Genomic DNA, 128,714 nt, shown 5'->3' on the forward strand with positions numbered 1-128,714 from the left:
GCTGTCAGGCTGAGCTTGCTGTCTCTCTAGAAAACCTGACGTGCGTTGTTGGCAGCAGGCGTCAATGCCCCGAGGGAGAGGATATACAAGCCTGCAGGAATGTTGATAAATATCTTAGTTCTTATTGTGCATGACAACAACAAAAAAAATCAGTGAAAGCTTTCAAAGCTCTGCCAAGGGGCCCTTCTTCACAGCCACAAGTCCCTTACTGAGATGAGAGCTAACCCTTCTAATTGAAAATACTTCATATTTATTAGATTCCATCTCAATTCTGACTTTTTTTAACTATAAAAAAAAAAAAAAGGGGTTTGGATTGTCTGGGAATGGGGAGGGAGAAATATATATCCTTTCTTGATGTTGGCAATGTTTTCTCTGAAGGAATGCCTAAAGGTTTCGTCAGTTGTAATTTGCTTGGTAACATTTAGACCTGAAAATGCAAGAAACCAACATTTTTGCAAAATTTAGTAGCTTGCTGGAAATCGTTATACACCTTACAGAAGCATCTACTAATTATAGCAACACATCCTAGAGTACAGTTAGTATAACTGAAGGTGGGTGTGTGTAATTGTCAGAGGAAGCAATATTTTATTATAGAATTTTCGAAATGGTGGGTATTTGGTCAATTCTGGCCATTCCACAGATGTACAGACTGCCCCTTGGGAATGCTATTTATAAACTCAAAGGAGGCTGAACAGCACTCACAAAAAGGCTGCCAGTTTCAAGAAAATTAATGACAATCTTAACATTGTTGGAGAATGAAGAGAGAGAGGCATTGTGTTATGCTTCAGGCATGAGGTGATAGACAAGTATGTTTGCACTCCTTTGTCTTGACCTCTCTTTCAGAGACTGTGATATTGATGAAAATGCGCTACTCGTTGCACTCTCAGCTTAGAAAAATCAATGCAGTAAAATGTAAACATACAGGTAACTCCACATCCCTTTCTCTGAAAGGCTCCCAAGAGTCTCTTATAGCAGATCACTATAGAGAATATTGTGTCTTCATGTCCTGGAGCTTGCAGAGTGTGGCTTTGCTGTACTTCCATTAAAAAAAAAAACACAACAAAACACAAAAACCCCCAAAACAATCATATTCAAAATAGTTCCCTAAGTGCAAGTAATATGTGCAGAGTTTCTGCCCCTGATCTGTCTTATTGGTGATAGACTGGTTTTATTTGGAATTTTAAAAATTACAGTTGAACATAGTTCAATTGTTAAGTCCCAACTGCCCCGAAGACTTAATGGTTCCCTGCTTTAAAAGTTTCCTGCTGTGTTTGGAAGCAGAACTGACTGAGCAAAACCATCTGATGAGCACAAGAACTAACACAACAGCCAGAGCCAGAAACAGTTCAGTGTCAAAGGGTGACACTTTCCAGTTGTGGTGGCAGCTGCTTTTGGCACCACACCTGGAGTAGAAGGGGCTGTACAGGTACCAGTGATTGCCATCTGAATATAAAAGTGCTTTCAGTTGACACCATCATCTTACTGCCGCACAGAAATGCTCCCTAATACATAACGTGAGTGCACTGCACTGATACAAGTATTCGTGACGATGGCTCAAATGCTTTAATAAAACCTTACCTTTTGAGCAAACTGTATCTTTAGATCACTGTAATTAGGACTACACTGCTGTTACTGATAGAGTGAGGGAAAAATTACATTGCTAATACTGTATGTTTTGTGTGCAGTCGTCTATGCAGAGAAAAGGCCTCTTATCCCCCTCTGGGAGCATGTGTGAGAACTGTTACAACAAGAAGCAGTTTTTCAGCTACTTTTATCTTGGTAAGACAAAATGGCTGAAGGCCACAGCTGTTGATTTATTCAAATGCAAGGAAACCATTAGCCCATTGGACCCTGAAGATGAGATCTCTTTGTGCTATATGTTAATATAAGGAAATCCCAAACAGTGGCTGCCAAAGGGACTTAATGTGAATGCAAAATGCCAAATGTGCCTAAAAGGGAAGGAGGAAGGTGCTTGCTTATTAGAGAAAAAAAAAAAAAAAAGCCAGTGAAAAGCATGATTTGCTTTTTTTAGTACTTCTTGTTTTTCAATGCTGTATGATGTACTCCAACCAAACTGTGGAGATAAAAACTCTCTTGTATTTAAATCAAATAGAATATCATTGAAACTACATGGTTATACCATTATAACACATGGTTATACCGTTATAATTATACCGTTATATAACATGTGGTTCTACCGTTAATGACTACATGTCCATGTGAAATGTTTTTTATCAGCATGATGCGGATGGAGTTTCTCCACAAACTCCCTGCTGTTTGCAGCTTTGTATTAATTAGATGTAATAGCCCAGTATAAACGAACTGAATCCTCAGAAGAGATGTCAAAGAAAAAAATGTAATGGCTGCTGTCAGGGTAGGGAACTGCTCTTTCAGATTACTGTTATAATGGCCTCGTGGCAGAAACATAATTAATTGTTGCCTATACTTAGCCTGAATTTCATACACCTCCTTCTCCCCTAATTCTCTTCTTTCAAGATTCAACAGTTACAAGTACTTTATTCCATACCTGTGCAACAGAAGTGACATTTCTAATACTTTATTCAGGACTTTAGAAGTATTTAGCACTGGACAAGCTGTCATCTACAATAATGTTTTACTTAACGTCGGGTACTATTTGAAGGATGTATTTTTTCACAACAAAACACGGCCACAGAACTGAAACTTGTCCTGGCTCCCTGTGCTGTGCTCAGCCCAACAAAATGGAGTAGGGCACAGTGAATTTTTGGCATGAGGTAAAGGAGTAGGACAAGGGAAAAAATCAGTACTTGCTAGTCAAGGCCAGAACTGATTATGGAAAAGAGAATGGGATTGATTAAAGAGACTGATAATAGAGGAAATACATCAAGAGTGGTTAAACTTGAAACAAAGGACAGGAATTTGTTTTTGCTGGCTGATGTTCCTCAGCCTTTTCAACCAAGAACTTAACCAAAAAAACCCAAACCATTTTTGTGGTGTTGCCACAACAATTTCCAGTTAAAGACAAATAAAATTATTGTCCTTATTATTTCCCTCATTTTGGTTGCTTGCTTTTTCCATGTGTGAGAATGCAAGTGTACTTGGTTTACAAAGTGCATGATTCTTTTGATGGCCTGAAAACTGGCACCCCAAATTCCTGTCTGTAGCGACAGAGTATTCCATCCTCCTTTAGCAATAACCCACAAGAAAGACTACGACTAGTTGCTCTTCACCTGGATGGAGGGAGCTGTGCTGTAGTTGCAAAGGGTCCGGCCTTTCTAAGAGCCCTGTATAGCTGTTCAGATGCCGTGTAATGGAGTTTCTGTATGGTCACGGTAAGAAAAGAAAGAGTTGATCTTGTTTCTCAAAATAATGTAACCCCCCCAACAGTTAAAAGAAATAATAGGATTAAATGTCAAGTGTGCAAGCTTAATTTGCCCCTTCCTTGAAAATCTACATTTTGATAAAGTTTTTATTTACAAAACAACTGCCTTGTGTTTTTATATTTTATCTCTTTTTTTTTTTTTTTTTTTTAAAGAGTCTTGTCTCATTCTGTGAAATAAACAGATTCACTCTCCACTGAATATGCATTGAAGGGAAAAATACTGTGTGGGCTGCATGAGTATGTTCCCAGTTTGTATTTTTTTTAAATGAAATACATATACTGCTTCTTTAACCAGCAGAGGGAGTTTTCTCATCTAAGTAATTCTTTGACTTCTGAAACACAAACCTGTCTCTTTTTTTAGTAATGTTATGTTGCCTAGTAGGAACTGCTACTGCAAAGAAAATGTGAAATTTTACAGTCAAGATTGGTTAACTCCTTAGTGCTAGAGTCTGTACGTTTCCAGTCAATTTTTATGTGTATTATTGTGCAAGAAGTTGCTGTCATGAAAAAGCCAATAGAGTATTAAAAGCATGAAAAATTGACTCAGCTGGAATGTTTGGGAGCAAACTATTTGGTTAAAGGGGAATGCACAATTATTGCAGTACATATGCCTCTTAAATGTGCATGAAACCGTAACTTGGTAACAGCTGACACAGGATTTTCATTTGAAAAAAAAGTTCCTTTATTTTTTGGGGCTCTAGGGAGAAGTTCTGAAAGTTCCAGATTTAGATTTCTTTATTTGGAAGTAATACAGTAATTTTAAGATTACCACAGTGGCAAAAAAGTTCAGTTGAAATGTTCACTGTAGCACTACTAGAAAAAGGGGCTATCATTATTCCTAGTTTTTTGTGAGAGAAAAAAAAAGCACCTCCAATGGTGACAAATTATATCATTCTCATTTTATGTTATAAACCTACATACCAGGCTCTATACATTGATCTCTCTTGCAAAATGATGGCAGTTATTGACGTTAACAGTGAGTATTTTCTTGGTCTGTGAACATGTCACAACACTTCCTCTCTCAAAAGCAAGCAATAGATTCAGATATTCAACTAAGCTCAATCATAAAGTATTTCAAATGTTATTCTTTCATTTTTAAAAGTTCTGTTGAACAAACTCCACCTTGGGAGAAAACAATCACAGCTATTTTGGGGAACCTAATTGGATTTGAAAACAGTCTGAAACAAATCTGCACTTTTATAATTTCAGAGTCAGAATATCGATGTTTTATGTTCTGTTTGAACTGAAAGAAATGACTGGATAAAACCCAGGATGCAGCCTTCCCTGTATATTTTTCAGTATAACAGCAAGACTGTATTTTCAAAGGACTGCATAAATACAAATCACTGCATAATATCCAAGTGAAAAAGGCCAATTAAATGTTTTCAGCTTTTATTGAAGTGGAAAATGATGAAAGAACTCATTGTAGGTGATTTAGGGGGTAAATATTGGTAAATAAGCACGCAGCACATGACACCAGACAGAGCGTATAGAAGATAAATTTAGTAGTCACATGGCTTAACGGTTGAGCCATAATAGTTAATAGGCTAGCACAGATGTATTTTCCTTATATGTATTATAATTGACAACTCATATAAGAATGCTTAATACGGGTCCCTATGCTGCTTTGAGTTACACTTGAGCGGACTCTCGCATTTTTGCAAAACTCACTGTAGCGAAGCCTTGTCAAACTCAGTGAAGCATGACGCAGACACAACTGCTCAGCGCCACATAACTCACGGACCAAAGCCCCAAAGAAGGACCAGCTTTAGACACAGGCAAACCAGAACATTTTACGGGGCTGCAGATGATGGATTCAGCAGCATCACAGCCAGTCGTCCAGAGAGAAAAAGACTTTTGGGCTCAGCAGCCCCAGGGACTCCCTCAGGAACCATCCCATTTCTGCCTCAGCGATATCAAGAAGGAGATGGAAGCTAAAGCAGTGGACCAGCTGGATGCGAGCGCACTATCATCAGAGCAGAGGGGCTCTGAATAAAATTCAGTTTTTGTACTCAGACTGCTGAGAAGCTTTGAGCCAGCCTTGTCCAGAGTTATCAAGACATGTAAAAATAAAATAAGAGAGAATTTCAGAAAGCCATCATCTTGCTGGTCCAACAGCATAAGAACTGAGAATCAGTTCTTTACTCTCCAGCATGTTCTAGACTCAAGAGGAGGGCAGATGTAGATTTATGTCAGCATGAACAGTCATTCAGGGCTGAACCAAAGGCAGAAATGATGCTTAAATAAACTGGAATTAGCTTTTGCCCTAGTTCAGACCAGCTTCCTGAAAGGTTACAAGGAGCTTCTCCAACTCTCTGTAAAGGTGTACACCATGAATATTTTATTTCTCACCTCTCTTTCATGTGTACTTAGCCTTGTGGCAGGGTTTAAAAAGGTAAAAATTGCTACATCAGATAAAATTTGTCTCGTTCTTTATCCTTTTTTAGCATGTAGTTCTTCAGAGGAAGTGGAAAAAACGACAGACAGATGAGGATAATTCATCCTCATGGATGTTATTTTTGAATTTTTCTTGGGAGTGACTTCAAACTCTAAGGAAGATGTTTCCTTTCTGTCCCAAATCTCCTCTTGCTATTAACTATTGTAAATCTGGGAGTGTGGGAATGTTGTATTTTTATAAAAAATAGATTATTCTTTTAAAAAGGGCACCATGTGGACATTTATCGGCATTAAATGCTTCAAGGAAATTCTATCCCTTGTAGTTCTGATACTGGAAGAAATGGAAGAACAGTCTGCCTCAAAGTGCAGTGAAGGAGATAAAATATCATACTGTAACATGCTGTATGCTTGTTTACACCCTCAGACTTCACATTTTGTCTTCAGTACTCATCATCTGACTCATTTTCTGTTTATATGCCATGAGAAAGATGCTAAGCAAAAGCTGAGTCCTGGAAATACTTGACATTCTTTTTAGGCTAATTTTGTCCTGAGCTTGGCTGAAATGGCTCATTTTGAGCCACTCATAAAAGGATGTCTACAGCAGGGAAGACAGAGTATTTTCATTTCAGAGAGCCCTGCTGCGTTATATTCCCTGATTTTCATCAAAACCAGACCGTGTTTACTTGTCCTTTTGGCCTCAGGGTCACTGTTTTTTCTTTAAATCGGTTTAGTTCTAAGTAGTCATTTTCACTCATTCCTGAGTTTCCCACAAAAACCTAAACAGTAGCAGCCTGATATAGCTTTGAATACTTTCCTCCTTTCTTAAGTACATCTTAAGTTAAAAAAAAAAAATCCAAGCAAACAAAAAAATACCTCTGCCCTATAAATTCTCCAGAAGCAATGCACAAGCCCACAAACATGCACGGGAGGTTAACAGCCTCGAAGGCCGAGGGGGCTTGCCCGCTTTCCTCCCCAGCCCTCCCTGCCAGCACCCCTGCCACCTTCCTTGAGCCAGGGGGAATGGCCTGGCCCCTGGCCCCAGAACCAACCCCAAATCTCAAGATTTCTTTGCCCAAAAGGGGCTTCCTGAAACGATCAGGAAGTCTGGAGGAGGCTGAGGGGAGACCTCCTGGCCCTCTACAGCTCCCTGAAAGGAAGGCGCAGAGAGCTGGGGATGAGTCTCTTGAGCCGAGGAACAAGCAATAGGACAAGAGGGAATGGCCTCAAGTTGTGCCAGGGCAGGGTTAGACTGGATGTCAGGAAGCATTTCTTTCCAGAAGGGGCTGTTGGGCGTTGGAATGGGCTGCCCAGGGAGGTGGTGGAGTCCCCATCCCTGGGGGGGTTGAAGAGTCGGGCTGACCCAGCGCTGAGGGATCTGGTGGCGTTGGGAACGGTCAGTGTGAGGTCAGTGGTCGGACTGGAGGATCTTCAGGGTCTTTTCCAACCCAGACGATTCTGTGATCAAGGAGGGTTTTTTGGGAAAAGGCTAGAGCGGGGCAGGAGGCGGGGAAGCCCCTGGATGCACGGGGCAGCCCGAGGGCCTCAGCGGGCCGGGGGTTTGCTGAGGGGCTGCCGGGCCCGGAGGCAGCTCCGGCCCCGCGGGGGCAGGGGCGTCTCCTGAGGAGAACCGACGGCGGGCGGGCGGGGACGGGGCAGGAGAGCGAAGCGGGCGGGGGGCGCGGCGGCGGGGGGCGGTGACACTTTCCCGGGCGGGGCGGGGCGGGGCGGGGCGGGGCGGGGCAGCGGTGGTGACGTCCTCCCACCTGGCAACGGCGGCACCGCGTGGGGGCGGTGGCGCGCGGCTCTCGCGGGATTTGGCGGCGCCGCCGCGGGCGGGGCGGGGGCGGGGCCGCTGGTGCCGGAGCTCGAGCTGCAGTTCGCCTGAGGCGAGGAGCGGCGGCGGGACGCGACGGGTCTGCGGCTGCCTCTGTCCCGGGCCGCCGGCGGCTCGGCGCGGCCCCTCTCACGCCCGTCGCAGCACGGATGGAGCCGCCGTGCCCGGTTTGAGCGCGTTGGCGGGACCCGGAGCCGCTCCGCCGAGCCCGGGCGGACGGGCGCAGCATGGGTGAGCGCGGCGGGGAAGGGCTGCCGCGGCGGGAGGCGGCGGGGCTGGCCCCCTCTTCCCGCTGCCCCGGGGCCGCCTCCGCCGTCCTTTGTCTGAGGGGGAGGGCGCGGACCGGGGGTGCCGGGGAAGCGCCGCTTCAGGGCAGCTCCCGGAGCTTTGTGGGGAAGGAGCGTTGCCGGTACTCAGCGCCTTCGCGGCCGGTGGAGGGGCTGGAGGCGCTGCCGGGGGTGCCCGGGCCCGGCGGGCGGCAGCTGGCGGCGGCAGGTGCCCGCAGGTGCTTGGGTAGACGCTGCCTCCTCGGCGGGACGAGGAGCGGCGGCGGGGCTGGGAGAGGCTGGGGCCGGTCCCTCCTGCCGGCCTGTCCCGGGGGCTGCGGCGGGGGCCCGGGGCGGGTGAAGGCGGGGGGCAAGCACCGGGGCTTGGGTGGCTTTCGGCGGGGAGAGCGAGGTTTTACAGCCACAGAGCGAACGCGGATCCAGCGCTGATTGGGGTGGCTTGGTGAAAAGTTTCTCTAGTTAAATCTAGCCCTTTCGGGTTTTTTTTTACTCAACTTCAGTTTGAGTTGCGCCTTCATCCATTTCTCCACCAAGGTGTTGGCTTAGAAAAAGCAAGTGTACACCAACTCAAAGTATTCCTGTTTTCATAATGTTCCAGATCGGCTTGACCCTTGAAACAGTCAGTTGGGTCTAATTTTTAATGTAGGAGCACCTGCATCGCGAAGTCTGACTTAAACGCCACTCTTCAGAGCCCTCTTTCCTTAGAGTTCCCCTGCTGGAGTCCGGAAAGGTCCATTGCTCCTTTTGTCTGTCTCTGTTACCTCTGCTTGTATTGCATCCCTTGCTTTGCTGTCCTGTATAACCTCCGCTGCTCGATGTACTTCTGGAGAGGTGTGAGCAAGAGTGTGTGTGTGTGGCGGTGGCTTTCCCCCGTTGTGTGAAGAAGCATGTGTGTGCTTATGCTCCTACGTGCAAACGTGCTACGTTTGAGTGTGATTTAAGCTTTCTTAAGTGGAAGAGTACCTAGGTTTTAGATAACTGTGCTACTCCCCCCTCGTGCATAAAAAGAAGTGGAAAAAGGGCACGATGTGCAAATCAAACGTGCAGTTAGTGAAGCGATAAACACTCCTCCTGTGTTCCTCCTGATCATAAAGATGAGATTTCAGTGTTTTCATCTTAGTGAAAGGTGTCTTACGTGGACAAAGCACACTTTAAGTATGAAAATATGAAGTGAAATTGGTGTTTTCTGATACAAACTAGACTTTAAAGAACTCTCTTCTTGATACTTCTTGTGATTGTTCAGAATAGGTAAGAATTACTGTTTGTTTATTTGCGGCTTGCATTGTCTTATTTGCAAATGAGAATTATCTATCCAGGTCATTGTGGTGGCCTGTGATGGTAGTTCCTAAAGCATAAAGGTTTAGTGTGCTAATTAAACATTTTGAACTCGTACTGTGTAATGTTGAAACCTGCAGTACCTGAGGATCTACATATGTAAGTCTGGGTTATTAAAATTATTAGTATACAGTTAGGAATCTTGTATAAGACTGTTAAAGGACTGAGTCCAGTTTATGACTAATGATCATTAAATGACATGTGGTTTTTTTGTTTTTTTTTTTTTTCTTACCTTTCCTTTAAGTGTGGCTTCTTTCTCTGCTGCTTCTGATTACAGCAGTGAGCATGTTATTACTGCTCCCGAGGCAACTGTGGAGCGGGTGCATATGCTCTGTGCCAAGTATTGTTACTGCATGGGTGGTTATAACCAATAACAATTTGTGTGCATGTGCAGTTATAGAACTGTTTCTTCCAGAACACTGGCAAACATCTATAAATGATTGCAAAATGATCTCAGAGCCTTTTAAATGTATTTTCTATGAAGGTGGTGTCCTTTATTCAGCTTTTCAAGTGCTACTCTCTTGTGACCAAAAGCAGGGACCAATATGCAGGAAAAGGTCTCTAAAAATAAGAGTGGAAAGAGAACAAACTGTAGTTTGCACTGCACTCGCTATATTCAGTGATGGCCTCACGTTTACCTTGAGAAGTCATGTGATTATTTTATTACTGGCATCATGCTAGAGCTGGCTCTTGATAAGAAATTGTCTCTTATGTCAGCTTATGGAAGAGATTTTACACGCAAGAGGTGGCTTAGAGGGGACCGTTGAGGTATCTGTGACAAACTCGAGGGTTTCTGAGATTTATGGAGAAGTGAGAATGGTGCAGTATGACTGGAGAAACCAAAAGGAGAAGGGCAGAAATACAAAATGCCTTGTAACAGGTTCTTTTATGTTCTTGTGGTAGCTGGAAATTAATGTTGCAAGAGCACATGTCATTCAGGCACTTGAAAGATGGGGAAGAGAGTGTTACCAGAGGTGACAAACACTAGACAGTACAAAGTTACTAGTAATGTCTAGTTGCATGCTTAAAGTCCATCTTTATACTTTTTTGCCTTCTATGCTAGATTAATCATGTGGATTCAGTATATGGCTCTACAAATAGTTAGAGAAATAGATTAATTAAAAGAAAAAACTGAATTCAGATGTTCTGGGGAAAAAAAAATAATCTTTATTTCATTGAATTATCTTCTTGCTCTCTTGGGTTGATATCCATTTAGAAGGATGTAGAGTTCTATATATTGATGCATTGTAACATTTGTCTGGTTTACTTCTATGGCTCGGTAACAGATAATATTCCTAATTATTGTTGAGAAATGGTTTGACTGTACAACTTCCATGTTAATGTGCAAGGCTGAGATAAATTTGCAGTGTGCAACTAATGTTTGTATGGCTGCAGAACTAAGAATGCAATATTCCAGCAACAGTTGATAAATTGCCACAGTGGTACAGTGAAATCTACTGGACTTCTGTCAGTATCTTCTTAACTATATGTGTTTCCCTCCCCTTTTTTATTTCCACAGATTTGTGCAAGCTTTGATTTGTGGTTCCCACGAGTTAGTACATTTGAATTTGCTGCATTTTGTCTTTAGAAGATTTTGTAACTTGGGAATACTTTAAGTAGCCAGACGTGCTTCTTCATTACTAACAGAATGAGTATAAATATATGTAAATGTATTTGGTCTACAGAAACTATTTAGTAAGTTCATTGAACATTAAACGTGTGTGAAGCCTTTTGCTTTCTCCCCCTTCATGTTGGCAATGGAAAAAAAATCTAGGTTCTTGTAAGCGGACTGAATAATTTTACAATATTGCAGGGACAATGATAGTATTCACTAGTATTACAAGAACCAATTAAAATATCACTTCAGGGTTTGTTCTCAGATTTAAAAAAAACCCAACAAAACTAAACCAAACAACCCAACAGCCCCCCACCCAAATCCACTTCAAACACCCCCAGACAAATATGATAGTATAGATGAAGAGTCCTGTTAGCATTTTCACTAAGAAATATGTAAGATGTGATGTACAGTCAAATTTTATTCACAGTAAACTACTGAAGAATAAAATGACTTAATCAGAAGTACCAGTTCTTGCAACCCTTCCGTACTAGGGTACTTGACGAGCCTGATGTTGACAGAACAACTGTACTTATACTGGCAATGTTGAGCAAAGTGCTTTCTTATTGTAATTTTCTTCTAGACAAAATTATAAGGGAAGATGATGGAAAGCTGACCTCTGGAAGAGAGGTGCCTAAGCTACTGGGAAACCAGATTACAATATCTGGGAAGAGTTAATGGTTCCTGGGTTTGGGTCAAGGTAGAGGAGAAATTCCATCAAAAGGCTCTAGAGTTTGTCAGCCCAGCTCTTGTCTTTTTTCGTTCTTCCACGAATGTAAGAGCTGCTGTGTTGAGAGTTCTGTCTGTGGGGCAGGTAGGGAGGAAAAGGTTATGGAAAGCAGGTCTGCCATAGAAATTTTTTTCTTTTATAAAAACCCATGGTCTGGCAATTATTAATTTAGGGACTTGCTCAAAGGTGTTTGTAGTTTCACCAGACCTTTTATAACAGGGATGGACCATCAGGGACTTGTACAAGGTAGGACAAAGAGGAATGTGGCTCTTGCCCTTCACAACTACCTGTGGAAGTGAGAGTCCTGTTGCTGTTTAGAATGAATGGGGGTGTGGGGGGCACGTATGTCCTTTCAGCATGAACTTTTTTCCCTAAAGCTGCTGTTGGTTCTGACTCCTTGGAGAAATGGTGGATGATTGATGGGTGGTTTTAGACTGAGAAGTCCCTTTACATTTACTTTCCTCATGTGCCAGTGGCTGGTCACTTTTACTGGATGGTTATTTTAATTTTGATAGCACTTTTGTGGAAATTTGTTTAGGATAGCGTATGTGTTACTCAAGACCTAACTCCATGTTCTCTTGGCTTCTTTGGTTTTCTTAACAGAGTTTTTGTTTCAGCTAGTTAGGATCTTCCCTTTAAAGTTTCTTCACCTTCACTCTGTTGTCTGCCTGTCCCTTTTGTCCCTTAGTGGGTTTCTGTTGCATAAAGACAGGAAATGCCTGGTCGGGAACCCTGTACTGTCCGGGGTAAGCGAGGTGACTGCCCCGTCTGTCCTGCTCTGGCTGTCATCTCTGCTCTTCCCTCCATTTTGCTTCCTTGGAGATTCTGACATGTATGACTGCGGGTGCAGTATTTCCCTAACCCAGTACCATAAAAATTTGTTAGGAAAGAGCAGCAATGAAAGCGCTTGAAGTGACTTAGGTCGTCTTGACAGAAGTGGGTAAACTGATTAGGTGAAATTTGCTGCTAGTGGGTCTGGAGGGTAGCGATTTCTAGCAGCTAGTTCCACCTGTGATTACCACTTGAGGACTTAAAACATGTCTCTGGTCCACTATAGGGTTTTAGCACTTTCCTTCTATTCCTTTTAAAGTGTTTTTTTGTTGTTGTGTTTTTTTTTTTTTTTTTTTTAAACTGGCTTCTGATATTTTATAACGTAGTTAAATTATGTTTAGTTTTTTTCTTCCCTGACACTTCCTTTCTATGAATGTTGCTTTTCTCTTCTACTTTGAATTGTGAATTTGTGAATTATCTAAAATGTACCCTGCTCCCTGTGAAAGGGATGCTTGTGCCTTTGCTGTCCCTTATCTTCTTGGATGTGCAGTGATGTGGAGTAGTTTAAAGTAACTTTGTCACTGTGACAGTGCACATGTAACCCTGTTTGTGCATCGCCCTTGGCTGTCCTGTCACACTGGTGCTTAGCAGGACTGAGATAGTAAAACTGCCTGTTCAGTCGCCTCTTTTCTAGAGTGATCCCTTGTTTTGTTAAATAAAAGTGTACTAGAGATTTAATTTTGATGCTAGCCTTGCTTTGAGCAAGATGTTCGCCTAGATGGTCTCTGTTGGTTCCTCTCACCCTGAATTATTCTGTGTTTCTTAGCATAAACTTCAGTTCATTTGAATAATGTTGTGATGCCAGCACAGATATTTACTTTCTCTGACTAATGCCAACAAGTATTTTTGGGTGAGAGTATGTTTTATTGCTCTAGCCATATTCAGAGTTGCCTTTCTTTATATAAAATCAATCCAAAATGTTACTTTTTCAGAAATACTGAATGAAGAAAATGAAGCACTGCAGATATGTTTGAACAGTTAATCTGCATTTCTTGAAAAATTTAAGACTTGCCACTGCCAGAGTCCAAAATCATATTGAAGGAGAAGTCACAGTATGTGTCTGTCTGCCAAATGAGTTAAGTCTTTCCACTTTTGGGGTGATGTACATAGAGAAGCTATAATGGTCATTTAGAATATTAAGTTAACTTAAAGGAGTATATATTGCCTGTAACATGCTCAAGGTATTAGGCAGGGTTGCTTTCAGTGGAATAAATTAGAATCTAATGTTTTGAATTATTAAAAGAACTATTTTCCTTCAATTTTGGCAATTTGGACAGTGCTGACTTGTGGTTACAGGAGAGGGTTGCAGTTGGAGCTCTCCACTGAACTGAAGGAGGAAACAGGGATCTGTCTGCTTGTGTGCTTTAGTGCTGAAGAGCTTTGTGATTGTAAACTTTGAGTTTAAATTTGACATTATTGTTAAAGAAACTCAAAATTATCTTTATCACCTTTATTACTTCAACCAGATAAAGTATTATCTTAAATGGCTTAAGCTCATGCTGTTTTCTTAACAGTACTTAAATCACCATGAACGTGATACTTTTTGACAGTAGAGGAGAATGTAAATGGTTTTCAAATTAAGCAGTACTAGGTAATAATTTTTTTGGTTTTGCTTCTGCAGCAGCTTAGTCTTGGCTGCTTGAATAGATTTTTGTGCATAGGAGTTAATGATTTTTGTTTTGGTTTTAAAGACGACAGTTTTGCCTGAGTTCCTGGAAACTTGCCTGACCATTTAAAGACAACTCATGTCATCAGTTTCTACCTCTTGGCTAAAATTACTAAGTGGTCAGTCTTAGTCAAATGTTTTTGACTGTATATATAGCTTGATCTTTTAAGCTGGTGCTGAAAGTCTCACCCTTCACTTACCTCTGGCTAGTGAGCGTTGTCCTCTTCCCTTCATTGTACCAGCTGCATCTTCTGAAACTTCTCATCTTCCTGGATTAGCTTTCAGACAGACTCCCTCTCCAGAAACTGAGGCTAAGCTCATGACAACAAAAAGGCTGAATGGAAGCAGGAGGATGAGGATGCTACTTACAGCTGTGTCATCCACAGCACACTTAGAGCAGTTGTTGAAGTCGTTCCTGATAGAAATTATTGTTTTATAAGTTTTGTTCTTTAGTTCAGTTGTGGATTTATTTGAAGCATACCAGTGTACCTTAATTCTGCTTAGTGGTTTGCTTTGTTTTTTGTTTGGTTTTTTTTTTCTTCCCTGAAGCTGCATTGTTTCTTCATTTTTCAGGAAAAATACAAAAGCAGAACCATTAAGTTCTCAGAACAGTTCAAGTTGTTTCCACTCAATGCATCTCTGGGACTGGGGGAGTGAAAAGTCTCCATCTTTGCTGCCTGAAGAAAGGAAACTGTTAGTTTCATGAAGTTTTCACTCTCTAATAAAGGAGAATCACATCGTTTAACTCTGAACTTGTATCTTTAGTTATGAAAGGATTTGTTTGAACGCTGCTTTGCATGTTATCTGTCTTCTCCTGAAGTCATCCTGTGGGTACAGTTCCATGCTGTGCTTCAGCAGAGATAACTTCAGGCTGCTGCCAAAAAGGGCCAGAGCTTCGCAGTGCCTCTTTCTGGCTTGCCATGGCTCTAGTGGTTGTGAGTCTGTGATGTGAGCTGACAAGCTGGCTAGTGTGGAAAAAACTCTTGTGCCAGTTTGCCATCGTGTAAGCAAGGCCTTACTTTAACTGCACGCTTGTTAGCTCCTGTGCAAGAGTGGATGGGACTGTGTTTCAGGAACCAGGGAATAGAGCGTGTTTCTTCTTTCCCATTTGCACTAGATCCAAGCTGAAATTTCTTAAGTTTCCCCTGAGTGTCTATATTAATTGCTCTCCCAAAGTGTTCATGATTCAGTAAACTGTTTTCACAACTTTCTTATTCCAGTTCTTTAAAATGCTTTTTTAAATTCCTTGTCATCCTCCCCCATCCATTTTAAGCTAACCAAGTGCCCTTTTTAAACTGTGCCTCTAACTTGCATTTTTTATCTAAATTGGCTTTAATAATACCTTTAAGGAGAAAATGGTTCCTAAACAACTAGAACTTGTTATTGAGGTGCTTTTTGTATTTCTGTGGATTTTGGTTTTGGTTGTCCTCAGTAATGTGTATGTTTTGAGAAGAAGACCAAGCACAGTATGTAAGAATATGCCTCTGTCCTTCTGTATCCTGATTTTCCACAATTGGGCTGGACTTCAGTGTTCCCATCACTTAAATGCTTTTATAAAGTTTGGCTTAATTAGTACTGTTATAAATCAATAAATGCAAGAATAACTGGAATAAGCCTGCCTTAAGTTAAATTATATTGCTGTTCGCACTCATTTTAACATCTGAATGTTTTGGGAAGTTAATAACTACTAGAACAAATTGCCAAGGGAAGTGGTAGATCCATTGCTGCTTTGATATGGTCAATCCCCTGGCTTATGCTCATATCACTGTGTTATTTAATCTTCCCTTTTGGCAGATTTAGTGATCATGTGTCCATGGGATGATCTAGTTTAAGACACTGGCCAGAGTTGAATCCAACTGGAAGAGAACCAGCTGGCTGTTTTGGCAGCAAACTAAGCCGGCACACCCTGGAGCAGCACAACTGAGAGACCAGCATAAGGGAAGAGGCAGCAGTATGGGGATGAGTAGGGAGAGAGTGTGCAGGGTCACTCCTTCATCCTCAGATTGTTGGAAATGCTGTAAGAAACTCTATTCTCTGTAAGTTACTAAAGCAGTTCCTGAAAAGCAGAGCCCATCTGTTTGTTTTCCTAAGTGGTTAAGTGAAGAGTGTTCTTTTGTTCAGTTTTTAGTAGAAGACTTCACAAATTTAGCTGGATATGCAGTCTGCTTGGGAGTGTCTGCAGAGTTTCAGATGCTGTCTGAAGAGTGGGCCATGGGCAGTTTGTTAGAAACCTCAGTATCCCAAACAACACTTCTTTTTATGTTCATCTGAGTTAGTGATGTTCTGAAGCCAGGTAAAATGAAATGGCCTTCTGCAATCGGGACAGTGGAAGTGCTGGGGGTGGCAAGTCTTTTTTAGACAGAAGGACAAGAGCAAATATGTTAATTCTATACTATTATGGGTATGTAGATAAGGAGACAGCAGATCTTTCTGAAAAGTGCAAACAGCAGAATACAGTCCTTTTATTAAGCATAAATTGTTACCAAGTGTGCTGTTTCGCTCTTGAAAATCAAATACAGTGCTTCGTTTGCCCTAGTCAAACTATGCATGGTACTGAAAATATACATCGTCAGCACAGGGAAGGAGATTTTATTTGTGAAGTGGAAGACGATAGTTCATTACATTAACATTTTCTTCATATTATGAACATAACAGAGGAACATTAATATATATTAACATTTTCACATTATGAGAAGCTGAAGTATAATAGGATCTGATTTTACTGCATACCGGTATCTGTGTAAGGATGTGGTGCAGGGAAGCAGAGAAATTGGAAACAGTCTCAGATGAAATGCTTAGCTTCTTGAGGAGATCTTGAAGGCATTTCTTGTAGCTCTGTGTGCTATAGGGCTGTATGTCAATTAGCAGTGTAGTTGTTCTCAAGAAAAGCACAATTGAGAGTGCATTAAATTTCTTCCTCTACTTTTCATTGTGCTCATCATCTTACTAAATGCTTATTTTGTGGGAAGAGGTTTTGCTCTTTCCATCTTAATGCTGCATCCTTACTGAAAGAGAACCATAAAATGTATATATGGATTGTAATGTAAATGGCTTCTAATGTGTAGGCAGTAGAAGAAAACCTGCCCTGGTGTATAACTAGTAACAGGAAGCCTCAGGCTTGATGAATAGCAGATGAAATAAAGCTGTTTATGAAACATGAGATGTGCTGTCAGTAGAATAAGACACAGCCTGCCATCTCCATAAAGCAAGAAGCCCAGTGCTGATTTCCTATCAAGACAGAGTTGCTGGATCTTGCTGTACGCTGCTGTGTCGTGCTTTTGTAGTTATTAGCAGCGATTGAAGTGGTAAATCCTGACCTGTGTTTTTTAAAAAACTGAGGTTATATTGCTGATTTTTCTCTCCTCTTGCATTGCTCTTCTTTTTTCCTGTGTAGTTGGATTACCAGGATTGTGCCTGGTAGTTGTGAAATGTGTGGGGACAGTCAAAAGGATTTCCTTCATGTTTCTGAAATCCAATCAAGCAAATGTGTTGAGAGTAGGGGAGGTGAGGATTAGCTTTCTGTGAACTTGCATTCGGGTGCTTTGTCTTCCAACTAGAGCCACTGGTATCCCTTGCCCCAGACAGCTTTTCATAACCTCCCGTAAGGCCTTTTTTCCCTTCTCAAATTCTTCAAATACCGATCGTTCTGTGTTACTATCAATTATCTCTGCAAGACACAGCACATGCTATAGCTGCTTCCAAGCTGCATATTTGGTGATTAGCCAACCATCAGGTTAAAAGAGCAAGAGTGTTGGGACAGTCTTGAAGTCCTTTCCTTAGGGATGACTGCGATTTGGGTGTTTCAGTGCTGACTCTATGCCAGAAAATACCCCCAAAAAGTACAGCTCTTAGTTTTGAGATGGTACTCTTCTGGCATGTTTCAGCCAAATGGGTGTACAGGGTAAGAATTACTGTGAGTGAAGCAGGAGGATAGGTTGACAGGGATGCTCATACGAGCCTGGTTTCTTCAAGTGCTCAAGATGATGTTCAGGTTACCTAAAAAATTCTACAGTGAATGAGGGGGTATGGTTGATGTGCTGCAGAAGTACTGGGGGAGTGGACCAATAGGAATCTCCTGTGGTTCCAAAAAACGCAAATGCATAATCCAGCAACTAGGAAGGAACAACCTCGCTGTTTACCAGGTGGCATGAGCAGGATAGTAGCTAGGAGGTCATGGGGAGCGGTTGTTCCATACTACCTGGTACTCAAAAAGCTGTCTCTAAAATACCATGTCCAGTTTTGCTCCTCCCCTCAAATGCAAGGAGGACGTCAACAAATATGAGAGCGGAGTGTGGTTTGGAGGCTAGTCCATATAGTGTGGAAGAAGTTGGTCTAGCCTGGAGAAGAGAAAGACATGCTCTCCTTGGAGCCTCAGTGAAAAAATGTAAATCAATGGCTGCAAGTTAGGACTATGGTAATTCCTATTTAATATAATGGGGGAAAAATTGCTATGACAGTTGACTACCAGAAGCGGTGTCCAGGGTGGCTGTTACCTCCATCCTTTGAAGACTTTCAGAATTTAGCTGGACGATACCTTGAGTGACCTGATTTGACTTTGAGGTTAGCCTTTCTCTGACCACTTTGGAGTAAGAAGCAGAAGAGAAGGATGAAGGATGAAGATCTCTCTGAGTAACCCAGCATGGCTGTTGGATATGGTGCAGGAGCCCCAGAATACAGAATGTCCAATTGCAATATAATTCAGGACATGGTGCCTCAATGATACTTATGTGGCTTCTCAGTTGGTATAAAAGTCTTGGGCTGAATGGATTGTGGATTTGTCCTGGGAGATTTGAAATTATTTAAAATTTAAAAAAGTAAAAGAGAAATGACTGAGGGTACTGGGGTTGTTTAGTCTAGAGAGGAGGAGTCTGAGGGGAGACCTTATGGCCCTCTACAGCTCCCTGAATGGAGGTTACAGAGAGCTGGGGATGAGCCTCTTTAACCAAGTAACTAACGATAGGACAAGAGGGAATGGCCTCAAGCTGCACCAGGGTGGGGTTAGACTGGATGTTAGGAAGCATTTCTTTCCAGAAGGGGTTGTTGGGCGTTGGAATGGGCTGCCCAGGGAGGTGGTGGAGTCCCCATCCCTGGAGGGGTTGAAGAGTCGGGCTGACCCAGCGCTGAGGGATCTGGTGGCGTTGGGAACTGTCAGTGTGAGGTCAATGGTTGGACTGGAGGATCTTCAAGGTCTTTTCCAACCCAGATGATTCTGTGATAAATGACCTGCAGAGGTCCTTTCAAACCTTGTTCTTCTGTGATTGGAAATGTTGCAAGCCATGCAGGTTTAAATTGCGGTCTTAATGTGCTTAAATTCTCCTAAATTCAGGTTACAAATGGATGTTTAAAGGACTCAGTCTCCTAACTTTTAGAACATAATTGAGCTAATGAAGCAATTTTATCTCCTTTAAAACTATCTGATCGAGATTGTAGGGTGCCCTTGAGCATTTGCTGTTTTGGCTGGCTTTTGTAAAAATCCATTGCGAACGGATTTCTCTCTGTGCTTTTCAATCAACAGTTCAGTTTTTTGTATTGACTAAAATGTCCACGCTAAAAAGTAAATTAACTTTATTAATGCCATAATTACTATGGACTCTCCTGACAGCATGAATTCAGATAGGAACACTTGTCCCATTTGCTAAGCATATTTTGTGGTTTTTGCAAGATCCCAATCTGGGACCATTCAGACTATTGCATCATGTCTGTTTTTAAAGATGAAGGGAACACTTTGTGCATACTCCGAATGATGCTTTTAAGTTTCCATAAATTTATTTCAAAGCCAGATTCTTGCCATGTTTGCAGAAATACTAATTGTCATTCTGAATTTGATACATGCCAAATTGTAGGCCATCTATCAAAGCATTTTTGCATTTCTTTAGAGCGTGAAAGGAGTTTTCTTCTAGTTTAAACCCAGAAGGCTTTCAGAGACTTTCTTGTTTTTATAACTCACGAATTCATAACCTGCAGCTATGATTATGCTGTCCTTTTTGGCTAGAAGAGTCCTGAAAAAAATCTGCAGGAGGAGCTGAAGCTTTTGTACTGACATGGGGTCCTGATATTGAAGGAAGGAAATTTATAAAATGCAAATACAGATTTTTTTTTTTTTTTGTTCTTTTTTAAACTTTTTGGGGAAGTGGGGGAGGGGGATGACTTTGTAAAAAGAATTCTAAGATAAGCAACAGTCTTCAGCTTCAAATGTATTTTTGTGAACTGGTTATCTAGTGGAATTTTTAAGGGAAAAACCTATAAATACGGTGTTGACCCTGTGGTACTTTTACTGCGTATTTGGTGCTTTGGATTTGAACTAAATCTAAATAAGGTATGATCTTTTTGTTCTTCAGAGCTTTTTGGCATGGCTTTGGTTTAGCAGCTTTTGTAATTTGCTGTTTTGTGACTCACCTTGAATGTTTTGCCAAATAGATGTTAATAACTTCAGGGAAGGAACAGAGGAAGAGGTGTAAATCTATATATGGAACAGTGTCTTGAGTATTACTTAGGAAAACGTGATGTGCTTTTTTTTAAAGTATGTTTCCCTGTGCCCTCTAAGATCCCTGGTTTTCTCTGCATATTAAATAGCAGTTTCTCATCTTTGCTTGTGAAGACACTTTCTACCTTTCCTTCTGGTGTGACTTCTCATTTCTAGTCTGGTTTCTTGCAGTGAGCTCTACTTGTAGTGAAAGAAATAGCAAGTAGCACAAAACATCACTTTCTGTTTAATATTACTTCCCAGGTAAAACATTTTGACCTCTTCTGTCCTTACAAGATAGTATCAAATACCTGTAGGTGGTAGAGATTTTACTCTAATAATTCCTATTTCATGTTTTCTATTGGTCTGAAGGGTGGAGTCTTGCAATTCCCTTTTATAAAGTAAGGGGGTAAATAAAATCCACTGTTTTAACATTTATTACGTTTTCAACTGAGTTTAACAGGTATTTCTGATAATATTGGAAAAAAACATGATCGGATGCTTCTTCTAGAGTCAGTTTAATGTACCTGCAGTGAGAAATGTACCACTAAAATACTTTTTTTCCCAGCTGGGTGATAATGGTGAATTATCTACAGGATACAGTTGTAGAATTATGAGGGTATGTGTGGGAATGATTTGCATTAGGGAAACAAAAATTTACAAACTTCGAGTTTAAGTGTGTCCTATCGTACGTAATTGTAAGCACTAGAGTATGGGAGCCTGGAGCAGGAAAATGAGGCATGCATGGTTTGCATCTTTAATGCTTCAGGGCAGGCTGCTGGGCAGGATTTCTGCTATATTGTTTAATTTCCTTCACAAAATATCTTGCTAATTGTAATGGAGCCAGCTCCAGAAGATGGTGTTTGAGATGGTTGCTGTTAGAATGCAATGAGTTTTTCATTACTTGAAATAGTTTGTGAGGAGAAGTGTACATTTTTACAGTTTTCAATTGTTCATTTTCCTCATTACTTCAGCCATTCTTACTGGGCTGTAAAATTAGACGTAACTTTTTATTAAAAATGTGTGGTGACTCATTCATTGGAGAATGGACCATTGACTTGCCCAATCTAAAAATGCCAGTTGGATCCAGGGAGGCTTCCAGATGGACCAGTTCTGTGCTGACAGAACCAAGGCTTCTGGCTTTAGATGGTCTCATGGGCAGACTGCTATTTTTGTTTTTATTTTCCTTTTTTTAGGCAAGCTATGGATGTAGAGGGATTGTTGCTCTAAGCAGGAAATGTTTGTGCTAGAACTGGGTGATGCAGCATAGAGCAAATTACAAAAAGAGTAAGGAAAAACAGCAGACACTGCAGGGTGGAAAGAAAAAAAAAAAGAGAAGGAAAAAAGCCTAACTTTACTTGAAATTACCTTATCACTGACTTTGATAGTGACTGGAGCTGGCTAGGGATCATGCTTCTGAGTTTGTGATTGGGATGTCAGTGGCATAGCAGTGAGAAGGTATTTTTCGGAGTGTTCAGTGGCTGAAATTAATTTTAGTTTGGCCAACTTCTGCAGAGTTGTCTGTCAGCTGTAGATGTAAAATCCAAGGTGTGAGAGACTTTAATGAGGCATCTGACAGCTCTTGTGGATCACAAGAAGTCTGAAAGTCACAGCTGTCTCACCATGGGCTGCAGGGGGGCTCTGCATCGGTGCACCTCCCCCCTTCTCCTTTCTTCCACTGACCTGGGTGTTTGCACAGATGGCCTTCTGGCAACTCCTCCTCACAACCCCAACTCCTCCTCACAACCCCAACTCCTCCTCACAACCCCAACTCCTCCTCACAACCCCAACTCCTCCTCACAACCCCAACTCCTCCTCACAACCCCAACTCCTCCTCACAACCCCAACTCCTCCTCCCAGGTTCCCCTTGTTAAATACATTATCACAGAGGCGCAGCCACCATTGCTAAGTGGCTCGGCCTTGGCCAGAGACGGGTCCCACTTGGAGGTGGGGGAGCTTTGAGAAGCTTCTCACAGGGGCCACTGCTGTAGCCCCTCTCCCACTACCAAAACCCCCCACCACTCACTTAAACCCAGGACAGGGAACTTGAGAGGAGGAGGAGTTATGAAGAAGACACCTATGCAGACACTGATGTCAGTGGAAGAAAGGAGAATGAGGAGGGGGAAGGAGCAGAGACTCCCCCACAGCCCGTGGTGGGAGGACAGGCCGTGCCCCTGCAGCCCATGGAGGGCCACGGTGGAGCAGATGCCGACCTGCAGCCCGTGGAGGTCCCCACGCTGGAGCTGGTGGCTGCACCTGAAGAATGCCGGGACTCTGTGGGGAGCCCGTGCTGGAGCAGTTCGTCACTGGGAGGACTGCAACATGCAGGAGGGACCCACGCTGGAGCAGTTCGGGAAGAGCTGCAGCCCGTGGGAAGGAGAAAGTCGGAGAAAGTTCAGGGAGAACTGACTCCCATGGGAGGGACCCCATGCTGGAGCAGGGGAGGAGTATGAGGAGTCTTTCCCCTGAGGAGTAGCCGAAACAATGAGTGATGAACTGACTGTAACCCCCATCCCCTGCACCCTCTGCTGCAGGAGGGGAGGAGGTAGAGAAATGGGGAGCAAAGCTGAGCCCAAGAAGGAGAGGGGTGAGGGGAAGGTGTTTTTAACATGTGATTGTGTCCTACCCTGTTTAAGTGTTGTTGATGGTTAAATTAAATTGATGTTCATTTTCTGCCCCTAATAGTCTGTCTTTTGCCCACGACCATAATGGGTGTGTCACGCCTCTCTGTCCTTATCTCAGTCTTGGAGCCTTTTATTTTCTCCTCCCTATCCATGAGGGGGAAGGAGCTCGCGAGCAGCTTCTTGGCCCTCAGTTTCCCTCTGGGCTCAATCTACAATAGCAAGCAAAGGCCCAACTGAAATATTGGATATCATGGGACTTAAACAGTGATTGAAAGTTGTGGTCTTGCCTTTTTATTTTCCCCTGGTATGTGTTTATTCTGACTTTTTTTCTTTTTCTGAAAGCTATCTTTATGACGGTTTAAAATACCCTTACTGTAAGCACTGGAAAGTACTTACTAAGTACCTAAGTGATCTTGTAAACCGTTGTATATATCCAGCACTTTTTTGGTGGTGACTTGTGATAGAAAAGATAAACTGTACTGCAGAAGAATGATGTATTTTCTTGATAACCAGTGCTATGGTCTTTCATTAGAAAGACTTTATTTTTGGAAGGAAATTTAAAATTCAGTGTTTTTTTTAATCTGATAGAGGAAGTAGGGCTGGGGATGGCAGACTGAGCTGCCCCAGCACAGCGCTGCATGAATGTGAGCTCAGACCGGGATGCTGCTCTGATCAGTTCTAATGCTGGGCAAGTGGAAAGGGGGCTTGTTGAGAGTTTGGCCTGACTCTGTAGCGTAGTGGCTGATTGCCATTGCTCATCTAATGCTGCACTGAACCTGATGAGCCTTCTGAGACGTGGGGGTGTTGGAGTGGGGGTGAAGGAAGTTGCTTCAAATGGAGCCAGTCCTACTGGGATCCAAACTGAGTCCCGGCTGGGCGGCAGCAGGGTCTTTGTGGTGTTCCCAGAGTTTGGGTGGACACAGTTGAGCTGGTTTGATGTAAAATCAGCTTGAGACCAACAGCATGTGTTTGTTCATATTGAAGATGTCTTTAGTGCTTGAAAACAATGCTTGCTTGCCCAGCACCTGAGCTAATATTCTACAGATTTAGGTTCTCTGTCTTTGAAATAATGTACTACTGGAATAATCAGCTTACAGCAAATTGGGAGTTAATTGTACATGCTTAAAAGAAATTGTACATAGAATGGCACGAAAATCTTTCAGTTCCATTGGCATTATGTTGTTTTATTATAAACTAATGAAAGAATCCTGATGGCTCAGGACACTTGGCTTAAAAAAGACCTGAAGTCAATATTTGAATATGTGAGTTCGGCATTATCTTAAAATGCAGAGTACCTTGTCTGCTGTGTCCCTTCCTTGTGGCAGCAGAAGTTTGCTTGGCTGGCATATAGGGGATCAAAGCTTCAGGAGCAGGAAGCAATGTGAGTGCTTTGGTACAGAGCTGTTTATCAGGGCTGGACCTGGCACGACTGGTGTGGCTCACTTAGGAGTAGTCGCAGGTAGTAATGGCTCTGCTGTGCATCACTGCTGTTTCTGAGGCTGTACAGGAGTCGTCCAACCTCCTTTTGAACTACTGTGAAGGTAGAATGTGTTACTTGTGATGTTTAATGCTTTCAGTAGCCCTCATGATGCAGCTGTCTTGCAGGTCTTTCATGTGGAGCATGAATGTGATGGCTCTGTTTGGCTGAGATCAGTTTAGTGTCTGCTGTTCTGTATAGTGTGACTTCAAATCATTGACTTATTGAAGGCTGTATTGAACTGTGCTGTAAAATATGTGTAGGCTGCATGGTTTCTGTTAGTTAAATATAGTCTTTCCTTGTTCAATTTCTTAATAGCTTGGAACTGCATCCCTACCATCAGAGTTGACAGGAATCCAGTGGCCTCGTATTGTTGATGCATTATGTTAGGATGTGGTTTCATGGCAGATTTCAGTTATGTGCCAAGCAGCAAGCAGTAAGGGGCAAGATGAGTGGATTTGTAGGGGGAAACTGCTGGTGTCAGGGACCTGATACTCATATTGCACATTTTGGACACTTTTATATCATCATAGTTCTAGTCTTATCCCATGGTCTTAATGCATGCTAATTTTTAATAGGCATTAAGAGTGTTCCTGGGCTGCATATCTTTGATTTAGTTTCAGTGGAAGAAAGTCCTGATTACTTGCTGTAGCACTGTTCCACACTGAACTGAAGCACAATAAATAAGGATGGTTTGGAGCTTCACTGAAAAGTGTGTTCCTGATCTGAACTGTAACAATGACGTAGATGTTGATCTAAGTTGGGTTTGATGCAGTCCTTCATCCTTGACCCTGCAGTGAGCCATCACAGGGAGACAAACTTGCAGAAAGTTGGGACTATATGGTTTTCTCTCGTGCTGTTTTCTTTATCGCATTCACCAGTTGTATAAGTAAGTACTAATTTAAGTGCAGAACAGGGGGAAGGGACCATGTGAATGCACACAGAAGAAAGGATGGGATCACAGCATCCTTGGGTTAAGGTGGAGGTACTTTGCAGGTTTTACCCACTGTCCATTAGTGATGTAGTTGTATTGGACACTGAGAAAGAAAATAGGAAATAGTTTTCCTGCTGTTTTCATCTGTTCAGGGTTCAGTCCCTAGGCTGCTTCTCATGCTGATGGCTATTGGGGTGTGGAAGGAAGGGAAGTACCTTTTTGCACAAGACCAGTGGTTAGAGTGGTTTCCCCAATAGTGGGAAATGTGAAGTGCTTCCCTACTCAGTGTGAGGAAGACCAACCCCACATCTTTACCCCAAAAGAATACTTTGATCTTCGAGGAACTGGTTATTATGGTCATTGTAGGTCATTGTGTAAACAGGAGAGCGAATCGTGGGAGCAGTTGCAGAGTGCAGCAGGAGAAGCCTGGCTGCAGAGCAGTGGAGACTCTTGGCCAGGAGGGGTTTGTCTTTGGTTGCCTTGTAGGTTACCTTGTGCTTACCTTGTAGGTGTGTCTTACCAGGAGAGCTTTGCAGGACAAAACTTGTGCGGTTTTGGAAGCAGGCACTAGAATTTAAGGGCAATGGGGAGTCCACCAGGGCTCTTTATTGGAGCATGTGGGTTGTCATCAGTGATTCAGGTCAGAGTAACAGGGAATTTTGTGGTGTTGAAGTGGAAAAAAAACATTCTTATAACCACTACTTACGTGTAACACTTACAGAGCTGTTTTCATTGTTCAGCATTTAAACACTGAACTACTGTTTCAGTGTAAAGATCTGTCTTCAGTGGCCAAATGTATGGTATTACTATTAAAACAGCTGAAACTCTCATATCTCACAAATTGTAGGAATGTTTCTTGGGGAAGTCAATTGGAAGGAGCTTTCTCCTTCAGTCCAACACCCGATTTTGAGTTAGTTGTGAAGAAAAGTATGATGGTTAAAAGGATAATATTGTGTCTTCTGTCATCTTTTGTCTCTAGTGTAAGCTTGCTGTCTGCTATAAAACTAAATACCATTATAACTCCAAGAGTATGCATATATAATAACAAGAATGTTAGCTTGGTTTTAGAGGAGATTAAACTTTGAGGTGTTTTTTTTTTGATAGACTTACAAGTGAAAATAAAGTTTGTTTCAGACATCTAGCAACTGTCTGTTATGATAAATTGGAAAAGCAAATCTTAGTTTCTAGTATAACTGCAGTTCTGCTGGCAAGATGCTTCTGGAGGCCACACAACTTTCCAGGGTTCATGTTCCAATAAATTACTTTGAATCTGAACTGACTTAAAACCTGTCTGAGGAGACCTTTGTGGAGCATGGCCTGCAACTTGAGCTCCTCTTGGTGCTTGATGTTGAACTCTGTCCCTCCAGGTCTGCCACAAGTTTCAGCAAGGCTTCTTGAATAACTTTAGTTATATGTAAGGCTTTCAGTTATCCCACAAATTAGAATTTTTTTTTTAACTTTATAAGCTATTAAATGTGTTCTTAATTGGATTTATTTTGTATCTGGTTTGTGTCTTTTTCTGGCTACTATGGAAAGATCAATGGATTCTGACAGTATTGTAATATCCTAAACAAAGTACCAAGAATGTGAAGTTGTGCTGGACGAGTATCTGATGCTTGGTTACTTCTATTGAGGACGTAGGCATGCTAGAATTTCAGTATATTTTCCACTCTTTTCCTTGATTTATTTATGTATTTCTTTTTGTAGGATTCCCAGAGACCCTTAGTTACCTGTAACAGCCAACTTCAGAAAGAGTCCAAGTAGCTGAAGATTTCCTTTGTTTAAAATCAGTTAAGGTGGGTGTTGTAAGGCCATGCTTATCGGGAGGCTTGCCTTCCGTATTGACACTGGGATGTGGCTGGCAGAAGAGCCGGTTGTGTAAGTGTTGGAGAAGTGGAGAGTCCACCTGTGCCAGCAGTGAGTGAATACCTTCTGCAGGCAGTGTTGCTATGTTGGCTAACAGCGTGAGCTGTTTTGTCAGAGGCAGTGTTATTAGCTAGGACATTTCTTGTCTTTGCCATGAGGAACAACATAGTCTGTAGTTGTTGAGGGGGCTGACTGGCTTTGACATGTTTGGTCTGTTTTATTGTTTCACTAGTCAGGTTGTCATCTTATTGAAACTAAGAGCTGAACACACTGCTCCCATAAAGCCTGTTATATCTACCCCCCCCCCCCCCAATATCCAGTCAATATTTTTTTAATTAGCACTGTTGATTTCATCGATCCCCTGCCCCTGAAAATGGGTCAAAACCTTCAAAAAGCACCGTCTCTAATTACGCTGGAAATCTGGCATGGCTGAATGACAGAAAGCTGCCACCTAACATTTATCTCTGGCTCAAATCAGTCACAGAATTGCTGAGGCTGGAAGGCGCCTTTGGAGATCATCCAGGCCACCTCTCCTGCTCAGAGCAGGGTCAGCTACAGCAGGTTCTCCAAGACTGTGTCCAGTTGGGTTTTGAGCATCTCTAAGGAGACCGCACAGCCCCTCAGGATGAACTGTTCCATTATTTGATCACTCTTGTCATGTGTAAGTAATGTTTAAGTGGAATTTGTTCTGTTTCAGTTTGTGCCTGTTGACTCTTGTATTTTCACTGCACTGCTCAGTTTTCTCCATGCCCTTATCAATAAGATCTCCCTGAGCCTTCTCCCAGCAGTTCCAGCTTTTCCTTGTATGAAGACACTCCAATTCCCTAGTCATCTTCCTGTCCCTTTGCTGGGCTTACTCCAGTATGTTCGTGCCTGTCTTGTACTGGGAAGCCCAGAACAGGACCCAGCACTCCAGAATAGGTCTTACTAGTGCTGAGCAGAGGGGGAGGGTCACCTCCCTCAACCCACTGGCAGTACTACTCCTAATGCAGCCCAAGATTCTGTTGGCCTTCTTTTGCTGCAAGGGTGCATTGCTGGCTCGTGTCAACTTGGTGTCCATCAGGTCCTCCTCTGCCAAGCTGCTTCCCAGCCAAGCAGTCACAGCCTGTACTGGTGCCAGGGGGTGGTTCCTCCCCAGGGAGGGACTTGATGTTTCCCTTTGAACTTCATGAGGTTCATGTTGGCTTATTTCCTTAGCCTGTTGAGGTCCCTCTGAATAGCAGCACACCCATGTGGTCTGTCACAGTTTTGTATCATCTGCACACTTGCTGAGGGTACATTTTAGTCCCATTGACCAGGACATCAGTAAAGTCACTGAATAACTCACATTGACTCCTGGGGCATGCTACTGGTGACTCTCCTCCAGCTGGATCATGTGTCATTGATCACAACCCTTTGAGCCTGACATTTTGGACAGTTTTCAGTCCATTTCACTTCACACTCATCTGGTCTGTACTTCATCAGTTTGTGTATGAGGATGTTATGGGAGACAGTGTCAGCTGATTTCCCATCATCCAGTGAAGTAGTCATTTCATTGTGGAAGGCTGTTGGGTTGTTCAGGCATGATTTCCTCTTCATACATATTTGCTGATTCCCACTATCACCACCCTGGTGCTCCTGTGTGTCACTGGCTCAGCTGCCTCTGATGCTTTGTTGAACAGATCTTCTAGACTCTCGACTGCTACCACAGCACTGAACATAGTCCTGTGTTTCTGAATCTGTTCTGTCAGTTTTTACAGTCTGTTATAATTTTTCTGTAGTATCCTAAGCAACCTGATTCTGATTTGGCTTGTCTTTTTTTTTCTGTTTCCTTCCCTGTTTCCTTGGTTGGAAGCATGTGCCAAGTGATGTCTTCTGTTTATATTTGAATTCTTGCCAAAACAAGATTGCCATTTATTTGTTGGAGATCTATGATAAAGAGATCATCTTTGCACACAGCGTAGGAGGTGGTTTGTGATGCTCTATTCTGCCTGTAAAAACTCAGGAGGATGTTGTCTCCTTATTGGGTCAGCTTTGGTCCTTCTGGATGTGCAAGAAAAGCATGGTTAACCTCACAGTGTTTGGGCTCAAGCTTGAAAACACTTTTTTTCATCCAAGACATGGTCATTTATGAACTTTTAAATGACAGATAATTAATTAGAGTTGAGTTTGAAATGGAGAAAGCTGTGTAAAAATTAGAGGGGAGGTAAGAGGTGGTTTTGGTAGTCGCTGAGGTGTTCTGCTGCATGTTCTACCAGTTGAGACACTCTGGTTTTCAAAAGTTTTGACCAGCTTGTATTACTGCAGCCCAACTTATTTCTGACTGATTGGAATACCACATCTGTTTCTGAGTAAAGCTTTTAAATGAGAACTTGAAGCATTTAGAAGTGTAATTCAGAAAAATTCTGTACTGCTTCAAGCATTCAGAAGTATAATCTGTAGACTGATTGATTCCTAATAATTATTATTATAAGGAGTTGTGATTTCTTGAAAACATTTTCTGTCACCACTGTACACTGTTTTTGCTTGGGTAAATGTTATACTTGAAGATCTTTCAGAGGCTTACTTATTCTGGACTGTTTTGGTAGTAGAATGATTTCTTGCCCGTCACACTGCAGTCTGAATTATGTGGATGGTTCATCTAGTGCTACTAGCTAATACTGAAAAGCAAAACTGGTAAGTATTCCTGTTGAGGACTCTCTAGTAGTGAGATGTGTAGCTTCTTGGTGTTTCTGTGTCATGATATGAAAGCAATGTCTGTGATGAAATTATCTTGACATTCCCCATGACTCCACCCACTTTACAGGTGAGACAACAGATTTTAGGTCTGTTTTGTGTATGTATCCATGAGAGTGAGGGTGGTATTGAGTATCACTGACAAAAGAGGGAATTCAGAACCTAAATTTCAAACACAAAAAGCTGATATTCATTTACTGCTGTTTGTCTTTGGAACATGGAGACACATGGGTGATGACTGGAACGGGTTTGAGATCCTTCTTCGGTTGTTGGTATGACCGAGTCTACATTTTACAGCTGGAAACGTGACAAAAATGAACGTGTTGTGCATTTCAAGCACAAATATAGAAATGGTCCCCCAAGGAAATAAGGAAGCTTTCAAAATAATTAGTTCATGTTGACACAGTGTGGGTATGATTGCCTACTACTTCTGTGGAAAAAGGACCAGGTGTTTGGCAGTTCGAGTCAGTCTGCATTTAGCATGACTGACACTGCGCTCTGATCCATTTTCCATGTTTAATTTTGTGAAGCTGTCCTATAGTGTGTATATTGAAATATAATACCTGCTAATGTGCTTAAAACCAGAATTTATCATGAGAAAAATATGGATATTTCTTATATTTTTATGCATTTTTAGGTTTCCAAGATGGTTGGGTTGAGTTGGTTGGAAGATGACATTTTTATTTCCAGACTGTAGGTGATGAATGGCAGTTGTCTTTATGATCTGTGGCTGCCAGAATCTCCTATCTGTTGGGCAATATTTTATGTCAGCCACTCAAAAGAAGATTCAGTGCAGAAACAAGACAAAACTACTATGCTTGCTGCAGGCAGTAATGGGGAAATATGATGCTTTAAAGCAAGCTTAGAGAATACATTTGGCAGAATTAAATGTATACAGTACAAAAAGTGTGTTAAGAGTTCCAGAGTGTGTATCACAAGCAGATAATTTTAGTGATGACTTCTGTTCATAATGAAGAAAACAAATTTTATTTCTTAAAGGACAAAAAGCAAAACTAAAGCTTAATGTTTATATTCGACTGGTTCTTTTGTTAATGAGTGTATTCAGAAAGTAGTTTGCCAGACAGATCATTCTAGCTTTGCTTGTATTCATGTCACTATCATATAGTTCTGTTTTTTACCAAGGGTTTTCTAACTTCATCTATAGGCAGCAGAGGAATAAAGACTGCATTGCAATGTAAGTGCAGCAGCGCTTTTGATCAAAACTGGCCACAGAACAGAATTATACAGTGATTTAATGGAGCTGTAAGTTCAACACTAGGAAATAATACTTTCTCCCATTTGACTCCTTAATTTGTGAATTAATTGTTGGATATTGTTATGCACTGATAGAATAAAGAGAAGCTGGGAAAAAACTTTCACAGCCATTCAGGATTTCTGTCTCTTAACCCTATTGTGCTCTTATCTTTGTGCGTGTCTGTTGTGATCTGCAGAGGAGAGGGAGGTTTCAGAACAGCGTTACCTTTGGTAGTGCCTGGGTATCCTGACTGGATTTGACTGAGAGGGAAGATTATTTGATTGTTGCAGATTTGTGGAAATTTCTGGCATAAACAGAATTTCTTGATGAACAAATGAGCCTTTATTACCAAACAAGCCTTAAGCTGTCAGTAAGCAACTCTCATGGATCTTGTGCAACAGATGGACAAGTATGTAAATCATTGCTATGCTCTTCTGAGTAAACTTAATTATATCAAAATTAAAGCTCACTTGCTTATTGTTCTTGCAAAACCAGATGAATCTGAAGGAGGGTGCCTCTTACATGTCTGTGCAATTTAAGTTGTATGATATTGTCAGTTGTACACCTTCTGGCTGTATTATATTTCTTGGATCAAACCTGCAAAAATATTGTGTGCAGCAATCAGGTTTTTTCAGATATAATAGTAGATGCAAATATGAGAATTAACAAAGCATTGTGTGTACGTACCATACATGTACAGCTTGAACCCTTCTCCCTCCTTGGCCCTAAAATATGTATTGAGTAACAAACACTTGCCCTCTAGGCAGCGATTCTTAATTGGTAAATCTTGGGCTGGGATTTGGTGGGGCAGGGGGGAAAAACCACTGCCAGCAATCCATTCCACTAGACATGCACAGAAACCTACCCACCCACCATCAACAAAACATGACCCAATGTCATATTCCTAAATTTCTTTAATAGGTGACTGTCCAGTTTTTCCCCTTCCAAAATTTTTGGGAATGCTACAGTTCACAAATAAGTGTTGCTGTAAGGGAAACACATGTTCTTAGTGTTTGTCGCTAGGTCTGCCTCTTTGTACATGCATGGCTTACATGTTGCGTTTCCACATTTGAGTTGCATTCACTGTGGTTGTTTTATTTTTTCCCTTTTAGTGGACTATATTGTGGAATATGACTATGATGCAGTGCATGATGATGAGTTAACGATCAGAGTTGGGGAAATCATCAGGAATGTGAAAAAACTGGAAGAAGAAGGATGGTTAGAAGGGGAGCTAAATGGCAAAAGGGGCATGTTCCCTGACAATTTTGTGAAGGTGAGTTTTCTGCACTGACTTGGTTTTACTGTGATTGTACTGCAGGCTAGTTATTATGGAAATGATTAGAAAACACATCAGTTGTATTTGTAACAAGATGATTTTTTTAACTGGAAGACCTATTAGATGATTACATTTCTTTAGTATGCTTTTGAAGGCCTTTCTTGTTTGAAGTAAGTTCTGCTGTCCTTAATCACTTTAGTATTTCTTTTGGTCTGTACACTTGCACTGTATGTTCTGTCTCCTTCCTACTGCTGCAGTGCCCTAAGTTGTTTGTAGTCGTGGTTACCTGCTTCAGTGAGATGAACTGATTAAAAAAACCCAAATAAGTACCCAAACCTACCCCTACAAAAGACATCAGGTCATGAGAGAGTTGGGAAAGTGGGGTCACAGCTCAGTCAGCTCAGCTATAATGAAAAACTACATCCTCAGGCTGTGGTTGTGTGGATGCTTCAGCTTGGACCAAGCTGTTTTGTTTGAAGGAGAGATTCTGCCCTACTCTGTACTCCCTGCTGCTGGCACTGCCTTTTTCATGACCATGCAAAAGGACAGGGCAGGGAACATGTCCAGCTAAAAGGTAACTTGTGAAATAAGGTTGGCTTTTGGTTTCCTGACTGGGCTGGCCACCTGTCAGCAGCACATACCTGAAACAGGAAAGGGTGTGAGGTGAATGCTCTGCTGGGCTGCAGCACTGTCGTGTCTTTGGCTTAGTCATCATCCTTCTAAACACAATCCTCCTCTCTGGGATCTCTTTCTGTCTTAGTGCTGTGAGACTGACTTGTGGTCGTTGTCTTCTGCTGTGAGATATTGCTTCTCTAACCTAGTATTTAAACTTTCATACATATTCTGTGTTTGTGTCCTAACTTTAATTGAAGATCTTGCTCGCACCTTCCACATTTTAACTTTTCCCTGCAAATTTTCTAAATGTTATATTGAGTATTGACCTATTTATTAGCTGCTTTGCAGACTTCTTTGTAACTAGGTGTGCTATTCCACATTATAAATTATGAAATTCAGAGTCTGCTGAGCTGCAGATAGCTTCTCATCTAAAGTACGTGTTATGAAGAAGTTATACTTTGCTGCTTGATGCTTTTTAAACTTTTCACTAACTTCCAAGGGGTCGTCAGTGTAACTTCTGTAAAGTGTAATCAGAGAATTTAGATATTCTTGTCTCTCTTGACGTGAAATTAATTCTTTGCAGAACAAAATTATCTAATGTATCTTACTGTGATATTTTCATATTGTTAAACCTAAGAAGAAATTTGTCCAGTGCTATAAACACTTCTTTACACTTGCTTACATCAAACTTGACAATTTTTTTGTTCATCTTACTGAAAAAGCAAAATTATTCATTTTTGACTTACTTCAGGAGGATTTAAGTATATACCTTTTAAAACTGATGGGAATAATCCAGTTGTTCTCAGAGGATCCTTTACCAAGGAAAAATGTTGTACTTTTGCCCTTCACTTGTCTAATATTTTTAAGTTGTTTGTAGCTTAGTTCAAAATCCATGTTGGGTTTTGAGTCCTTTATAAATAGTAATTCTACTGTAAGTGTTGATAATTACTGTGTTGATGATGTACTTAACACTCAAGCGCTGTATAGCAAGCAAGCATCGGACATGGCTCTTCTCTGGTTCTTGTGCCATCAAGACCATCTTTCTACTCAACAGCGAAGAGGGATCGGATGTGGCTTGTTTCCATGTTAAATACTAAACTTGTTGGATGTTTTCTCGCCCTTCTGTAGCTGTATCTTTTATAAACTTCTTTTACGTTATTTCCATCCTGAAAAATCTCTGTGCTTTTCAGCTCCAGGTATTTTTAGCTATACAGCTGTTCAGTGTGTGCATGGCATGGTCAGATATCCTGAATTACAGGGGACGGTTGGTTTTCTAGAAGGCATAGGGATTTGGAGAAGGGAAAGGATGTTGTGTAAAAGAAAATGATCTCTTTGGTTTCATGGCAACAGGGAGGCAACTTGCCTTCCTGGTGCTAGAGTTGAGTGCAGTTAGGAGGCTGATCTTGGGAACTTTAAGATGTTATACATAGGCTGGAAGACTGTTGTGCAGTGATGAGAGGATAGGAAAGCATTAATTGTTATGGAACTGAAAGTTATGGTTTTCTTTGTGACCAGTTTGATTATAGTTTCTTAAAAGTTAATTTAGTGGCAGTGATAGCTTGAGAGACTTATTTCTGAGAAAGATGTTGCAGAAAAGGGAGGCTTTCCTGCTTCCCCTCCAACTGTTCTCATTTGCCACTTAGCATTAGGTTGTTGATAGTGCAGGATCAATGAACTGCCACTATGACCAGACTGCTGTAAATGCCAAGCCTCAACAACTAAATTCAAATGCTCCAGCTTGGCCTGCTCCAATGTTAACACCCACAAGTTGTGGGTGAACTTCAGGAGGGAGGTAGAAACAAGCTGAAGCAGGGTTGTACTTTGGCCTTGTGAACAAGGAAGGTCCCTTGAGAAATGGATTTACTCATTTGCTGCCTTGCCCCGCAGCTCACCATCACCTGGTGGTGGTGGTCTCTGTGTCTTCTGAGCTTTCCATGGGAAGGGGTGTCATGCTGCTTTAAGCAGGAACCTCCTTACTGTTCCTGCAAGGGGCTCTAGGGGTGAGAGTAGAGAAGTGTATCAAGTTGATTAGGAGGGATAGTGACAAGAAGGATGTTAGAGGGACAAATATTGCTAACTTGTCATGACCCATGTGAAAGGGAAGGGAGGCTGAAGGTCTGAAAGATGCAGTGAGGCGGATGCATCTGGGAGGACAGAGCAGCTGGGAGGACTGAGGGGACCTCGGGTGCATGGGATGGATCTCCAAGGTTAGGTCAATAGAAACATGGCCAGAGAGAGCAAATCAATGTGAACAGGACCAAGGACTGGACCAAGTTTGACATGTTTGGATGCAAAATTCTGGGACTGACTGTACTTGAATATTTATTCCTTTCTGAATGGATCTTTTTATTCTCCTGTTATAAGTGTAATTTCATTCATCAGCTGAGGATCTGTGCCGAACTCATTATATAGATTAATTTGGAGTTTTTTTTGTGATATATAGGCTGGTTTGTTAAGAATTAACTGAGGTTGTGGTATAAACTCTCCATGAAGAATTTTGATGGTAAAATTTGAGGTGCTGATCTGAAAACAATTAGCATTTAAAGCTGAAAGTGCATGTGTTTATCCATTAGATTTGCCTAGCCTCTTCACCTATAAAATATTTAAAAACATAATAAATAGATGACAGATTAAATTGGGTGAAGATGGACATGTTTTCTTTTTCAAATGTTAGATATTTTTAGAGAAGATAAAGGAGTGCTTTAAAGAAGTCTGATTTTCATCAGACAACTGCAGGAGAATTGGGAGGGAGGTGCTAATTCTAGCTAGTTTGGTTTTTGCTCATTTTGTTAGTTTGTCTCTTATTCATCCTGTTCGAGGTCAGGAAAAGGGCTCGTTGCCTTGGTGGCAGCTGCAAACTGTCCTTGGCTACCAGGCAGCGTGTGGCTGCTTCTTGCCTGTTTGAAGGACAACCAAAATGTTAATGGGGATTATGGCTGCATGACACCTGGATGCCCCAGATTTGGACTGTATCATCACTACTAAAGGGGATCAGTCCTCTTCTATTCCTTCCTTCTGGGCTCTGCTAATACTAGGATTTACTGTCTTTTTATACACTCACACTTTATCACACTTTGGCTTTTGCATGCTTTGACAAATGTATCTTTTCTGTTTTGAAGTATGACCAAGTGCTGAAGTCATGTGGGAAATAGCTTTCTGATTATGTATTCTTTTTTTTTTTTTTTCCCTCAAGTCTTCTGAATATTGCAAAATAGTTTTATGTAGTGGTAGTGGGTTTGTTTCATGTAGTAGTAGCAACTGGGTCTTTGCTGTCTTAAGTGCAGCAAAGGAAACTGATGTGTTTTCAAACAGATTAATTTGTTGTATAGACAAGTAGGTGAGCTAAGCATTATATGACTTTGAAATACTTGTATGCAGGAGGGAGTATATGGAAGCTTCTGTGGATGCTGATGCTTGGTACCTTGTATCATCTGCTGGTAACTTCTTGGTTGGGTTTCTTTTGCCTTCTACCCAAACCATTGATGGTAAGATCTTGAAGGATCAGAGCTTTGGTGGTACCTTGTTCCTAGTGCCAGCTGAGACCCGGGCATTTTCTGCAAGCTTGTCCCTTGACAGGTTAACCAGGAGTCTGAGATGGTCTGTCCCAAAAGGTGCAGTTCTTGGTGCTGGCTTCCACTTGTGTTGTTTTGCATTAAAATAGAACCAGTAGACTCAGTTAAGGGGAATCCTATCAAGCCTCCAAACATCCTCAGATACTAGTGTGACAGGTTCACTGTGTTAGATGGACGCAGCAGGAGGTATTGTAAAGGTTAGGAGGGAAGTCAGGCACTGGGATGTCCAAAGCAGTCCTGAAATCAGAGCTTAGGGGTGATGGAGAAGCTTTTTGTGACCGTATAGTTGAAAGCACATAGGATGGGGGGAAAAAAAGTAGTACAATCAATTGTACTGCCCACTTGTGAAGCTGATTTCCTTGAATTCACTTTTCAGTAGTAGGCCTTTTAAAATATTTTCTGCCTGTATTGCAGTGTTGGATTTTGGAGTACATAGATTTCCAATTTTATTAATAAAACCTGATTTGAAATTCCAGTTTGATCTGTATGCCTATTACGCTTTTAGTGGGGTTGAAATATTTGAATAAGTTTTCTTGTTCCTGACATTTTTATTGCCATTTTTCTTCTTCTTCCTGTATGGGCAATTTAAAATAAACAACTTCATAAATTCCTGAAAGGAATTAGCACTGGAAACCTAGCAGACTTTTATTGTTTTGAGAGTGGCTTTTCCTTTCTAAAACTCATCACAGTGTGAAATGTGCACACAGATATTCATCTCCTGTATGGGTTAGAGCAGTGCAGTAACGCTCTTAGGTTGAATGTGTGAGGTTTTTGGAGACGTTAAGGTGTAGGATGTAGAAGGCTTTCTGGTCTGGGGTTGGGTTTTTTGTTGGTTTGTATTTGTTTATTTTTAGTAGCTCTATTCACTCTCCAGCCAACTGTTGTGTTGATAATCTGGAAGTGATGATTTGTTGTTCATCCTTCTGAAGTTTTTTGTCCTTATGTAGCTGAGAGGGTTTTTAGTTTCATTTATTGGTATCTTAGTTTTGTAACTAGCTATATTGTGAGTAATACGGCTTTTCATAGTAGTAAAACCAGTTCGATCATAAGCTCAAGGCAGTAACCAGAATGAGGGAGGAGCATCGGCTAGATTAATTAGTAGCTTTCATCAGTTAAGGTAGAAAGTTTGCCGGTAGGCTCCAGGGGCATTCTGGTGAGAGAGCTGGACGCTTCTACAAGCGTGTTTGAGATATGCACCACTTCAGCTGCCTGCTCAGTGGAGGACGCATCTATAATAGAGCTGCTTCAGAGAAAACTTCTTGCCTGCACAGGTGTGTGCAGCCACTCCTGCTTAGTTTAGCGCCGAGCCTGGATCCTTTTCAGGTTAACACATGAACTTTGCTCGCTGTGACATTTTTCTTCCTCCCCTTAAATAAAAAAAGCTGCAACACAGGGTGTGTTCGAGCAAATATGTCCTTGGAAGTGGTAAGCTTGCTTTATTTTCCATATGTTCTTAACATCAAATACTGTAAACAGACTATGTTTTGGGGTAATGAATGTGAACAGCAGCACAAATTTAAAAGTTGTGATTGCAATATAATTTTTAGATTTTATTTAATATATAATGTAAATTCTTGGCCTTAGAGTTGCTTGTGTAATAAAGCTACTTGGGCTTAGTTTGGCTTATCTACCTTTGTAGTATATAGAGACGCTCAGAACTGCAGACAGCTATGGTGTTTGCATGAAGAATTTCTTTTAGGAGTGACTTGGATTTAGTCGTTACTTTCTTGTTCAACTTCCTGCTCTATGTGTCTGTGTGTTTGTCCCTGTAAATAAAACCCAAGCCCCTTTCCTTTCCTTAAAAGCCACCCTAGACCAAAACTTTAGAGTATTAGCACAGCTAGCCTACCTTCTTAAGGCTGTGTCTTTGCTGCCTCCTTCCTATGTTCTTGCCATTGGGATGCTGTTAAGCTCTGAGCGTGCTGTGAACAGGTGAGAGAAGTTTTGGCTGAAAACTCCTTCAAGCATAGCATCTTTGGTAATTTCTTTTCAAAAATAGGAAATTGACCTTGCCCAGAACTTAAAAATTAATTGTGGATTTGGGAGTGGTGGCAGGTGGCTGTGTTACTTGCTTTTGAGTTGTTCTTATTTCTAACCTAGTCACAATTAAATAGCGTAATTAACATTATTTTTAAAAAAAACCACCCAGATAAATAACTGTAAGCTTTTAAACAATGTATATAGGATGAGCCATGTGCAGCTAGTTTGGAGTAATTGGGATATCTTTATAGAATGGAATAAAAGACATTTATTTGTAGAATTCTGGGGTTTGCTCCTCTGCTAGGTGTTCTGTTCAGATTCTTTGCATCCAGGTAATGCTTGGAGAAAATTACGTGATGTGCAGTAATTTATCAATCCTATTGGTCAAATGATACTTCAGTTTATACAGCTTTCTCCTTTGCTTTATTGTTGTTTTAAGGAAATTATCATCGCAGTGGGTTGTGTAGGGAGGTGAGGCTGAGGAGCTCAGAGGTGTTATTAGCTTCTCAGGGAGACGTAGGCAGCCCTGCCCGTAAGAAGATGATGCTTTCTTCAAAGCTGGCAGTTCTTGTTTTTCAGAAACAAAGATAATGTGCAAGATTGAAAGCCATATTAAGTAATTTTGGTTTCAGTGCTGAGAGTATGAGAGAACTGATGGGTGTAAGGTGGCTCTTTGTCTCCTGGCAAGGAGTGAAGCTGAGTATTCAGGCTGGTACTTTAAGACCTGTTGCCAATACGATGGTGCTGTGCATTGTTCTGCTGAATTTTCTTCTGGCTCTTGGAGAAAATAGTGGCTCCAGAGCATGTGTTATCACAGGGTGTCATGTGGGTTTGCCTGAGCTGCTCCCGCTAATCCCATCCATTGGCATGTGTCTGGGATTTATGAGAATGGTGATAATGATTCCTGTGCTTGTGGGGTGAGAGACAAGTCTCTCTACTAGCTGGCTATTTTGGCCTGAATAAACAAGGAAACAACCTTCTGTCAACTGGAATGTCAGGATAAATGGCTTGGGTATGATGGAACCATTTTTCCTAAAAACAATACTAAAAAAACCCCCAAACCCAACAGCTGAAAACATTGGCAGATATAGCCAATGGCACTGATACATAGGCACATAGTCATATGTAAGACTTTCCTGGAATTCAGTTCATCGTTGATTATCCTTATTCCTGTGACTTCTGCAGTCAGGTCACTGGATTGACTGCTTGTGTTTATACCAGCTGGGCCCTGATCTTGTGAGTTCTCTTTGTAAACTGACTGTATCTGGCACAAAGAGGGCAAAAGGAGAGGTTTGAGTTTGCAGATGATCTGAGACTTTGCACTGCAGAGCTGCTGTTGCTGTCACAGCTATGCTATCACAGCTGCTTGTGGGCACCTGAGTGCCAGGTTATCTTTTTGTATTGTCACTGTGTCCACAGTGGGATTTTATTGTTTCATCAGTGTTGCTTGAGGATATGTGAATTATAGCATATTCCAGGGCAGTATAGGTATGTTGATTACAAGGAGATGGCATGATAAAGTTATGTGGCTCTGTGAGTTACTTATCTTGATGGACTATTAGATCTGAAATGTTACAGATGCTTTCCTCAAAAGGTAACTATTTAAGTGCAGAAAATTTGGTGAAATGTGGCCCCCCTCCTGTTCTAGATGAGGACCTGTGCTTTAAAGTGTTAAAAAAAACCAAATCACCTCTCAAGGTTTCAGTTGGCATTTGAAAACTGTTGTCTCACTGTTAAGTGTAAAAATCTGTAGCATCATGAACTCTTCTATGGCTGAACATGAACACAGAATGAAGAAAACACTGGTGCTTCTTTTAATATTTAGTATTTTAAAACATATTTATATATACCATATTTTAAAATACTATGTTGCCAAGAGCATGGAAGAAAAGGAAAGAACTCCTAAATTTTGCCTCAGTGGCAGTACTGGTGATGAAGGGAACCTGAATGTACTCTTCCAAAGGACTACAGTATAAAACGTGATTAATTACTTGTGTGAATCCTGTTTAATATGCTAATTATCCTCTCTGATTTGAATTATCCACGATTCTTGATTGTACATGTGCCTCTTGCTTTTCTAAATGGCATATTGGTTTGTGATACTACTCTGTTGTAACTGCACACGCCTGCATACTTGTAGTGCTGCCTAGTTTGGGTGTAATGGTTTGTTGCACAACCTAGTCTGGAAGGGGCAACAGGTATATACAGGTAGTTATTCCTTTAACCACATGAAACGTAATCTGCTCTTTTGCCCTTCCTTATTTAGTTTTTACACTTGATTTGTGTGTACTTTTATAACTTCCTCTCCAAGCACTGGAGAAAGGTAACCATTCTCTGGCTGGAAGCCTGCTAACAGGGTGTGTTCCATCAGATGGCATTTACAACCATTGTTGAGTAAACTCCACAAAGCCTTGTCAGCGTCTTGGTCAGTAATAATTGACTGGACGTATTCAGAAAACTTTTAAGTTTAGACCTTCACTATATACAGAAGTCTAAAATGCAGCCATAAGTATGTACTCTGGAATTAGCATATGTAATAACTGACCTTCTTGGTATTATACAGGTATTGTAATATGTAAAGTTTCTTACATCTTGGGAGGCTCTGGGTGTCCATTCCAGCACTGTATTTTTAGTACTTTGCCAATATGTCTAATAAATCAACGTGTGTGTACACCCAACACAGTTAATATTAAATCTGTTCTTTTGATTCTTTTATGAGGTTGAATGAAGTAATCTACTTGTGAACCTTAACATTGCATGAGGCTAGCTCATCTGGTCTGTCATCTTGTACCATTTTCATCGCTTGTAAATTATTTTTTGGATAGGTCATCATTTTGGAGGGAAGAAGTTAGCTCTCCTCTACTGTAGTGTTTTTAGTATTAAATTTATTTTTGAATGTATGTTTTCTTTCCTTGAACACTGGGTTCTATATAATATTATGAGCTGATCTCAAACTTGGATGTGGTAAATTTTTCTAGGCTTAACAAGCTCTTGGGATACTTTTCACTTCCTAAAATATTTTGGTGTATACATGAGTTCATTAGTTTTGGACTTGATGTAATAAGCTTTCAAACTGTTATAAACTGATGGCAATGGGCAGTTGCTCTGTCACCTAGGTACTTAAAAAACAGGAGGAGAAAGCAAAGATGCATTTTCAGTTAAAAATGCTAGTTAATGTGTGAATCTTTCATAAAACTTAATCTTTAAACCTCTTCATCCCCACTGTGATTTTGTGATTTATATTTTTAGTCTTTATTCGGCAAATCTCTTGAGCATTTCATTTTGTGTCTTAGGCAAGTAGATGTGGCAATGTTTTTAACTTGCTTTAACCTTTGTGCAGAGGTGGCCACAAGTGAAGTGCTGGAGGTTTTACAGGGCATGGAAAGAGATGGGTGCCATGGAAAAGGGAGGCAGGAAGAAGAAAACAGAGTACAACAGCAGATGCAGGAAGCCAGGATGATGGTGAGAAGGAGCAAGCAGTGTTCGGAGTTAAACATCAAAGTGGACCTGTAGTGGTTGATGGATCACACGTTTCTCTGGAACAGCAACAGAGGCACTTAACTGGGAGAAAGGAAAGAACTGTGTCTTCCTGCTTTCCCTTGTCAGGGAAGCTTGATAAAACACCAAGTGCTGCAGGAGCTGGATCTATGGCTTGCCCTCTGCCGTGTATGATTCTTGGTTTCATTGATCTAAAGCATTGTTTTGTAGCTGGTGCTTGACAGGACATTAACTGTTAGTCTATAAAGTAATTACAAGAAATATAATTAAATTTTCGTATGTATAAGCAAGTAGAATAGAAAAGAAATGCAATTAACACTTTAAGATGTTTTTATCTGGCTGTGAATGTGGCAGCACCATAAATTATTATTAAGATGGTATTTTTAGATGTATTTTAACACTAACTTTTGTTCTTCATTAAATGGCTGGCATACGTGTATGTAAACATCTGTGCTTCTTTTAGTTACTCCTGTTAATTTAGGATTCTTTGCTCCTCTGTTGGTAGGCCTGGTAATCTGACTGCTGTGCTTTTCTTCATCTGGGCTTTGGTCCTTGTTGAAAGCAGATGGAAAGAATCTTTTTAACATTATCAGAATAGTGTTATCACATATCAGAGTAAGACATTGCATGTTTTTAGGTCTTGTAATTTGCAAATACTAACAAGACCTCAGTTCAGAATCTGTTTTGACACTTGTTTGGCACAAGCTTTATAGGTATCCAGTTCTCAACAATAAAATTGATGCTTTATATATTTACATGTATAAAAAGTAAAATATATGTAGTTATAGTAATAATAATAGTCTGTATCAAGATCTGAAATTCCAAGTCTGCTTTTACATTCCCTCTGTAGAGAGAAGTTTTCTGTATTTATTGAAGTCCAGTTGTTTGCCTGCTCTTCACCTTCAAATATTGCATTTATTCAGTGGCTCCAGTTTTAATTTGAAAGTCTAAAATGACTCAGTACTTGTTTTATGCTTCCCAGAGATCCTGCTTATTCCATGTGTTCTGTATTGTGAGAAAGAAGTGATACCTTGCCTAGTTGATGGTGCCTTTTTTCCTGATGGGGAGAGGCGGTATGTTATGATCTATATTTAGCATAGATTATAGCAAGTTACTAATATTTTTACATGTGTTTTAACTCGATGCTGAGTGATGTGATGTGGGTGTGATTTAATAGAAGGAAACACTGGAGTTCTGTCTGTAAACTGAAGAAGTGTGAGCCTGGCTTGAGTCACTTTTGTAGCTAATTATATTTTCCCCTCAAAGAATAAAAGTTAGAAATTGTGATTTGAATCTGCAGCAGGCATAAATATTAATAATTTAACTTTTGGAAAATATTTCTCCAACCATTTATGAAACTGTTATGCACAGAGTGTCCACAGATGTCTTCTGACATCTTGATGGCAGAGAAGTTTTATCTACGAGGACTTGGCATCCTTACTTTCTGTACTCCTGTGTTTGAAGCATGCAAAAACTTTAAATGTAAATGGATAGCTCTGCATAAAACTCTCATAAGAAACACTTAAGGGAATTTCCAAAGCCGTGCTCAGCCTTTGATAATGGCCTTTGAGCGAGTGGTGTGCTGTGTTGAGGAACTACAGCAACAATCGATCCCATAGTACAGTGTGTCTGTAGCTCCTGTGAAAACTGCTGGGGATTCATGTCAGCTGGAAACTTTTTTCTAACCTTAGTCTTGAACAGAAATGCCTTTGACTAGGGTGTACAGAAATCAGAATATGAGGCAATTTCAGTTTTGGAAGGGGTAAAGATGAGGAGAGGTGCTGCCTTACTGTTGGTTCAGCCTGATCATGCGTCAGCACTGAACCCAGTGGTTACTGTTAGACAATTCCTACTTCAGCCATAAACTAGACCAAAAAAAAAACCCAAAACCTTTGACACATGTTAAACTGCCCAGGAGGTAATTTGTCTTGCAAACCAAAGGTTATCGAGATTGTCCATTCTTCAGATGTTAACTACTTTTATCTTTAAAATTATTTGTATCTGATTTCAAGAAAAACCTTTAATCCTCTGGAGAGTCAGGGGCAGCTTGTGACCTCTCCTAGCCGAGCCCTTCTGTTGAGAGCTCTGACCTCCTGAATGCTCCAGGGAAAGAGCTCAGGAGCTTCTCAGCTAGTTTGGTTCATAAATTGTCTTGATCTGTCCTGTTAGTTCATGTCAGGTGTGGCAAAGGAATGGGTCACATAGGAATAGCTGCAAATTACTCATCTTTCTTTATTTGCCTTTATTAAATACTTCTGTGGGTGACAGCACTGAGGATGAGAAAACATGTTTTCTATTCAAGGAGGAGACAGTGACAAAGTGAAAGGACATGGGATATCTTAGATTTAACACAGTTAGAGCTGTTACAGCTGCCCTGTGCCTGCCTCTCTGTTGCTGTAACTAAGACTGCAAATGTAAGAGGTAACAGGTGCTTAAATGATTCATGTGAAGATTTTTGCGTTCTAGGAACCACGGTGTTTCATTGCACTTGAACAGATTATGGCTGACAATCTCATTTGTATGCAGCTGTACAGATTTTCATATGTATTCATACAGTCACACACGTGTTATTTTGCAGTGATAGGGTTTTGCAGGCTGTGAGGGGAAGAGATGTTTTATCACAAGCTCCCAATTCCACCTTCTCCCCTAAAATAAGAGACAGGTCCAATTCTGACATCCTTATTTTCTGCCCAGTAAAATATGAATCAGAAAGTTAATTTGCCAGTCTGTGGGTTCTTTATTGCTGTTCTGCTGGGAAGAAGAGAGATGAGAAAAGAGGTGAGCTAAGTAGAGGCTCAGACATTTACTGTTGTGTATTCTTCATGTCTCTCTTCAGAGATCGAGACCATATTTTGCTGCTTGATGTCTTGATTTAAAATGTACTCAGCCAATTAATAGAAATGCACAAGCTGTGCATTGTGCATTTTGTACACACTGATGTTTCATAGTTTACAGTGGAAATAATGTAAAAAGTCTAAAGATGATTGTTCTTGGTATAATGACATATATAGAAAGAACAGAGCAGCTAAAGTCCTAATATTTATGCTTGAAGAATCTAGCTAAGGATTTAGGTTTGCTGGATAATGAGCCTGTAATTCAGGAAAGGACTTCATATTTCTAACAATCTATTCCGCATGTCCTTTCAGGCAGTCTGACCTTCTTTCTCTATCTCCAGTGCTCTGCTGGTTTTAGTGTTCTTTGCTTCTGGCAAGGGGAGTGGGGAGGATCCTGCTGTCCCCACTGGAGTGATGCGTGGGCAGGCAGCTGATGGTGGGAAGACTGCTTGCTTGCTTAAAAAGTAGGTCAGGACCACCTTCTTATTGGTTTATTTTAATGGATATCATGAAGCTATAGATGAATTTAGATGTGTTAGATTTTGGTCTGGGTACAAAGAAGAGTAATTCTTGTCACGTGTTGCTGTACCTAAATGATTCTGAGATTTTATATATACATATATACACTTCCCTGAGGAATTGTTAAACTGACAGTGCAATTAAAACAATAGCCCCTTAAGATCACCCCAGTGTTTTTTGCTCTGAAGCTAGATATTACATGCATTTTTGACAAATTTTCTAAGTGTTGTGAAATATGTGTTTAGTGGGGATTATGAAAACTTCAAACCGTTATGACTAGTGCTGTAGTTTGCAACAGAAAGAGTGGGTGGTTACTTCCCAGTTGTGTGTTTTATGCCAAGAGACAGTCTGTATTGACCTTCTCCTGCCAAGTCATAAATGCATAAAATCTGTGTTGCTAATGGAAACACTGACAAGCCTTGAGTTGCAGAAGACTGGCATAATAAAAATATTAAAATTTCCAGCTGCAGTTAATGTCAGATTTTCATTTTGCTTTTGCTGGCTGGCAGCTGGTGGTGGCCTCATCTCTAAACAATCTGAAGTGTCCTGGAGGATTTTTCTTGGTATTGTCATAGCACAGACACTCTCTGTTAGTTTGGATATAGAAGGCTGACTTAAACAACAAAAACAAAGAAAGAAAAATGCCTTAATTGTTGTGAAGCCAATGAATAGGAGTCTTGGGCATGTTAAGGTTGGTTGTAGTGGTACTTGGGAGATGAGACCTGTGGGCAGTGTAATTTTTCAACCACCAAAATTCAACCCAGGTGCTTGGGCAGAAATCTAAGAATTGCAGATTCTTATTAACATCAATTATAATTTCTTATTAACATTATTAATGGAGTATCTATTAATCTTTGCATTGGTTAGTGTCAGTTTTCAGAGATAAGCATCTTGTTTAGAAGTTGTTTCCTTTGTAAAATCTTAACATGTCCAAAAGGTCAGAGAATCATAACAATGATGCTCAGGATGAAATTGCTAGCAGTGGTAATGGGTGTGTATCTCAGAGGTTCCTGATGTGTGCTTTTGAAAATGAATCTTAGAGCAGTTTCCTACTGTTAGAAGACTGATGTGAAACACAGGTTTGTGTTGTAGTGGACGGCGTATGCATGTGGAGATCAGGGATTCCTGAATTTCCTTTAACTTGATTTGGTTTTAATGTGTTTTTTAATGCCCTGAGGAAGAATAATTAATGCTGCAGTTCCTCTTTAACACGAAGAAGAGGAAAAAAAAAAGTCCATACTTGAAAAGGATTTCCTAAAGTTTAGTAGGTTAAATATGGAGAAAGCAGTTCTTTGTCAAAACTGGATTTATCACTGGTTGCTGTAGTGGTAGACTCTTGTGCAGTTATTTTTCCTCCCCTCGTTGCAAAGCGGCTTCACTGGATGCTATGGTCCCAGCACGCTTTGATACATGAACTAAAATGTCACTATACATTCTGATTCAACTGTGGCTGGCACTGGTTCTTTACCTGTGTGTATTTATTGCATATCTTTTCTGATTATTTACAGCTCTCTGTTCCTGTTTATTTCACATAGGCATCTTGATTATTTCCTTGCATCCTCTTTCCTTTCATATATCTTAGATTAGGAAGGTTTCTTGTAACTGTGTATTTGAAGTATTCAACTTTCATATCTTGGCTGTATTAGGAGGGTCTGGTGGTACCAGTCTCTCCCAGCACCCAATTGTTCTTTCTGGTTTCTGCTAATGAAATTCTTAAACCTTCATCCTTTGAATCTGTTTGCAATATAACTGTTCCTCGCAGAATTACTTTAAATCTTTATCTTTTAATCTAATTCCACTATATTTTCTATTATATTTGACATTGCTAGTCTTGTGTTAGCCTTTGAGTATTTCCTATCTGGTACCACTTCAATTACTGACTCAAGCCAGGCAAGAAAGTTGCCCAAGCTTTCCTCCTTTAATTTTTGTGACTTTGGTCTTTCCTTGTGGTATTTTATCTCAAATTGTTTCTTGTTGTTTGTAACCTATCAATGACTTTGTTGCCTTTGATACTACTGTTGGATTTAAGAATGTATTGTGTATTTACTTCAAATTATTGATAAAGGTGGTGCTTACCTTACAGCATGTTCTAGCATTTGGAAGTGGTGTGGGGGTGTTTTTTGTTTTGTTTTCTTCTAATAAATGAAAGAAGAGGTCATATTTTTGACCGGACTGCCTGTGTATGTCTTTGCCATTTCCCTTTTGCATCTCTATGCTTTTTTACAAAGTTGCTGAAGCAACTGCCTGAAGTCTCATGCGGAGCACAGACCTGGGGAAAGAACCTGGAGCTGACTCCTCACTGGAGAGTGTTACAACTGAGAAACCAGTTAACTGGGGAAGCGTTAGTTCCTGGAGCAGCTGGAAGCTTTCGGAGTCTGTATAAACTGCATAGCAAAAGATTTATAAGTTTAAAAATTCAGAGACAGAACAACTCTAGGCAAGTTTTCTGTTGAGCAGAACAGCCTTGTCAGTAAGGCAGCTAGAAAGGTGATTTGGAGGTGGCAAACTTCTCAGCTATAGCCAAACTTTAATTCCTTATGGTTTATTAGACCTACCAGTAATTGGTCAAAAACCAGCTGTAAAACTGAGAATGACAAAGTCTTTGAAATGTCTCAAATGGGAGGTAGACATGATGCTGTGCTATTCTCGAATAGGGATGGGGGGTGGGGGGGTGTTGACTTGGAAGATAAGCAGTCAGCTGAGCTAAGATCTCCAGGGCAAGAAGTCCCTGCGGGTGAAGGAGGGTCACAGCAGGAGCTGCTTACCTGTTTTCTGAAAAGCCTCTTTATGTACTGTAGATGAGTGGGAGGAAAAATTGGGCTATCTGTAGTTTTCTTTATTCTACTTGGTCTGCTCTTTTGGGAAACAGGAAGTTGCTTTGGACTGTTTAACTTGAGGTTTGTAGTTTGTTTGAAAGCATCACTGGATTTCCAGACCTGCTGAGTTTTCCAGCAGGACAGCTGCAGTAAGTAGCCTGGGTTTTAATGTTCCAGGCTAGTGAATATGTTTGTTTTAATTTTTGATGTTTCATCATTGCATGGGTTTTGTTGTCTTTAAAGCTCATGCTTAAGAGTTCACACAACATTAGTAAGTGTATATATGTGCATTGTCAATATTGGTTTTGAATATTATTAAATGTTTTATTGCAGCTACAGCTGCAATAACTAGTGGAGTTGTTAACCAGTGGCTACTGATGGTGGGTACAATAATTGTTCTGAAATGGATCATGAAAAGCTGCACAGTATTTCTGGGTGTTTGCTTCCCTCGAGACATTGCAATGCTGTGGCGGTGGGAAAGCTGACAGGCTTTGAGGGTCTGGCTAAGCTCACAGGCACACGAAATTCAGTTGGGTTTTCAGAAAGTCTTTATAATAAAAGTTTTCGATCAAGTTATTGAAGAAATGAAGTTGCTCTGAGACTGAAGGAAATTCTTTTATGAAGTTGCTTAAACAATAAGAAGCAAAGGACAGGGTAGAGGAGAGTCGGCAGTGGGATCCCCCAGGAGCTGGTTGTGGTACTGCCTTTGTTCAGCATCTCTAGTCATCTGGAGAGGGCATTTAACAGCCAACACTTCCATCTTGTGAGTGCTGAAAAACTCTTATGTAGTACAATGCCACACTGATGGCAAGGAGCTGAGCAGATAAAAAGGGTGGCAGATGACCTTGAAGGTAGGTAAATGCCAAGTAATATGTTGTGCTAGTTTTGCTTGGGATAAAATTAATTTTCTTCATAGCAGCTGGTATGGGGCTGTGTTTTGGATGTGTGCTGAAAAATACAGGGATGTTTTAGTTATTGTTGAGCAGTGCTTACACAGAGTCAAGGCCTTTTCTGCTCCTCACTCCACCCCACCCCACCAGGGAGGAGTCTGGAGGTGCTCAAAGTGTTGGGAGTGAAACAAAGGGATATCCCATACTGTATGATGTCATGCTCAGCATATAAAGCAGGGGGATGTTTGGGGTGATGGTGTTTGTCTTCTCAGGTAACCATTATGTGAGATGGAGGTGGCTGAGCATCTGCCTGCAGATGCAAAGTGGTTAATGAATTCCTTGTATGCTCTGCTTGTGTGCGTGGCTTTTGTTTTACCTATTAAACTGTCTTTCTCTCAACCCATGAGTTTTTTTCATTTTTTTCTCTTCCTTCCGTCCAGGCGTGGTGAGTGAGTGAGTGGCTGTGTGGTGCTTAGTTGCTGGCTGGGGTTAAACCACAACATGTGTATAAGAATAGGTAATTCATACTATGCCTGCATGGAACTGCCAGTTGGGAGTTGAGCATCAGCTCATGAATAGTAGTGCTGCTTTCAGTTCTCTGAACTGCTCAGCTCTGGGTGCAGTGACAGCCCAAAACACCAGCAGGATGCCAGGTGTCATCAGGTCTACTGGGACCAGGATGGGGACAGGTGGGTAGATGTTCGAGTGGATGGACAACTGCCTGGTGTGATGGGGGCTGACAAGCTCTTCAGTTGAGAGGATAAAGCCAAGGGGTGATATGATCAAGGTTTACACAGCTGTGGAGGTGATGATGAACTAAATGCAGTGGTGGGGAGCACACACTGGGACCAGTGAGGTGCCAGCTTAAAGCAAATGAGAGAGAGGAGCTTCTTTATGTAGCAGAGTGTGACTATCTGCTGTTTGTCCCCATGGAAACTGTGGAGGCAGACAGGACCATGGGTGCAGAAGGGGATTAGATGGCTTCATCGGCAGATACGAAAGGAAGAGAAGAAGGGATATATCTCCCTAATGAAACCCTTATGGGTGCTCTGGGAATGTGGGAGGATCTGGGTTGCAGGCGAGCTCTCTAAAGAGTGCCTGGGATTGTGGCTGCTGGGAGCTGTGTTCTGCACTAGATGGACCATTGATCTGACTTAATGGGTTTCTTTTTGTGCAAAGGGATGATTTCCTTCTCTCAGAGTATCTCTTCTCCAGTGGAATCTCATTTAATGAGCTGATGCAGTAGAGTAACTGCTGCAGATGTGGCCTTTTCTGTTAAGAACTAATGCTTCCTTGTTCATTGGTTTCTTAGTCTTGGCACATTCAATTACAAACCTAACACCTTAATTTAGGAAGACAGGAAGGTGGGAGACAATTATTAGAGAAATTATGTCTGTTACCTTCCTTCTACACCTTTCCCCATGCTTCCTCCCACTCTTGTTTCTTGTATCTCTTTTCCACTCGTGTCTTTCAGCAGTGTGAGTGCATCTTGTCTGTAAACAACCTTTGAGGTTGAGATGATCATCTAATACAGTTTTATATAATGAAATACTTTATTTAGTGCCCTACCTTTTGGGTCTGTCATTGAAGTAATATTAATATTTTAAAAAAAGTTTTCAAGTATGAACTGTGACTTAGTTGTAACATGGGATTTCTTGGGCTCAAAGCTACGTTTCTTAGGGTTGGAGTAGATGGCTAAAATACTGCCCTCATTTCTGAATTTTCTCAGCTTACCTGTTTACTGACATGATTGTATGAAAGGGTAAAGTTTACTAAGGCCTTTAGTGTGTTTAATTGCAGGATGCCATGATTTTTGAGTATAATACATCATTACACACCAAATGGTAAGTACCTAGAATCTGTTGGTCTATGGAGCACCTGTCTTGAAACACTGACCTCTTGGGTAATTTAAATGGCCTCTCAGTCTTTTAAATCTCTTGTTTCAGGAAGTTAAGAAGGATGTAGAGCCCAAGGATGATGCTGTACCAGTCAGGAGGGAGAAATCTGGCAATGTAGCCAGTCTTGTGCAGCGTATAAGCAGCTATGGGCTTCCAGCAGGAGGATTTCAGCCTCATCCCCCATCCAAAAGCTTCAAGAAGAGTATGTAGTCTTTCCAATTCTTTCAATTATGTAAGCTGCTGACATAAATTTTTTTAAATAAACATGAATTATTTAATGTCTGCCTTAGTTTTAAGGTTGTATGGAAAACTAGAGACATAGGAGGAAGAACTTTGATTCTAAGCCAAATTCTGCTCCTGGATGCATGGGCAGAAAGCTTATATGTAGTTCTTAACAGAAGCAATATGGTTGAATTCTCCTGGGAATAGGATTTAGACCCTTTCCAGCTTGCAGAGAGATGCTCTCTTACTTCATGTGAGCTCTGCCTATACTATCAGGTATCTGCATGAGAACTGCAGGCCTGTTCATGATGATAAAAAAATCTTCCTGTGGTTATTTCTTTTAAACATAAATATTTTGCTGCTAATTTAGGGCTTTGACAAGGAAAGGCTCTGTCGTTCAGGTTCCTTTTGTTTGGTAGGCTTGCTTCTAGTTTGAAATAAGGTGGAGTTAGTGGTGTCTAAGACAAGTAGTGGTCTTCCTTTGATAGTAACTGCAACCCCCAGGATGGGCAGGAACACAGACTTGGTGCCTCTATATTTGTGGTTTCTGTATTTTAATGCCACCATTCAAATCAAGGTGACTGAAACTTAGAGCAGAAAACTTAACACTCCCTGCATCCAGAAAACGGACTTGTGATTTCTGCTTGGACACCTCAGTCTTATGAGACATTGCTCTAAATTACTCTGGTTTCTCTCATAAGGGATTTCAAGTGTTTATGATTTAAGCTTTCTTTTTTTAAAAGAGTTCAGCACTTAGTGTTTCTGCTATGTTTATGCTTTGAGTTTTTGCCCATAAAAGGAGAAGAGCCACTAGTTGTCTTTTGAAGTCCTGAAATGGGACCACCAGATGGACAAATTTGTTGAAACCTTCTTCTAGGCAATAAAGATGTGACCTTCAAAATCACTTTTTAGTGAATCTGATCTGTATATGCATATTGGCAATAGTACATAGGTACCTGTTAGATGTTTGCAGCATCGGGCTTTTGAAAATCCAGCCTGAGAGATTAATGCTGTTCCTAAACTAACACAACCATGCTCTGAAGGGGAATCAACAAGATTCTTGTGGGTCCTTTCAACTCGAGATGTTCTAGGATCCTTTGATCCTGTGAACATGTTCTGATACCAATTCAGGTGTCGGCTGTCATTCTGGTCTCCCTAACCCTGGAACAATCTCATATTTAACATCTCTTGTCCTCCTGCTGGTGGCTGTGTGTGTGATTGTGGCCAAGGGTAATAGGTGCAACTTGGTCTCAAACTTTGGAGTGCTCTGGCTACTCTCATCCTCTTAAAAGAAAATGGTGTTCAAGCACCTTCCTTTAAGCACACAACTATTTACTTGGCACACTGGCAATCTCTGTAATTCTATTTTACTTGTCCTTCCCTCTTCTGGAAGACTGTTTAAACAGCTCGTGCAGATCCTGTTTACTCTGTGCCCGGACAATCACTCACTTCCTTCAAAAGGTTTCCAGTGCGAAGTTGTCTGTCTGTTCCTGACTCTTACTGGTAAAATGAGGTTTACAACACTAAAAACAAAGTTAAGCTGCTTTAATAGTAAGTTTCCAATGTGTAGTGAGGTAGGTTGTGTCTACCTGGGAAGTCCCTTGTGTTCTCATGTGCAGCTCTTGTTGAATTCAGGTATTTTATATCATGTGGGTAGTAAGCTGCAGGCAGTATTCCTGTCAGTTAGATGGCTGTCCTTACTCAGGAAAAGGAAAATACAGATGGTGTGCTAAATTACAGCAACAAAGGGCTAAATTTGGTTTACTCTGTACAAAACAAATAAAACCTGAAGCCAGACAAGTTGTTCTGGAAAAGGACAGAATTGCCTGGAGGCTGCCAGCCCAGCAGTCCTGCAGCACCATGTGAAGCTTTTAAAGTGGATTGGTTAGTTTCCTAGATTAATCTAGGGATTTTCAGAACTGGAAGGAAGTACTTCCTAAGCTGGGTATTATTGGAAACAGACCTCAGGTGAGAGAGCGTTGTAGATGTGAAATGCATCTGTGGGTTTGCTTTCTCCCCCACTTCCCCATTTAGATACAATTACAATATGAAAAGGAATGCGAGATCAGATTTATACCAAATGGCAATGATTTTTTAATTTGTCTTTTTTTGTTATCAGTTAATCTCATACAAAGGAGGAGCCCTGAAAGCGCTGTAGGAGGTAGTAAAGGCCAGTGAACCGTTTATTGCAATTACTGTTAACCTAACAATCCCTCTTGGCTGATGTATGAGTTTCAGTGGAGTTAAAAGAAGGGTGTATTATGTGGGCAATTACATGTTGCTAGAAATAATCCACAGAGCTTCATACTTCTGGTTTATTTGTTTCCTGCCCCTATTAAGTTCTTCAGAGTACAAACCATATACCAACATGTTGAAAATTCTTGATTTGGTGAGCACTCTCTCAGAAATTTTGGATGTTGAATATTGCTCAGATGCTTGGTGTGTTTTGGACTGAGGACGCTGGGTGTGGCTGTCTTCTAAATGTCTGACTTTGGACTTTGAATGCTGCTGTAATAAGACAAGGATCAATCTTGGAGGCAGTATCTGTGTTTTAAAATGCTTTCACCCAGCTAATCTTAATTGCTAATTGTTAATTGAGTATGGAAGGAGAGCAAAGTATGAGTATGGAAATTATACGGCTCCTACTATCTTGAGCTTTACCACTTCAGGCTTTTGCTTTTTCAAGCATATTTTCACTTAAACTGTGGCAGAATGTTTTTGTGGAGGATAGGGAGCATGTGTGGGTCAGCTCGGGGTGGCAGTTGACTTCAAAAGTGTGCTAGCTGCTTCTTGTGGAAAAGGTCTGAAGGCATGGCCTCTTGTTTGAAAGAGAGATGCCTAAACTCTCTGGGTTCAGCAGTAGCATCACTCCAGGATACGTGCAGAGTAATTGGGCATGTAGGTTCACACTGCTCTGGCTGGAGGGGTTGTTGGAAGCCACTTCAGTGCTCTCTCCTCTCGGGATGTCATTTTGTCTTTTTAATGCCTGCAAAGCTTTAATGATATGTGGCAAATATCTAAGGACTGCAGTTTATTTTAATTTTGCCTTTGTGAAACGCTGCAAATTGAAGTTCAGGTCTAATTTCTGAACTCCATACTGGCACTGAGAAAAGGAAGGTTTTTTGGTATTCATAGATAAAAATGGATTTTAAAATATGAGCTGAGAAAATGTTAGCATTACCTCAGACCTATAGTTAGCAAGGTTTTAGAGGGCAGAAAGGCTATCAGCACTTCAATGTTGTGCAGAACAAAACGTGTTACTTCTGTCAGATTTCTTGCAGACTGGAGGCTCAAACTTGCCCATTTTCTTCCAAGCAGGTGCTAACACTGTAACTTGCAGCAGTTGTCATTCCTGCAGATTTTGGTGAAGAAATAGCTTGAAAAATCACTGTAGTGGGGATTTATCTGACTTGTGTCAACCTGGTTTTTATAGCCTGTTGGTAATTGGTAGTGTAGTGTTTGTTTATAATCAGTGGTCTGTGAGGCTCAATGGTTTTCAGGCTCTGTCTAAGATACAGCTTGCTAGCCTGAAGTGACACAAGCAAACTAGAAAACCAGCAACAAAAGATAGATAGCTTTTTGGCATGGTTTATGGGTCTTATGGACAGATTTCATCCTCAGGAACTGAGCATAGGAAAAACTAGTTTCCCTTTGCAAGCGTTCTTACTTTTGCCATTTCCCTTGAATCAGGGTCCAAGAAGCGGCAGTGCAAAGTGCTCTTTGAATACATCCCACAGAATGAAGATGAGCTGGAACTCAAGCTGGGGGATGTGATCGACATAAATGAAGAGGTAAGCTGTTTGACAGAGCTGGTCATCTCTTTATGTGATGAAAAGTCAAATTGGTTTTTTGGCCTATTACTTGAATTACAGGGATGTTGGAAAAATAGCATGGGAAGTAGTGTTATTGAAGCTAATGGTTTAGGAGTTCTTTGTCTCAGGATCTAATCGTAAATCAATAGATGCTCGATATTTAGGGGAAGTATTTGATCATCGCAGCAATAAATTGTTATCTGTTACACAGACTCCTTTTTCAAAAGACTTTTAACAGTTCTTTGGCCCTGTCTGTGATCCTTGTTTTTAGGCTGCTTATGCTAAAACTGTTTGACCAGTTGCCTTTAAGTTGACACACTCTAACTTGGTTTAGGTGAAAAATCATATTTGACCCGTTTTTCTGGGTCCATACTTTCTTGCAAACTCCTTGAAGCTTTGAACTAATTGTAACATTATTCAACACAGAAGCCTGTATGTGTTGTACAATATACTTCAACCTACTTGCACAAAAATAGGGAGCATACAAATAAACTCAACAACACGTTAATATTTCTATTGTCTTCCTTTTCCAATGGGTAAGAATACAGTTAAAGATATGTCTTGATACTCAGACTTTGATGGCAATGGTTTGATGTATCTGAGTGGGGGTTTCTTACCTTTTCCTACCTATGGGCTTCTTTGGTATCTATGCCCTTCAATAGAAACTTGTGTTGGGGAAGGCTTGAATACGTGGGAAGAGTGTCTCTTTTAAGAGTGAAATCTGTCAGGGAACCTGTGGCAAAGACCAGATTGGTCATGGAAGGAACCTTTTCAGAACTAGGTGGAAAACTTCTGCACAGCATGCTCTAACCTGCTGGTGTCATCTCTTCTTACTACCTCCCTGAGTGTCTGAGGAAGAATACTGAACTTTTCTTTCTAGACATGTGTCTGGTGGTAGTTTTTAAGTAGCATTATGAGTTTGTGTTTTGCATATGCATGAAAAAGAGTACTAACTCTCCAGGATCCCAACAGTTGCCAGGAAGGACTTTTCCATTCTCCTAGCAAGGAAAAAGTTACGCTTTTAGATGCATTTGTGCTAATGGCTTGTAAGATTTGTTCTCTTGAAATAAACAAAGCAAGTGACTTGTAAAACCTGCTCACGAAAATTAGTTTCATAAATACCATTGTGTATGGGTATTTTGTAAAGGAGTGCTCCTGGACAGCCTCACTAGCTTAACTTGTGGATAGCACTTATACACAGCAGTCGTGACTTTGAATGGTCCAGCATAAGCATTTACAAGAGGTAGCATGTATAGTAAACTATAGCAGAAACTGCCGTTTCAGGTCACACATGTCAGCATCTGGAACTATTTTGGGAGAGGTGTTCGATGTGATGTTTCAGATGACCAAGTAGCCAAACAGAGTAAAACGATCAAAGCATTTCCTCATGTGGTTTCTTAAGGAAACATGTGTTTAATTTTTTTTTTTTTTTTTGTCAGTCCCCATGCTTTTTCTTTTCCTAATGATTTGAAAATACATATCTGTAGTACCCAGCCTTGCTGCTTCTGAGAAAAACTGTTAATCAAATTTTTAGACAAATGCTATCAGGTAGAAAAATACTGCAGCTAACTATTAGCACAGAGCTGTTTGCACACTGTTTTTATGATGGTGTAGAATAGACCTTGACAGATGCAGGCTAGGTCTGCTTCGTTGATGGACCAGAAATACCATCCATGAGTTGTGCAGTGTGCTGGGATAACTTGTCTTAGGTAACTTGTCTTTGCTACTGTGAGGTGATTTGGTTCCATTTATATATAATAGGTGCTATTTATATATATTTGCTGATAACTCATAACTGTTACCTCAAGGGAAGACTATTTGGTCACTTTTTTTTAAATGGGGAAAAATAAGGTGGTATCAGCTTCATAAGAGGATCAGTTTTTCCAGTTACCTGAGAATAATTCAGTATTTAGCCCCTGCAATTTTTTTCATAAGTTGAGTAGTTATAACTGACGCTGCTGATCGTGAAATCAAAGGTGGAGGCGGATGGGTGCAGAAATAAATGGCTAATATTGAAGAGAGCAGGCTACAAGGACCAGAAGTAGCATGTAGGGAAGAAGGCTCTTGTCCTATGTGCTGGCTGAATCTGCAGGGTTTTTTGTTTACAGAACATGGGGGTTTTCATGCAAAATAGACACATGTAGTGCATGTGATAACTGTGTTGCTGCTGTAAAACTTCTGTTTCTCCTTTATATTTTTGCCCCACTCCCATCAGGCACAGCATTAAATAACAGTTTTATTTTTGTGGTATTATATTGGTAATATTTGCATACTGTGTTATCAAGCATAATCGAAATTCATATGACCCCATTAGTGGAGTTTTTATTAAAAAATAAATATCAGATTGGTAAAACTGCTTGTCTTTCAGCCTTTCTTTCCCCTCCTTTATTTAGAAGTCTTGTGTTTTCATCATCTTATAGAAAAAAGTTGGTGGAATTTACACTCAAAAAAAGTACTGGTGTGTGTACTAGAGCTGTTACTCCCTCTTGTGGAAATTGTATCATGTAGTAGGATTCTGAAATGTAAGAGTTGTGAAATTGCTAGTGCACAGAGATGCATAGATGCTTTCCTCCAGTGTAGAACTTTTTTTAGCCTGTGTTTTAACCTGTTTTTTAATGTTGATTTAAGATACCCTTTTTGGTAATATAGTTTGTATACAGTCAGGTTTTTTTAAAGACAATGTGCTGAGGAGTCTGAAGCAATTACACTCAAATTTTTGTTTTATTCCTGACTGTCTCTGACCTGGTATTGCTTTGCTTTGCAAGTCTGTAAAGTGCTTTGCTGACCATATTTATTGGCAGAAGAATAGATGGATGCTGGAGTTGCTTTCTGTATCATAAGCATTAAAAGTCCCTTTCTCATGGCTCTTGGGTGTAGTATTGACGAGTCAAGACATTTGAATGTTAAGTTTTCTGTAACGTATTATGTAAAGCACAAGGAGCCAGAGTCTGGTAAGCACGTGTCAGTAATCTATGCTTAAAATTTATTTCAGAGGCCCAGACTCTGAATTTGAACCATCCACAGCAAAGCTATATTTTAGCACCATAATGTCTTTAAAAATAACAATGCTTTTCTCATTGCCTGTCTCTGTAGCTGCCAGGTTTTGCATACATTCTGCTTGCCTGGAGGTAGGCTAGTGTTTTAAAACTATGCCTATGTGTCAGGCATAGTGACCTACAAAACAAACCTAAAAAAAGATTATGTAAACAACTGCTGGGTGTTTTTTTTGGTTTGTTTTTTTTTTTTTTTCCCCCGTTGCTTTTCTTACTTATCTAAAAACAGCTTTCCAGCCCCAAAACAGAGCAATTGAATCAAAATATTTTGAAAATTTATCTTAATTATAGTTTTTTAAATAGTGCTCATTAGGCAATTTGGTTTAAGACATTTTGAAACTGTTCATGAATTTGTAGAGCACAATTCTTGGTCTTCTGGCATTGTTTTACACCATCCCCTATGCATCCCCACCTTTTGCTGGTTCTGCTTTGGACCGTGGGGTATTCCTGATAAATGTTCCATTAAATATTTGCGTATTGCAATGTAAATGACACACCAGGAGTCCAAGCACATAACTGAGCATTAGAGCCATTATGTTTCCTAATCCCTGAACAGTTTTATTTCCAGTGCAAAAGTGAGTTGTTTCGTGAATAGCAAAGCCAACAAATTTTGGCACCCAACAGACTTCTCTCCTTAGGTCTGCTGTGTGCCATCACAAAATCCTCATGTGTTTCTGCCACCTTTGACAGCTGGCCAGCTCTGATGGGAAAGCATCCTTTATCTTCTGACACATGGAGAGCTGGGCGGACGCTGTTCAGCCAGATGCCTCCAGCTTGGAAGAACGGACAGCTTAGTTTTCCATTACTCTGTGATATCCTTAAGGACTTCCCTCTGTTCTACCCAACATATCTGTAGAAATTCTATATTTGAAACTTGTTGTCTGATGAAAATTGTTCGAAGCTGTTCAATGGATACAAGGCCAGTGGGAATAGGACTGGTGGAAACTGCACAAAACAGAGGAAAAGACAGATGGACAGCAAGAATACTTCAAAATTCCCCTAGAAAATCAGGCTAGAAGTTACATCTATTTCATAAACAGTTTAGTGCTTTCTTCCATTCTGTGTGTAATGCCTGTTATTTTGTTTTACCTTGAGAAAGTTGATAAACATTTTGCTGCTTTTCTGGATCGATTGGCGTGAGGCTATTCTCGTGTTTCAGGATCATTTCTGTAGTGATAGAACTGAGAGTAAATTATTTTCATGGTCTTCTTTTTGCCTGCTGTTTCTACATCTTTGGTAGGTTTCCTTAAAGAGAAATCATGTTCATTTGAACTTTGGGAAAGTTGTTTGTAGAGCTTTATAAGTGTAGTGTGGATGGAATTGATAGGAATTTCCTTTTGCTTTATTGGTAATGTGCAAAATATTTCTATACAGGTAGAAGAAGGCTGGTGGAATGGAACACTAAATGGCAAAGCAGGCTTGTTTCCTTCAAACTTTGTGAAAGAATTGGAATTGACGGATGATGGAGAAACACAGGATGCTCTGGATGACACAGGTGGCATTCTGCTTGTTGTAAACCTATTGCAAAGTGATTTTAGATCTCACGTATAATTTTGAGTATTATGGTTGTAGTACAACAGAAGTTGTAAAGAAGTCAAGCTTTCTAAGAATGGTATTTAATTCTAAAATATATTGAATATGAAGTTACCCATTGCTCCAATACACTTCTAATAAAAATTGCAGTCGAGGTCTTGAACTTGCAAATGTATATTCTGCATTTTATCACTAGAAAGTGATAAAATTTCATATTCAGAGTTTGAGGTTTTTTTTACTATTGGATATAAAATTATTCTTCTCTTTAACAGCTTTTTTTCAGTCTTGCAGGCATGAGTTCTCTAACATGGAAAACCTAAGTGTTTAATTTACCATGTCAGTTGAGATTAAAAGCTTGAATCAAAACAGTGTGGAGAGCATCAGCTTAAAATGAATCCTGGGAAGGGGGGCCCAGTTCTTTATTCTGTTTTAATCTAACAATAAAGTATTTATAAGGCAGTATTTACATTTAGCCATTCCTTTGTGGCTATGACTGCAATGCTTGGGCAGAAGCAGACGGTCTGTGGCTGAACAGTAGTTCAGTGCTGGGTGGTGCCAGGCAGGTGCCTGCTTTAACAGGCAGTTACTTTTCTTTAAAACTGCACTCTAGAGGCATTCTGTCTATGAAGACCTGTTTGAAGGCTGGGGACTTGAGATATGGTAATGCTGGAACTGGAGTATTCTTTAGGAACAACATCTTAATGCGAGTTAATCAGTGCTTAAAAACAGCTGTGTAATTTTTCAAGGGAACAAGTAATATTTTTTTTTTTTTTTTAATTGTAGTGATATGCAGCCTCATTTACAAGATGTTCAGTATTCATTGTTCCTAACAAGGGTTTGCTCAGAGACAGGAAAGAAAAGTCTGGCTTGGATTTTTTTTTTTGTTTTGGTAAATTGTGGAAATAATTGCAGTAGCATAAAACTAAAGTTGTTTGACTTGAGCAGTCCCGAATAGCTCAGTGGCTGCCTCCTTGGAGGTCAAGTTCCCTGAGTTTAATGGGGTCTGGTGAGATGAATTTACAAATGGTTACGTGTTGGTCTTAATTCCTGAATACTGAGATGAGTGTGACTGAGTAGTAATTTGAAGTAATTGTATTTTCTGTCAGTAACTAACAATTTACAATATTCAGCCCCTCGCACCCCCAGGGGTTATATTTAATGCTCAGTGCTTTCACAGTCAGGATCTCAAGTATCTGCTAGTTCTCTGCTGGTTCCTGGGAGATAGTAAATGCCCCATTCACCGAGCTATGTTCTTTCAAACGTGCAATCTGGACTTTTTTCATCAATGAAATATTTAGCTATCCTTTTAGGTATCTAAGAGGGATATAACTAAGTGAAGAGAACTTGGTTGAGAAAAAGTGAGAAACTGAATTCAAGAGCTGTGTAACTGTGTAGTATTATCAAACCTCCTTAAAATTATAGTAGAGGGAAGAGGCTTTAATCTTTATTGCAATTCCCAGGCATGTATGTGTTGAAAAGAACTTGACTGAAAAGCTAAAAGATGTAGAGGCTATTTTTAATTTGGTTTATAAAAGCTGTCTGTTTTCACATTACTATCTCCTGGAATTCTGCATGTGGAAATAGTTTGTCCATGAATACTAGTTTGTAGGTTTTAACAGATTTGACTGTAACTTAAGAAAAAAAAAAAAAAGAAACATCTTAAAAGGTCCTAACACCTAAAATCAGTTCTTCTGAGCCACATTTTTTTGAGGAGGGATAAATGTTGTCCCTTAAAACGATTAAAATAAACTTAAATACTTGTACTATCAGTGATTAATCTCAAACAGTTATATCTGATTTTGAATGTTTAACTAATTTAAAATGGTTTTAAAGTGTTATCAGGTTAAAAAGCTATTTAAATAAATTTTCAAGAAACTCTTTTCAGGTATTTTTGGTAGTTTGTTTGGAACAATAGGAAAAATTCACTTCTGTGCCTTGAGAGGCACCACTCTACTGCAACACATTTTTTTCCTGTGGCTGTTGGAAACATGGTAGGACTCATTATAGACCTTTATTGATTATTGCTTTCAGCAGCTACAGCTGTGCAAATGACAAGCTTTTAAACGCTGGACTGAAAACATGTCTTCAGAGAATTCATAAGCAATGTTTTGTAAAACTAATGGAAAACACTGACATCAACAGACTGTGGAGCCTGCATGATAATTGAAATACCAAGAAATATTAATGATCTACTGACTTGGTTGGCAGAGTACTTGGTCTTTTGAATGGTCTTATGTTAAATACACAACCAGAACACATGTGAGGTATTACAGCTGCAATGATGTTCCTACAAGAGCTGTGTAGCGAGAACAGTGCACACAGTTGTTACTTTCACTTTTTTTACGGAAGAGCAAATAAATAATTTCAGATATTAAGCCAATATTTTCTTTATCTTTTTTATTTTCAGAGTCTGTTTTCAGTGGTCCTACCTCACCTGTGGCCTCTCCAGGAAATGGGAGTGAACCTGGATCTGGACCAGCACAGCCAAAGAAAATCCGAGGTGTTGGGTTTGGAGATATCTTTAAAGAAGGCTCAGTGAAACTTAAGACAAGATTATCCAGTAATGAATCAGAAGATAAGAAGCAAGATAAGGTTTGTAGCAGTTCATATTGTTATTTTTGGGTTTCCTGTAAAAATAATTTCAAATATGTGGAATCTGAAGACGTAGTATCTTGCAGATGCTGAACACACTGGTCATTTTAAACTTCGTCAGTATTGTTCCATAATCAGACCATAGTCGTCTCATAGGGCTCTTGCCTATAAAACATAACAAACCTTCTCAAACTGATTTCATAGTTACATTCACATTGATTCCAAAAGGTCTATTCAAATATCTTGGTATTTTAAACATTAAAGAGAGACAACCAAGCTGATATAAAAATGATCATTTCAAAGCCATGTGGTATAAGACATAGTAACTTCTCAAACACATCTACAGTATGAGGTCCCTTTTTCTCTTTGTGTGTAGTCTGGGGACAAGACTGTTAAGTCTACCTGTACAAGTTAAACTTGGCCTGTAAAACAAGGAATATTTTGGAATTTCTTTAGGTTTGGGGTTGGTTTTCTTCCATATTTTGGTGGATGTTGAGGTTGCTGTTCTAGGTGTCAACTGTCATTACCAATGTAAATGTCCTTCGGTGAGTGCTGCCAAGCTTTTAGCTTTAGTGGTTTCTTAGGTTAATGAGCTACATGAACTGCTGAATATGTAAGCCTGAAAAAGTGTTCTACAATTTTGCATTCTCTTTATTCCACCACCCCCCCCACCCCTCCTTTTTTTTTATGAGTGAGTGGGAAATGGAGCACTTCTAGTCTCCATATCATATTTAAAGCTTAGGAGAGAGCAGGTAATGTGATGATAGTGGAATTGCTTTAGTTTGAGTATTATTTTGGTCTGAACCTGAGAGAGGGCTCTTACCCCTTGGAAGCACAACAGTGATGCTCACTCCTTTCCCTTGAATTTATATATTGTTTATACTAAAAGCTTATATATGGATTTTCAGCTTTTGATAAATTAAAGGCAGCTGAAATAATCCACTGTTGCAGTTTTTGCTTGGGTGATCAATTCAAAAAAGCTTTTAAAACCTTTGTCCAATTTCAATATTTGTCTGTGGGTTATGGTCACTAATGCTGTTTTGCTGACTGATTTGCTTTCCTCTGTTGCCATGGAAGTAATTGTAATGGTGTAGGGCAAAAGGTGAATGAGTCCCTAGGAAGAGGGTAGGGACAGAGATTTCCTTGAATGTGTTTTCCCTTGGTAGCAGTGCTAAGAGCAAGGCTTATCTTGCCTGGCCCAGTCAAAACATCAGATGATTCAGAAAATGAAAGCTACAAGTGCATTGTCTTCTGTTCAAGGCTTGAGAAATGTTACCTCCTAAGGAAGGTGATGTTGAGCTTGCAGAAGAGAAGGCTCCAGGGAGTCCTTATTGCATCCTTTCAGTATATAGATGGAGAAAGACTGAGGTCTGTAGTGACAGGACAAGGGGCAATGGTTTTAAACTGAAAGAGGGTAGATTTAGATTGGACATAAGGAAGAAATTCTTCATGATGAGGAATATGAGAGATTGGAGCAGGTTGCCCAGGGAAGTTGTGGATGCTGTTACTGGGAGTGTTCAAGGTCATGTTGGACAGGTCTCTGAGCAGCCTGATCTGTTAAAGATGTCCCTGCCCATAGCAGGGGACCTGGATTAGATGAGCATTGAAGGTCCCTTCCAACACAAACCATTCTATGATTTTGTGAAGGCACATTGATTTTTCCTCAGTTCTCTCAAGCTTTATCCTTTGAAGTAGCAGTTGGTGGGATCACTACACCTTTGTGTGACTGCTGTTAGACTAGGGTTTCAGGACTTAGCTTTCAGTTAGCTTTCTTGCCATGAGATTCGAAAGCATGTTTCTCTACTTCTTACCTTGTAACTTGGGAGTATAAAGAGCCTATCTAAAATATGTTGAATTAATATGAAGTCTGCTGAGACACTTTGAGTTATTTGTGTATAAACATTAAAATATGTTGGCACTCTGTTGATTAGCTTGTCTGAAAAGGTTGTAGGCTGTTTCTCAGCAAGAGGGAAAATGAAGTGAGAAAACAGCTTTGCATAGCTTGAAGACAGAGAAATAAACAGTTGAGTTCAGTGCTTAATATTCTACTTGCACTTGTTGCCAAAGTCATCCCAAAGGAGAGCCCTAGGGAGACAGTTCTTATGAAGGCCTGAGAAAATGGATGGCTTCTCTGGATTTGTGTTCAACTCCAGAGTGAGTTAGGCGGAGGAATGCTGGAAGAGGATTCTCAGTCTTTAAGCCAGTAAGAAAAAAGGAGGTGTCATCAGAAAACTCCAGAGTAGAGAGGGCTTTTTTCTCTTGAGGAATTCAGAGACTGTTCAGCACAGGAAGGCTGAGCACTGACATATCTGAAGTGCTCGAGGGTATATATACTCCTGCAGGAGTTGGTTTCAGTTGGTCCCAGTGTCCTGCCTGGGCTCAGGCTATTTATATTCTTTCTGTCTAAACTTCCTCTCGCGCATCTAATTGCATCTCATTTTGGAAGGGGGAAATGTAGAGAACTATTTCCATGTTGTACTTGTTTAATCTCATAGGTGAGTTATTTTAGTGCTTCCTTCATGCAGCATTCTGGAGCCAATTAAATTGCATATGTACTCCAAGAACATCCCGATTGACCGTGGCTTCCTATGTGGTATGTCAGAGGTACTAAACACCAGCCCACAGGCATCATCTGGTTTTAAGGAGAGTAAGTCTAGTTTCTCTGGCAGTAGGAAGTCTAAAGAGCTTAACTGTCAGTGAAAATGAACAGAATAACCAAAGGCAATGGGATTTTTCACAACAGTAGTGCTATTAGGGCTGTTCAGGTAAGTACTGTCTATAAGATTATATTGTACGTTTGTAGCTCATAGGGCTGTGAAGAAGTGGCTGCAGCTGAAGCTGTCTGAATCTTCCTGGCAGCTCAGAAAGTCTTCTGGGGAAAAAAAAAAATTAAAAAAACTTGAACAACTACTTTGGATAGATGTTAACTCAGACTTTTTACTTCTTGCAATGCCTCTGTAGGTTTTTGGTTCTGGAGAAATCTCCAGTGACATTTACTGTTTTGGTTCTGTTCTGTATGAATTGCTGAGTGAAGGGAATCTGGGATGGACTTTCACATGCTCTTATATTCGTCTGAGTAGTTAAAAACGGATTGCTTCCTCTGCTGAGGTGGTGTATGGCAACTGAATATTCCTGCTTTATTCCAGTGCAAAACAAGTGTGGTCAGTGAGTTACTTCCAGCAGAGCTGTTAAATAACCACTTCTGTTCTGCACTGGAGGAGGCAATTTTTAGGATAATGGAACAGTAACATTTGGAACTGCTGAAATATGATTTCAAAAGTATATCTGGCAATGTCCTGAGATTAGTTTCTAGTTTGAAAGCTAGTGATGTGTCATGAATCATTAGACAAAGTTCTAACTGCAGTGGCCGTAATGCAGTATCTACAGTAAGTTAAGTACTTAGTGGGAAAGTTCATTGAATCTCTTGGAGATGGTCATTCACACAGTCTCAATGAAAACCTGAGTATGTCCTGTAGGCTAATCAAAAGTATAAGTCAGTGAATTTTTGTTAACAAAGTTCTCTTTTGTTCATATAGCCATCACCTAGCCATCCCCCTGGAACAAAGCTAATCCATTTTTCCAGTACAACAAAACCTGAAAACTCATCAGAAGCAGTAAAATCGGAAGCTGAAAGTAAACCAAAAGGTAAGGCTGATGGAAATTTACAACTATTACTTGATAGTCCTCTCTAGAGAAGTATTTGGTTGTCATTTTTTGGTGTTAAAATCTTAAACTTTTGCCTGTACTAGGTTACCATATAGGGTTCTGTACCTTTGAGGAGTTAAGCAGATGCAAAAGAGTGTGAATGAGTTTTTGATTGCATTTCTGTGGAAAATGAATCAAAAACATTTGTAGCGTTGTCCTTCCAAGACAAAATAAAGCTAGGGTATAAAGTTTTATTGCAGCAGCCGCTTTACATTAATTTGCTGTGTTGACATGCTCAAACTGACTTTCTGCCAAGCTTTTACTGTTCAGTTGGAATTCTGAAAATCTATTGTTACAGAACAGTCCCCGAACTCAGTTTCTGTCCCTGTGCTGTAGAAGTGACTCTCCAGGCTCAGGATTTACTGTAGAATTGCTAGTGTATTGTCATAATTGTATGTGAAGTTTCTTGAATCAGAAAGTTGGTGTTTGTTTTGTTGAAGTCTGTTCCCTAGATAATCTGGTTCCATTGTCGTTCTGTTTATAACAATTACTTTAATTTTTCTTATTTACTATCTCTAAGAATGTATTACTTCATTTAACTACTGAATTGCAGAGTTTTATCTAGAGAGATATTTTTAAGTCAACCCAAAACATCTTATGGGCATGCCAACCCCATACAAAAAATTAACTTAAACTATGTGATGTGTAGACAGCTCATTTCCCCCTGGTTCCAGACAGACATTTTTTGACTTGTGTATTGTAATTTCAGGTATATTTTTGTTTTATGTGGAAGTGCCTTATTTTGGTGTAAGTGGGTTGTTTTACATGGAATGCATAATTTACAGAAATAAGAAAACTGCAACAAACAATTGACTTTTTGCCTGTGTTCAGGAGTTGTGTAATCTAGCACAACAGGGCACTTGAAATGGCAGATTTGTCAGAGCCCTAGTTTATCTGTAGCTATAGCAGTATACAGGTCATCCGTGGCATTTTAGCCCTATTTTGTCTTTGGTGAATTGGACAGCTATAAATAGCACAACCATCTTTCTTGGCAGTCATCAGCTGTTTGTAATTGTTTGATATAATGTCTTAAGAATTGTTAATGTTTGGGTTTTGCCATTGCAAAGTATACATCAAAAGTTTATGTACGATGCATTCGATGGAAGTTAATGCTTACTTTGCAACTTTGAAACTTTTACTAAACATCAAAATTGGGATAGTCATGAGATCTTGTTTTTAAACCATTCCAGTATTATTGTTGTAAGAGCTAGCAACGCCTGAGCATTGTGAAATTTGACTTGTTTAAAACTTTACATAAAAATTAACTGAAGTCTGCCTAAAAATCTGAACATTCAGTACTGAATGCTCAGAACATTCAGTATTTACCTCTTTTCATAATTTCAGGTGCTTTTATGCTAAAAGCATCAAATTGGACTAATCTAGTAGCCATTCTGAGTCTCTGCTCCCCAGAGAAACAAATACATCAGAGAGGAACTTAAATATTATAATAATAGATGCTGTAGAACATCAATAGATAATACTTATAGACTGCATTTAAGAACAGCTTATAACCTTTGGAAGAAAGCTTGGTTTTCTTCCTCAGTGTTTTTATTTTAATATAGACCATATTATGTTTTATGTGTATCAATCTCAGTTTTGAGAGAGCAAGTTTAAAATAAACTATTCAATATGTTGGCAAATAAACAGATCACTAAAATGTTTAGACTAGTGTGGCTTATTTTGGTGTGTCTCTGCTATTTCTGGGAAGCTTGTTTTGGCCTCTTATGCAAGTATGTAAAAATATTTTGTTAAATAAAAAAAAAAAAATCACAATTTGACCTCTCTTTGCCCCCATTGTGTTAGAATACATCTGTGATTATGGCTACTGTGTTATTAGTCCCGAGTCTTTGAAAAAGATTCAAATTTAAACTACCTTTTAGTAAAAATGTTTACTGAAGTTCTTATTTATGGTTTTGTAAATACCATCTTAGATTTAAGTTCTGGAAAGTTAAAGTGGACTCATTCTTCATTTTAAGTACTGGCAGAATATCAGGCTCACAAAATAAGATGCTAAAATGACAAATTGTACACACAAACTCCAGGTTTTCAGGTGGTGCTGACTGCTGGGGTTTACAGCCTGGTGCATACCGGGGGGCTTGGCAGTCTGCAGGGTGCACAGCTCCCTGTCTCCAGCCTTCCTGGCAGCTGGAGCAGAGGGAAAGGTTCCCCCTTTCTGGCATGGTTTTGTGTCTGTGGTGGGACCAGGTGTGTGTGAGGAGGGGAGAAGTGTTTGGAAGAGGAGGAGAGTAAAGGGGGATTCTGTAGTTCAGCTGTACTGGCCAAATCTCCAGGCACTAAAGAAATGCATGGGTGCTTACAGAATCAGGACATGCAGATATGTATTACGTTTGTGTTAGTCACTACTATGAATAAAATCCCCAAATTTGATAGATATTTGTAGTTTACCTGATGAATTTTTTCTTAGTCAGTGTGGTCTTTGTTTTTCCTCACCCCAGACCTAGATTCATCTCTTTCACAGGGTTCTACTTATATTTGTCTAATTCTTCACAAATTACTATAATAGTAAATCTATAGTTGAGCGTTTTTGATCACTAAATAAAACAATAAAATAATACAGGTTCTGTACCTAGGATTACTCATGTGGTTACAAATCTATGTATATCTAAATATATACCTCTCCATCTCTTAAACATCATACCTTTGCATTTTAACATAGTGTTGGCACTGACCACGGTAGATTTTTATTTAAAGATGCAATTTTGTGCATTTTTTTAACAAAAGATTTGTATTTTTATTAAACAAAATAAAACAACAACAAAATAATTCAGTGCAACTCACTCATCTATTTTCTTACTATCCAGCAAAAGGCTGTTGTTAAGAGGCTGACTTGCAGATGATCCTAATGAGGACTTGACGTTGTGCTGCTCTCTAACTAGGGCTTCATGTGGCTGCTCACCTGTGTGTGTTCTCAGTGCCAAATACCTGATAGGTTATGGCAGCACATTGGAGTCCTTGTTTGCCGGTTCTTTCTTAATCTGTCAGATACAGAAATCCAGCCTTTGTATCTACTTAATAATTTTAAATGTGCTGGGGTTGAAAAGATGTGCGAAAAATGCTTTGCAATTAAGACTTCTATATTAATGTATTTTGGCTTTTCTTCTGTTTTTATTCTAGCGTGGGAAAGGAAAGCAAATCCTCCTGCTTTTTCAACTGAAATCGTTATCGCAATTTTAAATGGATTAGTTATAGCACTGTACCAAGTGGGAAGAAAGAAATTATTCTTTCTACTTCTGCAGATGAGGCTGTAACTGTCTGACTTGATCACTCAGATGAGCTCTGGTTTCAGGTGCTTAGCCAAGGAATTCCCTTGCTTCAATTACTTAATTTTACTGCAGAATGTCAGTAGATGTACTGCTTGGGTACTTGAAGTTTCTGTAGTTGTGGCAGCATGAAACAATTGCATGTATTTAATTAGGAATGTAATTTGAAATGTAGATGTATTTTGAGATCATAAAAATCTCATATAAACTCAGTAAAAAAACTTGAAAGCATTTTTGTCTAAAGCAGCTGAAAATTGAATATATAATGCTATGGGGAGAGTTAGATAGGCTGTTAAAATTTTAGCTGAGTAGGCTCCTCTTCTCCCTCTGAAGTGAAAGTACCTGAATTAAATTGCTGTTGTGGATAAAAATGTTTTAGAGCCGAAACTACTGACTTCACAAAGATTTCACTCCATCAGTCTGTAAATATATAATTTTATTGTGATATGAATGACATGGTGAACCTTTGTAAAGCAGTCTCAGATGGCTGGTGTAGAAGGGCAGTATAACTACAGTGTTAATTTCCGAGCTCTCCTTTCAGACAGCACAAGTGAGCTGGTGTTACGTATGTTACTACCCACGGTATGCAGATGTAGTGAATTGTGCTGCTTTCTTTCAGCCAAGGAATACTGCAGGACGTTATTTTCCTATGAAGGCTCAAATGATGAACTCAGCTTTAAAGAAGGCGAGATCATTCAAATAATCAGTAAGGTAAGATGTTCAGTTTGCTTTAACAATTAATTGGCTTTCGTGGGTTTTGTACAGGTAGGTAACGTGTAAAGTGGGGAAGCGGGAGAGTCTGTTGCAGTGGCTATTCCCATTGACTGATTTGCCTGATGTGTGAGGGTCAACTCTTTGTTTCTACACTTGGTGGAGATAGAGATGTCCTTAAAGATTGTTCCAGAGTTGGAAGTTATCTTAGATTCCTCAGAGGCCAGCTGGATCAGTACACACACACAGTACCAAAGGCCTTTTTGGTGAGGAAACTGGAAAATCTTTGCAAATAGCCCTTTTACCTTCAGAATTTGTACTATTTCTCTGGTGATATAACAGGCTGATCTAGAGGTGGTGGTTGGGAAGTATTATTGTGTCAAAAGGTGAGAAGTTAAGTTCTGTACTTAACTGGTTTAGATCCAGGTATGGTGGAAAAAAACTGAGGAAATGTTTTCAGTAGGAGAATGAAGTGCAGGTGTTAGAGACACATGGTATTTCAGAATAACCATGGAGAAGTTAATGACACTGTCTGGCTATTTAGAGAAATATGATTATTTACGTGACTATTTCTATTTGTGTTGAATATTGAAAACACCTTTTTGAAAGGTTAGCTTGTTAGAGGTGTTTTTTAACAAGAAATGGACCTACCTGTAGTTAATTTTCCTGCAGTACTCTGCAGTCTTTGGTTAGTTGCTGTTTACATGCTGCTATAATAAGGAATAATGGCTTGGCTAAAAAAAGTGGAAAGTTTCTTTTTTGTTGCTTTCTGCTTTCACACAGTTGCAGAAGAAAAGTAACACTGTTTCTTTAGGAGGATTTTAAGTTTAGGGAAAAGATGGCCACTTTTCTTAACAGGAAAATTGATATTATCAGTAGTGGAAAATAGTAATTATGGAAGGCATATTTTTAAATGACAGCCCTTAGCCCAAGGGATTATTTTCACTATATCTCTTGCATGTCTGTCCTTTTTAAACTGATTTACCCAAAGCATACCCTGCTTCAAAATGGAGTGAAGAATTATCCAGAGCAGAGCTCTCCCTCCAAAAACATCTGAAGTCTGAGTGTATTAATTTAATTGTCATATGGCTGACTCCGTCCAGGGTTTTGATCTCACAAGTGTCAAGGTATTTTCTTCTAGCACATTCACTTTGTGTAAAATCTGGCCCCCTCAGACTCTTTTTTTTTTTTTTTTTTTTTTTTTTTCTGTTCTGCATGTGATCATTTTCCATGAAGCTGTCTCTGACTTCCTGGCATGCCTCAGCACTGTCTAAATAAAGTTTAGCAATAGATGGCTTATCTCATTCACGACTGCACACTGTTCAGGAATTGGACTCTACTTAATTGAAAGGGTGATGGAGGGAGAAATGAAAGAAGACTTCTGCAAACTTTCAGCACTAACCACCTATTCATGTCTTTTTCCTACCTCCTTCAGTTTAATGTGGGGTGGGATTTTTTTTTCTAAAATAAATACTTTATTTAATATTTTTCCTCCTCTCCTTTAGCTGTTCATTGTCTCAGCCGAACTGAGTGCTGAATTGTCCTTCTTGTGGACTGAACTTTGTGCTTAGCTACTTGCTGCTGCTAACAGTATCAGCAATAATCCAATTGGACTTGTATGGAGAAGTGACATCTGCAGTATTTTGGATCTGAGGCACAGAGGAGAGCTGTTATTTATACTGCTAAAATACTCAGATAATGTCATACTTTCTGTTACGAAGAAACTAAGGCCTTGATCCAGTAAGATCATGTAATGGATTTCTGTGCCACTGAATTAGTTGTCCTTTTTTTTTTTTTTCTTATTATTATGTCTTCATATGGTTATTTTTTTTCTCTTCAGTAGTGTATATCGTCTTGCTGCTTGACTTTTCAGACCCCTGGACCTAATCTATCACATCAGAATCACTTTTATTTAGTAGAATGGTGTGTTACTCCAATGACACTTGATGTATTTACTGAACAAGTTGCTGGTCCAGGAAGTTGAGAATATTGGATATTGTGCATTGCGTCATAACTAGCTCTATGTACTTTCCTTCCGTTTGCAGATCTTATCCTTATACCCTTATCATATAAATTATGTAATATAATTTCATTCTGCTTTTTAGAAAACAAAAACTGACCAAACCTGATCTGATCTGTAGCCATTTCACCTGTCTAAGGTGGCCAAAGTATTCCTCTTATAAATGCGATATTTCAGGCAAACAATTATTTTATATTGTGGGTAAAAGCAAAAACATTGTTCCTGTAACTGTATCTTTTCTGGGTAAGAAGTAAATATTGATTGGAATGTCCTGTTGTTTATTTTAGGACACTGGGGAGCCAGGCTGGTGGAAAGGAGAACTCAATGGTAAAGAAGGAGTCTTCCCAGATAATTTTGCTGTTCAAATACAAGAGTCTGATAAAGACTTCCCTGTAAGTTCTTAGGTGTGTTGTTTAGTACCACAAAAGAGTATTGATAGAAATGCAAGGAATAAAAGACTTCACAGCACATTATGCTGCTTAAAATATTACTACAATTGTGGCAGTTTTTAACTTTATCTTGTATTAGCTATATCAAAGAAGAAAGATTTGAATGTTAATGTTTGTGTTTAAATTCTCAAATATTAAGCTGAGGCATGCTTTTCAAGATTAACTGTAATTAATGAGGATGGTTAGGTCAGAGAAAAGGATACAGTTCTGATAACATGGTGTTACATGTAACTGATTACTGAATAAACCCTTTATTCTTCTGAAAGGAGATAGCAGTCAGTCTCTTCCATCTGTAGTCCTGTAAGCAACTATAACTGAAAAATGTTCAGTGACCCCTGTGGGACCAGCTGGGATTTTTCCATGTTAAGACTTGCCAGTAGGTTGCAGTGTGTGAAGGATAATCTTTGGGTGGGATCTAGAAATTCTTTCTTTTTCTCATGTGCTAACTTGTAGAAATTCATGTTTTCATGTGGTACTCCTTGGCTTGTAATTTTGGTTCTTATTTTATAAGGATTTTTTTTTGTTGAGATTAGTGTGATATTCTGGTTCTGACAAGTTTGTGTAGTGAAGATGGTTGTGTTAATTCACAAATATATGTCATCCCCGGATGGAATAGATTCAGCTCCACATCAGGACATCTAAATGTTGAAGCATGTATCTCAGCAGAACAGAGTTTGAGTTTCATAGTAATTTAGTGCCATTTGGTCTGGAATTGGAGGCATTCACAGAGGATTGCTAGAGACCTGACAGATAGTTACAAATGTCATTTAACCTCAGTTACCTAACATACATAGAAAATCTAGTTACTCCAAGTCAGCGTTTGCTTTTCAAATTGATTCTCAGCTTTGCAAGGGTGGCATAAATGCTGTAACATAAAGCTGACTTGATTTGAGGGATGGGTGGGTAGTATCGCTGTTCTGCAGTGCAGAATTGTATTTCCTTGTCTCCCTTGAGAGGGGGGGCGAAAAATACCCTTACCATAAACAGTGTTTCCTGTGGGCGGACCTTACTTTGATCCTTTATTCTGCATTGTATACTGTGTCTCAGTACAGGGATTCACCTTGCACTGAGCAGCTTTGAAGTTGAAGGCATTGCATGGCTGATTATTGTAATCAGCTATTTGATATCGACTTAAAAACAGAGATCAGAATCATATAATGGCAAGTTGATGCTGAACTCTCAGTGTAAATGTTTTTGATGTATGCAGCAGTGCTGCACAGCTAGATAATGTATTTGGCTTTTTGGGAAAGAAAGAAAATACAGTCTTGTTAATTAAGTTCACTAGTTTTTGTGTTCTCTGAAACTAGAGAAAAAAATCTTAATATGGGTTTTCATGCTTGCTTAATTACATTTCACTTGTCAGAATAGAATCTTTCTGCATTAAGAAAAGCTTATTCAATAGTGGTAGAGGCACAGAAGTAAAATCCATCCATAGCAACTGTTACAAAAATAGTTACTACAAGGCATTTTTGAAAGGGCTATGTTAGACTGAGCCCATATGGTTTCAGCAGGTTTATATAAAGAACAAGTGTAGGCTTTTGTGATCATTTTATCAGTGAGTTTTCTCCTTAGTTCAACCACAAAGACATCTCTTGTGGAACATTTTCATGAATCAGATTCTGAGGATGAGGTGACTTGAGATGTCTATCCTGAGAGTACTCCTTCAACAGGAGAGAAATTCAAATTCAAGTCTACCAAGTAAAGGAAAGTGATGAGAGACCGTGCTTTAAAATAGAATTATTTTCAATGAATAGACTGTGGCACCATAATAGTTTGAGTTTTTAATGGCTAGAGTAGTTTCTCCACCTTTCCCACTTAAACATAAAATGATAAGGAAGCTCAGAACAATGTGTTTCATGTAACTGAAGTGTTTACATTGCAAATGATGCAAATGATTTTTTCCTTACACTGTTGTAATTTAGAAGTCAATTAATTTAAATAGTTCGCATACTTAACTTAGAACCTTTTTCTTTTTCAGTGAAAGTGACTATTTTTGGTTCAAAAATTTAACTGATTACTCTCTTAAACTTGCGTTGTAGTAACTAAGATTGAGTTTTATATACTGAAATTAAAATGGGTGCAATTGCAGCAATTCTTTGGAATAGAGAAGACATAATCTTTAGTTTGGTAGAGGTACAAAGAACTACTTATGCAAGTTGCTGATGCACTGATCTGATTTGAAGAAACCTGCATTTTGTTCCTTTTTGCAACTGATTGTTGGGGAGATATCAGGGGAATTGCTCCAGTTCCCTGTTTCCTGTCTGTGAATTGATTCCCTCTTCTGTAAAATACTTTGAAATCAGCTAGTAAACAAGCTAGACATTACAGTTAGCAAAACAAAACGTGAATAAGTCTGTCTTTAATAGAGAATATCTGTTTATTTATTTCACTTTTTTTCCTTAATTTTGCAGAAGCCAAAGAAACCTCCACCTCCTGTTAAAAGTTCAGGTACGTAGTATATGTATAGTGGTATGTGTCTGAAGAAATACTAAATTTCAGAAGCAGTGCATGACTTCAGAAGGAAATTCAGAAGTAGCTTTGTATTTCCTAGTAATGCAGCCACCCATAGCCACAGTTTGTGGTTACTTTTTTATGCTTTATGTATTTTGCTGCTGCTATATATTTTTTGAAATTATGATGGAGCCTGCTTTGGAAACATTTTAATACAGGCCTACCATTTTCTGGGCTCAAATGAGTGTTTATAAATGGTATTACACTCCTTCCAAAGGAGAAAATATAACACAAATTGGTGTATGTCATATTTTTAGTTAGTGACCAAGATAATTAAAGCTCTCTGAGAAGGGTCTACGTTTTTTTGCATTTAGCTCCAAAGCCTGAATTGCCAGCTGGAGAGAAGAAATTCCCTTCTTTGAGGCCTGAAGAAAAAGGTGAGATCAGTTTTCTTCATAGTGCATTTGAGACTATGCTCTTGTAAACGAGTTACAGTTTTTAGCTTGGCTGCTCCGTGCAGTAGTTGCCTGTTTGGAAGACATCATACAGATTCCCTTGCTACTATCTACTGAAGCTGTCGTGTCTGTGATGTTATGGAAATATCTTTAGAGTGATTAGAAGAACTACACTTCTATGAAATGTGTATTTCTTGTTAGTGCATTACATTCTGAAAAATATTGACTGCACTGCATAATAACATAGTTACTGTTGAATTCATTTCAGTATAGTTCTGTGATAGGGACTTCAGTTTTGAATAGCAATAGTAAGTTATTAGAAATGAATACATTTGCTGCTGCTTCTGAATGTTTTGGCCAAAATCAGTCTCTGGTTGAAAATACCTTTGAAATAAATACACAGAAAGGGTTACAACACTCCTTAGATGTTACAGTCGCAATGCTCGGAAATTGAACTTTCTTGTCCTGTTAATTCTTGCTTTATTCCATATTTTCCAGTTCTCCAGAATTTGGAGATGTTTACCATTTTATTATTAAAATTTAAAGGATGTCTTTTTTTTTTTTAAGAAAAAAAGCTACTATTATCACCCAAACATGTTTCTGAAAGTCGTCTTTTCATATTTGAAAAACTTGCCAAGTGAAACTGTTAAACTGTTTTGGCTGTATTTAAAATCAGAACCTTAAACATGCTGGTTGGGTCTTAAGGAAGAAATTCTGATGTTACTGCACCGTAAACATATTATAAAAACATACTCTGCTCTGTGAATAGTGAACTGTGGCTGACCATGGCTAAACAACATTTCAACAAGTAAGCCTGCTCAGTGGGTTTCCTGACTTCCTTGGGCAGATTTATAACCCACATTTAGACATAGCACGTTCTGTTTTTTTATATGAAGAATACTTGTTAAAATCAGGTATGTTTCTTCTGAATGTGAGCAAACAAATTATTTTTATCTCTTGGAACAGTATCTTCAGGTATGAATTGAGATCAACTCTATGCTTCTAGAAATTTTGATCACTTGGCTCTTTAGAAGTTCAAGTTTATTAAAACTGAAGTAAGTTTAATTTTAGACTGGTTATGTTTGTACTATGGTGTTAACCTTTGCGTAGTTGAGTTCCACTATTTGTGGAGGAATATAGGAAAATAAAAAAGTACTGAGTGACACCATCTAAAATGCTTAGGAACATGAAAGCTTCTGAAAAAATAAGTATGGTAGAGAACCATCCTCTACTGTGGTACAGGAAATTATGAAGGACAAGTTTGTCTTGTATTCAGTTGAAGGTCAGGTCTTTAAGTTACTTATTTGGATAGCAGTAGTCTTTCACTAGAAATGTCCATTCATCAGTGCGGTTTTACTTGTGGAAAAATAACCGTGTCAATACTAGTGATTAAATACACTAAGCATGAAATTGTACTGCAATTGGTTTTCAGAAAAAAAATTGATTGAGCAGCTCCAATTGCAAGCTATTAAACCATGTAAATTTTTTATGCCTATTGGGAGACTAATAAATCTGCCTTTATGATCAAACATTGATCAAAAATTGAAAGCAATAGTCCTATAAATATTTCTGTATTTATAGCAAAGGATACTTAGTGGTATCATGTAGAAATTTTTGTCCAGTATAAATGTCTTGAGATTAGTATTTCTATTTCCATTACTAAACTGTTCATTTTTAGCCAACCTTTATCTCTTTCATTGCGGAGCAAAAGCCAAAAAAGAGGCATGGCATTTTGTGCAGCAGAATTGTCTGATTTCTGTGCTCGTGGTTAATCTTGACCTTTGGTATTAACTTTTTCCACTTAGCTGTGAACAGTTTTATCTTCAGATTTTGAGTGGGAGTAACTGTAGGCAAAACTGACAGATGATAATTCAGGAATACAATTTGACAGGGTTTTTCCTGCCGTGTTTATGAACTCACGTATTCTTAAAAACAAAAGGTGTAAGTCTCAACTCGTGTTCAGGATAGCTAAATAAAGTTAATTGATCTTTAGCAATACTAACTGCTGTTGGGCGTTTAAAATTAAGTCTTACATATAGAATCAGTGGGCAGAAGCGGCTAGCACTGTTGACAGGCTGGTTTAGACTGGACAGTCAGCACCACCATGTGGCAAAATCCTTCCACTGCTTCAGTGTTTTATTTTTTAATTTAAGAGAGTGGAAGGGGATGCCGGCCAGTTTAGGTTTTTTTGTTCAAATCGCCTCCTATTATTTAAATGTCCCAAAGCAGGAAGACAGTTCTGCCCTGGATAATGCTTTTTTTCAGAAATATCTCTATGTTCCGTTTACTTCCAAGTATTCCTGTGAAAGAAAATCAGTATGTTCCCATTTTGTGTTTGGAGGGCTGACAGACAATGGCTGCAGGAATTGTCCAGAGAATGTCAGTCAGAGACCTGCCAGTTCAGGCACTTAGCTGTGATGGAGCTGAAGTAAATTTCCAACCCTACCCCAGATCCACATCATATGTGCAGATTTTACATTAGACAAATACTTGGTTAAAAGCAAAGTCACAGGAGGGGAAAATGGGGAGAATCAAAACTGAAGGTCAGTCTCTCAATCCCAAATTATTGATTTCCTGCCCTGCAAGGGCAGTAACTGTAAATGACTGCAAGTCCTTACTGTAATCTAACAACAAACTTTTAAAGCCTCAGTGCTTTATGCATGCCTGACTGAGCTGTAGTACAGTTTTACAAGGAAAAGTAGAAGGTATGCTCTGGATATGCCCCAGGGTGTAATTAGGGAACATGGGTTAAAGTCTATTCAACGAACATTTGTAAGCAGCTTGAATTTTTCAGTGTCCCATATGTTATATGTCAGCTCCTCTGGACAGTATTCAATTAGGTCATGCAGTTATCGAACAATAAATTTAACTTTTTTTGTTTGATTATCCATACTTAATTTGTATCTTGAATTTGTAGGATGGTAGACTGGAAAATAAATTTAGTTATTCAGATAAATATTCTTTTTTTTTCCCCTTTTTTCCATAGATACTGCTTATACCATTATGCTGCTTGTGTGTATGGAAGAAGTCTAGTTACAACAAAATAAAAAAACCCTTACCTTTTTAAGGGGAGGTAAGGTGAATTCATAGAAAAGATAAAGCAGTAGCAGTTGGTTCTTAGATGTCATTTGCAGTGCAATAAGGTGAATCAGTAATTTCTTACTACTGTTTCATGTCAGTAGAAAGACGTTTTGCTTACTTTAATATAATGTTTTTTAAGTTCAGGTAACTAGTTCGTGTGCTTTGATAAGGTATTATTTAAGACACTTACATACCTATTTTTCCCTTTTATCTGCAAAGAAAGTATTTCTGACAGCAGTTGCTTTCTAATTGATTAGCATTGTAAGAATTCTAGACAACTGGGGTTTTTAAAATGTTCTGGTGACTTATTTTGTCAGATGAAAAAGGAGCTTTGGATCAGAAGCCTTTGAAGCCTCAAGCTCCTCAAGTACCACCCAAGAAGCCTATTCCTCCAAGCAAGACTAACAGCTTACTGAGAGCAGGGCTTCTGCAAAAACGTCCAGATAAACCTGTTTTGCCATCATCTGTATCCAAGTCAGTATACCTTAAATCATGTACAGCAAGTATATTTTATTTGCTTTGTTTAATCTTCCTTCATGGATGAGGTGGGAAGAAACATGTTTTAAAGGTGAAAAGGATGCAAGGATGACTTCCACCCTACACCTATCAGTGTCTTGGTTCTCCATGTCATTATTAGTATGAGCTTATAACTTTCTTTGAGACATTGAATCTATCTCTAAGTATTACAGCATAGCTAACCATGGGGCCGACGAAGTTACAAATCTGTGAGCTGCGTTGCTTTAAGCCCGCCCCATAATGAAGAAGTTGTAGCTACAGTAGCAGTGTGGTGTAAAAGAATCTGTGTACATTGAGAATTATTGTTGTGTTGGAAAAAAACTTGAAGATTTGAGCTGCATCAGTGTTCAATGTTTCAGCACTTTAGAATAAGATAGATGAAAAAGAAGAGTTACCACAGTTAGAACCTCTACTAAAGTTACTCAGTGTTGCTTACGTGCTCTTCTGGGAAGAAAGCACTTATTACAGAACCACATCCAGTCTCTTTACTCTGTCCTGAGTATTCTCAGTTGAGTTACTGGACAAATGGGGATGGTAATAGCAAGTAATGGCTCACTATTTCTTCTAGATCCACTTTTAAAAACTTTTTTTCTCATGAATTTGTAGTGGTTACTTATAGGACTAATTTTGCATCAGTACAATCCCCCACACAGTTTCCCTTTCTGTCTCCATCAAAGTATATTTGCTAGATCCTTACCTGTCAGCAGTTTATTTGCAATTTTGGGTAACTGTCCCTTTGGGATTGACTTGAAAGAACCATGAGAAAGTAAAGTCATGATGCATTTGGCCTTGTACAAATAAAGGAGCAGATAGCTGCTACATCAAAGAGCTTGCACCTTAAATACCTGCAAAGATACATAGTGGCAGCAAGCATTTGTCAAGGTTTATCTTTTTTTGCAGCAGGTCCTGTATAGCTGAACCAAAAGGAAGAATAATCTAAAGGCAGTGAGGAGGGCAGCAGTGGGGAGAGGGAGTGTGTGTAGGGCACACAGTTTGGATGCTTGAGTTCAACGTGGATCACCTGCCTCTGATTCCACCGTGCCCAGCCCTGGGAACACTGGATGCCTGACTGAAGAGTCAGACCATTGTCACATTACTTCTTCTGTTTGTTTTCAGCATGCAGTTGTGTTATATCACTGGTATTTTGGAGAGTTTCCCAAGTAAAGATTTTTGGGTTTATACCACAAGTCATGTTCTCCTCAGTTTTAGAAAATAATTATGGTTACAAAGGGGTACACATGTTCAGTTGAGGTCTGTAATAAACTGTGGTCCTTTAGTAAATGAAAACTTTAAATCTTAGGGGTATTAAACTTTCAGATATTTAAACATTATTCTAGGAAGATAAGGCTGCTATCTCTTTCTACTCAATAAAACTTCTAAATAAAGGATTTGGGAGGTGAGTTAATGACAAGAACATGTTGAAGCTGACAACTGGTGCATTTATGCACTTTATATATGGCACATACAGGACAATCAGGTGATCAGGCCCAGTCAGCCTGGGTTTATGAAAGGCAGGTCCTGCTTGACAAACCTGATCACCACCTATCACAAAGGTGACCTCCTTAGTGGATGAGGGAGAGGCTGTTGTGGGTGTTGTCTACTAGACTCTAGTAAAGCCTTTGACACCATTTCCCACAGCATTCTCCTGGAGAAACTGGCTGCTCACAGCTTGGATGGGTGCACTCTTCACTGAGTAAAAAACTGTCTGGATGGCCGGGCCCAAAGAGTGGTGGTGAATGGAGTTAAATCCAGTTGGTGACTGGTCACAAGTGGTATTCCCCAGGGCTCAGTATTAGAGCCAGTTCTGTTAAATATCTTTGTCAGTGATCTGGATGAGGGGATCAAGTAAGTTTGCAGATCAATAAGTTTGCAGGTGACACCAAGTTGGGTGGGAGTATTGAGGGTAGGAAGTCTTTACAGTGGATGTGGACAGGCTGGATCGCTGGGCTGAGGCCAATTGTATGAGATTGAACAAGGCTCAGTGCTGGGTCCTGCACTTGGGTCACGACAACCCCACGCAACACTATAGGCTTGGGGAAGAGTGAATCGAAAGCTGCCTGGTGGAAAAGGACCTGGGGGTGTTGATTGACAGCTGGCTGAACAGGAGCCAGCAGCGTGCCCAGGGGGCCAAGAAGGCCAATGGCATCCTGGCTTGTGTCAGCACTGGCGTGGCCAGCAGGGACAGGGAAGGGATCTCACCCCTGTACTCGGCACTGGTGAGGCCGCCCCTCGATTCCTGTGTTCAGCTTTGGGCCCCTCACCACAAGCAAGACATTGAGGTGCTGCAGTGTGTCCAAAGAGCCACGAAGCTGGTGAAGGGTCTAGAGCACAAGTCTTATGAGGAGCGGCTGAGGGAACTGGGGTTGTTTAACCTGGAGAAAAGGAGGCTCAGGGGAGATCTTACTGCTCTCTACAACTACCTGAAGGGAGGTTGCAGCAAAGTAGGTTTCGGTCTCTTCTCCCAAGTAACAAACAATAGGACAAGAGTGAGTGTTCTCAGGTTGTTCCAGGGGAGGTTTACATTGAATATTAAGAAGAATTCGTCACTGAAAGTGTTGTCAAGCATTGGAACAGGCTGCCTGGGGAAGTGGTTTAATCACCATTCCTGGAGGTATTTAAAAGGTGTGCAAGTGTAATATTTTGAATTTAAGTGCCAAAATTTGCCCTGTAGTAAAAGTTTTGGATTGTTTTTACAAGGGGGTTGTACATGTTTGACAATTCTGCAAGAGCTAGAACAAGAGAATTGAATTTAATAGGACTACAGTTGCTTTCTGAAAGACTCGATTTTAAGCGAGGCTTTAGAGAATTATAAAACCTACTGAAACTTTTCAGTTTACTTCTAACCTTGATATGTTTCATTTGTAAACTATTTAATCTCTTGACTAGTTATGTCTTGTCATTTGTCATCTTGCTACAGATCTAATGGAGAAGTTGTTCCTCTTCGACCGAAATCTGAAGTTGATCCAGTAACAAAACCAAAGTTAGACTCTGAACCATTAACACTTAGACCAAAATCAGTAGAGGTAGATGCACTTGTGGTAAAGAGCTCTAAAGAATCAGGTAAGAAAAGCATAAAACATTCTTTTGGGTCTTTGTTTGGACTGTAGTATTTTACAAGGTTAACTTTTTAAGTAATTTACTCAAAATGCCACAGAGTGCAATTATGCCTGTTCAGTAGAAAGTATATTTTTTAGAACTGCTGTAGGTAGCTGAAGGTAGGAGTCAACAAGTGATGAGCAGTTGTCAGAGGGCTGTTTGGAGGTAGTTGATGAGCTCTGTTGTGTAAGAGGTGACAGGAAGGGAGAAACATAGGTAATGGTTTGTTATTTTAATTTGAAAGCATGGGGTTTTGCTGCCACTTCTCTCTTGCATTTTTATGAAATTGTTTTCCTTACTGACTGATTCTGTTTGTTCTGCTCTTGTATTTCAGAGAACTTTTGCTTTTCTAGTTAACTTGCATGTTTTTAGTAATGCCATTACCTTCAGCATTCTGTGATTAAGTTCATAGCTATACTAGAATCTGACTTTATCATTCCTTAAATTTGAGGCACCTTGGAGCATTGCACATTTGAATTCCGTGCTTATGGCTTTGCTTAATGGACCTTGAGCCAAACCTGGCATCTCTTTAAATCTGAATTTGTCCAGTGAAACCCTTGATACCAGTTAAAGCACACACATTGATGATCAGGCTCTGTGAGCTATTATGTAGTTACCTTTTGGCCTTTACTTGACGGCACAAGTGATTTAAGTCCTCCCTGTGCCTCTTGGTCAGAGATCATGTGCTGTAGGCATTTTAAAAAAAATTCTAAATTATTTTTATTGTTTGATAAACCACTGCAGAAAGAGCTTTAGTGAATTGTACCTTCAGGTTTTGAATTATGTATCTCAAATGCAGCCTTTCCTCTCAGAAAAGGTTTAGTTAGTATACGTTTTGAAATAGTATGACTTTGATTTTTTTTGGGGGGGGGGGGGGCAATTATGATATTCAGATTGTAGAATAGTTGGTCCTAAAGTGTAATAAATTCATCTGGGAGATAAAAATAATGCATTAAAAAACTGAGGCAGTTTATGAATAGAAAAGGGTACTTCTGACTTTTTCCATTAACTATTTTAAAATGTTGTTCTAAGCTTAAATGCTTTGTATGAAGAAAGGTTAGTTCCTATATGTTTTAATACAGAAGTTACATTTTCCCGAGCCACAAAAAGTTGGACTTCAGCAACTATTAAGATATCCTGAAATATTACAGGTATTATCAGTGTTACCCTAAAGTATTTATAAGTTTGCTTTTTATTCCTCCTTAAAATCTATGCATATTCTGTGATATGTCTTGCATTAAAGGTTTTGAATTGGCAGTTGGACTATTGCCTGTATTTAAAGATGAGTTTGAGGGAGGGTATGGAAGAAATACTTTGAGGCCAAAGTAAGCTGAGACACGAAAGAGTGATGCACAACCTAGCCTTAAAAAATGTAAGCCTTGTCCTACTACTCAGATTTTATCTCTAGAATTGTGCTAGATGTGATAGCATAGTATTATTTGTCCCCAGGAAAAAACTCCCCTGGAGTGGAATGTCTTCTTTTTTTTTTTTTTTTTTTTTTTTTTCTTTCCCCCTTTAGGTGCAGTTATCTTGACATCTTTAATAACCAGAGCAGCAACATAGTAGCTGTGATATTAGGTATTCATATATAGAAAATCCTCCAAATTTTTACCGATTTAGTAAAAAAATAAAAATCTATGGATTCTGATTTGCTAACGTAAGGTTGTACAGGCTCATAGAGATATTCAGGATTTTAGTACCTGAGATGGGGCAGGGAACAGGGGTTGCATAACAAGCAAATGAGTGACATCTGCTCCATGGTCCTTGTTTGAGCAAGCAAAGGAGGCTGAGGCAGTCTGTGTGGGGTTGCAGCACTGACCAGTGTCAAAGAACTGCTATTTAAGAATAAAGTTTCAAAAATCCTCTGTTATGCAGATTGTTTTAAACAAGGGCAGCTTCACGTATGTCACTTGTAGTTTTGCTACTATTGTGAAAAGAGACAAGTCCAAACTCCTGCCAGTGAAATATAATAAATCTTATGTTTTATGTTACTGTGTGCATTCTGCTACTAAAGACATAATACTCTGTGCAGCAGCTAAGGCTATATAAAGCTCCAAAGATATTGGGTCCTTATATAAAGTTAAAGAATGTTTAATCTTACAAGAACTAGAATAGATACTAAAATGTGGAAAAAATGTATGGCAGGGGTTCACAACTGCATTAGCAGAGTCTTTTTTTTTTTTTTTCTCCTTTAGATTGAGATCCTGAAGTGAACAAAATTTTAGAAAACCAGTTTCATTAAGTATGGAACTTACTTTTTGCAACTTAGTTTGACCATTAAGTGTGGTGTAGCTACTTTCAATGTAGCCCAAGGAGAAGCTGTAAATAATCTGTATCTATAGGGGGGGAAAAAAAACTACTCCATACCAAAATTAGGCCCCCAGCCATCAGATAAGGACAAATACTCAAAAACATTCAGAAACATTGATCATGTTGAAATACCTCTTCTTGAAGCTTTATTTGAAAAATTGCATAAATGTTTCTCCATTTGATTAGTCTTTTACAGTACTTTAAAGCTATAATTCTAGCATGCTGAACATGTGAAGCAATTCTGTTTCTTCTACAAATGTTTCTTTTTTCTGCTTTGTAAAATAATTTTTTTGTTCAGAATCTTTTTCTAGACATTCCTCTCCTTGACTTTTCTTTCCAGATTTTGTTTCCTATCCTGTTTGCCATGTTTCCCTTCTTACGTGTCAGGAAATTACCCTACCCTTCTCCATTTTGGTAAGATAACAATCTATAAGGAAATCCAAATGCTTTATGCCATACACATAGCCTTTTCTTAACGTCATAAGCGTAATTTTCAGTTATTGATACTAAAATTTTTGAGTTTCTATTCAAAATGCTTTTTTTTTTTTGTTCATTTGTTTGAATGCTTGTTTTCCTTAGCTGTTAAAGAAGTTTAAGTATACTTTTGAATTAGGAACTTGTGAGAATTAAAAAAACAAAAACAAAAACAAAACCCAAAAACTTTTATTGATAAGCCAAACCTAGTGCTTTTAATGAAATGTGTTCAGTACTTATAGCACTTCTGTTGTATGTAGGTTGAATGGCTTTATCTTTTTGTATACACAAATTACACAATTATGAAGCCTTTAGGCACTGGATTCACTGATGTTTTCTACTTAGTATCATCCTGTAAGAGAGCTTTTTTGAAATTGACATAATAGGCATGTGCTTAATTATAGCAAATATCTTAGTGTTGCTCAACCACAAATGTAAATATTCTAAAGCTTATATCTGTCCTCTAAATTGTTGGGATGTAATCTCAGCAAGATGAGTAATAGGAAAAAGGACTGCCATATTCTCTTACTCTGCAAATTAATGTGAGGTCATGTCTTCTAGAATACTGGATGTGTTTATCTTTTATTATGGGTTTTTAAGCCTCAACCACATGAGGGATTGGAAGCATAATTTCTTTAGACACCCCTTCAGCTTTGCTTGTTTTTGTGAAGGCTTTAAGACAAACATAACATAACATAACATAAAGCTCCTAGCAGTTCTTTCACGGATCCATGCTAAGCTGGCAGAAGAGACTAATAGTCTATCCTAAGTAACTGTTTAAGCTTAGCTCATGACATTTCTAATAGCCTGTCCTAAGTAACTGTTTAAGCTTAGCTCATCTTTCTAGAAAGAAAGGTGAATATCGCTCAGCCTTAAAATAATTTTTTGACTCAAATTATCCCCAGATACATGGTATTGCTCTTTTGGCACTATGATGGAATTTCCTTTAACAATTACTCACAGACAGTCTGTAAGAAAGTTAATTAATAAATCACCTTGTTGATGGAAATGGGTGTGTAACTTGTGAACTTCTAGTGGATTTCATCACTATCTCTATTGGTTTCAGTGGGTCCAAGCTTTCTCCTAAAATAACTAAGAATGCTGTTTAAAAAGAAAAACAGATAAACCCCTAAACCCACAATAGAGCAAACAAATACCACCACCACTGAAACCACAAACCCTAATCCCCACCAGCCTGTGTTTTTTATTTCTTACCCATACCAAAGCAACAAAATGGAAAGGTAAATAGGAAAATGCAAGTACAGTCAGAATTCCCTCTGACTTTAATGTGTTGGTAATATTTTAATGCTGAGCAGCTGTCTCAGGTGTAGCAATTTCCTTTAGAAGCTCATACAAATAGGAAAAAACCTCTTGGCTTTAGTGTCATCAAACCGTCTATATTTAAATTATATACAATTCAAAACTAAGTCTTCATCTTCAAGCCTTATCAAATACTGTGGTTTTTTCAGAAATTATTCTTAATATGTTCTTAATACGCCTGGTGTTTACTTTGCTCATGGAAAGAGGGCTGGCATTACAGTCATAATGGCAACTCAGTTTACAATTCTTCTTTAAATTTACTTCCAAATGATTTGTCACTTCTGCAGAATGACAAAAGGAGGATTGTTTAAAAGCAAAAATTACTGAGGTGGGGAAAAATCATATATATATTTTTTTTTTTCCTGCCTTCTTGTTACCTTTCTAATAATACCTAACTAACATAAATCCTGATTTACATATTGTTGTGGGTTAGTACTCTGGGATTACTGACAACTGAGTAAAGAACATGCATATATACCCCTTGGTCACTGTTGTTTGACTTCTAATAAGTTAAATATTTTATTGACACAGACTACAATAAAAATACCTTCATAGATATTTATTTCTTCCTCATCCTTATTTCCATCAGCTGCTTGCCATTCATCACTCTTCTGTTTCTTCCTTTGTTTTTCTTCCCTGCGTTTTTTTAATTGCAACTATGATTACATCTTTTCAAAAGACTGTCTTTACATTCTCTTCAATAAAATTAAAAAGCAGCAAAACTGAGTGGTAACAGATAGTGTTATAAATGCTTGCATTTCAACAAGGCCACAGATGATAAAGTAGTTACGATCAGGGATGTCTGAAAAATGTGAATTATTTTTTGCAGAGTAGAAGACATTAAAAATCATGTAACACATTCAATGGAAAGCTTAATTCCTACAGGTACAACTTAGCTTTGACAGTGCATGAGTAAAGCTTAGGTTAATCAGATCATTTTAAGTCATCCAAACACCAAAGCGGTATGAATGGTCTGGCTCAGTGTTCTTAGGGGGTTTTTACTTATCTCTTGCTATAACCTCAAAATTAATGAGAAAACAGGGAAAGAAGTATCATAGCTGCTGTCTGAGAAATCGTAATGTCATGTAGAAATCAGAAGTCACTGGAAAAAAAACCCCAAGACCCAAAACCTTGAATGTTATTTTTGGTGCCCATATTAAATGCTGTGTTGCATCCTAGTTAAACATTTAGAGTCTCTAGAGTAAGTCCAGTGAATTTGTCTTGTAAAACGATATACAATATCCCTAGTCTTACGTTGATCTTAAATAAAAAAATATCTATCTCATTACACATCTGTTGGTAGGTAAGTATTATCATTTTGTGGAGAAATAGTTAAGAAGTTCAGTTTTTTACTAGGTGAAGTACTTCTATTACTAGATTAGATGTGTTCTGTTCTTCCTATTAATAGTTCTTTTTCCTAAGATTGCATTTTCCCATAAAGAATTTCTACTAAGACAGTTTACTTAGTGAGCATAAAGAGACTAATGAGCAGAGATATCTGTATTATTTAATAAAATATGAAATGTTTTATTACAGTCTTCATGAAGTTGTGTATTTTCTTTAGATGAAGGGCTACATATGGAAAAAACGACCCTGCACAGAAATATCTGCAGTTACTGTTTTGTTAATTTTCACCAACGTGTGGACGTGTGTTTTATCATGTTGCTTTTATTTTTGTCTTAGTCACTAAACTTGAATTTTCATGCAAGTTTAGCAACAAGAAAATATGCTCTCTTCAATAGTTGAATATGGCACCTCTCAGAAAAACAATCATAAATATATTTTTCTGCAGATACTTGTTAGGACTGTTTCACGCTGCCATGTTAATGTAGCACTGCTTCTGTTGAGAACTTGAATTTAAATGCTAGTTGAATTCATCTATTTTTTTTTTTCAAGGGGGAAAATGTGGTTTCCCGGATATATCAAAGTCATGTAGTTGTTTCGTACGGCTCATGTTTTATATGCTGAAAATCTTTGAGACAATAAGAATTCTGACTTTTTTTTTTTTTTTTTTTCTGTAAGGAAAAAAGTGATAAAGAACAGAGCAAAACCTTCTGGTCTTGATGATGGTATGTGTTTTCATCTTTTTCTAGATCTGTTAAGCTTTGATGATGTAATAGCTACCTCAGATAATCTATCACACCCTACTGCAAACCGACCCAAGATGCCTGGTAGGAGGCTGCCTTCACGTTTCAATAGCAGTAGTCCTGTGAGTATACTGGGTGTGTTTTCCTAGTAGTGAACTAAGAAAAAACTTCCAGGAAACAGGATTACACTGGGAAACAATCTTATGTACCATTTACCTGAGAGAGAAATGCAAAATGCTGCAGAGGTTCAGTTCCTATAGACTTTGTCTACAGAAACATCCATTCCCAGGAGGGAAGGGTATGTAAGAGAAACAGCACGATTGTATTGCAGCTGAAGGAGTCTTTCTGTTCTGTGGGGTATTGCTGCAGTAAGTACTTGGGTCTTTTAGCTTCACTGATGATGAAATAGATGTTGTGCATACACAAAACTCTGCAAGTGTTTGTAGTGCCTCATGAGCCTAACAATATCTAGTCCTTGGCCACAGCAAACCTGTAATTTAATGTTGCTGTGGAGCAGTACTTGTGATCTCATGTGTTAAGATGTGAGGTTGTCAGACCATGAGAACCAGGTGGTGCAGAGTCCTTGACATCAGTTTATGTCATTGGATGTGATATAGTTCAGTCATTCCAGTTAACATCTACAGTTTATGCCTGTTAATGTTTGTGTTTAAGGAAGCACCTACAGGCTCCCAAAAGCATCTAAGGCTTAAGTACTGCAGAGATGCTTGAAAATCCTATCCAAGCTTCCTGAGTTTGATGTAAATCAGCAGAGTGAGTATTGTAGGGAAGGAAAGTTCTAACTGGCAGGGGAAGAAAACTGGTAGTCTAGTAATGTAGGTTTGGTGGGTTTTTTCTTTTACTATTGCATCTTTAGAAACATATGACAGTTCTTCTTTTAATTTTCTTTTTATTTTTTCTAAATTGTGAAAACTTTTTGACTTCTTATGAATGGATTACCAGGCAAGTCAAAATGTGAGTCCAGAAAAAATTTTGAAGGTGCAGAAAGAAGAAAGTGCCAAGCCAAAGCCAGTTGAAACAAAAAAGGTATGGTACCAAGGAGCTAGAGAAGTACCAGGCAGCTAGGTATTCTGTTCATCTTGCTCATATTTCCAGTTTAGATTGATTGAACCATCTAAATGTAAACAATTGTATTTAAATGTGAGTGAGCAATGTCATTTAATATAAATTTCATTTTTACTTTACTATAAAGTGCATCAGTTATGATGAGAACTATTGTATCGGGTAGCATGAAACTATGATGGTATCTCCCAAGTAAGCTCCATGTCTGCTTAGCCTTTAGTATCCCAACAGACAGAAAAACTGAGCAGATCAGAAAGGTGCACAAAAGATTGTGTATGATGAACCAATGGGCTCCATTATATCACATTTTTTTTAGAAGCATGGAGAACTGCAGTGTAACTACTTCTTTTAGTGCCTACAGGAACTTCAGGGAAGTGCTTAATAAAGAACTGTATAAAATAACTATCTCATATACTACAGTAGTCCCTTGAACTGGACGTTGTTTCTTACCTTTTGGATAGAAAATTAAGGAAACTTGTGCACATGTAGCTCCCATACCAGTACAAACTGTATGTTGTAAATGGCCAGTTCATAAAAACTTCCTTTCTTAGCTTTCTACTGGTTTATATTTTCAGCCATCTGCATTCAGTCCACCAATTCCATCTTCATCTCAGAGACCAAGTTCTGTTATACTCAACTTTTTTCCTGGAGACATCCAATTTAAAGGAGAAACAGATGATGAAAAAATTTCTGTGGAAGAGCTCAGGACTCAGATTAATGATTTGATGGGTTTAGTAGATGCACTGAAGAAAGAACATGGGTAAATATTTTCCTTATCAATCTGCAAAGGGATATATAGCCATCCTCCAAGTGTTTTTAATGCCAGACTTCTTAAAAAGCTGTTCTATATTAATTCTGAACTTATTTCTTTAGAATTTGATCTAACTACATGTCCTAAATACATACAGATTTGATGTCGAAGTATTTTTTAACTTGTACACATTTTTTCCTTCCTACTTTGCACTTTTGCATTCATTACAGCACTTTGAAAATAGTTCTTACACAGTTAGCACTTTCACTATAAGGAAAAGTAGATAACTTCTGTGATATTTAATATAAATACATGTGCTGGCCATGTGTAACACTGCACACAAGTAACTGCAATATTGCAATGACTGGTAGTAGGGAAAGATATTACTGAGCTTTTCAAATTGGTGATCATGGTAGCCCCATCATCTGTGTGCATGTGGGTAGGGTTGTGTTTGGAGAATAATGTAGAAGAAAAATTGGTGTTTGTGTAAAGATTGTAAAGACTAATCTGTTGAAAATTTATCTTTTCTGGTTTTAGTTTTACAGCACATTCATTTTGGTACTATTTATATTATTACTAATGCTAACCAAACCAGCTTTGAGAGTGACCTCTTGAGAGGATCAGTTGGTCTCCAAAGCAGACTAGTGAATTACGAGTTCTGGAGATTAATGAAGTAGTTCTTCAGCAACTTGATGAGAATTCCTAGCACTTTCTTGCCTGAGCATAGTTATGAAATAAAACATGTTTTACGAACTTTCTATTCTAAACAGTTTCCATTCTCTATGTAGAAGTTGCCAGGTTATTTAGCTTAAATTCAACCCTTCAAGTAAAACAACAGTACACATTTCTAAACAGACTACTTAAAAATGTGATTATATGTTAGGGATAGGTGCATAGTGATAGGTAAGAAATGGTGAGAGTTGGTGGAAGCTTGTAGTCCAGCAGATCTGAGTAGCAGTTCACTAGTAGGTATGTACTTACATGTAAGTTTTATTTATAAGATGTAGTGTCACACAGTTGTTATGTGAATTCCTTTTGTAAAATTTAAATAAGGCCTGTGCTTCCTGTTCTCAGTAATGTGAATTCCCCCCCACACACACCTCTAACTTGTATTTCTGATGTTTTAATTGCTATTAGGAGAGAACTGGAAAAACTCAAGAAGGATTTGGAAGAAGAGAAGCTGTTGCGAAGTAATCTGGAGGTAATGTTAGCAATTTGAGGGGGGGGTAGCTTACAAGTATGTAGGCAGTGTTCTGGAGTTTTGATGTGTTTTTGCCAATTATTAGGCCTAGCATCAAGGATACAGCCAGCATAAAGATGAACCAATAACCAAACTATTTGATACAAAAGGGTCAGTACATGGGTGAGCGCTGGGGGTACAAACAAGTCAATCAGATTATACATAATCGACATCAATCCCACTGACCCCAACAACAACACCGCACGACCAACAATGGGTGGAATAAATGGTGAAATGCAGTCTCCCATAGAAGGCACAGGAGAGAACCGAGTCAACAAACCACACACATGAGACCAAGGAAGCCACACACTGAATCTCTACACAGCCCGCGTTTACAAAGGCCAGACCTGAGTGGAGCCCAGTCCCAGGGAGGCGGGAGGTCCTTCCCCAACAGGGAACTCTGCACAGGGCACCCACCTCACACACAGACACTGCCCCTCCTGCCAGGGGTCCCAGCTTTATCCCTCAGTGGGACACCTGACCTTGGGTTACTCACTGCGGGACCCCTGAGGCTCACTGACCCAATGGCTCTGTCTGCCAGGCCGGCCCACCCTGGGGGGGAGCCTAAAGGGAACCTCACCCCCCTTTGGGAAGGGCTGTGGGAATCACCCACATGTCAACCTTAATCTGGGGCTTGGGGTTGAAACCCCAGCATTTCAATGCCACAGGGAAATCTTAATGAACCTGCTCAACTTTTTTTTTTAATTTTATTGCTGTGTTAGTGTGCAGTTGAATGAATGCATGCCTCCTGAGGCAACTGGCGCATATATATATATATATATATAAAAGATTCACAGTTCATATTAGTATAGCTTTCTTTATTTGAAAAAATAATTTTAATAATACATATAGGTGTTGGGATGTGAGTTTGATTTAGTGTTGCTGGATTCTTCTCTTTGCTAGAGAAACGTCCAGCTGGACATGTTCCAAGAGAGATTAACACTTTGCTTTTGTAAGATTATGTAATCAAAAGAAAAACAGGGCAAAAGTAAACTTCCCTAAATTTTTGATGAATTGTTTAAATATGAAGTGGATAATTTGACGAAAGAACAGAATGCGTCTTAAAAATTTCCTTATGAATAAACGCCACTCCTTTCAATTTATTGATGAAGAAGGCTACCTGCATTACAGTATGATGCTGTTGAGTGTTGACAGGATGAGCTCATTGTAGAAAATTATCTCAGTTCCTGGCTTACATCAGAAATAGCATGGCCAGCAGGGACAGAGAAGTGATCAGTAGTCAGCACTGGTGAGGCTGCACCTCGATTCCTGTGTTCAGCTTTGGGCCCCTCACTCCAAAAAGGCCATTGAATTACTCGAGCGTGTCTAGAGAAGGGCAACGGAGCTGGGGCAGGGTCTGGAGCACAGGTCTGCTGGGGAGCGGCTGAGGGAACTGGGGGGGTTTAGTCTGGAGAAGAGGAGGCTGAGGGGAGACCTCATGGCCCTCTGCAACTCCCTGACAGGAGGGTGCAGAGAGGGGGGATGAGTCTCTTGAGCGGAGGAACAAGCGACAGGACAAGAGGGAATGGCCTCAAGTTGTGCCAGGGCAGGGTTAGACTGGATGTCAGGAAGCATTTCTTTCCAGAAGGGGCTGTTGGGCGTTGGAATGGGCTGCCCAGGGAGGTGGTGGAGTCCCCATCCCTGGAGGGGTTGAAGAGTCGGGCTGACCCAGCGCTGAGGGATCTGGTGGAGTTGGGAACTGTCAGTGTGAGGTTAATGGTTGGACTGGATGATCTTCAAGGTCTTTTCCAACCCAGACGATTCTGTGATTCTGTGGTACAAAAGGGCATTTTATTTGTGGAATAGTCCTACTTGCTGAATAGAAAGCTACTTTTGAAACTTAAGAACTTCTGGTGAGTCCTCTCTTTAATGCAACTCTAATGTAGTTGCTTTAAATATATACTGTGGATGACGAGGACATAACTTCCATGTATCCTCTAAATCCATTTGAATAAATACAAAATAATCATGGTGTGGTATTTGTCATGAAGGCTGTTTTAGGAAGATAGTCTGAGGTGACAATGCAGTGTTACATGGGGACCTGTCAAGTGATTCCACAACCCCGCTTTGACCGCTTTATTGAGAGTGAGTTTATCCAATAAGATGTTCCAGAACTATAGGCAAATTTTCAGTGATTTTAAATACTTGTTTGTTTAGCAATATAGTACTATAAAGTCAGCTGTAAATATTGAGCTGTCGAATGTTCTGTATTACGATTTTACTTACTTAAGTGTCTTTGAAATATAAAGGTTATAGTTTTGGTGAAAGCTCTCAAGACTTTAGATGATTGCGACTTTAATACTGACTCTCTTTTCAAAATGTCCATTTTCCAGCTTGAAATAGAAAAATTGAAGAAAGCAGTGATGTCTACATGAGACAGCTATGGACTCAAATGTTTTTAACTCATCAGGAATTCAAAGCTGAACACAAGGAGAACTGACTCTTATTTCATAATAATGGATGCTGGTGTTCTACCGTCTTAAAGAAAAAAATATAGTAAAAAAAGGAATATAGTCTTTTATTCAGAGATAAGAAAACAAAAAAGAATAATGGTGTAATTTTTTTGCCAATATAAAAGAGGCCTTATTTCTTACTGTGCTGGAATTGCAGACCTTATTTTTTGGTTTGCTTGAAAATACTACTGAATCTGTATAGAAAGAAGAGGGAGTTCTTAATAGATTTTTATTGAATACCTGTAGCTTGATTTTTAAAGAGATCTATACTATAAATAGGGTGATCTATCTTTACAACTAATCTGTAAAATAGTCTATTGGGAGGGTTGGAATAACTGTATTGTAATTGTAGTCACTACTTTTCCCCTACACACAAAAGGGAATATATGATATTTGTATAATTTTTGGCAGTCTTACCCAGGGTTATGCTGTTGTGCCTGTCTGCAGTGAGAATATTAATAATATGCTGTTTATAAGTTGAGTAATGAGGTGGGAATTTGTTAATACAGTGAAGCAGGTGAAACTCCTATGCATTGTACTAAGAAAGAATGATCTAATCTGAGTAGTTTAGCAGGATGTTTTGTCACTTGCACTATTGGATTAAAAAGGGATTTAGGATTGAATCATGAAGTTATGACAAAATTAACTTTTAAAACCACAAGATGCAAGAAGTACAGAAACAAGGCTAGAATCCAGTCTTAACCTGTTGTGCCTAAAATATTACAGCATACAGCATGAGGAAGTAAACCTTAAGTCATAATGTCTCTGCTTCTGTGTACCTAAACTGAAGTCATCAGTCTTTCTAGTGGTTAAATATGCGTCTTGATCTGTTTTTACAATAGTCAAATAAATCCCTTTGGAACTTTGATATTCTCAAAAGGTCTCAATATTTATATATTTATGCCATAAACTTTCGCAGTATATTGTGTACCTCCAAGTTTAATTACATCTTTGTATTTTAATGTGTGATTAGAACAGTTGTTTTAACAGCATTGTGCTGGTGTCCCAGAAAATGTCTTTAACATTTTATGGAAAAACAGTTGAAATCTTGTGGGTTGCCGTTATCTTTAACTCCTAAGCCCAACACAGTGTACCAGAATAATATATAAATAATATACAAAGTGATGGGAGACAATGAAATTCATTGCTGTTTTCATTTGATTAAAGAATTAAAAAAATACAGCTTTAGAAAGCCAGTCAATTACGTCTGTTAGTAATCACCTTCTTTCCTTTTGGTGTACTAGAATTTCAGTGATAAAAACATGCCACATAGTTTGGCATCTTCACCAGTAAGAGAAGCAATTAAGTTTCTATTCATGGGAATAGTCATAAATACAGTGATTATTTAGTATACTTGAGCAAGTGACATGAGTGTTACTTCTTGAGAGTATACTTTTTCCACAGTTAATGCATCATAAAATACAACCATCAAAAAGTCAATTGGAGGATGTTTGTCAGTTGCTGATTTAAATTATTGATAAAATTTGATTAATATACAGTGCAGGTATTGGGTAATATTTGCTAGTCACATTGCTAATAACTGATTCAATATTCATGCTTTTAACTTTTAATTGCCTGGATGCATCACAAATGAAGACTTGAGGCAGATCTTATTATAAAGGAATAATGTGTAGTAGTAATGCTTCTCGTCAGACGCTAAATTCTTACTTCGTACCTCGAAGTCAGGTGATGAAAAGCAAGAATTGAGCCTAATGGGATGGCAAATTTTGTTATACAAGCTCTTAATTGTGATCAGAGCATGAAACAAATCTTGGAATGGATTGCTCCACAGAAATTGTGTCTGTGTGTAAGCTTGTAGCAGACGAACGGAACAAGACAATCAGTTAGAACCACAAATGAAAGATATTCGTTATTTAATGGCCTTTGTTCGCTATAGCAATAAATGACCCAAGTGCAATGCCTTGATTTAATAAAACCCTCCTTTAAAAGTCGCTGCTATGAGTATTTTTAGCCCTAAGGAAGTTGCCCTGATACACGTCTGTCTTGTCTTCAGCTAGTGTTGTGTACTAGAGTGGAGGGGGAGAGGGTGGTGGTTTTGAAGACATTCCACAGTACAAGTTCCTAAAAGCAGTGTGCTTCACTGACCTGTTTACTGGTGCTGTAAAATGATGCATGCTATCCAAATGCAGCAAATAAAGTAAGTTTAAAAACCTGTTGAAATGTCTATTCAGTTCTGTTCAGAAATGTTTCTCATGCCATTAAAGTTTTTGCAAGAGGAGTTCAGGGGGGTGGGAACGAAGTGTATTATTGTGCATATGGGGTTTCAGATTTTAATTTACTCACTGGGGTGCTCTGGTTCCTGACTGTCAGGATGGTTTAGGATCTAAACCATTGGAGAGGTTACTGTTTTTCTTTGCAGGTGTAACTGGAAATCTTAACTTCTCAGTATCCCTTTATTTCCCTCCTTTTTTTTTTTTTTTTTTTCTGTTGGTCTATATTGAACTGATGGACTGTGCATCTTCATGCAGAGTTTTTTTTAAGATCCCTATTGCCACTCAGTAACATGGATAAACGCATGTTTGAATCACTTAAATATAGTGAAGAACTGAAGGCTGAGAGTATGGCATGTTTTAAAAGGAGTATGGATGAGGGAAAAGGCAAATGAACAGGGGAAGGACATTTTTAAACTTCAGGGTCTTTATTCAACCTTCATAACATTCTCTGAAAACCTTTTGTTTGCATACAAGGTACATTAAAACAAACAAACAGGTCTACTTCTTTTATTTTTTTTAAATTTATTTAAACAATCACCATGAAGATAACATTTTTCATTTATGTTGCTTCAGGGGAATGGAGTTTCTGATCAAAATCTGTAATGTATTCCAAGGTTTGACTTTGAATTGTGTAGCAAAGTATCTGTAGAACATTTAAATAAATACCTTGTGCTCATTGAAGTCGTAAATTAGCAGAAGCCTGTTAACTTTTTCCAAAGGAAATAGTAAAATCAAGTTTTTACAGCTGCCTTATTTTTGGCTGCTATTGAAGTTTTCTGAGATGTTCCTGATTTGCTGACAGTTTGCTTTCTCAGAGCAGTGTCAAAGCAGCTGGTCGTATATCTTGGGTAACTGGATTTTGCAAGAGCTGAAAAGACAAACCACTCCCTTTTGGGTGCCTAGGCACATACCTCCCAGCTTGAAGATTGCAAACAGCCTCAACCAGCCCATAAAGTGTGAGACTGATGCTGCTGGGTTCAGGGTTTGGAGTACCCACATTGCCTGTTGGAAGTCAAGGTCTGAAAATCTTTCTTAGTCCGTGGGAGAACAAATTCACACCTCTTCCTTCTGGGATAAACATGTGCATGTATCTTGAGTACTGACGCATGCCAGCCTTTGTGTCCTTCAGAGGACTGGTGCTTAGACTGAGGAGGTGTTTGAGAATCAAGGGGTATTCAGTCTTGTCATTGTAGCAAATGTTCAGGGAGCACAACTCCAGGTGACTAGGGGAAGAATTGCCTTTTAAAACAGGTGTCTGTATCTTGAGTCTGATCTTTGGCCCTTCTGACTTAAAGGTTGCTAAGGTGCCACCTTTTAATTCACCTCTACCTGGTACTGTTTCAAGTCCAAGTCATCTAACCTTTCCAAGTGGGTTGTATTGGGTGTGTCTGATTGTGCTTGGCTTAATTCCTACTTGATACCATTGTGCGATGCAAGGCTGGCTATATCCAAGCAGAACACTAAATAATGCCTACCTTTAGGCTAAAACTGGGGACCCTGCCTTGTGGGTGAGGACTGGCTGAAGTTGTGACTGCAGACAAAATGACATTAGCTCAGGAAACCCTATAAGCTCATGATAAACACCTTGTAGGGCTGTGGAAAAAATTAGTGACCGCTGTTCTTCCAAAGCAACCCCATGAGTAGAAGAAGCATTAGGAATTGCTTTTCTGTTAGGATAAACTACTTTCTGTAAATTAGTGGCAATAATAAGAGAGCCAACGCTGAAGGTGGCACAAGGTTCAGCAGACAACTTTCACCCCTTAGGATGGGTGCACCCCATAAAGAAGAATTATTGGCTCATTGAGCCTTTTAGCTGTGCAAGATACTGTCAGTAGTGCCATCTTTGATTTATGAAGGGTAATGCATTAACCTGACCAGATTTTGATCATTAAGTTTTTTTCGGTCTTTAAAGTTCAGAAGAGCAGAAAATGCCTCCTCCACCAGGAGGAAGGGTACAAACCACGCAGGCATGATTCATCTCTCTGGACACCTGGCAATGGTGGCAATACAGCGGTTCTGTGGGTGTGTTTGTAACTTGTTTTGTCATTTTGCAGTGCAATACCTCTATTGTAATCTGCAGGTTCCTCAGTGTTAATCCAGTCAGACAAGAAGAGAAGCAGGCTGATGCCCAAGGTTATTTCTTCATGGGAAAACTCTAAATGAGTGAGAGCACTCAAGCGATGTGGGGTAAGGCCATAAGAGTGAGACTGGGGCACGGAGGCGGCAGATGAATGGTTAGACGCTCACCTGTGATATTTTGAGGATCTCTGGCTATGTTAATTTTGCGTACAGTAGAACCCAGGCTTACAAGAACGGTGAGTACTAGCACACAACGCATTTTCAGAACTGCTTGAAAATTATCTGTGAACTTGGTTCATTTGTAATCTAAAATACACTTAATTGCTTAGCCTGTATTTACTTTGCACTTATTTGCTCAGTTTTATATTCTTCTTATATCTGTGGAAATAAATTATGTGTCTTGATTATCCTCTGATCTTTTTGCTTGTAGTTTTGTAATTGGCCTCTAATCAGTGTTGTCACTTTTAAGAAAACCTGAAATTTTCTTATAGGTGAAGTTACTGTGAAGATCACTCTCCTCAGAACTTGCATTATTTAAATTCACATTTTCCAAGTGTGATCCCTTTAAAAATGCAACTAATACCATTCTGTATAATTAAGAACCTTAATTTTTATCCTCGGATGACCATATTGAAGACTCTAAAGCCTCCTGCTGCAGCCTTTTTAAACTGCTAGGTAGCAATGGCAAGTGATCACATTATGGTGGTTTATTGAGTTTTAAGCTGGCCTTGTAGCCATTAAAGCCCTAAAAACAATAGATTAGGTTCTGTAACAATGGAATGAATATTTTTAAAAATGTTAAATACACACAGTGAGAGTTTGCAGTGTAATGCAATTGCAGGGGAAAATGTGTTTGTCTAGCTAATCATGGCAAGCTCAGTGTATATTTTTGTTATGTACGGTATGTGCTTGTAATTTTTTGTGCAGGATATTTTTCCCCATAAAGCTTCACTACTACAGGAGACAAACTATAGTTGAGAGGGGAAATCTGTGACCTTAGGTGGTGGAGAACCTTTTATCCAGAGGCCTTGGGTCCACCAGCATAGGGGTGTGGGTTCCCACAAGGGTTCCCACACTTGTTGCTGCTTGGGCTGATCCCTCTGGTAGCTGTGACCACACGGGGCCAGGCTGCCATGCAATGCATCCTCTAGAAATGAAGAGCAAGAAAGTGCTTGGGGTAACAAAACACTTCAGCTTTAACCAGCAGAAGTCACAGAGTAAGGGCTTTGAATTTAAGGCTATGGTACATTAACCAACATAAGGATGAATTTTTAAATACATGATCAGTTTACCTTTTTTTATTTTTTTAAGAGTCTCTTCTCTTGTAACCCCTGTCTAGTCACTCCTCACTCTTTCCCACCTGTTGAGGGCTTTGCCCCCATTGGGTGCAGTGACCAAATAAAATGAGCTGAGAAGAAGGATCAGCAGCCCATGACAATCTTGGGGGTTGGGTGGGAGGTACCTTAGGATGTGGAAGTGTCCTCTTACTAGAAAGTCCCTTCTCCCTTCCACGTGAGAGGATTTTGACAATTCAGCTGATCGTGTGCCTGTGTACTGACGGAGCAGTCATTAATGGCCGTAGATAGTTTATGATTAGATAGGTATCGTGCACTTCCTAAAGTACCATAAATGAATGTTTTGGAGACAGGAATAGCTGTATACACTTTCACCTTATGTCAGTATATCCATGGTTTTTTCCCCTAAAGTGATAGTGACTTGCTGTGCTGCTGTATTACTTGTTTTGCTCTAAGTTTCTATTGCTGCATAGTGGTTACCTTGGCATGTTCTTTCAGTGGTGAGGCTGGGTGGTTTCCGTGATGAGTCAAGCAGTGGAACTGAGCAAGATCAGTGTTTCACTGGTAACGTGGGCCATCTCGGTGAGTCTTAGATACCTGGAGCTGTCCCAGATTTCTACCTCACTTAAAGATAAGAGCCCTAGGTGGAGTTACATCAGTGATTAAACACAAAATGAGTATGAATTAATTAATGATGAAACATGATGAGCTCAAGGATTCCCAGCTGTAAAATGGAATTAGGGGTATAAGCATATAATAAATGTTTAATGACTGCAGAAATAGGGAAAGAATTCCATACAACCCTTTGCCTCAAACCTGTAGGAGTTTCCCAGCCACCTCCTGTTCTTTGGCAATATCAGTCCAAGTCTTTTGGTTCCCTTCTCCTTATCCATTTTAGAAGAGCAATGGTTGCTAGCTTTAAACCCAGAAAATGCTTTTCCTAATACCAGTCGAATTCAAGAGGCTGGCATGAGGTTCTCCTTTAGAGCTAGCATAGAAATTCAGTGCATCCAATCTAGCTCTTCCCTTCATGATCTTTTCATAACTCACTTATAAAACTGTGGATTTGAAAATACATTAAGGTGAACAAATGTCCCAGATGAAAGGGGCAGCCAGTTGCCTGGCCCTTTGATGCTGTCAGATGGTGAGGCCTTGGAGTTTCCTAGACAGGAAAACACGTCTCTGCTCCATCAGAGCAGGACCTTTCTGTTTCAGCCTCCTCTGTCCTGATCAGTATGAATCAGGGGCAAAACTGAGTGGCCCCTATCAGGACATGATGATTTGACAAGCTTTTTCATGTGTGCTTCTCCTGAAATCCAGCAATCATCCTGCTTTGCTACTTTTGCATTTGTTTCATGCTTTAGCTTTTTAGCTCACTGATTTCATGCTTTTTATTTTTTCTAGTATGTGGTTTATTATCTCTTTATACATCCAGTGATAGAAGATCAGTGTCTCGGTTCTTCTGAACCCACAGCAGTTGTTGCTTTTCCCTTGAATGTGTATAGCATCTAATAATCAGATCTAACATGTTATCTTTTCCTCATTCCCTTTACTGGATTAGTTTTCTCCAGCAACTATGCCTGTAGCAAGCTGCATCCCAGGATATTAAGCTTTTACCAAGGACCATGGGAAACTCCAGAGAGGGATAAGATGCCTGAATCCTTCTGCAAAGCAAATAACACTTGAGTCTGATCCTTGTTTCTCAGATTTGGATATCTGAGCCATGAGGGCCCAAGTTTCCTACCACGCATGGCAGGTCTCATCAGGAACTGCTTGAGGAGAGTAGCAGCGTTGAATCCTGTAGAGATGAGGCTTCTTGAATCACTTCAAAAAGGACCTACAGGCTGAACTGCTTTAACAAGCTCTCTACCTCACAGTTTACAGTAAGTTATTAATGCAGTAACTTCCAGTGTTGGACAGACTTTTAAATTTTTTTATAAGAAAAGGTTCACAAATCTTTCTCAATAAAAAAAGTTAATGAATGATAAATGTCTGAAAATCACCTTGCCAGGCCAGTCTTTGCCATGAGTTTAGCTGCTATCTTACTAGCAACTAGACTGTGTTCAAAAGTGAAAATAGAGATGGTAAACTTGTTTAACATCTCTTGTCTTCCGGGAGGAAAGCAGTGAATGCGAGGCGATGGATGCGAGGGTAGCCTGCTGCCTGCCCCTTTGGGCTGTGCACTTCTTCCTGGCCACGTCGTGCACCACTCTGAGGGTAAGTTTCACTAGACTGTGTTGCTCAAACCTCCATCCCACCTGATCCTGAACACTTTCACGGAGGGGCATCCCCAACTTCTCTGAGCAACCTGTTCCAGTATCTCACCATCCTCATCGTAAAAAATTTATCCCATCTAAACCGACCCTCGTTCAGTTTAAAACCATTGCCCTTTGTCCTGTCACTACAGGAGGAATTACTTTGAAGTGCTCAATGCATTCAGTAGGCCAGGCAACCTCCAGCACAACTCTTGCAGTGCTAGAAATCTGCTGAAATCCTGCTGTGCCCAGCAAGAACAGTGCGATTTCCAGGGCATCGCATAGCCAAGCTTTGCTTCCAGACTGACAGGGTTTGGCTGGTTGTAGATGATAAAGCATTTGTCCAAGCAGCAATGGAACTGTTCAGGATTGTGCCTGGCTGTAGGACACGCAGTCCCAGTGAGCAGTTCTGCCTGCAGGAGCCTGGTCTGTCTGCCTTGGGGTCGATTCCTAATCAGGAGAGGAACAACATGGCTACTGGTATTAGTACAACTGTAGCTTTATCTTATGGCAAAAGTCATACAGTTCGCATATTCTCATCAACAAGTCGCATATTCTCATCAACATGAGAAACACTGGAGAGCCTAAGCCTTTACACAGGCTTTTTGTTTGAGGATTAACTGCTTGAGGCATGTGCAATCCTGTCCACTAGCTCAATAGGTCACTTCAGTAGAAGGGTACAACTGAAGGCTTGATAGAGACAAATGGTTAGTTCTCTGTTGGTCTGTATGAGCAAGGGGCCATGAGCTCTGCATTCTGAGCCTTGAAATCGCCTTTCTGGTTTGTGCCTAGGAGTCGTGTTCTGCTTATTTATTTTAACATTCAATCCACATCTTATTTTTCAGGTACTCGGTCAGGAATCAAAGACTGATAATCAGCAAGGTACAGTGAATAGCTGTGTGTCTGTTAATTCTTTGTGAGATGGTATCAGTTATCAATACTTTACACTTCTGATACCTCATGGACCACGGTATGCTGTCTTACACCTTATAACAGTATCTGCTTAATTTTCAGATGGCTGTATAAATCTCCTTCCCTGTAAAGTCAGTGGAGCCATTTGTATTCAGCCTTGTTCTCCCTCCTTCCATGGGGAGACAAGCTTTGTCTGTGAAGACAGACAGTGGCAAATGCTGACAGATGCCTGTGCAAGCCTGGATGTTCAGTCCCTTTTTCAGGTGAGGTAACTGCTATGCATTTACTTTGGCCTATACTCATAATTTCTTGCAAAGACAACCCCTCCCTCCATAGACTTTCAGTCTTGATCAAAGGGAAGGAGATGGGATCCTAAAACACAGATTACTTCAGTAACAGGCTTTGACTTCATCTTAAATCAAGTCATGGGAAATAAATTTGAGAAATTCCTGTGTGGAAACATAATTCTGAAATGAAGTTGCCTTGTTCACGTGGCTAATGTTCCTCATGTGGATCTAAACCAAGACAATGACACACTAGGATGAACCTGAGAAAAGAGCAACGCCAGTATCTGTAATAATCAGATGATTCATGTAAATTATCCCCAACTACAAAATAAATAACTTCATTCAAGTCATTTCAAGATTAAGGCACTGCATTTAGTTCTTGCCCCTTCCTTCATGTGTGTTGTACAGACAAGTCATTCTTCTCGGGTGAGCTTTGATCCTGTGTTTCAGGCAATCCAGCACGTTCGTTGCACACCCCAGTGCTGTACCTCATGCCTGCTTGTAGCTGTAGCTTCACTTTTATTCTTTTTTTTTTTTTTTTTTTTTTTTTCTCCTTCCAGAGGATTTCTGAACGTGAACTCCTTCCAAGCTCTGAAGGACATGTTAGTGTTGTTGGGGGACACCTTTCTTCTGTAGGGGAAAGAAATCCCGTGCATGGGAAGCCTGGAGGTGGAGCAAAATATTTTGGTGCTGATGAACATGGGAATAGTAACTGCCAAGCTGATTTTTCATGCATCATCCCAGATATCCTGTCTTCACCAGCCATTCCAGGAAACATTGCTGATATAGTGGAGTTGCTAAAGAAGATTTCGCTGTTGTTATCAGAGAATGTCAATAGAGAGAAAATGCAGGTATTTACTTTGATGGGTTTCAAGAGGTTTTTATGAGTTTGCCAGCACATCCCTACAGTGTTTTGTCCTTATAGCCACTAGCCAGTGAAGTGGTGGCTGCAAGTCACTTGGAGAACACCTGGAAAGAGTTTGCAGAGAGGGACATATTTTGTTGTCAGAGAAACTGTTTGACCAATTCATGTATAGTGAAAGTACTCTGTAGAATTCACTTTCTTTAAAAGCAAAAGTTTCCAGGAACTGCTGTTATAGACATGGGAGAGCAGTAGAAGGAAGAAGTTATTTTTCAAGTATGACACCATAGGGAAGGCAGCTTTGGAGATGCTGACCCACAGCTGCTGTCACGTGTTGCATGATGGAAACTGAAATCTTTCCCTGATGAACTCAGGGAGATAGGGAACAAATATAGGGAGGGTGATGTAAAGCAGACCTGCATAGCAGGTCAGTGTCTGGAATAGAATTTAAGTGTCCTGGTTTTTGCTTCATACTTCTTTCTCCCATCACCTTTTAATCCATGATATGAAAAGCATAGGACAATTCTGTTTGACCATGCCAATGAGATGTTTGAGTTTGACTGGGATGGATCATGGGATCCTGTTCATTGTCAAAGAAGAATATTCCCTTTATAGAAATTACTCTTGAATGAAATGAGCCTTTCTGGAGGCTCTGACAGTAGAATAATAGTTGGTTTCTTTTGACATTAAAAAAACACTGTATTTTTTTCTTGTTTGTTTCAGAGCTACAGCAGAATAGCAAACCATATTCTGAACAGCTCCATCATTTCCAACTGGGCTTTTGTAAAGGACAGAAATGCCAGTTCAGTATTACTGGACTCAGTGAATTTATTTGCTGGGAAACTTCTTCTAAGGAACGGGTCGGAAAGTATACAGGAGCACTTCATCTCTACAAAAGGCTACAGCATACATAAAAATACTTCCGGAAAGAGCTTTGATTTTTCTATGGGGTTCAATAACACAGGCAGTATCACTGGGCGAGTGGTCATTCCAGAAGAAGAACTTCTGAAGTTACCGAAGACTTCCAAAGCCATCAGCATTGCATTTCCAACGCTTGGAGCCATTATAGAAACCAACCAGTTGGACCCTGTTTTAGTGAATGGAATGGTGTTATCGGTGTCTCTGCCAGAAGAGCTCCGGCATATTTTGCTCACCTTTGAAAAGATGAATAAACTGGAGAACATCAAGGCTCAGTGTGTTGGGTGGCACTCTACTGAAAGGAGGTGGGATAACAGGGCATGCAAAATGAAGTCAGACAACATCAGCAGTGTTGTTTGCATCTGCAGGCATCACCGTCGGACATTCAAATCCTTCTCCATTTTGATGTCCCCTACCATGCTGCGAAATGCAGTGCTGGATTACATTACACGTGTAGGGTTAGGCCTTTCCATTTTCAGCTTGGTTCTCTGCCTTATCATCGAGACTGTTGTCTGGCATCACGTTACAAAAACTGAAATAACCTACATGCGCCACTTTTATTTGGTCAACATTGCTACATCGCTTCTTGTCGCTGATGTTTTGTTCATCTTAGCTGCTATTGTGCACAATACAGCCCTAAACTACCAGTTGTGTGTAGCAGCCACTTTTTTCCTTCACTTTTTCTATCTTGCCCTGTTTTTTTGGATGTTCACCCTGGGCCTCTTGATTCTCTATGGATTATTATTAATTTTTTTTAAGATAGCGAGATCTGTATTCATAGCTACAGCATTCTCTATTGGATATGGATGTCCTTTGGTTATATCTATTCTCACTGTTGCTATTACTGAACCAAAAAAAGGGTATTTAAGGAGTGGAGTCTGCTGGCTCAATTGGTATGAGACGAAAGCCCTTTTGGCCTTTGTTGTACCTGCTCTGAGCATCATTGTTGTGAATGTGGTGGTGGTGGTAGTGGTTGTAGTGAAGACTGGGAGATCCTCTGTTGGAGAAGGCTGCAAGTCACAAGATTTGAGTAACATGATCCGAATTAGCAAAAATGTGGCCCTTCTGACACCTCTTCTGGGCCTAACCTGGGGTTTTGGATTAGCAACAATTGTCGACAGTCACTCTCTGGCATTCCATGTTACGTTTGCACTACTAAATGCCTTCCAGGTAAACTCTCTGAGACTGTGAATAGTGTGCACTCAGACTTTGAGCCTGGGAAAAAGTCAAAAAGGGTCAAAGAGGGGCTGGCAGCATGTGTTGTGCAGGATCTAAGCTTTCCTTTTGACTCAACTATTTTACACGGTACATGCTCTAGACATCCTGCATTGACATGGTAAATGCAGACAGGTCATTAATGGAACAAACTAGTTGGTGTAAAATGTGGTAAGAAATTAAGATGATGGTGAAGGACCTGGAAAATAAATCCTATGAGGAGCTATTGAAGGATCTGGGACTGTTTAGTTTGAGGAGGAGAAGGCTGAGGGGAGACCTCATCACTCTCTACAGCTCCCTGAAAGGACATTGTAGAGACGTTGGTGCTGGTCTCTTCTCACAGGTAATTAGTGACAGAACAAGAGGGAATGGCTTTAAACTGCAACAGGGGAGGCTCAGACTGGACATTAGGAAAAAATTTTTCACAGAAAGAGTGGTCAGACAGTGGAATGGGCTGCCCAGGGAGGTGGTGGAGTCACCATCCCTGGGTGTGTTTAAGGCTCGTTTGGATGAGATGCTGGGGGATGTGGTGTAGGGGAGAACTTTGTAAAGTAGTGCTGATGGTTGGACTCGATGATCCTAAGGGTCTTTTCCAACCTGAATGATTCTATAATTCTGTGATGTTAAATATAAAATACACTGGTTAATGTCCAGTAACTGTGAAGATGTCTCATCCTTATCAATTAACAAATATGCAGAAAATTCTCACTTGCCGTTTAAGCTGTTTTTATTTAACTCATCAGTATAAACACTCAGTGTTAGGTGACATACTGTTGTATACCCAGCCTGCCTTGGCTCTTCTCAGCTAATACTGCTACTGAGTGGGTTGGGAAAGTCCTGGTATGTGACCTATCAGTCCAGTTCATGATGAGAATGAGGATGGGTTATATAGCCATTCTTGACATTCCCAGAGAACCTGTGTGTCCTGGGTGGATAAAGTCATTTTACACATTGCTGTTTTCTGAGTCATAGGTGATGAAATCTATTCCTAAGAAAATGACATCTAGAAGGATTTAAGAAGCATCATGTGGTTATACTGGTTTTGTATTTTTTTTAGGGATTCTTCATCCTGTTGTTTGGGACACTCCTGGACAGAAAGGTACTTGGGTCTCTTTAGCAATTATTCTGGATTATAAGAACATTTTCTACACTCTGAGAAACAGTTCCCTTTAATTTTTTTTTTTTTAAATCTACAGACGAGAGAAGCCTTGAGGATGAACTGCTTTTCATCAAAGCGGAAGTGTAGTCTAGCAAAGGTAGAGGTTTTATTTTTTTTTTCCTTTAATGGCTTAATTTACCAATTTACACACCTTCTTATTTGTACATGGAAAGAATGAAAAGGCCCACTAAATCTTACCTAGCTTAACGTTTTTCCAAGGCAAGTGCTTGCTGAAAGAAATACAGATATCTTGAAAGTATGTTGAGGATGTTAAGCTTCTAAATATTACTGGCAATCCATAGGTTTTTGACAGCTACATAACCTACTGCTGTTGATACAAAATGAAAAATGATATTTTAATCTCTTCACCTGTAAATATCAAAGCCAGAGACAAAGGCAGAGAAAGCCAATGTTGTTTGTTTTGTTTTGTTTTTTTTTTTTCCCATCTGTAAAATAGATCTACTTTAAGGTTACTGACTAAGTAAGGAACAGAATGAGGAGTCCAAAATCCCAATGTAATGACCTGTTTGCCACCTTCACAAAAATATGGATCTGTATGACCGTAGGGCTGCTGTAGGATGTCAGAGAATCATTCTGCTTCCAGCTGACAGCTCAGGATGGAAACCCTCAGAGCCTAGCCAGTACATTTGGCGCTAATCAATGTTGTGTACTCATAAGAACTTGAGTTTTTAAAATATCAGGGTAATTAATTAAAAGGAAATCCTTAAACCTCAAGGAAACAACTGTGTTTCAGCAGCTTCCTAGGAAAACACTGGCAGAATTGATGTGTTGACATCACTGTCTTAGTGTTTCCTGTCTCTGCTGGAAAACTTTTATCTGCTGTTTGTTAGATTTCTTGTGGTACCAAGGCTTTAATGGTTTCACACTGTATTTTTAAAAAGGAATCCCCTTTAGCTGCCTCATAAGAATTGCCTGCAGTGCTCCTGCTGTCGGCCAAAAGAAGCTCTGTCAGTGCAGTTTGACTTTGGGAAAATAAAGCTATTTAGTTGCTTTTCTCCAGTCTGTTTATTAATCAGTCCTGATTCTAGTATTGAAAGCTGCAGAGTGTCTTTCAGTGACAGTGTGTCCAAATATAACTTGGTTTATGAGATAACAGAGGGGTCAAGGAAGCTATACCTGCTTTCTGCTGTCAGCATTGCCTGGAGTGCTTTGGGTCATTTGGCACAAGAGAGGCTGCATGTTTGTGCAACTTCTGATTCCTCTTCTTCGCATCTCTCCAATGTAGTTGTCAGCTGCATCCAGCACTGCTGTTACGTGCTAAATTTAAATGCAGTGCAGAAGGTCTTCTCTTTTCTTTTTTTTAAAAAAAACAACTAACAAACCAAACCCCCAAATCCAGTAACAACCAAAAAGACCGACCCTCAAACTTCTGCTAAAATTAACCGTTTCCTACCTAACAGAGGAAAGAGAGAAAGGAAACACTTGAGGCTGCTCCAAAATTTAATAAACTGAGATTACAATTCCTGCTTTTACAGATCCAGGTTCCAAATAACAATGAAGGTGTTTCACCTTTCGACAGGATGAAAGTCTGAAAGTTAAAATTCTCTCAAGGCACCACCAATATAATATTCTGGAAACAAGAGGTGGAAAATTAACTACTCCTGTGACTCGGCACCATTTGCTAAAAGTACTAAGTGATCTCACTGGGCAAAACTTGATGTGGAAACCATGGCTGCATGTGCCTAAGAACTTGGGTCAATGTTGTCACTCACCTGGGTGGAAGAGACCATATGTAGGTGTTTACAATTGCATAACAGAGAGGGTGAAAATGTTAGTCATCCGTTTCTGGAAGCTTAGCTGTAAATATGGAGTTTGACTCATGAGAGCTGGAAAAGTTTGTCACACCTGAAGTGATTGTTAAAAAAACTCAAACCAAACCAAAAATAATTTTAAAAAATCTTGTTTCAGAGAGGTTCAGAACGGGATTGTGTATCTGGGGGTTTAATGGTGAATAAGTAAAACATCGAGAAGAGTTATGCAGACTTGCCTCAGGTCTTCTTGACTTGCTTCAGGTCTTCTTGTTTCTCCAGACTCATAAGAGCCTTCCTTCTGGGTCAGATTTTAAGATGACCATCTGTTGGGTTTTTTTTGCAGGACTCTGAGGCACCTCCTCTTTGAAATGGAACCTCCACATACATGGATGATATACATAATCTGACCTGCTCATTTTTTTTCTCCTAGTCCTAACAGTTGTGGATCTTACCAGTGAGAGGAAAAGGAGCAGTTCTTACACAGAAATCCTGGTTTGAGATGTGCAGAAGCGGCTGACCAGCTCAGAGCATGGACAGCACTGTCTTGGAGCACGACCATGGGAAGCACTGTGAAACCCAGAAGAGAAAAGGCCCTGAACCAGCTGTCAGGAGCAGGAAACCATCAGTGTTGCTGTAATCCCTGGAGGAAACACTGTTACGTAAAGGTTGATTCTTACCTTTGAAAACTTGTGTGAGGAGAGTTTGTCTTTCTTTGCCATTTCAGTGCTTCAATTCCTCCTTTTTTTTTTTTTTTTTTTTTTTTTATGTCAGTGCAGTAAGGAGCTGTTACAGCATGTGGAACTGTTCTAAAATTATTTCATTTTTAATGTGGTGTATAAATGTTGAGCATTAACTAGCTGGTTTTGGCTGTCTTTGATCAAAAGTGATTCTATTAGGTGGCACTGTATTCCTCATTTCCATTTGTCCTCCAGACCTATGGACAACGTAATGCTATTTCTGCATTATAGCTGTTCTGTCCATCTCAGTATTCGTTCACTCCATCTCAGTACTTGTGTGTGTGTCAGAGGAATTGTACAAAGCCCTCTTTTTTGGTCTGCCAGCACAGAATTGTCATTCTTTGTCCAGTCCTGCAAGATGATGACGGAGATAAACAAGAAAGAACACTCTGCAAATAATTAGTTTCCTTATTTAGATGTGGAAAGCAAACTTTGAATATGATTCAGAGTTGAATCAAGTGGATGGACACCTCCTGTGTTCTGTGCAATGTGCTAACCAAGGAAATGGTTCGTCCATGTGAGATGTTGTACCGGGTTTCACTAGAAAACCAGTCCTTGGTCTGAGAAACTCTTTCTAATGAAAGCTTTGACAGAAATATTGTCTCTTGTCAGGACAAATCAGTGTTTTCAAATGGAAATAAAGTTGAAATTGTCGTTGTTTCTAATAAGTGTTGCTTATCCTTCTCTAAAAAAAAAAAAAAAAAAGTAGATAAATGCCCTTTAATATTAGCTGGTATTACTCAAGTCAGAAACCACTCATCCCCCTGTGGCTTCACATACGTTTGAAATACAGAAGATTTAATTGAAATAATACTGTTTAATGTCATCAGTGCCCCTTTACTGAAGAGGGAGAAAAATACCTTAGCAAATTAACTGAGGGTTGTGATGCATACAGTAGGAAAACCCACAGTCAGATGTCTCAGGGGGAGAAGCTGGGGCTCTGGAGGGGCTGATCTGGAGGGCAGAGCTCTGCCCCGGGCCGTGAGACAATTATTCTCACCAGGACTCTGTTGCTTCCTCGTGTCTTCCTCTCCTATCTTCTTTCTCGTAGACTGCAGTCTTATTACAAGAGGCTATCCCTGCTCCTTTCATACAATACATTTGCACATTAAAGAACTTTGGTCAAATTGAGATAAAAATTGGGCTTATGTGCTGCTATAACATAAACTTAAAAAGGCCATTACCCCAAAGTCTACTTCTTGGTGTCAAGCAGCATCTTCTGTGCTTTAGCTTCTTTCTCATCTTGAAGCACTTAGAGGTTTTTTTTTTCTTCCCTTCCCTTCCCCTCCTCTCCAGCTTTAAGTTACATGTATCTTGGAGTTGTCTCTGTTAAACCTTTTTCAGCATCAGTAGCATCTCCTCCAAGTCCTTGCATGGCCTTTTTCAATATAGTATCGGAGCTATGTGCCTCTTACGCTTGAGGGTTTTGTTTCATTGTGGTGGTATTGTACACCTGATTTAAGAATTTAAAATGTATTTTAATGAATAGTTCAAAGACTGGCACAGGACTTTTAATGTCAGGTAAAGATTTTGGCCAGTGTCCTTTGCAGCCATGAACCCTTGTACAGGTACCTCTGTCACCTCTGAAGGAAGGGGACCACGTGCAGTTTGCAGCATGGAGAAAAAAACTGCACCAGAACTTGCTGCAATATATTTTAAAACTCCTCTGTTTCTCACCACTCTTTGGGACCACATTTAATTCAGCTGGTAATTTTTATTCATTTGGGTTACTCTTAACAGCGAAATTTTATTGAAGTTGGGAGTTTTTGGTAGTACCTGAAAATTTAAGAAAATTTAAGAAAATTTGCCTCAGCCTAGCACCTTACCCTTCTGTCATATGTGCATATATGTTCATATAAAACCACAGTCCATCACAACTGTGGGTTTATAGACAGTCTTGGATGACACTTCCCATATTATACACACCTCCTCCAAAAATCCCAGGAAATTCATCAGGAGTCCTGCCCAGGCAATAGCTCTGTGAAAGGAATCTGTTTTATCTGAAGCTTGCTGAGAAAAGTATCTAAGCTGTTTATCAAAGGCTGTTTGAAGTATGGTACTTATTTTCAGAAGCAGACACACAGCAGAGTTTTACCCCGTATTTTATGGTCATTTAGATATTTAGAAGTAACTGGGAGTTTACAGAGAACCAGTTAATGGTACAGGATGAAGATGATCACTGAAGTTTTATTTTTAATACCCCAAAATTAAGCTGACCAGGAGCATTTAATGAATAAATGTTTTTGAGAGCTGAAAACTGTAGCTGTCCTCTATGGGTTGTGTATTGGTATTTCTTTAAATGCTGTGGTCTGATGGCTTGGTTCTAATTGCAGCTGGGGGAGGGAGGGGGGGAGAAGGAAAGAAAATCCCTAGAGTTGGAGTTCTGCCAGTTTCCCAAATTATGAATGTAGCAACAGCTTAATAATATCAGTGTTGAATGGGTTGGATAGACCCCTTGATGTGCAGGAGCTTGTTTTGGAGCTGTTCCACCCTGCCTGCCAGAGTGGTCAGACTTGAAAACCCCAAGTGCTGTTCTTCACAAGGTGTCACAATTAGTGGGACAACCATTTTTTTCCATAGACTTACAGCATTGGTTGCGTGGCCAAGCATAGAGAGATGTCAGAGCTCCTTGGCCTGGCAGGTAAAATTGAATTATCTTGTGTCAAGTTTGACACCAAATCAAGTTTTTGTGCAGAACACTACCTCAGATACCTCAAGTTTTACATTACCTTTCCAGAGCTAGGTAATTTTTTCCTTATTTTTCTATCTAGCACAGGCATCTCCTTCATGGTCGGTGAATCAAAGGAGAGGAAGATGCCAAACCAGCGGAGCCTTGGCAGTCTCTTAACAAGACAGCTGAGCTGCCCTTGTAAAATTTGCTTGTAAGATGCTTGCATGCACTGTGAGGCTTGGCACTGTTAGCTCCAGGCATGCCTCCAGCCTGCTGCCCACAGCTTCAAGCACCGGTGGGTGCTTGACCTGTGGTCCTGCGCAAAGGCATTGCGTGGCTTCGGGTCTGGCTCGCCTCACTGAGAAGTGTTGTGATGCCGTGTGGTGAGTCTGCTTGGCTCTAGGTCTTAATGGTACGTGTTGCTAGGTTTGAAAGGTAATGTCCCTCACAAGGTTAAGCCCCATTTCAAGGTATGGGGGGAAAGCAGTTTTGGACATACAGCACTTTTTCACCTCTGCCCCCATAGTGAAGAGGCACCTAAGATCCGTGGTGGGTGTGCTCCGAGGACAGAGACCCTGGGGGAAACTGCTTCCTTATCTGGCTCTGGTGTCAGTGTTGGGTGGTTTTGACTTTTCTCAACAATCAAAGCTTTTGATTCTCAGAAAAGCCCACAATAAGCCTTTTATTTACTTTTCTTGTCTGGCTAAAAGTGGATTTTTTGCTATTTCGAACATTTTTTTCTTACTTACTTTCCCATGGATTGGAGTTCCTTCTCACAACTTTTTTTTTTTTCTGCTGCAAAATTTTTCTCTTTTTTTCTTCTCTTGGCTTTTCTCCTTTTCCCTTTTCCAATATCTATCTCTTTTGCTACTAATGCCCATGTCCAGTTTTTTGAAGGCTAAGACAGAGACTTCTTGTAGCCTTCTGGCTTATGCCATAGGGTAGCCAGTAACTGCCTGGTGTACTGCTGGCCTTTCCTTGAGATGTCTCCTGTGGTTTTTTTGGTGTTTTTTTTGTTTGTTTGTTTGTTTATTTTTGTTTAGGCTAATATACTATGTGAATGTATTTTCAACATGTGTCTGAATGCCATTGGGTCAAAATTATCAAAACAACAGTATTCCCCCTCCCTGACCCCCATGTCCTCTTTGTGTCCTGTATGCAGAGTGATGCAAGCAGTGTTGCTGATGATTTAGTTTACAATTTCTAACATATTCTACGCTATAAAACAGATTTGTTTTGTTTTATTTTTCATTCTCTCAAGGGGGATATTATCAACACTGAATGCCCTTGGACTTGTATACAACGTTAATTTTTGTGTTATCTTTTGATGTCATCAAATCTTTCCATGGTCTTAAACAACTTCTATCTGGATGTAACAAACCTTTCTAATGGTGTAAAGTTTGCAAGCTTTTTTACATGCAATCTACATTTCAGGTCAAATTTGCTTGGAAATGGTGTTCCCTCAGGCCACTCATGTTCCCACTGTATCTGAAATCCAGCCCAACTTTAGTGACACCTTGAGGCTAGTTCAAGGTTTGGGAAAAAGTGCCTGTTCTGATTTTACAAAAATAGTTCATCTGTCACTAATTACTGCAGCCATGTGCTAAGGTAATTTTTTTTTTTTCACAACTGTAAAAGTCATCTTAGGTGAATTTATTTACTTAACTGCAGCCAGAAGATGGAATTGCACTTTTATTTGCTCAGTGGTGCTGAACATGAAAAGCCCAGTGCTCTCTTGCTTGCTTAAGCATCAGCGTTTAATTATAGCTCTTCAACCCACATGAAAGATGTACACTTATACTTTGGGTACTTTTGTTTCAGGCCAAGACCAGTAATAAATCATCTGTTTGGGCGGTTTGAAGATTAAGTATTGAACAGTGGATTGATTAGACAGATCATTATGACCTTTGGGGACTGCAAGTCAAGTTTTACAATTTACTACTTATTCCTGCTGCAGCGTCTCTGGTCAGGGAACGGACAGACTATTACCGTTACTGGGCTGTTGGAAGATTGAGCTATATTTAGCTTGAATTTGTTGAGCTTCAAATATCCTTCCTTAAGAAGGACAAGTTAGTGGAATAAAGTATTTCAAGCAGCAGTGGGTTTTCCTTTCTCTGATGTTGCTAAATCAGGCTTTCGTTGAGCACTAATTAATAGGATCTTTACAGTGGTGTGAAAGCAGTTCTCCATCCTGTGAAACAGTCCCTTCTGGCCTTAACACTCGCTAACTATCTCAGACCTTTCTTTCCATTGCGGCATTGTTAGCAGTAGCCAAATTGTGAATTTCTAGCATTATAGCTGGCCATCCCCAGGCAGAGCTCTCTGCTTTGGCTCACTCTTCGATGGCCCTTGTAAGGAAAAGGGAGGTGGGTAATTGCATCAGTATACTTACATTAGTGCCAACCTTTTAAATAAACCCTGCTATTTATTAGTAGTATCTTTGGCCACCATGCCTGCTATTGGAGTGGTTTTTTTCCAGAAATGCTCCATTGACGTCAGTAGTTAATCCTGAATTTTTGTGGTACAAGAGAGCAGAATTGGACTTGGGGTACCACTTGCCTGTTTAAATCATGTCAGATCCATCACACTGCTGTGCATCTCTCTAAGCGATTGCTGTTTTCATGATAAAGGATTAATTTTTCTGGGTAATGACGCTTACTCACGCAATCTTTTTTTTCCTGTTATGGTGTAGCTGAAAATCTCCCATTGCTGGGTTGGTTGGCTTGGGAGCTCTGACAGCCTGGATTTCTTGCTTAGCTTCTGCATTATTACAAAATGTTATCTTAATCTCTGCTCACTGCAGAGTGCCCAAGGTGTTCATCTAGGCAGCTGGAGAGGTACAGCAGAAATCCTCTCTATTTCCTGTACTGCAAGTATAGGCACTGCTGGGCATAGCAGGAATAGGGCAGTAGAATAGAGGATTTTGACTTTTTTATCAATAAACTGTAAAGCTACTAGACCATAACATGTGTCAGGATCTGCCAAAAGATCTGTCGAAGACAAAACCTGAAGGCTGACTTTTGAAGTGTGCTGATGAGTAGTAAAAATCCCACTGACTTTAAAATGGACTGCCAAGCCATAAGCGTCTTGAAAATGTCTGCTTTTGGGAAAAAGGTTTACCAATACATTTTTTTAAGGTTTTTTTTTTTTTTTTTAGGCCAGAAGAAACTGTTGAGATTAACCAGAGCCTTCTCTTCTCAGGTGTGATCAAACTACTTTTCAACCTTCTTTTGGGCATGCTAGATAGATCGATCTGTCTTTTTCCTTTCCAAAGAGGAGTTGTAGTATTGATTTTGTATTGATTTCCATTTTTGCTAGCAGATAGAAGAATTAATTTAGTACACAAATGGATCCTCCAGGTTACAAGCTGTGTTAAATTAATAGGAATTTAGGTCTTCTTCCTGTAATGAATGTGTGTGAAAACCCCTGTGAGGAAAGGAGAGTTGAGACAAGATTTTTGGTTGTTAAGACTTAAGCTGCAAATATAGAAATGAAGTTCATAAAAAAATTAGTGATTGACATCTGAAACAGATACAAGACAACTCAATAGCCATGCTGGCAAAGAAAAAAGCTACATAACTTTAGGGTTTTTTAGCTAGTTCATGGGAGGCTTTGTACTTCAGCAACCAGCCCTTGAAACCCCACCTGGGACCTGCTGTGATAGCCAGACTGAAGCTGGATGCAGGGTTTTGGCCATTGGGTTGCTCCAAGAGAGTGTTGTGCTTTTGTGCAGCTCCCCGTTGGGTTGCGCAGCCTCACATTGTGCCATGTGGCTCCTCTTGGGTCGGTCAGCTCTAACCTGCAGCAGACCCATTTCGTGGGGAGGCCCGCATAGGTTGCAGTGGTGCAAAGAAGTGGGAGCATGCTGTGGGACTGAGCTGGGAAGTCCATGATCTGGTACTACTATGGAGGCCTTAACGTGAGGGAGTTTTGTTCCATTTTGTTCCAAGGCTTTTGGGATGTCTGAGGGTTTAGTGTGTGTGGTGGGAGACAGCAGATGCCTGAAAATGAAAGCAAAGGGTGAAGCAGAAGGTGATGAGAGGTCCAAAGATGGCTCGCCCGGGTAATGTGGAGCTCTGCAGTTTAGCAGCAGCAGAAGTCAGCCTTTGTGTAGGACGTTTTATTATGGAGGGTTTACAAGGAATAAGCAAGCAAAATGGGATGCTCCTGATGAATACTTGTCTCCATTTTTTTTCTAACAGAATGCTTCCCTTTTTGCTTGCCACAATCCTCAATTACTTGAATTATGGAGCTGTATAATAACTGGCATGTGTTACTGATCACTTGAGCTACTAAGAGGTTCTTAAAAATAAATGTGCTTTATGGAAATGATACTTAGAGTCAGAGGGGAGAAAGGAGATGAGCTGAGTGAGAAAGACTGTCATTGCTTCCAGCTTTTCTATGAATACTTTGCAGAGATTCTATAAATAGTTTGCAGAGAAATAAAAACTGTGAAGGAAAGCTGTGTAAGTCAAATGAGCATGACTTTCAGCTGAAATATGCCTAAAATATAATTGTTCTTATGATGGAATAGTCATCTCTCTCCAGAGATCAGCTGAACTGCTGTCAGTCAGTCCTGACATTTCCCAGTCTGTAAATTCTCTTGGGAAACGTTACGAAGTGAGGGGGACATAAGCCTGAATCCTTCTTTTCTGAAATCAGGATGGATAATTGTGTCCAAGAATAGCTCTAAGGCTGGCATCCACTGCGGAGGAGATGCGTGGGGAGCCTGAGTGCATAATTTAACACTGGATGTATTGGACACAGGCACCATCCCTGAAGCAGGCATGCACTGGAAACTCAGTGTCTGCTCTTCAGAGAGACAAAAAAAAAGAAGTTTGCCATGGGCAATGTCCAGTACTGATTTGCAGGGCCAGTCCTGCTGTGTACCTGGTCAGGATACTGTTGTTCAGAAAGAAGGCAAAATGTTTTACTGATTGTGGTCACCTCAGGCTGGGTGTAATCAGGACTGGACAACCCATAGCTCATGCTAAACACTTCAAAATCCTAATGCTTCAATTAATGCTTTAATTAATCTAATCGATCTTGTAGCAAGGCATACCTTCAAATGTGGATCTACCTAAAAGTTTTTTACAGGGACTTACATATGATTGTATTTTTTAACTCTGTTAAAAAAAATAATCCATGCATGCTCTTCATATAAATGAAAGTTGTTGATAACTTGATATTCATAAATGTTTGCCAGTCCAATCATTTATGTGGATGATTACTCATGACATTATGTCTGTAACCTTGGAATTTCTTTCTTGAAGGTCTCCACACTAGTAGCTGTATTCTAATTTCTCACTTGGTAAAATGTGGTAACACAAACCTGACCTAAGTGCCAAATAGGAATATTGAGAACACAACATAGTTTTTTGTGTTTGAGAATCATAGAATCATTTAGGTTGGAAAAGAGCTTTAAGATCGTTGAGTCCAAATGTGCTGTGGCTGCACAGAGCTCAGCATGCTGGAGTCCTGGACTGTGGTTTAAGATCCTGTGTGATGCCACAATGTAAGTGGCTAATAATAATGCTAGTGACTTCAAAGGCTTTCTGTTGGATATTTTTTATTATGTATGTGTTTATGAAATTACACTCTGAAATTGTTGGTGACAGGTAAGAGAAATATTTGTAAATGTGTACCTGCTAAACAAAAGTCCTTGCCCTGTGCAGTTTTAGGTAGAAATGATGTGATTTAGTAGTCGAAGATAATCTTGGTTGGAGGGGTAAAAGTAGTTTATTAACAATCACCGGAATTCTTCACTATTTTGCTGATACAAAGGGAAAAAGGTATCCTCAGACATTACATCTGAAGTCATGTGTTCCTGTGAAAGAAACTGTTAGAAATGATATTATTTTCAACTGGCGAACTCTGAGCTTGAACTCTAGTTAGCTTGATATGATTTGACATAACTAAATCATTGTTTCCAGGAAATAAAAACAAGTCATGTGTCTGAGTCACATATGATGACAACATAAATAAAAGAAAATAGTATGCAACAAATTCTTGGGTTATTTCCTCAGGGTAAACCCATGATTTCCACAATGCTTTACTGCTGTTTTCAGACCAAAGTTATTTTATTGGTGCAGTAAAGATAAACCATTCAAACAAGACAAATAAAAACCCAAATGTAACGGGCTTTGCTCAGTTCTCTTATACAACAATGCCATTGTCCTAATAAGTAAATAAAAACTGAAAATTGGAAGGAGCATTTGTTGAAATTTTTCTTTGCCCTGATATAAAGAAGTCTGAAACTTCAGTTGTCTGGCTTTTATATCAAGATCTTCTTGGCATCCATTCAACTCCAGTTTCTGTACAAGTTAGGAATGAAGAAAGCATCAGACCAACAAAATACTGATTTGGGAAATCAGAAAATTAGCACTCGAGGCAAGGTCCATCTGAATTTCAACTTTCTTCCTGGACAATTCAGCGAACCTGAAGCCTTTCTTGAAGTATTGTTAGCATAACAATTTTGTATTATCCTGGTTGTGTTGCTTCTCTGTTGAAAGGTAACTGAAAGACACCACCAGTTCTACTAGTTTTGAGAAGCTTTTGCCCATGACATATCCTGGACAGCGTTGGTCTGTCTACACGCTGGACATTCACTTCTGAGCCAGCATGTTAGGGCAGCTTGGCTGTCAGTGGACTCAGAGTGCTGCTTTAAGTCTTTTTTCCCCACAAAGATTAATCTTATATATGAATGTCTCAATGCCATCTCAGGTTGGATCTCTGTATCATCTTTCAGATTAAGTTTATGATTTTATTTTCTCAAGCAACACACTCCTCAGTGCGTTAACTTTAAAATTTTTAATAAGGTGCTCTAAAGATAGAAAGTGGTAGATTTATTCGTGGATGAAAGATATTTCTTTGGCTTTATCACCAGACTTAAAGGTGTGTGTATATGTGCATGTATCAAAATATGTTGCATAACCTTTCTATGTACAGGTGAAAATAAATCTGTCCATGCAATATCAATAGAGACTGTGCATGGAATAAATTCTATTGTTTGTTAATGTCTTTACAGGGCTTTGGTTATGTAGAGCTCTTAAAAATAAACCACTGAACCAATGAAGTGAAATATTTCTGATAGGATTAAAAATTACCAGTTTGTGGCCAGCAGCAAAGATGTGTTTATCAGTTAGAGCAGGCATGGCTGGGGCCACAGAGTAATGTGATTGTTGCCTGCACTTGTCTAAGACAAAGATGAGGAAAAACATAAATTAAATTCCTTGTTCTAATTTTTTATCATCAAAGATACAGACAGTAACTTCTTGAAGAGGCTGAGATGAAGGCAAGAATTTTTCCCTAAAAAGGGAAGGGACTGAAGGATTTTAGAAATTTAGACCACATGGAAGAATGAAAATATGGAAACAATATGGGAAAAAAACAAAACCAGAACATTTTGTTTACAAAGAAATAATAAATTTTGGTTAAAACCCTGAATGTTTTAGGAGTTTGTTGTTTTATTAACAACAAAAAAAGCAATTTTCTGAGGGGAGCAGAAGGATCCTCCATCCCCTCTGAAATGGTCCACCAAAAATATTAAAAGCAACTTCATTATGAGAAAAAGTTAGTGAAAACAATTCTTGTGTATCCTTTGACAGCGTTTGAGATTAAGATCTGACTTTGAATTCTTGTTCAAGATTTCCTGTATGTATTGTGAACCCAGTAATGGCTTTTCTTACCCTTTTGCTTGCTGCTTTTGCCACTGTGGGAACTTTGTGGTATACTTTCAGAAGGGCCTTGTTTTTAGTTTTTCTCAGTTGTTGGCTTGTTTATGCATGTGGCTTGATATAGTACTAGCAACTATCTCTGAAACATCTTTTGGTGCTGGATTGTGAGCTAAGCAGCTTTGGAAATGGCCAATCTGACTCTCCATGATATTGAGAACACCTTGCTAATGCTGTGTAAAGCCAGAGACAAGCCAAGGGCAGGCAGAGCATCCTCAGGGTAAGGGAACAGCACCCAATTAAAAGTTTGGGCTGCTTGTGTGACCTTGATAAAAGCAGTTTTTGAAAGTCAAAGTCATCTTGCTCAGCACATTCACACTTTCTTTTTCCTGACCAGACAGCCACTGAAGGTGCAAGTATAATGGAATGTGTCATTTTAATGTCATAGATTTTTTTTTTTCCCCTCTTTTATCGGTGTTAGCACAGACCCGTGGGGAATTGGCAGTGTGAGCACTGAGCTCTCCATCCCATGAAGCACCTCATTTGTCAACCAGAGTCATCTGCACAAAGGAAAAGCAAAAGGTAAGTTTTATAAACCAAAGAAATACATATTTGAAGGGATAAAACTCACAAACACCCAAACTTGCCCTCTTTATTGAACCAGGTCCTAAACCAAAAGGACAGATTTTTCATCTCTGGGACCGTGGTTTAACCTTAAAGCTCTCTGGAGAGGTACTAGAGATTGACGCAGTCTCAGCTCTTATCCAGGTGTTTGCATCAGTCATATAACCACGTAAGTCTGCAAGAAAAATACAGGGAATGTATATTCTCCCCAGTAAAACAATTCTCTGTCTCACTGAGCCCAACTCTTCACAGAGATAACGTAGTAGAAAGCATGCATCAGATCATTATATATAGCTGATTATCAGTAATTTATTATCAACTTCTTGTCTGTCTGTATGCAAGGTAATAAGCCATGCTCACTGCTAAGCGTCTCCAACACTACATGAACATACCAGGGATAACGCTAACAAGCACCATCCCCTTGCTCAGCATTTGTAAAAATGATATATTGGCATCTACAGCTCCTCTTGTCTTTACCACTGGGCAGAAAAAACTTCCCTCGGTGAGCCAAAAGGTGCAACCTATCAATGTTAAGCCACTTACCTTAAAAAGGTGAATTTTATTTCACAAAGTTTATCAAACAACTTGCTTTGTACAAAAAGGCAACAAAGCCCAGCTGAGCTGAGGAGTTTGCAGAGTTTACAGACTTGACATCTTAAAATGGAGTGATGGACCTTACATAAATATCAGTACAGATGATAATTTTCAATTTTATACATAGCATGATATTGCTGGTATAAAATATGTATTAATACAGCCGTGTTTTACTTTCAGAAACCTGGCACATTGTTTTCTCTAAGTATACATAATTCTTTAGAGCAAGTGTGATGAGGTTGAAGATCCCAAGCCACATTTAGCTCAGGAAAAAATTCACTCAGCCTTCAGCCCGCACCTTGCCATCTTCTCCCTGGGACTCTTGCATATAGGTTATTGCCTTTTCCCACAGGGAAATTTGGAGGAAATGGAGAAATTTTGCAAATGGAGGCATTTTCATCTGAGTGCTTTCCTCTGCTTTTGGCAGGGCCTCTTCTGGCCCTTCCTCAGATGTATAACCGTGCAACATCCTATGAACAAAATGCAATTGCCCTGGTAAAGAGTGCATGTCTATCTTGTCCTACTGCAGGGATGAGCCTGGTAATGCTCTAGTGCATAACTGCATTTTTCTCCCATGGGGTGTCATGTGCTGTATGTATATCTGCTGGTACCGTGGGTATGGGCCAGATGATGGACAGGGAGAAGGAAGAGGAAGGAAGTCCTGGATCATCTGCACAAAAAACTATATGGCCAGTACATACGAATTTTGTTAATTTTTGGTGTGGATGTTGTTCAGTATAAGTTGAGTTGTCTTTCTGTGTCCTGACTGATGATTAAAATGACAAAAAAAAATGACAGAACAAAGAGTTTGAACAAATCTGCAACTCTATTCTGAATCTCATGTCACCAATCTTTTGTGGAGAAAGTTGGGGTTCTTTTAAATTTGTGAACGTTTGTATAAACACTTTAAGTCAATACACTACAAGTCTCCCTTTGAAGGCATGTTTTCTTCAGGTTTACTTGATACCAAAGCTCAACATTCACACCTATGTTCTGCTGAGCTCCTCAGTGATGTCAGTTGAGCTGCTCCTGGTAAATGCCTGGAGACAATTTGGTAAATTTAGCCGTACGATTTTACCGCAGTTTGTAAATGTAACATAAATAACAAATGTCACCTGCACTTCTGCTTCCTGCATTATGGGCAATTATGAGCAGATGTTTCAGAAGGCCAGTTACTCCTCTCTTGATCCATTTTTTTTTCTTTTTTCTTGTTCCAGGTCCTTCCCACATGGAGTAGCAGTTTGGTACTTGTCTGACTGAAGGTTTAACTCAAAATTAGTCAAAGTGTGTCTAATCTTAAAAAAAAAAAGCTCAACACACTTTCTAATTAATCCACAACCTTCCTTTTCTCCATGCTTGACACATTCTTCTCTTTTTCTTAGTATCAAGATATGATTTTGCTGATTTGCCTCTGGCACTAAATATACTCTCAGGAAATCACCTTCTTTTAATTATTTTTTCTGGATTTTCTGCGCTATGTGGGATTTTATGAAATCCTCTTTCATTGGGGCTGTCTGTTCTGTTATGAGATCTAATCCTGTGTTAGGGAAAAAATGTTTAAAGAAATTCCTCATGGGAGAATAATGGAAACATCTTTTTGTCTAAGCAAGTTAATGTATGATTTCACTTTTGCATGTGTAAAATGTCTGCATCGGTGAAACATTTTATGCTGTTGGTATTGCACAACAATTTCACTTGTAGTAAGATGCAATAAAAATGGTTTGTTTTCATTAGAAATAGGAGGTGATGTGACTTTTTCCTATTATTATCTGATTTCTCTTTAGGGGAAAATGTCAGTGTGACTTGATTAAATTAACATTCTTGAGGCAATATTTCTGACTCTGAACTTTTCTCAGAAAAATCACCCATATGTACTGATCATCTTGAACTTTAGTATAAAATTGGCATGCACTAATTTTGCTGGCAAATTGTTAATTAAAGAAACTTTAATTAATGTTTAGCAAAACAGTGAAGTCAGTCACGAAGGTATAGACAAGTATCTCTTTATTTAGTATTCTCTATGGTGACTTGGGGATAGGAATCTTGGAAATTTAGAAATATTACAGCTATATTTCAGGACTCCAGAAATCTCAGGGAGACTGAATGGGAAGGAAACACCTTGTAATTAAATGGATGGTAACATAGATATAGAAAACTATTACTTAAGTAATTTTAAAAATATTTTGGGATGTAAGGAGAAAACATTTCTGTGCAACGTCTGTAGGTCTTTAATCAAATAGTACAGTTGTGTGAGAACAAGAAAAAAAAAACCTTACATCTTTCTGCTCCAGAGAGTTTAAGAGTAGTCTCTTTAGCTTTACAATCTGAAGAAAGAAATAAACCTTACAGTGTCCTAATAAGTGAATCAGAAACAAATAATATTGCACATCTCTCAGGTACATGTATTTGGCATCCTATAGATTTTAGCCAGATAACCCTTCCAAGCTTAAACAGACCCTCATTTTACTGGTACTTTAGAGGACCATGATGTGGTAATGGATCAAAATTAAATTATAAGAAATCTTCTCCACTGTGCATGTGAAGGTGGATGGACATGTTTCCAGTGATGCATTAGAGGCTACAGCTTTCAGTGTTGGCATGTAACTGCCAGTCAGTGAGTAAAGTGGTCTGCCCTGGTAAGGATGGGTTTGTGGCTGAACTGTATTTGTGACGGTGCAAAAGTAATTTTCTTTTTCCATTTTCTTTTCATGGCACAGAAGGACTAGGGACCTCACTGAAGCACCGATAAGAATAGTGCAGTGAAGTGCCTATTAAATATTCATTATTGCATGAGTGCCTGCCTACTAGATAATGAGTTTGTGAAGCAGGAATTGTATTTGTGTGACAAGAGCAATTTTCAAATATTTTGAATGGTTTCAATTACTTAAAAGTTTGTCCAGAAGTTTCCTCTGTAGTATCTTATTCGTGAACTTTAACATTCTTGGGTGAAGCCCTCTCTGTGGGATATCTCTGTGTACTTCCATGCCTAGCTGGGATCAAACCTTAGTCTGGAGAGATCACCCTTGTCTATGGAGCTGATGGACTACCCTGGTCGTCCGTTTAAGGGAAATGGATCCCAATTCCTTGACCTGTTTGTTTTTTGTGTACTAGGGCACATGCTAGTACACAGAAGGGGTGTCAGATGGCCCTCCCCACGAATTGTGTTTGATTCCTCTTGCACAAGGCTGGGCACAGTGCCCCGGGGTATTTTTTTGGCTCCCCAAAGTTGGCAGCTCAGGCTGAGAACCAAGGAGACGTGCAGAGGAAAATAGAATTTTCTTCACAATGCAATGGCCATTTCTTCTGTTTTCCAAAATATGGCACTTAAGTTCCCCAAGAGCTAAAAAGCATCAGTGCTCCTACTGAATTCAAGATATAGAAGACTCTAGCTCTACCAGAGGAGATCTGAATGTGTTTTCCCCTTCCCTTGCAGCAGTACAGCACAAACACATGATCCTGCTGTTATGTTTTGCATCGGATCTATGCACTTGCTTAGCTTTCTCCTTGGCCACATTGCTGCACATCCCTCCTCCAAACCATAAAGTTGAGTTCATATTCTTCATCTCCACGGCTCAGGAGTGAAGGAAAACACTCTGCCTCCTGAATGCTTCATTCACACCTGTATTTGTGCCTCTGTTTTCAGAGCTGCTTTCCATAGTAGCTCTGTATTTCACTCCTGCTATAAGCACTTGGAAAAAAAATTAAAAATCTTGCTGCATAAAAGTGGAAAACTTTTCTGTTCTTGTTGCTAGATGAAATTGCCAGTGTGCCATTCCAGTCAGTTTGATCTGCATTTGCCCATTTTTGGTGGTTTTGAAATAATGAGGGAATTTACTCACTGTTTCTTTCTTTTTCACTTCAAACATGAATGGCAAAACACTTTTTCTTAGAGAAGAGCTCGGTGACCTTGGAAATATGCACTGTACCAGCTCTTGCCAGCATATATGTGTGCAGATGTGCAGTGTATATGTCGTTTATGTTGATGCCCTTGAAATAATCTAAGCAAGTTCAGCAGTGGCTGGTTAGTGTGTGATTCCCTGTCATGATATGCCTGAGTCTTTTTTTTTTTAATCTCTTTACTTCAGTAAGATGAGGCTAGTCATTTACCAGTCCTCAAGGGATTGCTCTTAAAGTTGTGAAAATTCTAGCTAGTGTTCTAGTAATTATCTTTTTTCCTTCTGTGCCTTCCAGAGAACATTATGTTGAAATGATGTGTTTACAATTACAAAGAAGTTATTTGTTAAAGCATTTTCTGCATCTTTGATAGACTGACTTATTTTCAAGTTCCGGTTCATGTTACAAGGTCCAGTGCTCTGACTTGGAGCTCTCAGTACCCCAGCAGAGATCGTAGCATTCATGTGTCACCATTTAGAGACTGTGAACAGCAAGGGATTTAAAATAAATAAACAGACCTCTTCTGAACACTTGGAAAGGTTAAGTTGAAGGCTTATCCACCATCATGGGTTTGCATGTTTTCAGATCCTTTATTCCTTTAGGAAGAAAATATTGTTAGAGGATAACACTTCAGGTTACACATTTTTACTGAAACTTTACTCAGTTGCTATGTGGGACATTAGGCTCTCACAGTGTGAAGATTCTAAAATTAACCCACTGAGTGTAGAGCTCTTTTATTTATGCAACAGTTTTCTGCATCCCTCTGGTAGCATGATTTATACTGTAGTGAGAAGATCAGAAAAGAAGGGTTTAGAAAAAAGAAAATTGGGTCTGTTCTCATTGACTTTTACAAAACCAAACCCGGCTTAGCTGCATACCATGGCCATGAGTCCTGGTTACATCTTCACCTCTCCATGCTGTGGTCACTCAGTGCTCTACCTCTGCTTTGCTCTAGGTCTCTTAGTGAATATAATCTAAATATCTTAAACAGTTGCAATACCTCGTTTGATTTTTATTCACCCTGTAATTCTTACTCTGTTAATTCTATCATTTCCCAATTGATCTACTTTGGAGACATTAATTTCAATCATCTTGTTAGAAATGTATGAATTATAGTAAAATAATTTAAAAGCATGTTGAACTTCCTTATGCTCAATATATGCTTAATATCTTAGATATAATGTCAGAAAGTAAATTCTCTGCTTCTATGCATGTTGAAATAATTAAATCCCCACCACGAGCCATAGTTTTATTTATATAAAAGCTTTTTGGATTTAGTGATAGCTCACAGTTAGAGGTCAATAACAGCATTATCTTTGCAACACTGGTATAGTATGAACAAGTACTCTTGTTCATACTATAGTAGTACTAAAGTAATCCTTTTGTTTGTGAGGAAAGGGTACAAAATATAATGCCTCTTTCAAGAATTAAGCAACATTTTTCTTGTTGTCATCAGGACTTATCTTCTATAGGAGCAGATGTACATTTGTTTCTTATTTAACTTGATGATCAAAAAAAATTCTTAAAATTCACTTTGTACTTATTCAGAACAGTTAGAATGCGTTGTTTTTTTTTTTTTTTTTTTTTTGTAGACTACAAAAGTTATTGGTGCTGCTTCCCTTAGAAGTGGAGGAGTAACTCTTTTATTAGAAATGCATCTATAGCATGATGACTGGTCAAAGAATGGTATTTTATTTGCAGGATTTGCTTCCGTTTACTACCTTTAGCAAATTGAGTAATATTGCTTTGGAGTGACACAAAAATGCCACTCAGGATTATTTGATGACATTATTTTAATTGCTGTCTAAAAAAGAAAAAAAAAAAAGGAAATGTCAGATCTCTTATAGGCTTTTGTATTTAAAAGGACAAAATGCTTATTTTTACTAATGTTATATGGTGTCCATTCTGCATACTTTATTCTTTCAAAGGTCATGTACATACCATTTCTGCAGTTCTGTGACAGTCTTATGATTTCACTGCAGTAGTTTTTTGTAGCTAGACGTGATTAGTATTTTTTTTTCAGTAGCTTCTCGGTGTAAAGAAAAATCGCTACTTATCTTCTACAGAGCCATGCTATAATACTTTGCATTCAGTCATCTAGTATTAAGTGTATCTCATAAACCCCATAGACTGGGAAATTAAAATGTCAATATTTTCTCAGAAGCTGGTGGAGTTCTCTAATTCTAATTCTTGACATCCACACCTAACTGTTACAGAGGCAAAGATCTTTCTTAGTCCAAAGGCAAATATGCTGCTTCTGACTGATTAAACCATCAGCAATACGCCAGGTCTGTACCTGTCCTCAGTGATCATGCTTAATCAAGAGACAATTAAAACAGCACTTGTTGGGTGCATTGACACAAGGAACGTTAGCAGGATCACAGCTGGCTCTTTGGCCCTGATGCCAGCCAAGAATTTCAATGCTATGAAGATCCTTTGGCCTCCGAAACAGCGTGGCCACATGCAAGCTACCTTTTTGGAATGGTTCCTTGCCCATGGTTGGGATTTGTTTGTAGGGTGCTGGTTTGTCTTGGCCAAAAATGCAGCCAAGTATTCAGCCTAAGTGTAGGTGACAGAGATTTAGTGCCAGGGAGTAATTTCCTAGTAGTAATGTGTCTGATGAAAATGGAGTCACTCTGAAGTCTGAAATTAATGGAAATGGGGTGAGGTAGGTATGTACCGAGAACAAGGTATACTTTTAGGAAATGGCAGCAGGAACTGCTCTTTTGTTGTTTCCTGAGCTCAGATTATCTTGACACGAAAGACCATCCCATCATGGGCTCAACACAGACCCTCATTTCACTGCTGTCAAAGAGCTGAATGGTCTCCTAAATTGTATCACAGAAGTCTTTCAAAAACACAGGGAGAATGAATCCTCCAGGTATGAGATACATATAAAACCTTATCTAGGATGTAGTGTCTCACATTGAATAAAGATGAATAAATTAACACAGATCCTGAGAGTGATTAGCTGTGATCTGAGAAACGGGGAATCTTCCTTCTTAAAGAAACTGAAGCTACTTCATTTGTTTGGATGACAAAATGAGTGCTGAAATGATATTGATTCCTGTAATACACTAGAGAAAGAAATTCTCAAACAGGGAAAGAGTTATCAGGACTACAGGAGAGTTTCAACATAATAACAAATAAAGACATTAGAGAAAGATTTGTAATCATCACCGAATGAAAGTCAGGAACAGGCCCATGGTAAAGCTAAAAGGAATAAATAACCAAGCTGTTAAAAAAAAAAAAAAAAAAAAAAAGAAAAAAAGGAAAAAAAAAGGAGTATAATCAGTTTACATGCTGGTTGCCTGTAGTGCTGGGTGATTAAATCTCATAGCTCCAAACTTTTTTCCTAATGCTGTGCTCCCGCTTCATCTGGGTATTCACATAGTTCTGTAAATCACATACGAACTGCATTGAGAATAGTCTCTTAATATGGTCGATCACTCTATATATTTTTCTATCTTATATAGATGTTTATGTTATGTATCTTCTTTCCAAATATATATATATTATTTAAGCTGGGACAGGCAAGAACATAATGAGGCAA

The 128,714-nt window shown here is 39.5% G+C and overlaps 2 protein-coding genes across 4 annotated transcripts; both read left to right on the forward strand.

The window, feature by feature from the left end:
• Positions 1-7,618: 7,618 nt before the first annotated feature.
• On the forward strand, positions 7,619-96,147 carry CD2AP (CD2 associated protein). Of its 3 annotated transcripts, none has more exons than XM_074895533.1 (18): positions 7,619-7,823; positions 32,503-32,663; positions 51,337-51,490; positions 55,201-55,301; positions 59,750-59,870; positions 62,316-62,500; positions 66,037-66,145; positions 70,106-70,197; positions 72,505-72,609; positions 75,078-75,114; positions 75,492-75,554; positions 78,971-79,127; positions 82,087-82,229; positions 88,463-88,578; positions 89,417-89,500; positions 90,112-90,296; positions 91,425-91,488; positions 93,861-96,147. In XM_074895533.1, exons 1-18 carry the CDS (start codon positions 7,820-7,822, stop codon positions 93,900-93,902), a joined length of 1,923 nt encoding a protein of 640 aa, XP_074751634.1. In that variant the 5' UTR covers positions 7,619-7,819; the 3' UTR covers positions 93,903-96,147. The 3 variants fall into 3 exon arrangements, with proteins under 3 accessions (XP_074751634.1, XP_074751635.1, XP_074751637.1); XM_074895534.1 differs by lacking the exon at positions 7,619-7,823 and adding an exon at positions 8,503-8,609; XM_074895536.1 differs by lacking the exon at positions 7,619-7,823 and adding an exon at positions 20,128-20,372.
• Positions 96,148-101,727: 5,580 nt separating this feature from the next.
• On the forward strand, positions 101,728-107,721 carry ADGRF4 (adhesion G protein-coupled receptor F4). The gene is made up of 7 exons (XM_074921764.1): positions 101,728-101,805; positions 102,689-102,725; positions 102,858-103,018; positions 103,603-103,893; positions 104,628-105,992; positions 107,095-107,136; positions 107,234-107,721. Exons 1-7 carry the CDS (start codon positions 101,728-101,730, stop codon positions 107,372-107,374), a joined length of 2,115 nt encoding a protein of 704 aa, XP_074777865.1. The 3' UTR covers positions 107,375-107,721.
• Positions 107,722-128,714: the final 20,993 nt, after the last annotated feature.

Source organism: Athene noctua, chromosome 1 (assembly GCF_965140245.1).
Source record: "Athene noctua chromosome 1, bAthNoc1.hap1.1, whole genome shotgun sequence".
In the NCBI taxonomy this organism is placed as follows: Eukaryota; Metazoa; Chordata; class Aves; order Strigiformes; family Strigidae; genus Athene; species Athene noctua.

Coding starts and splice junctions, on each gene's coding strand:
- CD2AP (XM_074895533.1), top strand. Junction 55,302..59,749: donor TGATCGACATAAATGAAGAG/GTAAGCTGTTTG, acceptor ATTTCTATACAG/GTAGAAGAAGGCTGGTGGAA. Junction 59,871..62,315: donor GGATGCTCTGGATGACACAG/GTGGCATTCTGC, acceptor TTTTATTTTCAG/AGTCTGTTTTCAGTGGTCCT.
- ADGRF4 (XM_074921764.1), top strand. CDS start 101,728: ATGGATGCGAGGGTAGCCTGCTGCCTGCCCCTTTGGGCTGTGCACTTC. Junction 102,726..102,857: donor AAAGACTGATAATCAGCAAG/GTACAGTGAATA, acceptor CTTAATTTTCAG/ATGGCTGTATAAATCTCCTT. Junction 103,019..103,602: donor ATGTTCAGTCCCTTTTTCAG/GTGAGGTAACTG, acceptor TTCTCCTTCCAG/AGGATTTCTGAACGTGAACT.